Source organism: Platalea leucorodia, assembly GCF_965183815.1.
Source record: "Platalea leucorodia genome assembly, chromosome: 4".
Classification (NCBI taxonomy): domain Eukaryota; kingdom Metazoa; phylum Chordata; class Aves; order Pelecaniformes; family Threskiornithidae; genus Platalea; species Platalea leucorodia.
In genome coordinates, this window is record NC_138826.1 from 50,439,620 (window position 1) to 50,583,798 (window position 144,179).

A 144,179-nucleotide genomic window follows, 5' to 3' on the forward strand; every position below is an offset into this window, starting at 1 on the left:
CTAGGCTAACATGGACAATATCTATAATCCATCAGTGAAGAAAAAAAGGACCAAGAAAAAGCTGTGTTGGATGCTGTGGTTTTGTAGGATGAGGAGGTGCAGTGGAGGAAGTCTCCCAGTATATTTGCACGTTGATTTAAAGTGCCAGAGTGGTTAAAGAACTCTCGTCTTAGCTGAACGCGTGATGAATGGAGTTAGGACTTCGCATCCCGATAAGGTAAGCAGGCAATTAACAAGTGCATATAGACGGTGGTGGTACTACTGCTGCTCTTTGTATTAACAATAGCAAGTACATGCCCCAGCTAAGTTCAAAGGCTTATGGCCTTTGACACTTTTTATATGCCTAATTGGCAAAAATGCATCCCAGAAAAATGACCCGTAACATCTTACCAACACTAAAAAATTGTACTGCTTTAGCTGTATTGATATATTTATTGAAGGACACCTACCTATAGAAATGGATGCTGATACAAATAGGAATAAGGTGCTCTGCTCATGCACTACCATTTTCATCAAAGACCAGGATTTCCACAAAAGTATTTAGGGCTGTCAAAAAAAAAAAAACCACAGGGTAAAACAAAAGCTTAGACCAGATTCATGTATTGTCCCTGTACATATTCAAGAACCCTATTGGTAGTCACATGTACCCAAAGAAGAAAGTTCGGATTTAAGCATTAAAAAAAAAAACCAACAAAAAACAACAAAACAAACAACAAAACACAAACCAACGACGAGAAATGTTGCGCAGATTTGCACTGGGATTTGAATTCTCCCAAATTACAGGACTGCAAAAGTTTATAACATGTAAATTTTAAAATCATAATTCATTGAAAAGCAAATGAGCATTACGCATTATTCTTGAAAACATTAATTCCAAGTTGCACAGTATTACAGAAATATCCCACTTTCCAATACCAGACTTTTTAATAAAAAATTAGTATAAAAAGCATTTCATTTCATCCATTTAATCATGATCTAAAAATACCACTGTGGAAAAAAGAATAAGGAAAACCCAAATGCAAGAGAAAAAAATATGAGTACATTTTGCTTACTGAAATAATATTTTTGACCAGGAAAAATAGGAAACGCTAGCTGTGGGGATGGAAGCCTGCCTTCCCTTCAGTTCCTGAGGAAATATGTTTGTTATATACCCCCTCAAACAGGTAGAGGCTGTACGCAAAGACGATGATGGGGCGTAGAGCAGAGATGGATATTAGAGCCGATGTACTGGAAATAAGCCTGGTGACGGCTAATGCTCATCAATGTCTGCAAGTGGGGTGAGGAGGCGGCAGGAATACAGCGACAGAGATTGTGGGCACCTGCTGAAGTTTTCTATGGCTGAAAATAGTTTTCTATAACCATAGAGCTCATGGAGAGGAAGGGGCTTCTGGGCCAGAAAAATGATTGCAGCTACAAAGCCTGGCAGAGCAGTGTGGGGGTTACGCTTTATTCATAGGAAGGTTTGAGAAATCAGTGGAAAATGACAGGGAGTCAGAGAAGACAAAATAATGCCATAAAAGAACTGAACGTTGGAAACAAGGAGTTTATGTTTTTTCATGGACTTTTGCATTTTTCATGCATATTTTCACTCTAAGCCCTTGCATGCAGTCCCAGAAATCTGCCAAGACAGAAGAAAATTAAACAAACCCCATTTTCCCACCTCACCCCCGTGTGAGAGATGGGTTTTTTTGTCCCTTCTGTTTTTACCCCAGGCTTTCCTAATGACTTATTTTTCTCATTCATCATGTATGCTGTTCTGCCTGCCTCTCGTTCGTTTATACGTCTCATTGCGCTGCACACCTTCCAGGATACCGAGGTTGCCAGAGTGACGATGCATATTTCAAGGGTGACAAAAGAAGTCATTCATTTAAATAACACACTAAAACTTGTGCTGAATATTCCCAAACACATCAGTATTTGGCAGATAATCATTGTCCTTGACAGTCTCTTTGTAAGGATGTACCAGGTGAAGATTATTCAGAATAGGCTGTAAATGCAAACCGAGTTGTGTTTGAAAACCAGCGAAGTCGAGGCAGCTTGATAACATATAGTTTGGAACTCCTGTAGTTATAAGACCCCGTGGATCAATTTTTTGAATCCCTGGTCCCATTATAAATTCCACAAACAATATTCTGCTCCTGGATGTTAACATGCTGAGTGTAGCAAGGAATCAGTTTACAGAATTCCCTGTAGAGAGGGCAATGATATTACAAGCATCTGTTGTATTTTCAGAAGCATTACGCTGCCTTTTCTCTTAGGGGTTATTACTATGAACAACCACTGCACATGAAAAAGCCAAAAGCCATTGGAAATAAAGCAGGAAAAATTCAAAGGAAGGTGTATAGTGCTCAGAAATTCTTTGAAAATCTCTGTACTTATGCAGAAACTTTCTTCAGAAAGTCCCAAAACTACAAGGGAAATTCTGCATAGTCTATGGATGGTATTACTCAACCTCTGGGCTATAGCCTTTTATTTCTTTATGTACGTTGGAGGAATTCAAGCTTTGGGCTTCACTGCTAGGATGTTCACAAATGCAGAACAGAAGGGAACCAGGCCCACAAGAACTTACAATCTAAGAAACATGCAAAAAATTGAGCAGTAAAGCAGGGGCAGCAACGAGTTAGGCTATCTTACTAGAAGGTCTTCCAAACAGTGCAGGCCAAGTGCTATCTTCGAGCTCGTCCTACCAAAAATCCCCAAACCAATACAATTCCGATCAAGTAACTTAAAAATGCCTTTTGGCCTAAAGGAAGGCTCATCTGTGTGTCATACTAATATTCCTTATCCTGTACGTGTGCCTGCATTTTAGTGTATGATAGCAGCTTATTATTTTTTTAAGCTTGATTCTAGCAATAAAGATAGCTGGAGTTTCCAGTGATAGCAGATAACAACAAATCGCCTTCCCGGTAGTTGAATAGTACATCTGATGAAGATCTTTGCACAGAAGAGAAAGGATTTTGCAAATCTGCTTATGCGATTAGCGGTAGTTTTAGAACCCCTTATACAGTGTCTTCAGAAGCTGTAAGCTAGATAAATTCCTCATTACCCAAGAAAAAAGGCCAAAACCAAAAGCAAGACTCCAAACTTGTGCAAATAAACCTTTCACTTTGCACTAAAATCTCTAAGCCTATACCATATGCTATACCCTTATGCTATATAGTCAAGCATTGTATGGCGAATTTCTATTCAATTTTCATTCAAGATTTGCCTAGTATGCTTTGATATATTTTTCTTGTGGTATTTTACATTTGATCCATCTTTGCCAAAAAGAGAGGGGAATTTTTGGGCACAGTGTATACTTAGTACACTTTTCTGTAAGCCCATCAATCAGTATCTATTGTGTCTGTTGCCAGTTGGGTATTACTGCTAAATAATATATGCACATTAAATCCTTCACTTGGGGAAGTCATTAAATCTGAGATGATAAAAAATCCCCAGATCTAGAAGTAGTGCTATACCAGCTACTGCCCAGGAGCTTTATCAATAGAAAAGAATTGATACATTGGTTACCTTGCCATCTCAAATTGCCAAAGAGCCAGCACCATGTGTGCTTCCATACAGAGCAGCTGAAACCTTTATAGAAGTAATTGGTAGCTCGCCAGTTGAAAGCTGAGGTCAAAATCAATGGTGCTGCTGGCTTTCTAGGAATTGCTGCTATCCATTGCTGTAAATTATGATCGGTCACCTTGAGAAAAGCACTGAAAGTTGAAGAACAGACCAAAAGCCTATTTAAGTAACTCATCATCAGTTATATTTAGACAACCCCCCCTGTACTGAGTTCACCCATCTTTCAAGTAATTTAAGTAACTATGAACAGAAAAGGGTCTGTAATTATTTAAAGCTGAAGTGCATCCATCCTTCATATGTTACACAGATTCTAGTGAAATATTGGGTTTGTCCCATTCATTTATGTTAACACTTGGTCTCTCATTAATGCTTTAAAAGGACAAGACTCCATGTCTCTGAATCTCTTTTTCCATGTTTAAGGTGAAACGCGATTTGCTGAGGACTCCATAGCTTGTAGGAGAGGGCACACAGGGCTAGAAATGAGCATCTGGCAAGAGAAGAGTGCTATCATTTTCATACTATCAATTTCATTTAGCTTTGTTATTTTTTGGCAAGACACAGGCATAGTTGAAACGACTCGTCCCAGGATGTAAAACATTAATCTCTGTTCACATATTGCTGTTCCAGGGATATTTGTTTTGCAAAGTAATCTTTAAAAATAGGAAAGTGAATACCATGAAAGGCAGCATTATTCTGAAACGTATTTAAGAAAAGCAAATTTCTTTGCTGGGACTCATACTGCATCATTACCGTGATCAAAAGTTCGAGGAGGCTTTTTGATGACGTTGCAAATGCCTCTGGCAGATGTGAGAGGTTGTACAAAGATGTTGCATGAAGCGTTGTTACAAAATTGCCCTCATGTCAAGTGAAGTAAGCTGAGTTACACCAATTAGTGCTAATAATAACATCCTCAGCAGGCATAAAGTTTTTAATGAACGTTAGGATAGCAGTGCCTAACAAGCACTCAGGGACAGATCCTTGCCTTGCAAAGTACTCTGCAGAACGCATTTATAACCCCGTGGGCTAAACAGACAAGGCGATGGCAAGCATCAATTATTACTTTTTCCTCTCATGGCTTTACTCTGGAGGTGAAGTGGTATATGGAAATCAAAGCAAAAAAGAAAGGGAACTCTGGATAAATAAGTAGGAAGAGAATAGGAGATAGGGTTTGAGCAACAGGCAGGTAGCACAAAAAGAGAGAAAACTGAGCGAGAGCTGTTAGTTGTTTGTGGGCTCCTGCTTTCCCTATTTCTGTTGACTGCTGGCGCTGCCTGGCTCTTCCCTCTAGTGTGTCACCACCACCACATGGTTGAAGGAGAGGCTGTTGGATCCAAATTGCTGCCGAGTGCTGCAAGGGAACCCCCTTTCCCCGCTGCTGGATGGAGAGAGGTGGCACACCTCGGGCCATGCTTACCCCGCTTCTTTTAGAGCGACTGCAGAAGACAGGAATAGAGGGACTGCTGTAATGCTGCTGAAGTTTAACCCTAACAGAGGTTGGAGTAATAACCTCTGAAAATGAGTACCCTCGTATCATCCAGACTGTGTTTCATTTTAGCACGTGGCGGGCGGCCTCAGTACTGCAAGGAGGAAAGCATTGCTCAAAATTAAATAGCCTTCACCGGCAGGGGATGGCTCAGCATCTCGCTGGACTGAGCTCAATTTTGCTTTATACCAAACAAAGCCAGATGAAAGTAGAAGTCAAGCAGAACTTGGCCTCCGGGGTAATCAAATAAAATAGACTACATGCAGCTCATGCTACAATGGGGCCAGTAAAAACAGAAGTGTCAATCAGCTGTTAAAGTAATATATGAGGAAGCAATCTTCAAAACTGAATTAGGAAGCTAATGCATGCATTTCCAGGAATGGAAATACAGCATTTACTGAGTAGTCCTGAACTTCCAGGTAGGCCCTGGAATTCAACCAGATCTTGATTTTCTAACTATATTCCCTATAAAACCATATAGCATTAATAGAAAATAATGAAATAATAACAACATTTATACTGCACCTTACATCTCAAGATCTAAAATTCACCATCTAGAATTCTAAAGTTCTAATAGCTCTTTTATGCCGCAAAAATGCAGTTTGTTTCATGTCGTTATTATCTATTTCATAATCAAAACCTGCACATTAATTGAAGATTCTTTCTGTCAATTCATATGACTTTATCAAATTATGTCTGGTCTGAGATTATGTCAACACACAAAATTTTGCTGTAGCATTTTGAGACAAATTTTTACCTTCAGTAAATCTGCCTCTGATTGTGCAAGATCCACTAAGTGAATGCAAAGTTATTATATTGACCTGCTAACCAACAGCGTCCAGAGAGCATCACTGTGGCTGTGAATGTTGCTTAAAGTCCAACGTAGGAATTTAAAAATACCACACAGTTCTGTCCATGTCAGGTGTCAAAGCAGCAAACTGGAAATCCAGAGCCTGACACGCATTAAAGAGCCTGTACTTTTTTTTTTGGGGGGGTGTGTATGAACTGTAATCACAGCTATTTGCTTTGAGAAGGGCAAAAAATAATCTGCTGCTCTCAGCACTGCAGCTCATTGAATTTCTTCTCACACGCATGCATTCACATATCCCAACCTGACAAAGCAGAGTTAACACTGTGTATTTATTAAACAAAAAGATAAGGACAACTGAACTGATCTCAGTGTTTAAATAGGCCGTAACGTTTCGATGTCTATAAATCTTGTAAAACAAAGCTGAAAAAATTTAGCAGCACTGAATTCAGCTATTTACACTGAGGCTAAAAAAGGCTCAGCTGCTATTTCCTGAATGCAAGGTCACAGGCACTGGGGCTTCGGAGGAGGAAAAAAAACTTGCAGGAGTGGGAAGGAAGCATCGTTTAGTTGCAAGACAAGAATATATAGAAAACACTCTCTAGTAGGAAAAAAAAATCATTTTAATTAAACTATTAATAACTACCTAGTTTATAAATATGTAACCCAGATCCTTCTGTCTTAATTTTCTTCCCTTTTTTTGCTGTTGCATTTTTTTAGCTTTCTTGTCTGTAGTCAGGCCCCAATACTGCAACGAAATCCAGACCCCACCTTAGCCTCAGGCCTTTTACTCTTAAAGTATCTCATTTAAACGAGGTCTGCCAAGATGCATGATTTTAAACAGATTCAGTCAAACCTGTATAAAAGGCTGCCTGGGTGCTTATTTTGGTTGAAACCAAGTTTATTTTGGTCCAGCTGATACAAGTTAGTGACAGTTTTTCACAGCTTGTCCTGGTCTGGCATAAACTAAAACAGTAAAGTACAGCCAAAATCAGAATTAGAAAAAAGTGTGTTCTTCAAACCAGTAAAATTTTTCTTCTTGTCTACAAGACTTTCATTAAAAGATACTAAGAAAAGAGCTGGGTCTGTGTTATTTGCCTAGCTAATGTCCTTTACATATGGGGACATTGGATAAACAACAGCAAACAGAAAAAAAAAAACCAAACCAACCTATAGAAAAGCTGTTTAGAAGTAGATAAACAGTCACAAATATGGTGTCTCTTGAAGGTAAAGAAACCTGCACGAGTAACAACAATAGGTTATTCCTTTTGCTGTTCTTTTCAGTGCTGTAGCATCTCTGAGATGCCCTTAGTGCTTCATAGCGATTAGGGAAATGTGGACTTTCTTCACTTACCACCAGCCAAGTGTTATGTGCCCTGGAGGAGAAGCTCCACAGTAATGCAAATACAGAAGAAGAGCATTTATGATCTTACTGAAATACATCATTTAGGCCAAAGAAGTTGAACATCTGCACATGACTTGTCAGTTTTTAAATTATTCTTTCAACATGAAAAAATTAAATCGGCAACATCCCCTTTGTACCATACGAACTAGTGCGGCTGCCCTCGGTGCTGCAAAGGCACTTTCAGACTCCCTGGCAATTTCGTGTGGTTGGTTTCTTTCTTTCTCTCTCAGGGGTAAAACAAAATAATTATCAAAGTTGTTATGAGAATCTTTGCTACTTTCCTATCTTGAGAGATTCCCTGCTTTGCGGTTTACATCCTCTATTCCGCAGTTGTTAGGTGACGTAGGCCAATATTGCAGAGTATATATTTGTCTTTGTGCTTCCCACAAGCTGAGCACAGATATTTTATCAAATCCATTTCAAATTAGAGGGTTTACCCATTTCTTTTCAGGAGAGAGAGAGATTACCAAGGGCAAAGAATTGCCCAACAAAGTTCTGAACAGCATTGCTACTAAAAGGGGATTTTTTTGCTTTTTTAAAGATGAAGTGAGAGAAGTATAACTAGAGATGGAAGATGAAAGCATCTTTCCTGCTTTGGTGATGAAAGGGAGATACAGCTTAAGAAGTTTTCTGGAAAGGAAGAAGCGTATTAGAAGAGATAAATATTTCTTTAAAAAAAAAAACACAACCCAAAAACATCACTGTGCTTCGATGCAGGGATCAAAACCAGGCCTGCCATTTAGAAAATAACAGGAATGGGTCCATGCAGGCAGGGCGCACTGGAGCCTCTTCCTTTGAGCAGATTCTTGTGTGCTAACGTTAGTGCTGGCATGTTATTAGTGCTACTTAGGTGGAATTACTTAATGGAGTAAAGGATATAGTTTTCCAAATTTCATCCATGGCCTGGGCTTCTTGCACACTTCTTTGCACAAACATCAAAGAATGGTATTTTCTTCCTCTGCGTAGTAACCATTTACATCTTGCTGGTTTCAAGAGAACCAGCACAGGATGAAAACCAAATTTTTTTGAAACTTCCATCATTATATGCCCTCGTTCACGACTGAGGAAATGCATAAAATATTCTTTTTTCTCATAGATAATGTACTGTCCATTTAAAGTCAGGGCAAGGACTTCATTCCATAGTTTGCCAGAAATTTTTATGAAAACTTCTCTCAGCTTAACATGTCAGTTTACTTTTTATTCTTAACAGAGCAACATAGCCCAATACCAGTGAAAATTATTGTTTGACCTCATTTCTGTTTCTGCTTATGCTTTATCAAAGGCTAACCTTAGCCTATGAATGCTACATTTTCTGTATTGCTAATGATTCATCTGGCCATCTGGAGGAGCCTAGCAGCTCTGGACAGGAAAGCTCTATTGGCTTGTAAATCAATTTATTGTTTCCACAGACAATAGTCACTTGCCTCACCTCCAAAAGCCAAGTTAGCTATAGCATCTGAGAACTTTGGCTCAGGGACTCTGTAAGGAATCAGTACCATGATATCAACTGGATAATTAAAACAGATTTAATATAATCTGTTTTGGTATCAATCCAGTTCTAGAAGGCTGTAATCTATACCAAGAGAACCATGACCACCAGCTACTGCAACTGCCTCACAGCAGGGAGACCAAAGGAAAAACAGGTCTCTTGCTCCATGTTAGACTGATACAGCTGGGGCAATGGAAATGAGATTGCCACTCTGTTCCTCTTCTCTGTATAGAAATTTTAGTTCACTTCTTTCTCTCAAAGGACAGAATTCACACTGAGAAGAAAAAAAAAACCAAACAAGTCCTCCAAGTGATGAATTGTCAGCAAGTTCTTTGTGGTTGTTACTTGACATATAATGTAATACTGACGGAAAATAATTGCCCCTTCCCAGTCATTGTCAAAAGTCACTACGCCATTTTTACGGTGTCTTTTACCAATTCAAAGAAGTCTGTACACAAGAGATGGCCTTACAGAAGGATAATCCCAACACATAGTACTTGGCTGCCAAATATTTAAGGGGCAGGAGGAAGGGCTGTGTAGCACATACCAGGAGAGAATCCAAAAGGGAATCAAGCTTTGATAATATCTCTCCCTCCCTGCAGTCTGTCTCCAACACCGTCCCTTCTTGACAGTGTTATTTTATCTTTATAGAGTGCTTTTTATTTTGTGGAGATGAATGCCCAGAGACAAGCACCAGTGAGCTCAGGGCACAAGGCACCAGGCATCATCATTTAACAGAAATACCATGGCATTGCTCTGTAGCTGGAGGTCAATGAGTCAGCACAGAGCCGTGTAGCAGCGAGCATCTCAAAGCTGCTTCTGTGCAGCTAGAGCCCAAGAGCAAGGGGGAAGCTCTCCAGAGAGCACGGTATGCATGGACGCTTGATGTTACTCGCCCAAGTATAGTATGAGGCAGAACACTCAAGCGGGTAACACTTCTTTGCTTAACATGGTAGCTATTGAACGCCATATCCTCTCCATTCTGAAGCTCACGTGATGCTTCTAGCACCTAGGCTTCTAGTGAAACCCTAGTAATTTTAGTACTGAGCGGGGGGAAAACCCAAACCCCCAAAAGTTAAAAAGGGAGTGAAAGTGAAGGCAGTTGCAATTTGTTAGAAAGTTTGGAAGAGGGAAAAAGAGTCTTTGCCAGAGAAGGGAAGAAGAGAATGGGCACGGGAGAGGCTTTGAGCAGAAACATGCTGCATGCAGTAGCCCTCATACACAGGCATACTCTGCCCTAAAACATCTCGAATTAGATTGCAAACAAGAGGCTAAAAGGAAGAAATGACAAAAAGAATAACAGAAGGAAATAAAATCAAATGGTCTTGGAAGTTAGCTGCTGTGTAATTCTTGTCCCAAAGGTGATTTCAGTTTTGATCTTCACATGGCTTTTTAGGAAACATCTGCTCTCAGTAATTATGGCTCATTTTGGCTTGCTGATTTCTTAGAGATATTTTTGCAATAAAGTGGGTCACGTAGAAAGATTTGGAGGAGAGATGTGTGGCTTTATGGAGGACGGCCAAGAAGAAATCATGGTTCTCAAGGGCATCCTGCTATTGCTCAAGGACACCACGCACAGGTGACTGCAAAGAGGCCTGAAGTGGAAGCAGCATTTGGGAAGAGGCTGTGGCATTTACAGCTATGTATCAACCACTTGAAGCAGAGTGCAGCATTTTGACACCATGGCAATATTTGCTTCAGTTGTCCCTAAACTTCTTAAGCTACTGAATCATTTCCAGCATAATGATCTCAAGGACTGAGAAGTTAAAATAAAACATAACTCCATCTTATTGCCAGCAACCCAACACTCCCTTGTCCATGCTAGCAGATGACACTGCTGCCTAGGAGGTGTCTGGACCAAGGCAGGTGAGTACATAGAGGTAGCATGTACTTTCTGATTGCTCTTTTTCACATGGAGCATAAGATATAGTACAGGAGCATAGGATATCGTAAAAGTGGGTAAGCAGAAAAAAACGTGAGGGGAGAGCAAATGGAAGAAGTTCTTCCCAGCTGTCCCCTGCCCTGGTCAATCCATGCATAGGTATACAAATGTGCTGACAATTTAGTCTGTAATCAGAAGGCTTTGGTAAAAAACAGTAGCAACAACCCTTTCTCCCACTTCTCAACAGCCACTAGCATTAAACAAATTGCTGCATGCATTCTTCTGCATGTTGAAGAAGGGACCAACTAAAGCATTGCATAGCTTAGCTCCCCTTCCTTTCAGCACTGTCTACATTGGCACTGGTATAACCTGGCATGACTATAACTTGGGGATACTAAACATGGAATACTGGCTGATTCATCTACAAGGGCACACAGAAAGCAGTCTGAAGTCTTCGTGTCTTTTGTCCTTTAGATGCAAAGGACTGCATTCAAATTACTGAAGACACCTCCTTCACTTCAGAAGGAACTGACTACATCAGGCCTTTGTGGACAGCTAGTCAGAAAATGGCCCTAAATTTGCCCCTCTCTTTCCAATTAAATTATTTTGCTTGGTTTACTTTATTTCCCATATACAGCAAAAATGAGACTGTGTACAAGTAGTACTCTTTTGGGTTTTTTAGGTCTTCCCTGGCTTCCTTCACATTATCTTAGCAGTTTCACTTTTTATGGCATCTGAGAAGGACTTAATGCAAAGTTTCCAGTTAAGGGTGGATTAACTTTAGACAGCAGAATCCGTGCCAAGCTAGAGTAACGCAGACAGCTTGACCAATTCATTTAAAAAACAAGTGATCAGAAAACGATAGCTTTGTGAGAGAAAGCACGCATACAGCAGGGGTGAGAAATAGCTTGTAGACTTGAGGGCAACCCTACTAGACAAATGGATCAGTAGATTCTCATTCTCAGCTATCTGAGGCACAATCAATTGCCTTATCTGACTTGTTGGTGTGGAACCACTGGGAAAGTCTGTCCTGGTTTCAGCTGGGATAGAGTTAATTTTCTTCTTAGTAGCTGGTAGAGTGCTGTGTTTTGGATTTAGGATGAGAATAATGTTGATAAGACACTGATGTTTTGGTTCTTGCTGAGTAGAGTTTACACTAGTCAAGGACTTTTTAGCTTCTTGTGCTCTGCCAGGTGCATAAGAAGCTGGGAGGGAGCATAGCTAGGACAGCTGACCCAGACTGGCCAAAGGGCTATTCCATACCATATGACATCATGCTCAGTATATAAGCTGGGGGAAGAAGAAGGAAGGGGGGGACGTTCGGAGTGATGGCATTTGTCTTCCCAAGTAACCGTTACGTGTGATGGAGCCCTGCTTTCCTGGGGATGGCTGAACACCTGCCTGCCGCTGGGAAGTAGTGAATGAATTCCTTGCTTTGCTTTGCTTGCATGTGTGGCTTTTGCTTTACCTAGTAAACTGTCTTTATCTCAACCCATGAGTTTTCTCACTTTTACTCTTCCGATTCTCTCCCCCATCCCACCGGGGGGGAGTGAGTGAGTGGCTGTGTGGTGCTTGGTTGCTGGCCGGGGTTAAACCATGACAAAGTCTCAGGCTGGGTCTTGTACTTGAAGGGACATACATTTTTATTTCTATTCAAGACAGTTTTAAAGCACTGTCTGAGACTTTCAAGGAAGAAGGGAGCACTAGGACCCATGAATCAAGCTGGGTTTCCTTTTCATAGTTGTTACTGATGAGGAAGAACATACAGGTAATGCGATTGTGGGATTCAGTCAGTTCATCTCTTGTGTATCCCCATCAGCACTGTTGCTTGTTTTCGACAAGGGCCTACACAAGATATGATTTGGGCCCCAAGCGTAGAGTATTGGCATTCTTCTCCCCTTCTTCTCAGTCAGCATCCTACTCTATTAATAGCTGCACTTTCACAACAAAGGGGTGTCACCAGAAACAGTCTAAAGTTTTTCAAGGTCGTTCTTGAAGGATAAGCTTTCTGCAGTGGAACAACAAGGGGAAGGAGGGCAATAGGCAACCCACGAGACTGTGGTGGGCTCTGTGGGATCCCCATGCAGATAGAAATGAGATGCAGGATCTGCCACCTAAGTTAGGCTGTGGGTCTGAATTGCTCCTTCTCTTCCACTGAGCATCCAAACCATCTGTGGAGAATAAGCATCTAACTTCCATGCTTTTGAGGTACTGTATGAGCTCCTGTCCCACCATGGTTTTGCTGTTAAAAAAACCAACCAACCAAAACAAAACAAAACCTAAAGGGGCTTTACTATGTGTAAATAGGGTGTAACCAGTTGAGTAGAAGACTAAATTCATACCTCAAATAAATAGTTCCTAAGTATCATGGTCTCTATGGCCTTGATCTTCATTTATTAACTGGTGTTAGCTAGTGACCTTTCACCATGGTTTTACCTCTTGTTTAGATACAACTAACCACACAACTAAAATGTATCGCTTCCTTTCTCTCTCCCAAAGTTGTTACACCTTAAAATATGACTTAACTTAAAATGGGAGGGGAAAAAAAAAAAAAAGAAAGTAGAATTAATCCACTGACTTTCCTGAGTTAGATTAGGAACATGCCCAGGCCATACGATTTTATTTGGTGTTACTAATTAGCAAGGTACTGACATCTTTACTCATTGGCTCTCAGATTCGTGGGATGAAGGGGAACTTTTTTCTTTAAAGAAACTTAATTTAAAACCTTTTATTTAACTGGGAGAATGTTTGCAGCCTGCAGCATTCATTTCTGTATCACTTCTTGCAGCTAGTCCCAGTGGAAGGGTGGAGAACTCAATGATTTGCTCTGTTACTTCACCGTCTCTAGATCCCTTTGCACATCCCTACACCTCAGTGCCACGTAGCGATTATTACAAGTGCATTTTAGTGAAAGGATTTCCTATTTTGAATCCAACAGAACCCCAGCATCTGGGGAAAGAAAAGCAGTGGCAAATACCAAAGGTTCTTTGCAGAGAACCCTTGGTCACACTTTTGGCAGTAGCATTATAGGGGTCCACACTGCACCTATAAAATAGTAAGCTGGATGCTACTGAAGACGAATACTTTCTAGTCCAGAGAAAGCTTTTCCTCAGAGAGTGTTTCTAAGCATGATGTGAAGAGGATGCTTTGAGGAAACACGGTTGGAGAAACTCTTCCCAGAATCCACATCTGTCTGCAGCTGGTGTTCCTGCCTTGAACAAATGTGGACAGACGTACATGCTTCTCCTAATTAACAGCCAGTTTTGTTTTTACAAAGCCTTTTGTGGTACTACGCAGCCCCTGCCAGATATGACACACACTGAGACTACAATAAAAAAAAAAAAAGTGTTTCCTTCTGTGACTTAAGAACCAGATAATGAGTTTGAAGAGCTTTGACTCAGTACTGCTGAAAAGCTGAATGATTTCTTAGTCAGATTCCTAGAGGGAAACAGGAAGGGCCAAGCCCTTCCTTAAAGCACATGACATTTCAGAAGGCTCTGAGGACAAAAGAGATGAGAAATCAAGTTTCACATCTTGTTTCCCCCGTATTCAACCATCAGACACTAACGAGTTCCTACCTCAAAACAGTCTTCACGTCTGTAAAGAGAAAATAAAACATTCTACTGGCTATACCCACACACATCTCCTCTCTATTAATGCTCAATGGAAGTAGAGAGCTGAGACCAAACCCCTGCAGATTAGAAGCCTTAGAAAAATCCCACCTGAGAGTTACTTGCTCTGCTCCAGATGAAAAACAAGCAATGCTGCCACTCTGCTCTTTTTCAGTCTCTGAAAAACCTCAACTTGAAGTCTGATCTTATGTACATAGCTTTGAGTTCACAGCATGCTCCTACTCCAAGGCTTTTGGGGTGCTTTACTACCACTTGATATTCTGTCCCTTTTTGCATTTCTGACGTCTGGCTGCACAAAGTCTATCAAAAGAAGTGCAATTTGATGCTCCTGCTATGCTTTCCTTGTAAGGTCATGGGTTAAACACCGCTGTCCTTGGTTTTTTACAAGCCCTTTTCTCTAGGTTCACAAGGTTAAAGAAATTCCATCACATCACTCACTCTGTTAATTAGTCTGGCGTACAGCAAGTGCTTGTAATTAGAAGTATTTTTCCAAGTGCTTTCTAGAAAAACCCTGTTGCAAATTGCCTTGGAAGTACAAAGCAAAGTGGCTTTTGTGGGCCCACATGATTCCACTCAGGGTAATGCCAGACCTTCATATGACCAGATCACTTAACCACAAAAATACAGTCTGTGTCAAGCATTGATCACTTTTCTATCAAGTTTACCAGCACACATGATGCTGAGCTTATGCTAGGTGTAAAAGGACCAACAACCGCGACTCCACCTTGATATTGTCCAGTTGGTTTATAATTACTTTTAAAACAAATGTGACCAGCAGAGTGAGTTTAGGTTAGTTCATCACTTTGCATCCCATGGCTGTGGCTGTTTTCATCTGGCCCTACAAACCTCACAGCTGGATATGCTGCACTGTTGAATCACAGAGGGCTGAAAACTGATAAAGTAAGTCTGATAAATCCTGCTGTGATTATTTTAGGAAGTTTTTAGAACAGCTGTCTGTTTTTTCCCCCATTCCACCTCATTTTCCTCATGCCCATGCTCTTTTAACAGGAAATACATTCACATCTCAGTTGCTTGAGCCTATTTAATTTAAACCAACAAGCTCTGAACTGACTGCAACAAAAGCATATGTTCCTTTATAGTATTGACTGCAGCCCCCAAAAGAACAGGAGAGACCAGTATTGCCTTTGCTGGATACCTTGGAGGGTTCTGAGATCAGCAGAGAGGTAAGGAGGAGAACAGGACGTGGCAATGCCTTAAACTGCCATACAGTGGCAACTCTAGGGGGTAGCGATCCCAACAGAAAATTTTCTAGTATATGCGTGTGTGCAAACATGGGAAAAATGCAATAAAAATTTAAAGAACAAATTAATGCAAAACAAGAAGAGATTAAGTTATCGGGCAACAAGAAACAGCCATTACCTTGGAAAGGACCTTATAACCTTCTCATGCACAATTTTTTTTGCTCACATGGGAAGGCTGCCCCCTGCCTGTCTCTACCGCTTCGTTAATAACTGAGAAAATCCTGACTCTGTGTGACTGTGCAGGCACAGTGAACTTCCTCGTCTGGTGGATTCCTCCTGTCCGACTTGGTTGCAGTGCTGGGCCCGAGGCAAGACAGATACAAGAATGAGAAAACAGCTGTGGAGGGTTATGATGTTTTCATGGGGAGGGACCAAACTATCCCCAAGATAAAAGCCAGTTTTGTTCTATTAATTCTGTCTTCAGAGCACCTCTATCCAAGAACTGGGTACATTTCCCAGACCACAGTCTGAAGGCACACAAAACAAACCAGGGATTTCATTCTTGGGGAAGCAAGAAACAGAAGTTCAATTAAAACAAAGCCATCTCTTTTGGAAGCGTAGGAATGTACCGTTGCTTTGCTTTCTTTTTAAATGTAGATGGTGGGAAACTCCAGCCAAATGGACTGTCCGCCAGCCTCTTTGGCAATCCTTCTCCCACGAATGGTCCTCCTCAAGGGCTTATAGGTAACAGAGGGTAGGCATATTGTTGCAGAGCTAGAGAACCTGCTTCTGAGAGCAACCTTTGAGGTATGTTTCCCAAAGAGAAACCTATCAGCCAGAGAATCCCATTTATGCCTAAGAAGTTTCTTACAACCACAAGCTCCAAACTGATTACATGCTGGAGAATCAATCAGTTCTTATGTCCTGACTTGTTCCTGCACCCATGCAGGAACCCTCTGCTGCTTTTTTGGCTTGGTGTAGGCAAAGACCTCTCTTCCTGCCAGGACATTGTCCCTGTTGCCACCCTTCTGTGGCCAGTACTGCCTTTGCACCCATCCAGTCTGTGAGCACACTGAGCAAGGCTCTCTGGGTAGCCTAGCACAGGAGATGGATGACCACTGAAGCTTTGAAAGGAGCTGGGCAAAAGATAATCTGGAGCCTCAGTTGGACTGTCTTCTCTGTAGCTTGGTTAGGCCTGTGAAAGAAGCAGCAGGCAGGGATCAAGGGGAAGCTGTGATTTGACTATGTGCTTGGCAAGAGCCGATTCCCTTTTTTGCAGCTTGGGTGCACCCACACAAGAGAGATTTGGATCAACGAGAGACATCTGGGTCTAGCTGAACTAGGCCTGACTGAGTGGTCCTTCAGAGAATCAAGGGCAGAGGCCCTTGCATGACCTCCAAGGCTGTGTTGCAGAGGGCTCCTGAGCTGCACTGAGCCAAGAGGCCCAGCTGGGTGGCAGACATGGGGTGAAATGGACTGCTTTTGCTCTTTCAAGGAAAAGCAACCCCTGAAAAGCTCTTCTGTCAGCAGTGGTCCTTGCCATGGGCCTTGGCCACTAGCCAGAGTTGGGGAGGCATTTTGTTGCAGGGCTCAAGATCCTGCAGGACTCCGCATTGGCCTTGCTCATCTCTTCACTGAGCATCTTTCCAAGTGGTGATATGACTGCATCTTTTTGGGGAGTCCCCAAGAATGACTGGACTCCATCCTTTTCAAAAAGGGCTGTGTTCAGTCTCCCAGATAAGCAAGTACCTGCAGTCCTGTGTCTCAACTCTGATGCTCCTTCTCCAGGAGGACTCAGAGCCACCTCTGTTTCCTCCAAAGAGAGAGGAAACCTTGACCTAAGATATCTTGGGCCATTCTCACTTACAGTTGCAGGAGGTCAGTCTGTCCTCCTGGAAGAGGAACGCCTTCATTGGGAAGAAGTATGTCACCTCCTGAATTGAGAACAATGTTGAACACTGCCACCCCAGCCTGGTGAAAGCCATTTGTGAAAGGCTTCGTCTTGTGCTCTTCCTAGTTGTCCTCACGTGGCACAGGACAGAAAAGAGTCTGAAAAGGCTGTCTGCAAAGCGAATGTGCCACTTCAGGTTGGACCATTTCACCTGGCACTGAGAGCAGAAACTGTGGATGCAATGCTCAACGTAGGCTCTGTCAGCCAAGGTGCCCAGGCACTGCAAACGTGGAGCTGGCAGAAGCATCTTCTGGCACTCTCTGATCCACCTGCCTTGTGCTACCTTGATGTCAGCCTCCAGCACAGCTAGAAAAAGGAAGAACTTCTGAAAGGGTAGAGGATCAGGACCTCGTTTTCTAGGAATTAGTCTCTCTCCACTGATGGGAGCTCCTTGCCATTCCCTTACAAGTGTCCTCAGGTTTTCACTTCTTAGGGTCTCATTTGTGTCTCCCAGCTCTCTGCTTCATGCCTGAGCCTGGAGCACTGTGTGTTCACCGGTCTGAGGCAAATCTGTTCAATCATGAATTTAGTTAGGTTCTTTTTATAGCCTTGGACAAGCCCTTGAACTTCTGGATCCATTTTTGCTGGTTACTTAAGAGGAATAATAGAAACTCCCAAAGGACACAATTAATATTAGAGTGAGCCTAGGCTGCAAGAATGCTGTCCCAGGTTGCCTCTAGATACTGTAAAATGGCAGCAGAGATCTACACCTGCCCTTGCCTTTACCTATACCTTCCTTCCCCTCATGCCTAAAGATTTAAAAAACTGAGCACAATATTCACCTTCATAGTATATAAAATACGTTGATCCAACAACATCAGCAAGTTGACTGTAGTTTTGCTTTTTAAGCTAGGTGTGCAAAACAAAACAGCTACTACGCACTTTAATATATTACCACCCTAATGGCATATAAATAAAAGCACAAAACCTATTATCTCATGCTCTAAGATATATATTAAATTCAGTCATTCATCAGACAAACATTGTAGACCTTTCTTTGTATCACAGTCAGGAATAACAGCATAGAGCTTTTATCAACAACAAACTGTTAAACCTTCTTGCAAGCCTAATTGAATCATCCAAAGCATACCTGAAAATGACTGAACAGTTATATCAAATAGTCTCAAACAATCACAGATATTTGGCAACTTGTAAATCTAGGTTACTTCCTACCTACATTGAGGATTTATTTTTACGATACAGATTCTTTTTGAACTCAGCATTTCCTAAGGGCATCTTAAATTACAACTCAACAACAACTGCAAAGCTTAACTTTCATGTTTGCACAATATATCTGGAAATATATATATTATCTCAGTGAAATAAATACACATTCTACCCTTATTTCTTAACATAACAGTGCTGAAGTATATTGTACAGATAACCATTCTTGGATTCTCTGTACATACCAAGTATCCCACTCACTTTCACTGGAGTAAAGTTTTTTTAATTTAGTCAAGGTCTTAAGGCACAGTGATAAAGCAATGAATATGCCTTGCTAGACATGAGTTAAGCACCTCAGTCTGAACTTGTTTTGAAGTCTGTCTTGTCTTAAGACCAGCTATACACGAGCTAAACAACCAGATGCAATGATGATCCCTCCCTTTCTTGTGTGCTCTGGGAATGGGTGTCCCTTAGCTGTGTTGGCCCGTTGCACCACCTGAAGCAAAGCAAAGCTCTTCTCATGTTTTCAGTGCCACCTCTTCTCCCAGTCCCACAGCTGTACTGATTCTGTGCAAGCAGCCTTATATCCTCCTCATCTCTCAGAAAAACCACCAAGGTGGCTCATCAATGCTAAGGTTTTCCTCATCATTAAGGTTTTGCTCAGCATAACAGAGTCTTTGATGGTGATCTCATTGTCAAAAAGGGTCACGGGGCTAACATCACAGATTTCAGACACAAGCAATCAAGTTAATACTCATGAGAGGAGCAGTGTCACCAGAGGAAAATAGGTAATATTCTGTGCTGAGCTGTGGGGGTATAAGCAGGGCACAGATGAGATGGGAAGATATAAAAAGCCCAGCCTAGACATCCAGAAGCACAGAGGGCACAGCTCTGGCACAGGCACACAGAAACAAAGAGGACTAAGCGCTTAGCTGAAATGCTGTGCCAGGCAGAAAGCCCAATAAAGACCACTGGTTTCACGCACACAATTAGCAGATACAGAACTATGTGTTTCGAGTAAAGATGCTGTGAAATGGAGAAGTCAATCACCTGATGGCTGAAAGCCAAACCTGCCTTTTTCCTTCACCACTTAGAAGAAAACTGTGCCGTTTGAATTCAGGGAGATCAGGGGAGGCTGCGTCTCGGAGGCAAGGAGCCTGTGAGCTTATCAACAGTATTTTGCATCCTGAAAACCTCACGCAGGGGAAGGAACAAGAGCCTGTCTTACTGGGTACACCCTGGTCCTCAGCTCTCGACCCCATGCCAGCCCCCCCATGCTGCTCTGTAACCTGCCCATTTGCCCTGCTTGGGACCTGTGGAGGAGTCTGCAGGGCCTTTCCTGGACACCTTGCATGTGCCAGAGAAATGCATAAACTGTGGCTTTAAGGTGATGGGCAGGATAAGAAATGAACTATAGCTGCAAGGCAGCCGATCAAAAGTCACAACAGAGAGTCATGGTCCACTGGAGACTTATGACAACCAAATAGCACCAAGGCAAGACAAAGAAGGATCTGACTGACTGGATGACCGGAGACCTCCAATGTAAGCACAAGTTGTGGCAGGTCAGGTTTGGGGAAGCTCCCCCCAAAACCCCAGAGGAGACCCATTGGTGGCAGAGGAGCTACATGTGGGAACCCTGGTCCAGATCTGTAGGAGGGTTGTCTGGTCTCTCTGTAGGAATGGATCTTTTAGTTACCGAGCTTCAGCAGCCCTGCTGCAGTGCCCATGTCTCAGGCTGCTGGCTCCTGGGTTGGGGTAAAGGGAAGACATCAGCAACTCCAGGCATAGCTGGGGTTAGAGGGGTGATGTGCGGGGTGGAAGCAAGACAGCTATTGCAAAAGCTATTTACTTCAGTTCGTTAAAAAGGCCTTCCACATCCCAGCTCTCCGCATCTCAGGAGATGGCCCTGCTGTGATGGCTGTGTTGGGCAGCCTGGACTCTGCCTTTCTGTGCTGCCCCTCTGCTGTTTCTTCCTCTCACCAGGGTCTTTCAAAAGAGCAAGTAGTTCTCCAGGTTGCTCAATCTTCTCACCTTCACCATGAGACGACAAACAACGGAAGGGGCGTTCTTCTGAAACACCATGCAGCAGCCCTTGCCCAGCTCATCACCAGACCGTGCATGGCTGAGTATGTCACAGGAACCAGGGCCTGAGGAAATCAAAGGGTGCTAAGGTTGTCGTGTTTCTCAGTCCCCGTCAGCCCACAAATGAAGACACAAGTTTGATCAGAGACTGATTTTCCTGTAGCAAGCTCACCACGTTGCTGCTGTTCTCTCAGAGGGACTTTGGAAAGTGAGAACACAAAAGGCCATTTATATACAGAGCTGGCTTCTCCACTCTCAGATGCTGCGTTGCTTTCAGACGCATTTATTTGGAGCAATGGTGCAATCCAGTGGCCAGTTTGGATAGTAACACAGTAATACTGTACAAGCTCTAATCCACTGCAAAACCAGGAAGCACCAAAAGGGAGCTGCAATACCACTAAGCCCGCAGAGAAGCGGTGATGTCTATCGATGAGTGCTCTTAAGAGATGCACAGAAGATCCATGTTTCTTGACAAGAGAGGCTCAGGACTGAGCTGTTGGAATCAGTAAATGGGGCAGCTCTTCTTTAGGGGCAGTAGGGCCCATCCTCACAAAACTGTACAACCCTCACTAACATATTTCTGAGTATTATTTCCCTGTGGTGTTAAGCACAGGTGCTGTGCATGCTGGCACCAAGCCCAGCACCACACCGCTCTGAAGCGGAAAGCGCATCCCAGAAGAGGACCTGCACCCCAGACCAGGGAGCACACTACTTCCACAATAGCCCTCCAGCGAGGAAGGGCCTTACCGTCTAGAAGACATTAGCACTGCCACTGTCAGTAATAAATTAATGTTTTAAGTATGTTGATTTTCTGAGGGCCAGCACCTGGAGGCAGGAACGCAGGTTTATTTGTTCTGTTGCTATCGTCTAGGCATTTTGGCCTGGAGAGCACACAGAGAGAGGCAAAAGAAGTGGACCCGCAGGATCCTTTCATCCCAGTAGGAAATGGTGTAGGCTTGATATCACTGCTCACCCAAGGAATCACAGAGGTGAGGCCATAGAAATCCTGCAGAAATAGACTGTAGAAAATCTTAGTCTGAAGTCTGACTGCTACCCAGCCAGTTGTGAGGAAGGACCTCCCCTCTGAGAACTGCCTTTGGACTCCTGCACTGGGAAAATGTCAGCTTGTGGCAGTGACTTGAGCAAACCTTGCGCTGCGTAGCCCTCCCAAAAAACCTCTGCTGGAAGGGGAAGTGTTTATGCTGAGTAGACTCCTTACTCTGTGTAGTTTATACGTATGCTTTAGTCTGGAGAGGAGAGAGGAGGAGGTGTTGCTGAAGGAAGCTGTTCACCACTTTTGACCATATGAGATGAGAAATTGTCTTCTGCAAGCCAGGCTGCAATAGGAGTACCTCCAAGGAGACGCTCAGCGCTGGGTGCATCTCCTTGCTATCTTCACCTCCCTCATCAACGGGCTGCTTTGCCATGCAAAAAGGAGCCAAAGAAACAGATCCCGAACTCCAACAAGGTTATTGAGGTATCTTTTTGTGTAGCTTGTAGAGTCAACAAGATTGGTCAGAAAGGCAACAGCAGCTCTATTAATGAGGGAAAAAGAGAAATTCCAGTGGAACGAGCAAACAGCACTGCCATTTTGAGTCAGTCCTGTTTACAGTTATTTCTCCCTTCTTAAACATGCAGCCTGGCCACTGGCACACCACTGAGGGAGCATCTCCTTACATGAAACCAGTGGTCAGCTTTTGTCATCAAGTGTCCCAATGGGCTAGCTGGCAGGGTTACTGTACAAAAGAAGAAATAAGAACAACAGTCATCTGTATTAGAAAAGACAGAGAGATAATCCCAGCACGTGCCAAGAGCAGAAAAGAAGGACTTCAGGTTTGATTTAAAGCATCCTCTGGGAAAAAACAAACAAGTAAAAAACCCCACCCACCACACACATAAATCTCTGAACTCCACTTAACCAGTAAGAGGAAAATATATGACAGTTTCAAGAGTAAGCGAAAAAAATAATATATATATATCTTCATATATATGAGACTATTTAGCAGTGACTTGGTGCTATATTTGAATATTCCTACAACCTCAACCAAGATTGATACATCCGCTGTGAGCCTTTAAAAATGAAGCATTTGAACTGCAGCATTACCAGCCAAGAACCCCCGCCCACACACAACATTTAAGGAATAACTTTTGGAAGATGCAAAAAGGTAGAATATCAAATTAGTTCTTCAGCGTGAGCAAATCGTTAAGCGGTTCTTGCTGACAGGAAGCTGGATTCACTTGAATCTGCACCGTAGCCACGTGCGCGGTCCTTCCAGACTGCACATGCCAACTGGAGGCATCAACGTGCAGTTTCTTTCCCTGTTAAGTGTGGCATCACTTTTCCTCTGTTTCTTCACTATTTGCTAATTCCAGACTGACAGGGCCAGATCCTGAGCTGCGCTGGATGCTTGCAGTCTCCAATTGCAGAAGGATCCCTGATGCTCCGTGGATGAGCTTAGTGGAAGTATCTGGATGGATCCACACACTGTGGATGCATCTGTAGTACCTTCCAGGGCTTGACCCATACAAGGCCAATTCCAAAATATTAGAGCTGTTTGTCAGTAACCAGTAATTACTTGTTTATAGGAAGCAGAATAAAAAGAGGAGGCAGGGGGACTAGCACTGTCCCAGATGCGTTTGGATGCATCTGCATTGGACAGAATAAAACTTCAAATCCCACCTTGGATGTTGGCACCTGAATGCCGTTTTGTGCATGAACAGTGTCCTTGGTGTTTGACCCAAGGAAGGGAGAAGTGAATTTAGAAAATAACTAACATCCCAAGCCTGTTTTTCTCAGCAATGTTCATCCCATCCCAGAAAGTGCAACAGATCGCCTTCCCCCTCGCGGTGCACAGCAGCAGCTGGGGAGTTGCAGGAACGTTTGTGCAACAAAGCCCTTTCTTCCTCCTCTCAGTCAACGCGCCTGGAAAGATGGAGTTTTCTTCAGAAACCTTTTATCCGCTTGAGTACTGCCTGGTTTGCGAGTGGTACAGTGTACTCGACTGCCACCACTCCTCACCCCTATAGTGGATGACACAAAAAGCAATTAAAAATAATTTTAAAAGCCAATTTTGCCAAAGATTTGGAACATTTGTATGACAAATCAGGATTTAAATTGAACCAGTGAAACTGAAAATGTTTTTCACCCTTACCCTGAGAAATCCCTCCCCTCCCAAGCCTTACAAAATTCTCCGCTCAGAGCTCTGTACAATTTTTTCTTCAGAATAATTTCTGTTCACCCTCCTCCCCCGGGGAGGCTTGAACAAGGTTTAACAATAGGGACATCGCAAAGCTGTTGGTACAGATGTGGGGCGAGATCTTAGCTGCGTTTGAAGTCAGTTAGGCCTTGCCATTAAATGCTTTGCATCTTTTGTCTGCTCTAGCACCCACATGCCATTCTGCTTCCAATTTTTAGGTGCAGCATTTCCATTTCTGCTTTTACTACTCTATCGTACCATGTAGAGAGATTGCTTGTGGGTACCACAAGAGGTTACCAACTTCTCCAGCGTCCTGTAGTGTGTTGCCATCCCAGGTGATTGCATCCCCATGAGGTTTAAGGATGAAGTGGCTTAATAATTCACAGCAAATGGAGTATTTATGACAGACAGACATTACTGTAGAGAACAGGAGAGCACAAAAGTACCATACCTGTATTTTAACATAAACCTGAGGGTATTATCCAAACACATATAAACTAGCAACCTTTACATCTGTATCTGGGAAAAAACAGTTCAAGTGATGATGAAGAACAGAACATTATTATCTCAATTTTCCACAAAACTGCTGCAAGAAGGAAGATAGATAAATTTTCCTCTTTGGAAATCAAGCCTAACGCCTTCCAGTTTTTTGGTTGGAAGAGATGGATGAAGCATGAAGCAGAGATATTTGCTTCTGGGGGTTACTGAGTATATCCAGGACAGAACATGAGGAATTTCAGAGGGACCTAAGCTATTCAGAGTAATGGGCAATAACAAGCTTGATGCTGATAAGAACAAAGTAACAAGGACTGAAAGAAGAAGAAGAAGAAAAAAAAAAAAAAAAAGTGAAGTGCTCAAAGCTCACAGAGTATTAAAGGGGTAATATCAGCAAAAGAAACAGAGCCTAGTGTCATTGTAAATGTGTCGGTGAAGATTGCTGTTGAGGAGGAAAGCCAAACAAGGCATGAAGATAGATAGGGAATGGATCATAAATAAGAATTAATTAGCATGTCTAGACCTAAATCAGTAGTGCAGCTATGTTAAAAGAATATGAAGGCAACAAGTTAAACACACAGAAGTTAGGGTTGCATTGCTCATTTACATTCATTCATTCTCCAGTACAATGCCTCCTCTCCTCTTGTTGTGCATGCTTTATCATGAAAACTTTAAGCAACAGACAATCCACTTGACAATTTAAAATGTAAGAAAGACAGATAAGAACATTATCCCCATGTTCTGAAGAGGTATAGAGCTATTAAGTGACTTAAATCTATGCAAAAAGCCTGTGGAGGACATGGAATTAAACCATCCCAGTCTCTGAGCTCCAGCCCAGCAATCTGATCCCAAGACTAATCTTCATTGTAAAGACAACAACAGTGCCCTAAGAATTCCCTTTAAATCCTGATTTCCAAACCCAGAGTTCACAGGGCTAGGGTTTATAAAGGGAATGCATTTTGAAACCTAGTTAAAACTCTGCTTAAGACTATTTGCTTTTGCAAGGCGGGGGGGGAAATAATCCTAAAATAATTAGGAAATAACTATGTTCTAGAAGAGTTAGCAATCTTAAGGTGAAAATGCTGACACAGACCCTCAGTAATAGAAACATAAACTTAGCCCCCGCTACCTCATTTTACAAAGGCAACTAACTAACAACAAACTCCTGGCAGGTTTATTAGCCCAGCAGTTCCACAGCCGTTCACACCCCCAGGTTTCCCTTCCCTCTCCTCCGCCTTTGGCAGAGCAGCCTGGCAGTCCCTCTCGCAGGGAGGCAGTCCTGCTATAGGCAGGCGAGCAGCCAATTCGCTAATCCAATTATGCACTACAAGACCTGAGGGGTGCACCGTTTGTGAAAGAATAGACTATTTTCATTATTTAATTACTAGTCAAGTTACCTGCCTGAAGAATATTAAAATGCCAGCGTAATTATGACATTGAGATAGTAGGTCAAAGCTAAATCCTGTCTGCAGATCTCCCCAAAAATGTGGCTTCTGAGGGCGATACAGAGGAGTAAGCAGCAGCTTTAAGCCAGGTAGGTGATTTCAGAAAGACAACGCATCAGCCCAATTCTGAGTCTGATGAAACCAGTTGAGTTTACCCATCAGTTTTGATGGAGCAACGAGGCCAACACAGAGCACCTGGGAGAGTTTGTGTCCACTTGGTTGCAGTATCCTGGGACCACACAAAATATCTGAACCACTTTCTGCCACTTCTCTCAATAGCTCAGGGAGTTCAGTCATGTGGTATAACCTCAGTCCCTCAGAGATCCCTAACCCGTCGGTAACATCAGAGAACAGGCAGAGGCCCGAGGTCATTCAGGCCATACGGAGGGACCAGGAGCCACCTTGGGTGCCTCCAGCAGCTATTCCCTGGCAAGCTCTTCTCCACATCACCTTCCTGGGAAGGGCGGGCTGGCGGCCGACCCACGGCAGCCCAACAAAGTGGGTCTGAGGTTTTCTGAAGCCTGCTGCCAGTTAAGACAAATAAACTGCCTTGAGCAGCTCTAACCCAAGCTGGATTCCAGAGGACACCATGGCACAGGCTGCTTTCTTGGCACCTTTCACTCTGCACCCAGCTTGAGATGCTGGCCTGCTCTTTGAGCCCCAAGCACCATTTCCTCGCTTTGCACGGGAAGAGGAGTCTAGGAACTTGTAAACCAGTGAGCACAGCAATCTGCTGCTGTGGCTACCACGCCATGTGAAGAGAAGGGGATGTTAGAAGGCTCTTCGAGGCAAAAATATATTTATTCCCCTTTTAGAAGTGTATTTTTCTTTTGTGGAAATGTGCAAACAAGACTTCAGTTGTAAACCAGGATTTTATTCTCCTGGAGAGCATGGTGGCAAGGATTTTTGTATTATCAAAATGGCTGCGTATGTTATTTGCAGCACTACCAGCTCGATTGACATCTGGGTTTCTGCTCCCCCCCTGCCCCACCAAATTTTGGTACTTTGAGAAAAGTTCTGGAATGACAGTCACACCTCTGCAGACCAGAGCTTAAAAGTAACATTAAGGGCTTTCCGACATCTTTATTTCCAAGATGCTCTTACAGGATATTATGCTAATAAAGGGGCAATCCATACATCTCTAACCAGACCTTTAGAGACAGATCAGGTGTTTTCATACACTCGCATGTCTGTATGGTGGCCCTAGAAGAAGGTGGCCCATAGCTCTTCCGTCACCACAGCTCAGTGGTTCGGACAGTATCAGCAAGTGCATTTGTTTTAGTCCAAAGCACTATCAAAAACAGCCTGCCAGGAGCTAATTGAATAATGGAAAGTCATTTTCCCCATTTCTACCAAAAAAAAAAAAAAAAAAAAAAGGCCCCTATTTGGGCAGCATTATTTGCAGCCAATTATTCTGCTATTTCCAGTTGTGCTCCAGGGAGCTGTATTACTTCTCCACAGAGCTCAGCAGCTGTTCACTACGTTAGTCTCCCCGTTCCTTTTGCTTGCATAAGATTCACCCTGCAGCGCCAGATGACAGGAGCTGTAAGTGCTATCTGTTGCTCTGTACTATCCCTCGTAGGGTTTTGGAAGCCATCCCAACCAGGGAAAGAGCAGAGAGCTTTTGATTTTTTGATTAGGATATAAAATGCCACAGTTTATCATAACAAAGGAAGGGTGGAGAGGAGTACCTGGCACACTGAGAATGCTCCCTTAGGGACAAAGCTTGAGTACCACTGGTGCACTGGGACACTGCCATGAAGCAGCATTTGAAAGCTGAAAGCCATCACTTCATACATATATTTTGGCAAGAACCTACGCTATTCTCTTTGACACACATTTTTCCTTTGTAATGACTCCATGATTTGTCTCTGAGAAAACCACATCCCTGACTTGTCTGCATTGGGATTACTAGTAGAAGGATCACAAACTAGGGTAGTCTCACATCTCTGCAGCATTTAAAGTCACTGAGCACTGGCATGCTGGGCTTTGATTGCCTGCACATGCCTGGCTCAGCATCCCTTGCATGATCTGCCCTCCCAGGGACTCCGTGCCCCTCCGCACCTTGCACGTTCACACACATGATCTTGCAACTACAAACCAGACCTGCCCAAAGGCTCAAAGCACAGAGCAGGGCACAGCTCCACCTGCATCTTTCAACAGAGTACGTAGTGCCCTCGGCCATGCCACTTCTTGGGGAAGGAGGTGGTGAGAAACTTCATCTCTGAGGACAAGGGAGATGGTGGCTTTCACAGGAATTAGCTAGACCACCACACCCAGTTTTTCAATTTACAGTCATATCTGCCTACATATTTTAATATAAACTTAAAGGAGAGACAAAATGCCCCCCTACCACCATTGCAGTAGGGAACTTAACTCTGACTTCATATTTTCAGGCTCTTCATAGCAAGCCTGCTGAGTTTATATTATTTTCTTTAATTAAAAAATAGCCCCGAAACTGCAGTTTGAACAGTTAGAATACATTTGCTTCTTCTTTAGTCATTACCCCAGTAGCAGGACTTCAGCAGAGCAGACAAAAGACTTCCGTGAACACCACATCTGCTAGCAGAGGCAAGTTTAGTTCAGCAAGCTCTAAACCACACCACCAACAGAGCTCAGCCTGTTCCGTTACAGCGTCATCAGGTTAACTTACTTTAACCAAAGCCAGCTGAGAGCCTCTTCATCCTCAAGAGGATACATATAAGCCTTTTACTTCAGCTCAGCAGCACTCACAGAACATCCCAACAAGTAAGGAAGCCCAAAAGGTCTGAACCCAACTTCCTTAAATACTCATTCAACCCTAGCACAGCTGGTAATCACAGTTTTGGGGGTGGGGTGGGGTGGGCTGGGCTGGGCCTGGCTTTTCTCCCATTCTCCAGTGTGGTCCTGGTGAACAGGGCTCGGTCTGTACCTGCTGAAGAGTCTACGTGCTGCTAATGAAAGCCTACGTTACATCTTTCTGCTGCTAGAGCTTCGACCCTAAAGAGCCCACTTTAAGTGTAAGAGTTAGAAATGTAAAAGCTAGATTGGAAGTGCGGGGCTGCAATGCTACAGTGCTCCGGGACAGCCGGTTCCCCACGCAGCGCATGGGGCAAAGCAAAGTGTCCAAAACAGGCTTTCACAACAGGTGCCAGCTGCCTGCCTTGGCCAAGAGGAAACGCTGAAGACAAGACTATTTCCTAAATCCTGTTCCTCTTTGAGGTTTTCTGAGGGGGCTGTTAGGAATACTCCTCTTATGCGGTCACTGTCTTGAAGCCAATCTTTAAATAACCTTCTACAACAGCTAGAGGAGGATTTTCATTCACTGGCTCCACATGTGCGGGGTGGGAGAGGTTAGTTCACTGCCAGCATACCAGGGGGTCCAAGGTCTCCTATCATAGGGGAGGGCACTAACCATGCAAAAGCTCAGGTGGGAAGGGTCCTAGCAGTCCCTTTCTCTTCTCAGTTGAAACTGTGCTTAAATATTCCCCAATAACTCAGTAAGCTTATGACTCATTACATTTAACATTCCCTAAGGGAAGAAGGTGTGCAGAGGCCTTGATCCACTATATTTTTAAAATTTTCTTGTAAGGGTTTGAATCTATCTCCTCCCCTGCACTGTGTGCTTAGAACAAGGCTATGGATATTCTTTCTCCAACCTGAATAATAACTCAGGAAACAGAACTGTTTGTTAGAAGGAACGAGGGTGGAGACTGAGGGCGCTAGCATGGGGGCTTATACCACTTCAGGACACTTTGGGAAATCACCGATCCTGTCATATATTGGATCCAAGTTCAGTGAGACCTCCTCACTCTCCTGTGGATTGCACAGGGCCAAATGTGGCAACAAATGTGCCTTGAGACTGCAGGCTCATCATGCCCCCCAGCTAGGAGAGGGTGGGCAAACACCCATTGGTAGCACCAACCAGTTGGTAGGAACCTGATAAACCTCCGATGTGAGCGAGTTGCCAACATCCTCAGCCCCATCAGGAGTGGAGTACTCCCGAGTGTGCCCCAGTGCACAACCACGGGATTGTACAGCCATCACCAGGGCCGGGAAGCGGCCAAATGGGTGACCTGATAATCTGCAACTTTTAGTTGCACATCCAGAGGGCTAGTTAGGTGCCTGCATCCTAAGCCGTTTCATTTATTGGACCTCAAAGATCGCCCCAGGCACCGTAGTTGCTCTCGCTGAGTGTAGGTTCTGCTGCACCTCCATTTCTGCCAGTTGGGTGTTAAGTACCTCCGCACTGACTCTGCCCCACGTCAGATGGTCCCATCCAGGTGCGTTCCCTGGCTGTTAGGTTTCAGACTGTTGGGACATAGAAGCAATTATTTATCTCTGTGTAAAAGAAACCCTTAAGTATGACCTAACTTAAGTGCCTACCTGTAGGGGAGGCTGCACAGCTGAACATGCCAAACACAAAGAAACAAAACAGACACCAAACCTCTGCCTCATTTATGGGGTTCCTTCCTCAGCTGGCTCCTGAGGTTCTCAAATCTCTGTGTTATGGGGAGCCCACACATCTACCCAGAAGCTTAACTCTCCAGCAGTGAAGCAGAGTGGTAGCAAAAGATTGAGCTCACACTTTCCAAAAGATCAAGTACTGAGGCCAAAGGAAATTAAGTATCAGAAGTGGGGCCTTGAGCCTAGAAACGTAATCAAAACCTGGGGAAGAGTTTGGCGAATGTTGGGGTCAGCAGCACAAGTTGAGAGCGAAGCTGGAGAGTCCTTGAGCATCCCAGCTAAGCGCCAGGCGCTGCCAGACCAAGCTGACAACCAGTCTCTGCTGAGCAGCTCAGGAGTTACTGAGCGACTTGCTCCTCCAGAGGAGATGCCTGGCATGGACTGACCTGAAGTAGCTCTTTCTTCACTGTAAAACCACCTGATCAAAAATCTATCGGGCATCAGGATTTCTACTTCACCTTAGTATCACGTGCATCAATCCTCTGTAAAACCACTGACACAGCTCTTACAAAACCACGTTACTGCGGGGGAGAATCAAAGAGCTGGGGGGGCCGAGGATGAGAAGAGCTGCAAGGTTCACGCTCCCCAAATATCGATACATAATTGACAGTATATGCATTATTGTATTTCTTTAAGAATATAAATATATAATGAGGATTTCCACTGAGAGACCACATTTTTGTTTATTTAGGAAACAATTAAGTTGGATTCTGCTGGAATCTCTCCATACAATGGATACTCCAGGAGTCGACAGTGCACAGATTTCTTCGAAGTGCCATGTTCAGAGCAAATTCACACAGCCTTAAAAGCCAGTTTCAAGACAACTCTCTCAGACACAGACTGTGAAACAGGACATGAGACATGAGGCATCGTGTGACATCAAGTAGCACACTTCTGTTTATTTGCCTTTCTTCAAGAACTCTAACTCACCATTAGGCAAAGGAGTGCATACAAGATGTACAAGAAAAAGATTAAAAGAGACTTCTTTATCACTGTATTCTGTGGCATGAAGGACCACAGCCTCTGGGCTTTTTTTTTTTTTTTTTAAAAGGATATATTTTTACTCTGGCTGAGGTGTTACAGTTCAGAGAACAACCTGCTGTCTACAGGAAATCTCTTGAGAAAATTAAAAGTGAACACAGCTATTTGCTAGGCTGTTTTACTGAACGAACGCTGCCAGCTGCACTAATAGCATTTTACCAGACACTTGTCAGCTTGTGAACCCCTAAGTTTATAAAGACAATAGGAAATCCAACTGCAGAGTGACGGGAACAGGGAGAAGTGGTTGGAGTTTCTTCCCCCTCGCAGCAGATTCCCGCCTGCTGTAAACTTGTGTTTGTGTACTTCAGTACAGCTGTGATGACCTACAACAGAGGTTCTGCCTAGACATACATAGCTCGCCCATAGTCCGACTCAATGCGTTAGTAACTTTAATATATAATATTAAAACTGAAGGTTTGTCTCCCAGTGTCCTTCACATGATGCTCTGTCTGTTCACGTCCACATTGTATGCTGATGAATTGGAACAGCCTCGGCCAAAATCAATAAAAATGCCTTCAGAATCAGAGTCGATTGACTCCAAAATCTGATCCACTATGTTCTCAGGGCTGGAAGAGGGAACTGGAATCAAGGAAGGGTCCCTGTCCAGCTCAAAAGACCTATGTGGGTCGTCCATCGAGTGGAAGAGTCCTTTCTGTTGCTCAACCGTGCTGAGCTTGCTCGAGCATTGCACTGACCCGGTGCTGGGCCTCTCCTGGTCTCCTGACAGCGAGCTTTTTGTGGTTGTCATGGAGCTCTTGGAACCGTTGTCCATGATGGTGGTGAGGTTGGAGTACCCCTGTAGCTCCAGGCAGGAGGTCATTTCCGAAACAGAGTGCCTTCGGATGCCCGTTCCATTGGCAGCCATGCCCTCGGTTTCATACTCGGCCACTGGTGTCAGCAGTGGATTGTTGTAGCTTTTCGATCGCACCACAGGGTTCTTGGCAAGGATGTCACCCGATTTTGAACGCCTGAAGAACCGCTTCTCTGTAAATAGAGAAAGATCCAGAGTCATATCTACAAAGTCTCCCATTTTTGTGCTACTAATAATTACAAGTGTTCAAAAGAAAAGTCAAGGCCTGAATATTCATGAGCTTTTCTTGAATGACAAAAACTTCTTTAAAAGAATACATTTTGCTGGTTTTATAGATCCATAGGATTCAGATTTCCTAGATTTCTTTAGCATGTTGAAGACTCCAGACATATCTTTACAAATAGTAGCTGAGATGCCCTTCTGTTCATACAACTTCAGCAGCTGGAGTAAAACAGTAAATATTGTGGGAGACCCGATATACAATTGCAAATACTTTCTTTAGACAAGAACAGAAAGTGCAATTCTGTTCTTGTTCAGGTTATAAAAGTCATCACTAATTTCTAGTAGTTGAAATCTAACTTTTCCACCCACCCTGGAAAAATCAAGTCTCTTCAAATTTGGGGCACAAGGATTAAGGCGGGCAGTCTTACTAATAATTCTGGAAAAACTTAAATTCAAAGCACCGTTCAGAGAGCACACAAGGAGAGAGCACCAAGAGCGTTTGGAAACGTTAACTGGAGGGCAGTGCCCACAGCAGCCTTTGTGGGGAACAAACCTGCACTCGATCCAGCAGTGATTGTATGAATGCTGCTGTTAACCAAGTGGGCTCTTTCCAAAGAATGAGCAGCAGGTGGCAGCAAGTCAGCATGGAGATCCACCACCAGCAGTTTAGGGCTGGAGTGCTCTCCATCAGCTAGACCAAAATGATCATCATGAAAACTTTTTGCAGACTTCATTGTTCAGACTCACTTGTGCAAAAAAAAAAAAAAAAACCAACAACAAAGTGGTGTGAATAATAGGTCTCATTTTTGAAGCTTTCTCCCTGCTACTCTCACTTCACCATTGCCATGAAAGGGACACAGCTGTTGAAGGAAAATGAGTTACGCTCTGGAAGTCAACCACAGCCACTGCATATAAATTGTTGACTTTAAATTAGGATGCTGGTATATGTTCCCCTCCAAACCATGCAATTTCCTTTACAAATACCAGCCTCTTCTGAAACTATACTTATGTATAATTATGTGCTAACCTGGACACCAATTCCAATCATATCCTGTACTACTAAAAAAGCCAGTTTCTGTACTTAAGATTGTATTTTCCAGTTGTTTCTGCCTCAGCAGTGAAATCAACTGAGCCAAGTTCACTTTTGGACTTTTTCTTTGTTAGGAGTTTGACCTGGCAAACAAAAAAGGTTCCCAGGGGCTGCCCTGCCACAGGAACCCTGGCTTTTTGGTCACACCACGGCTTGGCTGGAGGGGAAGGTTGGCCAGACAGGGAAGAAAAGGGGTCAGAGGCCTCACCAGTCCCAAGGAAAATATGTCACACCTTTAAATCATACTACCAAAATAGCTGGACAGAACTAGATGCATTAGTTTAAAAGCAGCAGACTTATGCACTCAACTCCCTTGGATCCAGGTTCACTGACTGCAGGAAGACCTATTGAGGGGTACTGCCACAGACCGCAGCAAGGAAAGCTCTCAGTCCACCAAAACCTCCCTATCTTCTGCAGTCATATAATACAACATTTATCTTCCAATGACCTACTTTACTGTAGTTTTATTCTCTTTGGGTGCATTTTTCCTGTCCTGACATACAGAAGCTTGTATTCAGAAAACGTCAGTTTGGGGCTCCATTTAAATGCTTGTGGCCTTTTAATGGCAAGCAATGAATACAAAGTAGTAATTCCTGAACCATTTTCCATAAATAACTGACCTCCTTTATTCAGATAAAACTGATTTGTTTCTTAAACGCCTACTGCAATAAAACCATTTTTCCATTCAGCTTCCAGGGAAAATCAACTACCTTATTGACCATTTCTGACAAGCAAACAGATTAAATCGACTGCATAGAAAACACACAACTGAACTTATTTTCCCCTCTATTTTCGCTATTGAAGCAGGCCATCACAGTATTTACAAATACTCAGGTACTACCACATTTCCTTTTTGATTTATGCTGGTAGTATCCCCCTTGCATTTTCAACAGATTGAATTATTTCATGGGATATTCAAAAGACCTTCATCTTGGCTGTATCTTGCCTTCATGGAAGTCACTGAACGCTTCAGAACTTGAAGAATCATAGAAAATAAGCTGGAAGGGACTCAAGAAGGTCACTCACTCAGCCTCTGTCACCAGGCAGGACCACGTTTACCCACCTTGTTCCCTTTGGATGCCTATGTATGTGACATGTATATAGCGCCTCTAGCAGTGAAGATTCAACAGCCTTCAGAGGCAGTTTATGTATCATCGAGATTTTTCCTTTCATGTAATCTGAATTTCCCCTGCTATGTGTGCTCCACTCTATTTTCCTTATCTCCAGTGGGATGGAAAATGGCTTATTACCTTCCACTCTGCAGAAAGTTTTTACGTGTTTGAAGGCTTATCACTTAGTCTTCTATAAGACAAGTTCCTACTCTCTTCCCTGCTTTAAACAGCCTTGTATGATCTTCATGCACTAATGAACAGACACTCCTCAGCACTCCAGAAATGGCTTCTTGCTTCTTCCTCTCACTATCCATAAAGCATACTGTGTTAAAGCGCTCTCATTAAAAGGTAGAATGCAAATGCTAAACACACTATAGATTCAGATTTATTAATGAGCACTGTTACAATGGCTTGTTTTCATCTTCTGCCACTGACAAGTTTCACCGCAACTTTGCACATTGCAAAGAGCATGGCCTTAGAAAAGGAGCTTGACTGCGTTGCGTGAATACTGGCAGTCTCCTCTCATGTGGGCCCTGCCCCTGTGTGGACCAAGGTTTTGGTGAAGCCCTCTGTGCTGTGTCAAATCGAGTCTCTGTTATTCTTACCCAAGATACAGGAAGAGTGCGTGAAGGGTCCGTCACTGGAATACAGACCGTATGTGCCCAAGTAAGGAGAAACAACTTTCTGGATCAGGGATTCCAGTTTCAAATAATCTTCAGTCACACCTTTCGACTCATGAACCCCCTGAAAGAGAGAAAGTACCCAAGATGAGCACTGTCGCCTCCAACCACAAGCTTTCCTTGCTCACCAGGGCAAGTGAAGAGGCAGCAAGCATTGTCACTAAGGTATATGGTGAAGGTGCACCGCGATGCCATACTCCTTTGTTACTACAGCTGATTCCTCTTACTGGAAAGCCAAGAGACGGGAGTCAAACCAGAGAGACTCACCATGCAGGCACTGCACAAATGCCCAGGAAAAGGCAGTAGCTACCTCCAGGACATTTAAATCCAGAAAGGTACATCAAGCTTAGCGCAAAGGCAGTCAGGGAGGATGGAAGATGCAGTCCATGAAGATGATTTAAAAACATCGCTGGGCTTTTTGTTACTGCAACCTTGTACTGACTTCCTGAACGAACCACCGCCGAGCGCTGCACCGGCGGCTGGTACCACAGGGTGTCACTGCCATCTAAGCAATACCAACAGGGTTAAGAAAAAGGTGAAACTGAGACTTTCAGAAATACTTCTTCCAGGATATTTTCAACAAGAAATATTTATAGTGAAGAGGTTTGTACCTCTTTCCTCACCCCCTCCCTGGCACTTGCCACCATCCAGGCAAAAGTCACATTATAACTAGCATGGTAAGATTCACCCATAGGCAAAATCTTTTGCCCTTAGCTGTTAACTCTGCACTTTCACCCACAAATGGGCTCATAAGGCTGCAGAGGTGACAGGAAAACCCCGTGGAGCTGTAGTCTCCCTTCCACTTACAGCTGCAGCGCGCGTGCGCCTGCGTTGTCTGAGCAGAGCCCTGTATACTCATGTGTAGGATTCCTCTTGCAACTCGAAGTAAATTCACATTTTAGTGTGTTGCTATGCAGCCATATGTTGGACATATCTTGTTGCAGAATTAAGATCCTAAATGCCATATGCAGCAAGAAGGTTGCCTGAATTTAGCAGTATTCCAGATTTCATAATATGTCCCTGAACTACTGTAAAAAGAAACATGTTGTGATGAAAGCCTCCAGAGAGCAATATGCAGATCAAATGAGTAAAATTGCAACACTTCCTTCAGCATGTGAAAGCATCCTGATGTTCAGGATGTACTCGCTGCTCGGTATGATTCACCAACCGGCGTCTGCGGGTGACTATCAGCCTGCGACCTGTTTGTGAATGGCTGACTTCACCTCTTGGCTGCTGCGCTGCCTGGATGCCGCCTGGCGTTACTTGACAGAAGTTTATGAATGGAAAATAGATAACGGCCAACAGAGAATGGATACAATTTGGATTCCAATTCACTGGGTTTTAAATAATGAATAACAATCTTTGGCGATGTGCTGTGTAAAACTGTAAAATCTGTAAAACTTTGGGAGAGTCACAGATACAAATATGAACCCAAGGGCACATGCAGTGAATCTGAAAGTTTGCAAACACCAAAGTAACAGCAGAATGACCCCACAGATATTCAACCAATTAAAACCAGACAAAAATAACATAGGAATAATTCAGAAGACTTAGTGATGGTGCACGTATTATTTCAAAGCCATTGTTGGCCTATATCAGAGAAAACATTTCAAATAACAGGAGGAAGGGGCTCAATTTTTATCGTGTTGATATCTGCTCCAGGGTTTCCCCTCCTGTCTTGCTGGGATTTAGCCAAGGTCTTTTCAGCCCTCAGAAGGGCAACATGCCTGCTACCTTACCGCTTATCCACGATCACATCAACTTCATAACCCAGTGCCAGACGCCAGCACATTAGGCCACCCGCTCGAGGCTCCCACTCCAATTACCTCCAGAACTGGTCTCCTAAATGTGATATACAATACTAGAGGCAGAAGCCAGTGATATTTAGCATTGCTCATGCCCAGACTTTGCGGTAAGGCTTTATTGACTTTTCTGCCATTGAAGTATTTTTGATACTTGTGAAAGAGGGTAGCTAAATATCAACTGTGGAGAATGAAACCCAGTAATTCACTAGTACCATGCTGCCCACAAAATAACTCTTACCACTAGCAGAACTGCCACACTGTACGAGTGATAAAAGCGTCCTTGTCCAGTGGCATCTTAACACTGATTTCCTATCGGCCTTACTTAAAAGTTCTTTCAGTTTCCGTCTTGGTTGTGAATTATCTGTTCTGCTATACACTCCTTCCCTGATGAACACCTCAAAAGCCCAAGCTGTAGTCTGCGTTGACTGCTGCTCTGGCCAGGATACAAGGAAGCTTCCAGCAGCTCTCTTGGGTTGGGTAGGCTCCTGGGATGAGCAGAGAGGATGGAGACTGAACCCTGAGCTGCTGCGGCACTCCTCCGTCACGGGGCCGGGGAGCAGCTGTGCTGGGGCGTGGATTTGCCTTGTCCCCACCACTGCTGCCCTGCAGCTGCTGTGCCTGGAGAGCCCATCAGCTCACTGCTCCCAAGAAACACCCTCTTTCAAAATCCCAACTCCTTAACCACTTGCATCAGCTTCTTCAGTCTTGCCCTAAACCTTCATTCCTGCTCTCCCAAGAGTGGTGCTAATCTCCACTCCCCTTTTCACTTCAGCCTCTTTTAGTTCCCACCTTTGAAGTGAAGAGGCCACAAAATAACACCTTTACAGTGTAAAACCACCCAGTACTATCACAGCCTGCCATTAGTCTTATTCCTCAGTTCTGCGATCATCCACGGGATGCTTTTCAAAACATACTGAAAAGTCAGAAAACATCTGGCGTCCGCTAGAGCCATCGTGACTTCTCTTCTGCTCCGCACCTTGGCAGAAACGTGCCGTATCCACCTGCAACATCCTTCCTGCATCAGCCACTGTTCCAGGCCTTCCTGCAGGCGCCTGGTGGAGCGGCTCCCTTAAACCATTTTCTCAGCATGGAGTTTCTGTGAGAGCAGGATTGTAACAGCCTGCAGACCATGTCCTGAACTTGTAAAAGAGCGTTTTTCCTGCATTTCTTTCTGCTGTGTTATTCAATGACAAACATCCTCCGGGCCTCTATTTAACCAAATACAAGTACCTCCCAATATTCAGCAAGGACCATCTCAGCTTTCCAAACCCAAACTTTCCACGAGACCTGAATGACAGACACGATCACTTACTTATGAATTGCCCCAGCCCAAGTGGCCCAGAGGAGTGTCTGCAGGCTCAGAGCAAGCTGGGGCCACCTCCACCTGGCCGCAGCCCCTGCCCAGGGGCAGAGCGGCACCGCGCTGCAGTCACTGCGTGCTGCTCACGAAGCCAAATGTCCCCTGAGCCACAGCCAGCTGGTCCTTGCTGCAGCTGTGTCGACATGACACGGCTGGGAAGCGCCCCGACCTTGGGGTCTGCGCTGTAGGCTGTCAAAGGTTGGGTCATGGGGTGTAAGGCAGCCCCTGTTCCTCTTCATGAGCTTTTAAGATCACTCAGGTTCATACATCAGCTCACAACAGGTTAGCCGAGATATACCAAAGGTAGTAATAGGGGCAGGGGTGCCCCACAACAGCGGGGCTTTCCAATTCTGCAATTCTTCCAATTTCGCTCCTTTAGTGAACCCCAGGCGGGGCTGGTGCTGCACTTGGTGCAGCTGAAGGGCAGGCAGAGGGGGGCTTGCCGTGGCACCAGCGCCTCTGAGCCAGCCGGGAGCGGGGCACAGGGAACAGCAAGCCCACAGCAACAGGGGCTGCAGCAGCCAGCAGATCCCATGGCCCTGGGGGGGGCTTGCAGAGCCCCAGCTGTTACTGCCTCAGTGATATTAGTATCCAGCATAGCTGGGTTAGAAACAGGGTCTAAAATGGTGACTGACCTGCCAATTCTTGTTACCACAGCAGCATGCAAACCTCACTTCAGAGGGCACTGTAATTTGGCACTGTATGGGGCTGAGCGGGGCAAGGAGCTTCAGGGGGAGGGATGGACACCTCCTACAGCAGATCAGCTTTAGCAGGCCGGGGAAAGCTTCTGTTTTGCTTTAGGTGCCAGCCCCAAGGGTACATGTAAACACTTTTCTCGACCAGAGGTTTCCAGCCCATCCATTGTGCCACACGCGAAATCAGTTGTTTGTGTGACACCTTCTAGTTCAGCGGGAAGGCATTTCTGGTGGAAGTTTAGGATGGAGGAAAGTATGGTTATAAAGGCTTCCTATATCTCCACGTAAATATAGATAGACAGGCATACCTGTATAGACATCTATACATCTATCTACATGAATATCTATATATACTTAAAGATACATGAGGTCCTTTTTAGACCCTTTCCCAAATTTGTAAGTGATTGTGCTTATAAAGGCAAAATCAGCTTTAGAGTAAAGCCAGCTTGGGATTGTTATCCACATCACCAGAGTTTCTGAAAAAAACGATGGCAGGACTTAAAAGTCACCAATAAAATAATTTTAAAGAGTATTTTCCTGTTATTTTGGCAACTCATGGTTCTTCTTGTACTTACTGCTTGGTGCCTTACTAGTTTGGTATGTCGCTGTATAGCAATAAAGCAAAAGTCAGATCTAGCAGGCTGGCTGCTTAGCTTGCAGGAAGCTATATAATGGTTTGGAGGAAAAAATAAAACTTGGAGCTTTATCAGTAAAACAGAGACTCTACCCTTATCTTTAATGAAATATTTGCTCTGCAGACATGCAAAAACTTACTTTAAAAGATAACCATGACCTTTCATGAACCCAATTTCATTTTAGCAGGAGAGTTTCATGCTTCTCTGCAAGTGTTAGATGTATCTATTAAACTCCTCTCAAAGGTCTTGCCTGACCTATTTATTTCTCAGTTGAGGGCCAAAATAGCTCAATATCAAATAGCTGCAAGTACCTTAGTACTTCTGGAAGAGTGTAGCTGCTGATCAAATCCTCGTCTTTGTCACACTGTTTTGAAATGCAACAAGCGTCACCTCATTATCTTTGGAAGGATTATAATGTAATATTATGACAAGAGTCTGCCCTACTTTCGAGGAATGGATAATAGGGATTTGAGTCCTGAATATGTGAATACTATTGCATATGGAAAAGGTCTATACTCAGCATCAAGAAGGGAGATACGTATTTCTGCATGTAACACGGTATCCAGGTCCCTTCATTAACCTGTAATTAAATCATTTGGAAACCAAGAATTGTATATAGTAGTTTGAAAGCATTAAAAGGACCATATGCACTGCTATTTTTGATACGTAGATCTGTAAGCACGCCCAGGAGACCCATATACCCTAAAGACTACAGGTTATTGAGGTAGCTGCTTTATGAAGTTACTGCTCTGCCTGCTGAACTGCGGCACCAGCCGCGTGCATGCCCCCCGTCGCTGCACTCCAGGACGCTGCTGGAACAAAACATTCCTTGTGTTTGGGAACAAAACCCGGTGAGTCGAAACCATAAGTCATTCCAACGAGACGGGACGCACGGAACTGCTCAGGTTTCCATCCCTGTTAGTTTAGTAAGTTAACCACGAACTCCTACTGAGTTTATACAGGACACAAGGGCTTTATTTGAAAGCACAGGGGAAAGAATAAATTCATCTTTTGGCACTGCTAATAAACAGATTCAGAAGGATAGCGGGGGGTTTAGTAGCCTCACATGAGGCCACAGCCTCCTTTTTCAATACATAGGACTCCTCTAAGCCTCAGAGTAGTCCTAAAGTGAATGCCACTCCAGGCAGGCATTTAAGGACTTGAAGAGTCCTCCTCAAACACAACCTTAAAACCTGCCTAAGGTTAAGGTTTATAGATTTAATCTTTGGCATGCTGTACAACAAAGATGGATTGCTTTCAAGATTTTTTTAACGAACATATGTTTTAACAAAAAATACTATTAAGCCATTATAAACATTGTATTTAAGTGCAGGCTACCTGACTTGCAAAGTTGTCAGAAACCTAATCTCTATTTTGGTAACATTTGCCACAATTTTCCTTATCAAAAAAAGTATCAAGTGTCCTTGCTTTATTTTACCATGGCAATGGAATAACCACAATCACAACTCTTTTTTTCTATATCCTACTATATTTATTTTTAACACCCTGCTCTTTTCTTCATAGGCAGTGAACAGTGATAGTAGCACGCAGGTGGGTAGACCTGCCATCGATCTAACTCGGTGTAAAATGCAAGCCTGCCTGCAGACTTTGCCCCTGTGCCAATTAGGCAGTCGTTGCTCCAGCTCCGTCTTTTTATTCATCACCATAACTGAAATCCTTTAATTTTTGGTAAAAAAAGACACCTAAAATATAACTGGTTAGTATCAGCACTTTCAAACGAATGCTCTGAAATGACCATAAACCCCACTGCACCAAGCCCAGCCCATTGGGGAGGCATTCAGGCTGTGAGTTGCAAAGGAGCCCAGAAACTAATCATCTGCCTCCCACCACTTTTCACCTGGTGTTGGCTACTTCACTTCCTCAGGCTCTGGTAAAAAAACCAGACATGAAGCAATCCTCAAAGACAGTCACAGCCATGAAAAACTATTTGGGCTGCTGCTGATAGTCCGGTTATGTCTCATTAGACAGTCCGGCTCAATTAGGATGCAGAGCTTTAGGCTTCCCATGCTCCTGTGAGCAGATGTAGGACATCTTATGGAAAAGACCTGGCTTGTGAAACCCTAGCATGTGGCAGAAAGGGAGTTGGTTTTATGTATCGCTTGCTGCTTATGCCTCTCGCTTCTCACCCCAAACACTGGATGCAAAGCCGAACATCTCCTTTTTACCAGCGTTAGGGAGCAAAGAGGTGGCAAAACCTCACCGTTTCAGTGGCAAAAACTGGTGGCAAATCCCCACTGTTAATAGCCTGCCCAAGGAGACCAGTAATGAAATACAGCTCTAGGAGCAGAGACTGCTACTGGGTCACGGAGCAGGCTGCATTGGTTTCTGCCCCATCCCTCTGTGAATTAGAGCCTGCTCACAAGTGCTTGCTAGCACAATACTGAGTAAAATGAAGATGAAATTTTCTTCTCCTGGTGGGCAGAGCAGCCACCAGCAGAAGAATGGTATATTCACCACTTCATCCAACTGTCTTGAAATCTTGGGAATTGGTGGGTTACATTGACTGAAAAATTATTTACCCTAAAAATCCTGCAATGCATCCTCTTAATGGCAGGCGAGGCACCAGACCAGAGAACTGAGCACATAAATCACAATAGTTGCAGACAAAAGAGCTACAGCTAAAGCTGTCACGTCCTCTGGCTATCAGGCACACCCGAAGGGGATGTCTCATGCATGCCAAGAGGCTAGAAGTAAACCTAGCTGCTGGCTGTTCTTTTTGCTGCCTGCTTCTCCTGGCTGCTTTTCATTGATGCTTGGCTCATGTTATTGCACTTCATTGTCTTAGCTAGATCGCCACGTGGCCATCACTCTCTCATGCCTGACTCCTGTAGTTTTAACCCTTTGCTTTATCCCCTTGACATCTGCTGTTTCATAATACCCCACATCCATCCTGACCTCCTCTTTGAGGCCCTGAGCCAGCGCCCTGTCATCTCCTGAGCTCCTCTGCTGTATGAGCCTCCCTGTATTCAGCTTTACCGCAGGCTGCTTCAGTTCTGGACAACTGCAAGTTGCCGCAGGTAACTCCTCACTCATTGGTGTCTGAAAATAATCATAAACCACTATTAAACACCAAGCTGTTTTTAACTGACCACCAGTAACTTACTGTTTTGCTGACTACTTTTAAAAGGTTATAGGTCCTTTACAGTTTCGAGTTCTGACTACTAGCACCCACCATTAGTAACTTCCAGAAACGGTGGTCTCAGTTGCTTTTCACTTCTCTTTTTAGCACAGAGTATTACAGGACGATGTACCCAATAAATTATACATAAAAAAAGATATCTCCAGAGTCTAACTGTACCCTAACAACTGGACATAATGGTGGGAACTACTTCACCCCCACCTCCAACTGTAGATGTGCTGAAGTATACACTGGTCATTCATTAAATGATGTAGCACTCAACTTTAGCTTTAATGTTTCAGCTGATCAGCATGTTTACATGAGTAAATACTGATGTAGGAGACTGCCTCCTATTTAAATTGACAAACTGAGGGATAGCTTTTAAATGAAAAAAATAAAATAGAATAGAATAAAATAAAATAAATAAAAATTAAAAAATAAAATTAAAATAAATAAAAACCCAACTATCTTCCCCCAGGTTATGATGGGCAAGGCAATCAGGCCTTCTGGAGCCAAGGCCGGCACCCTGCCAGGAGTGGACATGGCACCAAGGGAGGCACAGCACGTCTTGGTGCTTGATGGGGGAACAGCTCTACCACAGGGGACACCAAGCAGGAACAGCCGTGAGCCAGATCCGGGGTTACCAACTTCTGGACTCAAGAAAGAAAGGAGTAGAAGCCAGACTTCTAGCTGATTTAATGAAGTCATTTCAGCAATCATTACTCTTGGTGACTTGATGACCCAGAAGAGCGAAGTCCTCTGCCCAGGGGACAGGAAGCAGCCATACACGGCTCAGCTCGTGGCCAAATAACCCACCCTAACCTCAGGCTGCTGGGGCGTCCTCAGCCCGGGTCTGCTGGGGCCTCCTTAACAGCTGGCCTCCACCCTGCTCTACCAACAAAAAGCCATGACCTACTACTGAAGCAGCCCTGACCTGGTGCTACATGAAATGAAACGTGCTGCAGGAAGCATTTACAAGGTCAAGCCCAAACGCAAGGTGAGGTCCTGGCCTGATGTACTGCCCTGTCTTAACCACACAGGAAAACAGCTAAGAAATGTAACTATTTTCTGCTTAAAAGCAGCAGATTCCTTGGAGGAAAGAAAAATGCATTAAGAAACGCATTTCTTTCTTTAACTGCCGACGGGTCAGATCAATACGACTGAAACACACACACATGCAGCGATAATCTGACAAATACGGGGTAATAATAGTTGCCCAACTACTCCCAGGGTAAACAAATTAAAAGTCACAAGACATACTGCAAGGCAGACACAGAATAATATCTGTAGTGAAAACACGCATTACTCAGCCAGCACTGCCGGTACAGAATTGATAAAGGTGTGCAGACTGCGGTGCACGCCCTGGTGACCACATGAACGGCAAGATCTGCTTCTTACCTTAGTCAAAGAGATAGCAGCAGGCTTGCTTGTAAGAGATTTGGAAACCAGTGCCCTTACAGGCTATGACTACTTGTTATCCCGCTTTGGCGCATGTAACACCTTTCATTGCGTCATATCTAACCTTCTAAAACTTGAGCAACACAGAGCAACCTGGTCTCAAGGCAGGCGTGAAATCACTGCGAGGAGGAACTGGGGAGAAACGGGCCACCGGTCCTTGCCATGCGCACCACTCGCAGCACAGCGTGTGCTCCCAGGTATGCTATGGGTCACATTCTGGATTAGACACATGCATGTACTTAATACCATCTAATACCTAATCATCTGATTTTTACTGATCTTGTAATGCTCACACACAAACCCATGGCAGCAAAGTTACGTTTTGGATTACTTGGTTGAGAAGAGGCTTCAGGAGTGGTCCCCAGATGTGTAGAATTTTTGTTTTCTCTAAAGCAGTGTGGCGTTTTATCGACCAAGCCCAACTAGCCTCATGCTTTGGAGGAAACCACAGTGGCTCTTGGAGCAGCAACTGTTGCCCAAACAGCCGAAGCTGTTCTCCTGTGCACAGCTGTTCAGAGCTGCTACTCTTACTGCACTGCGGAGCATCATCATGGGAGCCTCCTGCTCACATTTCTTCCATCTTCAGCTGACTTGCACAACACTCTACTGAAAAACTTGAAGATCTTGCTCTTATATCCCCTGCAGCAACCTCCTGGGCTCCAACACAAAATCAAGAAGCCCAAGTAGGTGGATACATTGGGATCCCTCACCCCCAACTACCCACTTTGTTCCCTGGGAGTCAGCCCTGCAGAGTGAATCCCCCAATATTATACAAATGGAATTACATTTGCGGAGCAGCATCTGGCCTCCATTTACACATGGAGTAAATGCAGACTCATGAGTAAACTCATGAAGGTATCAGATGTGATAACAGACTCCTGTCAGCCTCTGCAATCTTGACACCAAGGGTAACACAGTGAGTAGAATCAGCCATACAGTGTCAGACCAAAAGTTAACTAAATTCAACATTTTCTTGCTAACAGTGATAGTAGAAGTGCATGAAAAAAAAAAAAAAAAGGAGTAAATAGGGCATGCTCAGTGCAGGCTTTCTTGTAGAATATGTTGGTGCTTCTGGCAAATAGTGATGTAAAAAACTTGCTGCCTGGGACTCTGCAGTAGCCCTTAAGCGCAAACAATCTGTGCTAGAAATTACTTAACCAACAAGATGAAGATGGTCAATAATTGATAGAATAACTAGTTTCCAGAAATAAAGAACCAGCCTAGCTACTGAATCCTCTGAACAAGGGAGAGGATGCATTTCTTTGGTACTTTCACTAAGTACTTTCCTCATGTAGTTGCAGCTTTCCTATTTATGAGGCGAGTGCAATGCTGAACTCTTCTGCTGTCCAATAGAGAAGAACCAGACTGTTGGCAACAATTATTCAGCTTAACTCTGAACATTAATTGAAGCTGGTGGAACTACGCCGAGTGATGTCAGCCGGCAGTCCAACCCAAGCTAGAAAGGGTGAAAACAGGGTGAAAACATAAGACAGTGAGAGAGATATTAATTTTTCCACTTATATTGATGAAATCCTGATCTTCACAGAATCACAGTATGGCTGAGGCTGGAAGAGACCTCTGGAGTCATCTGGTCCAACCCCCCTGCTCAAGCAGGGCGACCTATAGCCTGTTGCCCAGCACCATGCCCAGACGGCTTTTGAACGTCTCCAAGGAGGGAGACTCTACCACCTCTCTGGCCAACTTATGCCAGTGGTCAGTCACCCTCACAGTAAAATGGTGTTTCCTTATGTTCAGACGGACCCTCCTGTGTTTCAGTTCATGCCCATTGCTTCTGGTTCTGTCACTGAGCACCACCAAAAAGAGCTTGGCTCTATCTTCTTTACAATCCCCCTTCAGGTATTTATAAACATTGACAAGATCCCGCTGAGCCTTCTCTTCTCCAGGCAGAACTGTCCCAGCTCTCTCAGCCTTGAGAGATGCTCCTGTCCCTTTAGGATACTCATGGCCCTTTGTTGGGCTCTCTCCAGTATGTCCATGTCTCTCTTACACTGAGGAGCCCAGAACTGGACACAACACTCCAGGTGTGGCCTCATGAGTGCTGAGTAGAGGGGAAAGATCACCTCCCTCGACATGCTGACAACACTTTGCCTCATGCAGCCCAGGATTGCTTCTTTGCAGCAAGGGCACAGTGATGGCTCCTGTTCTTCTACTAGCTTCAATGGGGCTCAGTGTTTCTAGAGGACTCTCCATCAGAGAGCTTCAAGTCCCATAAAAATGTTGAGTTAAACTCTGGGAGCTCACTTAGCAGGACTACAAGATCAATTGATCCATTTTGAAGAGACATCTGTGTAAAAAGAAATGCTCTGCATCAAATTAACTGGGAGCAGAAAGGGGTCAAGGACTGGGAGTTTAATCTTCCTGCTCCTGCTTCTAGCCCACTTGTCTGTGTTTGCCAGGATGGAAAATTTCAGGTACTTCCTCCTGGTTATCCCTGATGATTCATGCCACTTTCATCCCAAGCAGACAACTCAGACATTTTTTAGCCTTTAGGAAACAGACTCAAAACAGGATGAAAACTGCTTCAAGCGGGGACTAAATTTTGCTTTGTCCAAGCCTGCGTTGACCAAGCTGAACTTGATCCACTTAAACTGTGTGTGCCCTCTTCGCCACGGGGGTTTCTCTGCAGCAGTCCAAAGGCAAAATGAGAAAATGTGCCTGGGCTGGGGGGAAATGGAGGCCACAGCTTTGCAGACTGGAACAAGCTGGAAGAAAGCAGTTTCCCCACTCAGAGGGATACCTGAGCCCACTGGAGGTGGCTAAGAATTCATAACAGACTCATTTTCAGTAAACCTCTAAGACTATGCTACGTGTGTTCACAAAAAGGTATATCTCATGGCAGGAGGAAATGTGAAAAGCAGGACTTGTACATCAAATTCTCAATAGCTTTAAGTCAGAATGAACCCTGTTAGGTTAATAATTTTATACTGGTTTACAACCACAGGAGGCCATGCCCTATGCATTACATGTCCGTTCCTAGGTACCAGTATCCTTTTTGCATGTGTTGGACAGATGCAGCTGCACAATTCATGGTTGTAATGTTATGAGCCCTCGGCAGTGTTGCCTCACGTTATTTTTTTCCTCTCTTCATTTTATCCTAAGCCACTGGCATATTGGTAAAGCCTAGAATATTTGAAGGGTTAAGTCATGTCTTGTCTCATCTCTGCCTCTTGCTTTTCTCATAGCAACAGCATTCACAGGAGGGAGAGGCAGAGAGGCTTGCCATTGCCGTATTGACAGAAGTCAGTGCTTCAGATCCCTGTGACTGCCTCAGAAATAAAGATCTTGTCACATTCACTTTCATCTCCAGGAAGTGCCAAGTTATGTCAATGTCAGAGTGAGATGCTGCTCTGTCTCCCTCTTCCTTTCGTTGGTGGCACTGAGACACAGACAAAAGATAAGGAAGACAAAACACCCAGACATGGTTTGTGTTAGGCTGGTGAGAGCTTTTCAAATGTCTCGGCTGCAGAAAGATAGCAATAGGATTTTTCTTTCCAGAAAGGATCAAACACTAAGAACAGGCTAGTCTACTCCTGACCCCCAGAAATCCAATGTATTATTTTTCTTTACACTGTTATTAAACATTTTATATGAGACTGCAAAAGACAAAGCAGAAGATGAAGACTGAAGATAAGTAAAAGATATGAAATGATTAGAAGTAAGGAAGTGACTCTGAGGCTTTAAATGCAGTGGTTAGGATCCTGCAGAAGCCGAACAGCCAGTTTGCTAATAAAGATCCACCAAAAATAATGGCATGCATTTCTGCCTTTCATAGTTTTAGGGCTAGGGGTTGTCTTATTCCCAGCTAAGTGACTCCCCTGGGCACAGACAAGAGCTGCAATCATCTCAGTCAAATAAGCTAATGAGACTTTGAAACAACCCACCAAATGAATCTATGCATAGGTGAGTGTCTCTGAAGAGCTGTTTATGGAATAAATTTGAGCTGGAGTTAGTTTATCTGCGTTTACAAATGCTTTGGCACTGCCACATCACACTCACAGGCAAACACACGTGCACAGAAGGGGATGTGCAGCCCCATGCAGAGATCACCCTGCGAGTTACCAAATAATTAGATGTGATGCTTAACGTCCAAGAGAATAAAGCTTCTCATTTCTTTTTGGGCTCCCTCCTGAAGTTCTTGCTGATCTATACACATTAAGCTCATCTAACCTTGCTGGGGAATTGATGACTTTTAACTCTGAGCATTCAAGTCTTTTACCTAGTCTTGGCTCTGAGTGTTTTCTCATTTAACATTTATCACAAGAAAATCCATCTTGCATTTATTTTCAGGTGGGTACTCAAACAGAAAAAAGGATGGCAGAGGCCTCCCTCTGTGCATCCAGGCTCTTTTGAAGGGACATCCAAGAAACGCTTTTGAAGAGCTGCAAACATTAACTTGACTGCTGTTACCTGCTTGTGAGGGTTTCTGGTATTGCCTTTCACAGCCACACTCCCCTTTTAAATCATTAATGAACATTCATCCCTCAGCATCCTCCATGCTGCTTCATCCTTTGCAGGTGACTGAATCTACTCCAAGAATTTTATTCTTTTCTGAAATACACTTGAATAGACTGAGCAAACGTTGTCAGCTGTGCCTTCTGGATCTTTAAAATTTTTGCTGTTTCTGGTAGTGACACAGTTTTCACCACCACCAACTCATCCCTGTGAGCCAGAAAGCAGCAGATCATCTCCAGATCACCTATCTACCCTGGCTTAAGAGGGTGCATGGTTCAGTCACCACCCGTGAGCAGCTGCCTGCTCAGGCAACCAGCCACTCAGGACAGCTGCTTGCCCTCAGCCTGATGCTTGTGCAGGCAGGGAGCAACCCATCAGTACAACTGGGAATTGAGTAGCATGCTCCTGAGCAAGCGCTTCGTGGTTATTCTCTTGCACAAGGAGGTCAAGCTTCCAGCAATCCCAGAACACATTAGTTTTGGAGTCCAGATGCCCAGCAGCCTGGACCTACGGGAGCCCTCCTGGCTTGCAGCAAAAGCTTTGCTGAAAGCAACACATTCCTACAGAACAATTCAATTTCAATAAAAAAAGGCTTTGCCAATTCAAAATACTCGGGAAGTTACTGACGGGATCTAGAGCAGAAACCCTCTCTCAGCAACCCAATGTGCAGAGGATAAAAAGGACACAAAATCCGAGTTTAGAGCCAGGGAGCACTGAGCAGTGTACTCCTCAAATGCAAACAGTACATGGAGCCGGGATGTGATCATATGAGCGGCTCTAAAGGGCCGACCTTCCCTCCTTCATCCCCATCACGTGTCAGGGACACGCACGCTCTAACTCCATGCTCTGACAAAATTCAGCAGCATTCAGCAATTCTTGCAACAACCGTGGTAGATCTACATGTAATGGAAACCTGTGTGGTTGAAACCAACAGGCGCCCTGACCTACCTCTTGTAGATATGACTCTGCTACTGAAACGAAAGTATTTTTCTTTTTCTTTTTTCCAAAGCTGACTGATGCTTTAATTTAATTCGCATAATATCACACAGCCACCTCCATGAAGCAAGCCTTCTCCTTGCTTCTGTTTTTAAATGTTAACAACACTGCTAAATATATATCCTTACTTCAGAACTTTTAAGACGAAACTACTGTCCAGTTCCTCCTCTACTATACACGGCTTTTAGCAGAGCTATATTAGCTTCCTACTGCCTAAACATCTGTCCTCATATGATTCAGACATTTTGAGAAACAATGGAAATACCCCACTGCTTCTTCCAAGGTTTTGTTCTCTTCACCTAAACAAGGAAACCACAAGAAAGGCTCGTGAGTGATACAGGAGGAATGAGGGATGTATTTTTTTTCTTGGAGCCCAACAGGCAACCTACAAGAGGACAAGAAGGACCACATTGCCCTTAGTCTCTAGAGGACATTTAGACCAATAAGGCCAACGATGTATTATTTGTCATAAAATCACTTCTTATATGTTTGTTTCCTTGTTTCCTTCTGTTCCCCATTTGTCCATCCAGATATATCTACCGTCTCTTGCATCAGGCTGCACAATCTTTAGCGCAGAGACTGTATTTTCACTGTGTTTCTACAGTGCCCAGTGCATGAAGGCTTTGGTCTACCCATGCTAGCAAGAAAGGAGGCTTGGAGATACATGGCAGCCGGTAATAGAAGCAGCCGACAGCTCTTAGATGCTCAAGAAGAAGAAATTTAATTGGTTTCATGTGAGAGCCACTCTGAGTACAACAGCTGTATTTTGCAAGATACCTTTCTGACAGATTTCAGCCAGGCTCAACGATGGCCCTTCCTCTTGCCCGTGTCTGCTTGATTGCAGCAGGCTTGCTTTTTGCTTTGCATTTGGATGAGAGAGTACTAAGGTGCAATCCCCTGCCAAATTGGAGGCCTCTGGATCCATTTTGAAGAGCACACAAGTCAGGAGTGGTCCCCTCCCCATGCCCCTGGTTTGTCCCACCACAGCTCCTTCTGATGGATGGTCGCTTCTTGGCAAAACCACGCTGCCACAGCCAGCCGGTTCGCTCGCAGCAAAGCCGTAACGTACCGGGGACACTCGGCACAACTGCCCACACGCCTGACTCGCAGGCACGACCTGTCACATCGTAGTCACCTTGTGCTGCAGAAGTTTTGCTGCAGTCACCCGGTATCTCACCAGAAACAGAAGGCTCCCAACAGATAACAGTTTAAATCAAATAACATAATCTGAATCCTGCTGTCACATGATTAACTGTTTACCTTTTAATTGCTTGCAGTAATTGGGTAGTGGCAAGTTAATGAATTTCACAGTACGTGTCACATATCGCTGTGCCACATAGCTGTTTATTCTGCAGCCGCAGCAGAACTAAGAGTAAGACTGTGAAATCACTGATAGAAGACAATTAACCCTGTCCACTCACCATGGGAGAAAGGATGCCTCTGAAAGATTCATTCAATCACTCCCCCATCTTTTGCGGACTGCAATGCACAGCCTTTTTATTTTTGGAAGAAATACACCACAAAGCAGTTACCCTCTGCACAAGTCCCCACGCCACCAGCCTGGTACACGCTGTCCCCACGGGGTGCTGGCCCTGGCACTAGCAACCACAGACTGGGAGAGGAAAGGCTTGGTTGGGGACGGGGCTCGGGTGGCATTGCAGAGCAGGAGCTTCCATACCCTTCTCAACTCTTTCCCATTCTCAGTGCACCTTCCAGGGAGAAGGCAGAGGCCAGGACATTTTATATAATTTGTTTTAATCACCATGTCGGCTTTAATGGAAACACACCTTCCCATAATAATAAAGTTCTATAGCATAGATGGAGAAACAGGCAAATGCCAAAACCCCGGGAGAAATCACTCCTGATGGAGAGCAAACAGCAGCCAGAATTGCTTCCAAACAATTCGTACAGGAGACAATTCATTTCACTCCTCTCTAATTATAGGGGACTTTTGCACAAAGTTGCCATTCACATCGGTGTGGGCAAACAGCTCTGTGCCTGCTGCCGGAGGACACCCCCTTTCTCGGGCAAGGAGTGTTGGCCATGCTCCATCTGTCCTGAAACTGGAGGGGCAGCTGGCTGCCTGCTGGGGACCGCAGCCAGCTCCAGCTCCCGCTGCCTACATGGCGACCGGAGCTTCACAGCACCTGCATTTCCACTAGCTGCAGCCCGGGTCCCCGTAACTGCCTCAGGTCACCGCCACCTCTGAGAGGACTCAGCACTTTGGGCATCGCTGAGAGACGCTCATCAGTCACGACCACCTAATGGGCCCACGGCGGAGGCAGCTCTCCCTGTTGCGTGTCCTGGCGCTCTGCAACCAGCTGCTACCGGGTCTCGACCCGGTGTATGGGCATAATCGAAGACAGGAGGGGGTAACTGAGATCAGAGAAATAGCTGCCTGCAAGGACAAGCTTCCAGCTGTCATCCATGTCACTAACATGCTGCCAGCTACTTCCCTCTCTGCCTTCCTCCCGTCCACCCTGTGGGAAAATAAGATGGGGTAGGGGGAGGAAAAGAGCCAGAAGGCAACGTATGGGAAGGTAAAAGGTGATGAAGCAGCCACCAAGATGATGGGAGAAGCAGCTGTGCTACCAGCAAGCACCAGTGTTCAAAATCCAACGAGCACTGTGCAGCCCCGTGTCTGCTGCAGGAAAGGCTCCAGGAGCAGGAGAAGAACAGGCACACAGGCTGCCTCTGAAATCTCCTGTCAGAAAGCTACTCTGCTAGCCCCGTGCTCAGCCGGAAAGCTTTAGGCAGCGAGAAGGCATGGGGATGGTGGTATGTGCACAGGGGACTACCCAAGCCACTCTGCACCCAGCTGCGGCTCAGGACAGTTCTGACTGGAAACCAATGTTGACTCATCTCCGAAAGCCACAGAGAAACCCACGTATGCAACACTATGAAACAACCCTGGACAGTCTTTCTGTTGGAAATGTGTCTTTTGACGTTCTTCTCGTGAGCAGGGCCAGATGAATCCCAGCAGGGCAGAACAGGAGGAGCTGCACCAGCAACCCCAACCACAGCATCAGCTGACCTTCCGACCTGCATGGACACAACTCAGTCATGGAGAGCAAACAGTCCTCCCCTTTTGTGCCGGGTGCCACCACTGCCATAGCTGGCAGATACCACCCACGGTGCCGGTGGCACTGGGGACGGCTCTCAGGTCTGTGGTCAGCCATAACAGCCAAGAAGTGACTGCCACCTCTTGGGGACCTCCCCCGTAGTGCCCTGGGCAATTCAACAGCCGTGATTCCTTGGTGGCTTTGTCCACCTGGGGACACTCAGGAAAATGAAATTATATTCACTAAATTAAGAACAGAAAGCTGTTTAGATAAATTGTGCTTAGGCCTCTGATGTAGAATTGAAGTGTCATTAATTTAACTCGCCTCCCTTCCTACCCCTTTAATTCTCAGAATGAGTGTCCATACAGAGTTTTAATGAGGTTTAATTAATCTTCTTTAAAAGGTAGCTTAGATTAACTTTCTTATGCTCCCCCTGTAGACAATCCATGAATTACAGTATTAAAGCACCCTGCCTCAAAGGATTCTTGCACCGTGGGAACATTTCCTGCTCAGAGTTTTTCAATAGTCAAAATTTCTATGCTATCTTTTATGCCAGTTTTAGTCTACTGGCCCAAATGGATCCACAAGAGACATTTGTATAAACTAATGCAATTAGTTAAAACCTCCCTCAATAAAATTATAGGTCTGCAGGGACATTCTAATTCAAGTTAAGAAAGATTTTACTGATTTAACTCTGTTTTGTTACGGATTAAGGATTTGCCTACCAATGAACTTGTACTGGTTTTAATAGGCCAGTTTTGTTAACGGAGGCAAACTCCAGGAAACAGACATATATTTTAGTAAGGACAACCTGGTTGAGTTGAGGTTAAACATGTATCTAACTGACTGGAGCTGAAACAACTCACATTGAGGTTGCACAAGTAAATTATTGTGGGCTAAGGCAGTCTCAGGTGCTGCAGGCAGCAGCTATGCTGTACCTCCGTGCACGCCCACTCTAGCCCCAAGGCAAGTGTTGGGTAATTTGAAAGAGGACATGTAAGCACTTCTCACCTACCACAGCGCAAGACAGCAAAGGGGCAGTAACTGCTGAGCACCTGATGGACGGTAACAGCATAACTCAGGCAGTCTCGACAACTGCTGCGGCGTTTGAACAACTCCATCTGAAGCCATACCTTTGGTTAACTAACTGGTATCCTTCACAGAAATGACATTTTACTTAATGCAAGGTACTCTTAAAATGCACTATGAGCATACGCCCAAAGGGAGTTAGCACAATGCAAATTGCCTTCTAAAACAATTGTGTTTAATTGGTATGGACAAGGTTGTGGTCACGTTCCCTTGAACACTGTCTTTCTGCTAAGAGGAGGGACAAGATGCACCTTTGAATTACTACGCCACGGTGTTCATGAGACAGGTTCGTATATAACAAAGCAAAACATTTTATGTTGCTTTCCTGTTTTTCCACTGCTTAAGGTTACAGAAGTGGCAACAGGTAGTGTTGTCAAATATATTAAGAGCTAGTTTTGGAGAGTACTCGATTTCAAAACACTTCTGTTGTTTTCATATGGCAATGGACTTCCATTGGCCTTAGTTACAAAGAGGGTCCACATGAGTGCAGATCTTTCAAGGTCCGTGGTGCAGAAACGCTGGCTGCGTTGGAGTAACTGTTGTAAAAGCCCCCTGTCAGTCAGGCTTACAGAATGGTTAAGAGCAACCACGCTCACTCCCCCTATCTCTGCCCCTAGAGAAAACATACTTGTGGTGAGCCCTGTAAGTGCCAGGTGGAAACAGAGCTAAAAACCTTATAGAGGAAAAATGCCTCTGATGTGGTTTCCCCCTTAACTATGAGCCTACAGCTTGTAAATGGAAAATGGATAGCCACCGAGGGTCACTGACTCACATCCTTACCACTTACACCAAGGTCCCCAGCTATGGTAGGGGACTTGCTCTTGATTGATTGACATGCAAAGCAAGCGAAGGCGGTACTTTGGTTACTACAAATAGCCTATTTAGCACTCCCACCTGGCACCTTTGGCTGACCAAAACGTCAGCACCGCTGTAGTGTACATTTAGACCGTTCTGGTTCCTCTGTGTTCCACTCAGGCTACTGCTGCTGCCACTTTTTTGAACTCTCCAGTCAGTTCCCAGCTTCTTGTCTCATATTCCTTGACAGAGCACATCCCAACCTGCTTGAGGCAATACCCCAAGATGTGGATGAAATAATTCTAGCATTTTTGCTGCTTCCATGCAGAAATGATTCCCAGCACCAGAAAACTAGCACAATAATGAAACTATATGAAGAGATTCAAAATCAATTATGACAAGTGCTCCTCGCTAGCAAAAAGGTCATGTTTTTCTTTCAAAAGGGTCTTTTTCTACAACAAATGAATGCTATGCCTTTTTAAAAATCATGGCAATACAAATTCATTCCAGGACAACAAACTTGTGTCAATTTAATTACTGCAAACTGCACTTGCTGATAGAGACAATAAGTAAGACAGAATAAGACAGAGGATATTGCTTAGAAGCAAGCATTGTTTCTACAAAATACTCTGAGGTGTAAATCTTGAGGGCCAGATTCTCAGTTTCACCTATGTCAACACAAAGCAATGGAGGACTCTTCTCTGTGTCAGGCAGTGTCCCGGCTGTAAAATGTCTCACCTGACTCCTTACGTGCCTATGAGGCTGATGCAAATGACACAGACAAGCCGCCCTTTCAGCAGGAAGGAAGAGAACACATTTATGCATAACCCAGGGGAAGCACAGGTTTTTGATATGGCAATTTATGTTTAAATAGGGTCTACAATACTTTTACTTACAGGGTTCTCGTTTTTTGTGTCTTATAAACCAGGAATTCAGAAAAAGGTAGAGAAATTAAAAGCATGTTGAAACCTCACACCCACACCACTTTCTTCAACCTATGCTTCAGGTCTAAGAGACTCAGTAAGACAACCTCTCAAAAGCAACCACCAAATTCGAAACCGTATGGCCATAAAGAATTGACCCCAGCTGACACACGTTGCAGCATTACAGCAAATCTGTTGTTCCACAGGCAGGACGCTACAGTTTTCTGATAGCGAAGAATATTTTGTTTTTAACCACTATGCTATCTTTGGTTTGCTCTGTGGCTGCTGAGATGGAAAAATAGCACTCTTTGCATTTGCTTTCAGCTCTTGCAATGTGCTTTTCCATCCCTTTAAAGTGCAAGGAGCTGAACCTACATTTACAGACTTTCCAGAGATAACAAATAGGTCCCACTGGACAGTTTTATGTATTTATTTTGTCTTCCTTTACAGAGAAAGGCAACAGGCAAGGGAGTTCAAATGAAGCTCAGAGAAGCCAAAAAGGAAACCACAGGTTTTATTTTTCTCTTCAGAGCTTATGTTTAGTGAGGCCTCATCCCTCAGCACAAGAGATATTGTGCTGTGCTTTTCTGGGGTTTTTAAGTACCTTGGGTCACCCAGAGAGATTCTGTGAACTCCAATAAACCTGATGTTAACCGAAAGATGCAGATAAACACTCTTTAATTCTTCTCTTCCAACTTTCTCGGACCTCAGGTGAGATACCTGGAAATAAGATGTTCCAGTTTCAGTGGCAAAGGTCGTCTTTGATAACACGTTTTGGGAAATAAGTCAGATTGCTTATCCTCCAGTGGTAGTTTTGCTCTCTTTGGTTCACAGAGCATAAGGGAGAAAATTCTCCCTCCAGCTTCCTAATTCCACCCAAAGAGAAAGGTCATTGAGGCGAGACTGACAACTCAGCGTAGTTACGTGAGCTCCTGTGCGTCAATCTGTGCTCAAAAGCAGGTTTAGTTCTTCTTTTACTTCCCTCAATCATGACTCTGCTCTTAAAGGCCCTAGAAGTTAAACAGGAGCATCCTGGAGGCATTTTAGCTTATGTGCCTGTAAGCAGCCACAGAGGATTAACATTTCAGTTTGTGTTTTGTAAGTGGATCAGGCTATGCTGGCAACAGAAAGTTTGAGTGGTATAAAGCCCTTCTTCCACGCCATGGTGAAATTCCCACTGACTTCAACAGCATGGGAATATCACTCCTTCCCCCAGTTCTGGGGGACTGCTTCTTTCCTGATAGATTGCTGGGTTGTAATTAGTCCAGGTTATAGCACTGGTGAAATACAGAAGTGGCTCTACTGGATTGGAGAACCCAAGTCTAGTAATTAACCTGAAGAATAATTTCTGATGCTTTAAATGAGGGGTATCTTACAACAAAGCCTCAGATATACAATCTGCTATCACAATACCTGTAACAGCTTTATCCCGGAAATGGAGGTTCTTCTTGCCTTCAAAGAGGGACTGCATAAACAAGGTATGATATTTTCCTGCCCGACGCCCCTCCCTTTTTAAAAAAAAAAAAAACAAACAAACAAAAAAACCTTTGCTGTCTTAAATGCAAAGAAATGGAGGGATCTGGCTCTCTGGGCAAATTGTGAGGCATGTGTCAGGTTGGGGATCGTGTCTGTCCCAGTGTGTATCCTCTGTCATGTCACTGTATACCAGAGGACTGCTGTGGGTGCTGTATCACATGGTAGGGTATTAAATGCATGGCTGGTAGGCATACTTCCAGCAAATAGCTTACTGTGGACAGGATGAAAGCTTGGATGCAAAGAAGAAAAATCAACCACCCAAACAGTGAAGTAAGGGGCTCAACTTCATTTCACGCCCTTTTATTCAGGAGGTCTTTGGCACGTGCTGTTTCATTCTCCTTGCCAGAGTGCAGCCAGCTGAGCAAGCAAGGAACGTGTGCAACTTGCAGTAGGTCAGTAACTTCACAGAGGTCAATGAAATCGCTCACATGCTGAAGCCAATAAAGTCAACCCACACTCAGGTAAAACGTGGGCTTACTGAGCTTTGCCGAATCAGCACCTACCTCCTGAATAAAGTCCAAGGATTGCTGCAGCTTCCATTTCCTCTTTAAAAAACTTCCCCTCCATAAGAAAAGTGTCTTCTCCTGACAAACTGATAGAGCTCTTCCTCTACACCATGAGCAATACCAGATGCACCCTGCGTTAGTTACCAAGTCTCTGCCGCTTTAATCCACTCTAACAGGACAGACTGGTGCATGTCAGCATGGGCCTTTGTCAACCTGCGACCTTCAGCTGACGTTACAGCTGCTGTCTTCAAGAACACAACCTACTCCTTAATTGCATCACACAGCTGCACAAGGCTGTCACGGACAGAAACGGGGCAACTTAGCGCCAGGTTCAATGCTTGGTCCAGGGTCAACATCACTAGGTTCAGCTTCTAGCCATGGGAGTCCGCTCTGGCGTCACCAAGTTTGTTATGGAAGAGAGATCCATGGTAGACAGAAATAGGGATTAGACAATGTCCACACCAAGACATCGTCTCTCAGTCTGGGAAGTCCACGCACACAAGCCCACCATGTGTTCTTTGGGCAGCTGAATTGTTATCTCTCTTCCGGCCCTATTCACATGTTGAGTTAATCTAAGTCAAGGAAATTCCATTATATGCCATAAATGTATAAAACTTGCTTTTGTTTAACATGACATTTGAGTTTGCGAAAAAGCCTTTGCTCTGAAATCCCATTATTGACTAACACTGCCAAGCATGTAAATAGCTCACTCCCAGATCCTCTTCTGACCTTTTCCAGTAATTTCCATTAGATTATAAACCACAAGTTTGGCAGAGCTATTGCTAAGAAAGGACTTTCACCATCCCCACCACACAACCATAGGCAACATATGCAGAAACAAATGCTCAGAGGCAAACTCCCTCTGTTATCGATTTCCATCAACAGCTTTGCAATGAGAATGGATTTGGCCTTTTACCCTAAACAGGCATCCACCTTGTTAACACCTCTGGTTGTTGAAGAAAGCAGATTTGCAAAGAAACTGTTTGTTGTAGCACTAATCCGGGCAAATGACTCCACATCACCTCCTATGAACTTTCTAAATCAGGATGTTATTCAGTTCCCAGCTCACCACTGAATTCATTTGAAGCCTGATCTTGCCCATAGCCAACACAGACTCTCTAAAGAAAAAAAACACAAAAAAGCTAGCAGATCTGTTAGCAACAATGCTGCTGAAGCCTGGTTTAGAATGGAGTTTACCTCGCATCTAAGAAGGGGTGAGGCCTGATAGCCAACCTTCCTGTGATTAAGGTTTTCATGATGGTACTCTCTCATGTGGAATTTCTGGTGTTTATTAACACAGCTGGGTTCACAGTTCAATTATATGAATTCTTTGATGTCTCATTATGCAGTTAAGCCCATGCTCCAGTTTTCCCTAAGGCTCCTCTCCTCTCTCCAGACACTAATTTCCATGAAACTCCTAGGAATCTTAATATCTCCAATATTGCTGCCATTGTGCCACAATCAGCCAGCAGTTTCAAGCAGCATTTGGCAAGTTGGAGGTTAGGGAAAAGGGAGACAAGGGGCAAGCAGACTGTCCTATTACGTATCTTTTTCTGAGAAAACTAGGTTAAACACACCAGTATACACTCCACCAAAGTACACTGCGACAGCAAGGGTGACATACCATTTCTTGAACCAGCAGATGGAATCTTACTCCTTGCTCCATTTTCATCACCAGCCTTTATATTATCCTGTTCTTTAAAACAATTTCAGACACAGAACTAATTCATATGCTTATGAAGAGCAAAGAATCATTTTAAGCGTGAGATGCTATATCCTTTAGTTTGCCGTAAATCTATTTGTTTATTAAAAAAAAGCCACCAGCCAGGAAAATCTCAACTTCCTCACCTCCCGAGAATCCACTCCTGGCTCTCTCCCTCCCTTCTGCCTCATCCCCCTTCTCCTCAACACAAGCTCATGCTTTTCTTTAATTCAGCAAAATAAAATCTTAAACTTGCCTTTTGCCTGTAATTTCCTTTTCGTTTCTCCTCACAACTATTAAAAAAAAAAAAAGTAAATCTAACACTGAAGGCAAATACCAGTATCGATCTGGTCTTAATGTTTTTGTATCAACAGCTTTGATAGAATTTGTTTCCAGCGACTAAACATGACCATGATTCAACCATAAATTGCATATTCACTTTGTTGCCTACTCCAGATGTGAAGCTTCATATCCGGAACTGCTAATGCAGCAACACGCAGCATTTCATGGAAGTCATGTTATTACCACATACACCGGTCTGCTTGCAAAACTTCGTATTTCAAGGCCCACAGTTTCAAAATGAATCTTTACTCTCAGACCCTCTGGATCTTAAGGCATGAAATCTCTACTGTCTCTACTTTGAGATATTAGGATCACATTTAATTGCACAGAAGCTCTGGCATTCTGGGTAAGAAGTTTTCAATGAATGAGCAAAATCAGAGACTGCTTAAGAAGGCTTCAGCAATACAGTACAAAAAGACAGATAAAGAAAACAGCTTAAGAAAAGTAACCAATTTACCTGGAGTATTAAAAGCATCTGAATAATAGAAGGTGGAACTCTGGCTCTGGAACGTGATAATGCATCTTCCAATTTAATGTTGAGGGTAATTATATTCCTAAAGTGCAGAAGAGCCAGCTGCCGAACCGAGGGCTCCTTCCCCTTAGAAAAAGAAACAAAACAAGATGGATTATGAGCAGTGTGAAAATGAGTTTCAAAATCCTCCATCAAAATTCCTTCCTCCACTTCTGAGGGATTACAAGAATGGTAAACCTGAATGAAAAGCAGAGGAAACATAACAAAGGACACAGAGCAGCCTACAAATCTGCACAGCGAATTTGATTTGGCAGTAATGAATGCTGCAGACAATGACTGAGTCTGATTGTGCACAAAGATGATGAGGGGTTGGGGTGGGGTGTGGGGGAATCATACTTGAGCACAGAATATACATGAATATTTTGTACTTTAACCGTAACAAAATGTATCATGTTTAAAAAAAAAGAAGAAAAAAAAGCAAGGCTAAAAAAGGGTTGAATTTCCATTATTTCTCAAGATTTTGAGTACTAGCTGGATACCATCTTCAAATTATATTAGGAATCCTGACTCAGCCCACCTGTGGATCCTCTTTTTCTCTACAGTTTAGGAGACTTCACTATAAGGTAGAAGCAGAGCTGAAGTTTTATACTGCATTTTCAAAGACATCTTTTTGCAGTTCAAGCATCACTTCTCATAAAAAAAAAAAATCTCATCTGAAGAACACGATGCTAGCTCTGCCTGCAGAGATTAACACCACTTGCCTTATACCTCACGAGGAGTTGTAAAACTGTTCCCTTTGCCGGCATCAGGGCTTTTTCCTTGGGTGTATATATAGCTGTACATGCATATTCTTGCCTGCAGTTCTGAGTGCTGCCCACCAAATATTAACCCTCCTGGAAGAGCTGATATTCAGCTGGTATTGACTTACCTTAGCTTAGAATAAAAAAGCCTAACCCCACCCCACCCATTCCTTTTCACTTTGTTAATTATTTGTACTGAAGTAAAGAAGGCCAAATCTGCTTCAGTTGCTAATGAATAGAATTTATAAGAGCCCATAAGCACCAGCTGGGCTTTTGGAAGTATCCTTAGAACATCAGGCACCTAGATCTATTCGAAATTACATGGGAATTGGGGCTCTTAGCCTTTCCAGGTTCCTTTGAAAATTCACGCAATTATTTCCACCTGAAAGGTGAGGAGGCTTGTGTTGCTAAACTATTTTCAAAGGCCTCAGGAACACAACAGTGAAAAGGGGTATTTGGTGCAATTTTCAAAAACATCTGACTTAATTCTGATTTAGTCAAGTCACCATGGAAAACCAGGTTGAGAGCCTACATATATCTCCAGGTTCCCAAATGCCTTGGATTTAAATGATGTGGCACTTAGAAAAATCTCCCATCAGGTTCTAATAGGTTTTCAATACCATATTATGTCTATCGTTTTAAAGTTTCTAGTGGTAAGACAGAAGTCAATGGGTGAAGTAGTCCCGTATGTTTTTAGAGCTCTTCTCTTTCAGAATGAAATTTTGTGTAAAGTTGCAGCTTTTCCACTTAGTTCAGATTTCATGTCTGTAATTAACTGCAGATGCAAATGGTAATATCAATAACATTTGGACAATCATTTTAGGCATGAAGTCCACTTGGAAAAATGGGAGAAAGTTTCCAAAGTTTCCCCAAATATGTTTAGGCACCAAACTCCCACTAAAATCTGTAGGCATCTAAGAGCAACTCCAGAAGGCCACATATACCTATCTGGTACAGATGTCCTTCGGACTTAAGCGATAAACAACATTCTGTGGCCATCATTAAGTTAGAAGAGTGATCCTCATCCAAAACAGATCAAGTCCCTATTGTGGATTTAAAATTACTGGAGTCAAATTCTGTGCTCATGTAAACTGGTCTAACCTCACTGCCTATTGCTGTTCATTTATAGTAGCATAGAATTTGACCTTGGAAATACAATTCCTTTTCAAAAGTGGAGATATTTCAGAGATTAATTCACATCGCAGAGAAGGAAATGTATATATTTAAGTCAACACAGCTCCACTCATTTCAGTGTGTGCATATTTTAGTTTATCATTCGTAACCTTTTTCGACTTTTTGTGTAAGTTGACAGAAGCACTAACCATCCTCCCTGCACTCCACTCCTGTTTTCAAAGTTCCCCTTCATCTTTTTCACCCAAGCACTTCAAACCGCTGTTTGCATAAGCAACTTATTTGCATGACGTGACTATACGGAACAGCTGCACTGGGAGGCTGGCCCAAGGAGAGAGAGTTAAGGATTGCATCAATCTGTTGACAAACGAGTAAAGTTGCTTTTTCCAGTTTTTCAAGATTCTATAGTAACAGAGTAATTTTTCACCTGCACAGGATAGAAAATAGCCTGAAGCATGGGCAGGACATCACTGAAGAAAAAATCCCAGGTTTCAGCTAAGGTATCCAGTAGTTTCTGCCCTGCAAAAACACAAAACGAACTAGTGAACTGTTTAGGTTGTAATCAGCTAACTGCAAAGACTAAAACATGCAGGAAACAATGTGGATCTGCTATTATACACAAAAATGAATCATGTAACAGCTACTATTAGCAGTATGGAATTAGTATTCCTTTCACTGTATCAGATCATTCAGTATTTGTGTCTTTTCAGATGACACATCTGATGCTCTTAATAAACTCAGAGACCTTGAGGTTAAAGCTTACTCAGAAAAACCCTGTGAAGAATAATGAATAATAGCTCAGGTTACCTCCTCCTCTTCTTGCAAAAATACCTACTGGACAAGACTGCGGAGGAGAGCAGTAGGAGGAGGACACAGCAGGTTAAACGTGAAAATATTCCTGCAGAGAAATCTTCCCCACCATGCTCCCCTCTGCCCTCTAAGACGTAAGCCAGCAGATCAAACTGTGCTCTGTGGAGATCCTCCACAAAGCATCCCCTCAGCTTGATCCCTTAGCTTCCCTGTATCTACATAGAAAATCTCACCCAAGATCTGTAGAAAAAGAGAATGGTCTTGCGGCTCTACTTTTTACTGTAACTTTCAAAGGATGCAGTCAAAACGTGAGTTTCCCATGGTCCTTGCAGTGGGGCCACCTCCCTCCCTATGTCCTCCCCAGCTGCAGCCGCCGGGAAGCCTCCCCAGTGGAGATCAAGAAGCTTTGGCCGGGTCCTACAACCAAGTTGGACACAGAGTTCCTCACAGAACACTTCGCAAAACACAGAGGCAAATGCAGGAGCCGAGATCTACGGGAAAGGAAGTCTGGCTCGATAGCTGGATGCTGGCTTCAAATCCCTGTTCCCCAAAACCGCTTGTGTGACCTTGGGCAAGCTCTTTAGCATCCTCGTGCCCCTAATCCAACTGTGAAAGGTGAGCAATGCCACTGCACCTCCACCAGCAAGTATTATGGAGATAAATACATCAATGATTATGAGGCATTCAGACAAGATAATATGACTTATCAGGAAGCAAATTCAATAGCAATTAATCAATATTACTATCGGTGTCAGAATCACGTACTATTCTTAATTTTTGCATTACAGCATTACTTAGGGCCTCAGCTAGGGAACATTTTGCCCAGAATTACACACATCATATCACAAAGAAACTCCGCATGAAAGCATCTACACTCCCAGTTAGCAAGTGCCAATCTTTATTATGGGGTACTTGATCTCCCTGCATTTTTAAGCACATGACAAATAGCACCAGCTCTGGCCCATCTGCAACTCCTGAATTATTCGTGGGTTGATGACTTTAAGTGCTTTCAGTGACAAATGTGGATCACCGTGCCATACTGCAGCTGCTGGCTTGCAAACCACACCAAGGTCTTCATTTCTGCACCATCAGGCAGGAGCTCTCTCTGTCCTACACACTCGTGCACAAGACTGAACAAGGTGTTCTCAGTTTCAGTTTTTTAAAAATTTGTCTTGCATTAGTTCTAGTGAAACACAGCAGGGAGCCAGGTCCAAAATTCCTAGTAGCTGTAGCAGTAATAATAATAATAAATACCGTTGCATTATAACCACCATATACTAGTGTCTGAACACTGAAGTGTTTCAAAGATCATGAAGGAGAAGCCCAATCACTCTTACGCCTCAAGGGCAGAGCTTTAAAAAGAGTTAAATACATTAGCTGCCCACAAGTTGACGCTAAGCGGAAACTAAGCCCTTACGAATCTGGCTCCAGATGTGGGTGCTGAACATTCATCCTTTTCAAATCTTGCTGCCAGAACTGCATGAAGTCAAATTACCCTGTTGAGATGGACATGCCTTTTCTGCCGCACGCTCCCTTCATCTTGTGGGCTTGTTTTGTGAAGTGATGGATTTCTGTACAGCAGCTCAGAAAGGCTGCAAAGTTAACTGCCTTTTGCCAGGCAGGCCTTTTACTGGGGGCTGTGGAAGAATTCCTACAGTTTGTTGATGATGAGTATCTTTCACCTGGGGGAACATGACTTCCGTGTTCTTTCAAGAATATGTTTGGTTTACTGTCAGGCCAAGATCCCTACATTTACCATAAGCATTTACCAGATTCCAGGAAGCTGGGTGACTCTAAATGCTCATTTTAATGAAGCACAATATAGTCAATTTTGTATGACATAAAAATGCATGTAGTACTTTTCACAGTGCTTCTAAAAGTTAATTGAAACTCCTGAAAGAAACATAAGAATAAAAAAAATCATCATTTCAAAACAGAAGCTACAATTTTCAAAACCTCCTGCAGGACAAAAACCCTCCAAAGTGGGCTCTGAAGTGATCTTTTTTCTCTTTTGAAAACTTCGACACCAACCGGATAGGGAAACTCAAACCATGGGGTGCAGAACAACCTGAGATTTGAGGGCAGGACCGCTGCTGCTGCAGATCCAGGAAGGGAGCCCTGCTCAGAATGGGAGCTCCCAAGATTTCTGTGCTCCCAGCTTTGTCTTGGGTGTTTCGGGAGCCACTGAATACAGGATGGACTCTGGGGTGCTGCTGCCTCTGCTGCCAGGAACCCCAAATTCCAGCCTTGGAAACTCACATGAATGAGCAGCTCCCCAGGCAGGCTAACAGAAAGCTGTCTGTCAGAAAGTCCTCTGCCTCTGAATGAGATTCCTAAATTACAGCTACCATCCTGTAACTTGCTAGTTTTAGTGAGCTGACATTTCTGAGGACGGACTTGGAAAAAACATGGCCAATTTAATCCTCACCTTACCAGCATTTCTGACCATATTTTAAGGGGCAACCACAAAATGATACACCAAATTCAAAACCAATATCAACAGCTTGCTGAAATTTTATATTTGCTAAACATACTCCTACATTTGAAAGCCATTTAGTGGCCTCACATTTCAATTTTTCATCTCAGCGTTGATCTCAAACATCAGAGACAGTATTTTTGATTTTCAAGCTAGTAAAACCAGAAGAAAAAGGGGTTGGACTTTGGTAGGTCTCTGCATCTAATTTGCTGATTTGATACTTAAAAACCAACTTCCTTTGTGATTTACAAAGCAGCTATGAAGACCTCGAGATCCTTACAGCTTCCCTTGTGCCCTCCAAGCTGTTATTTTATATAACTAAGGAATTCTGTGTTCAGCTTAGAAGAGTTCAGGTACTTTTTTATGTGGTGGTTTGTTTTTTTTTTTTTTTTTTTTTTAATGTGAAATTGTTCTCTTTTTGCAGTGTTCAGGGCTATTGTATTTTCATCAGAAAAGCTGGGTCCCATAGCACCATCTTAATCTGATCAACTGTACTGTCAGTAATGAAAGGTCACATTTAGGATTTATAGAGAGCTGAAACTACTGGAAATGGTTGTCTCCAGGCTACTGCTTAAATAGTATATTTAGACTAAGTGGTATTATGACTGCAGCTTTGGAAAAGGAAAGACACATTTCTTTAAAATTGCCTCAAGACTCCCCAGAGATCTTCAGACTGTTTACATGGGCAATAATTCCTGAAGATACTCTGAAATCATTTTACCCCCTGATGATGTATAGAATCATAGAATCATTTAGGTTGGAAAAGACCCTTAAGATCATCAAGTCCAACCATTAACCTAGCACTGCCAAGTCCACCACTAAACCATGTCCCTAAGCACCACGTCTACCCGTCTTTTGAATACCTCCAGGGATGGGGACTCAACCACTTCCCTGGGCAGACAGTTCCAGTGCCCGACTACCCTTTCAGTGAAGAAGTTTTTCCTAATATCCAACCTAAACCTCCTCTGGTGCAACCTGTATGCCTACATGTAGGACAAAATGGCATATTTAACAGCACATCTAAATGCCGCACAACAGCATAGGACACAAAATGAGGGTGACTGTAAAACGACACATCTGGCGGAGGTTATCCTTGAAGTTTACTTCCATAAGGTGACACCTCCAGAAGGTACAGACAGACAAACGGAGCCTTGACTGTAAAAAAAAGACAGTGTCTGACCTTGTTTATGTAAGCATGAACCCAGAATAACTCTTAAAACAACCCACAGCATTATTTTGGACTTAGCCAGACACTTCAACTAACTGGGATCTTAGTGCTTGGTTTTTTGTTTATTGAGATATCTCACTCTATTTTTTCACTTTTTCTTAACAGTTAGCTGGCTATAATTGAAGGAGAAGGAGGTGTCCATGCTGGAGGTAATCTTTCCTTTACTCCCATGCTGCTGCTCTAGGCAATCACCTCTACTTGATGAAAGCCAATGGGAACACCAAGGCAGGACACAACAACAGGCTGCAGGAACGAATTGATACAAACTAATCCATAGTCCCGGAAAGAGAGTGGAAAGCATCACACTGCCTCCAGAATGCATTTGCTAGCTCCTGTGACAGACATAGGTAGCCATGCTAAAATCCAAGTTACCTTCATAAAACCGGATCTTGTCCCTTAGGATCACCATGCCTTTTGTGAGCAGCTGATTCTGTAAATAAAATATAGACTACCTTTACTCAATTCTGTACTTCCCTACAGCCATCGTATTTCACATTTTGTTCATTCTTAACTTTTGACAATAAAGGGGGTCTTTTATTTTAATGATCAATCACTAAAGGACTCCTCCTGTGCCCATCTTGCTTAAATCACTTGGGACACTTGTCAAATGATGATATAATCACCTACTGCTTTCAGGATACAGCACGTATTCTGCGTGCTTCTCGAACTTCAAATGGCTGACCCACAAAGCAAGTACTCTGTCTTAGAGAAGCAGAAATACTGCTCCAATAGACAGTGTGTACTTACTACTAAATGTCCTTCCTATTAACTATACTACAATGAACTTAACTGGTTTACTCAGGAACTTAAATTTTAAGTTAAAAGAGAATGTCTCAAGTCTACTGAAAGACAGCAATGTCATACAGAAACACAGTGACTGCACAAATCTATTCCACGGCTTGGGATTTCACTATCTAACTATATATACATAAAATCCAAATCTCATTATTCTATAAATGACAGAACACAGACAAGTCAGTCGACATCTCTGAATGGTTTCAAGGGGCTCCAGATCAGCATTTAGAGTGGGTGGAATGATTTTGCTCAGTACCATGTAACAAAATCTGATTTAAATGAAAGAAAACACATGCCTACCTGTAGATATTCAGTGAAAAAGGATCCCAGTTCTGTTTTCAATAATTGCCTGTATTAAAAAGAATAAGAAAAGGATCTGTGTAATCAGCAAATTGTATTAGCTGTGCACTGCATGGAAAAAGGGAAGTCACTAATAGCAAAATATTTTCATATGAGTACAGAGCCTGTCAATAATGCCTAACTAGAAACAGAGCAAACGGTCAACAATACCAGCATTCAACCAGCATTTCTGTGTGTTGAAAGATAATCTGCTGTGCTTTTAGATGGCTCGTTTGCACAAATGCACATGAAAGGAAATTGAGATTTGACGAAAAGAGGATGCTTTCCATCCTACATCTAACCGTTTTAAAAATGCTTGAGTTGTTCTGCTGTGCCAGGGCTTCACTGGCGCCTGGCGTTGCAGACGTGGGAGAACTCCTGGGGCTCCCTGCCCATCCATGGGCCTGAGCCAAAAAACGAGCACGTGACTTGGCTGACATGTTCAGAGCCAAATCATCCCTGTCCTGTGTAAGGTTGAAAAAGAGAGCCATGACAAAATGTTTAGAGAGAAACCTGAAGCAGGATGATACTCTGCGGGTTTTGTTGCAGGCATGAAACTTGGCCAGTTTTCCTTGAAAGGGTCACGATCCTCCAGTCCAGAGACCCATGACAGCTGAAGTTTCATATCGTTTCAGTGAAAAAGCAGGCAGGAATTTAACAGTTTAGCTCTGCCTTTCATCATTCCTCTACACTAAAACCTACAAAGCAATCTCAGAGAGCAAACCAAACTCACGTGCAAAAAAATTCCCACAAACAACCCTCACATTCAAAAACTGAATTCAACCCAATCCACAAGCCCAACATTCGTATCCAGATAAAACTCACTACATTGCTAAAGAGCTGTATGTCACTGAAGTCTCATGTGTTGGATGCTAGATGTACTTCTGGGCACTCAGGTCACTATTAAGATGCATAAATGAGAGCTTGGACCTTATAAAAATGTAGTCCCAGCTGGGTTTTCTGAACATTTGCAAATCTTGCCTGGAGCTCTTTTGAAAACCTGTCCCTGTGTGGCCACGTCAGGTCCCACGAAGAAATGAGGCCAAATTCAACTTAAAATCTAAACACCCACTTCAATTAAGATAGTTATGCAAATGATATATTCAGTAGCATGTTATCATCTATCCCTTTGGGTTATGTCTTTAACAAATAACTTATTAATCAAATTATTTAACTAGTAAACAAATACACATCTGGTTTAAAAAGTCCAGCATATCCCTACACTCCATGAAAAAGTCTGCAGGAGTTGGATCTGATGTTTTTAACACCACATGCTTCAGCACAGCCTCTTGAGATCTTCTGAAAATTCAGGGAAAGGAGGAGCAGGTCAATCTTTAGGAGGCCGAAATACAATATCTTATTTATTTATCCTTAAGCACATGTCCCCGCTGACCTCATAGCACCCTGTGGAAACACTCTAGGCATAAACGAAATAGAAAATAAACAAAAGGAAGGGGGTTTTCAGATGTTCCTAAGCATCAAAATCCTGTTCTGTTAGAAACCTGATTAATTCAGACAAACTATCTATGGACAAAAGTTTTCAAAGCCAGCTCAGGCTTTAGCCATTGATCTCTCATTGCCATGAACGGCCACAGTACGGCTAGCCCCCATGGCACGCTGTTGCAACATATGGGAGAGGACAATCTTTGCAGTGCCCTGGGACTCCATCCTCAATGGCACACGCTGACAAGCCCTTGGCAGGGGTTAAAACCCACCTCCCCTAAACATTGTTAACGTCTTAAAGACTTAAGAGTACATGAGTGAGTACAAGGACGCTATAGCCAAATCATGCCATGCTCACTCAAAGCGGGAATTTACTGTCCAAGTAGTGTGATTTTTTTCTGGATCACAAGTGATGGCACTAAAGGTTTTTCTTACTTTGAGCATGGATAGATAAACCATTTTTTAGGTTAAAATAACAAGAAAGTTGCAGTTTTGAATTCTCCTATGATAGAGACAATTTATTCCCAGATATCTCTTTGTGCCACTGTTTTTTAAAAAATACTGATACTTTATGCTGACACGTTTTGCTTAATTTTCTACCCTCTTCTCAAGCTAGCAGCTCTTTGAAGTCTAGTCCTGGATTCCTCACAGTCTTGAACAAGCAATTTGCAAATACCTTCTCTTTTCAGATTTTAGGTTCTACTGATAATTCCTGGCATTTAGGGCAGGAAATACAAAATGATGTTCTACTTATGCAATAACTAGCCCTCTGATAAAACAAAATCCGACCACATTTCCATTTTTTTCAGCTGTGAATGAACTAAACAACCAGCCTGTAGTTAATTATATGCACTGGACTGCATCACACCAAGCAGCACTATGGCTACATTAGCATCTCTGTTTACAGGGTGGAAGAAGAACTGACAGCACAATTAATGCATCTTGCTCTTTGAATCCCTCATAATACAGATACTTCATGCTGCTTAATTAATTTTTCATGAAATAGTGAGGCCCTCAGGCCACATCAGAACACTGCTGTTTGATGTTCTCTATATCCATATTCATTTAAAAGAGATCCACAACAAAACTGGATCCAAGACATTGCTTGCAATTTTTTTTCATCCTTGCTTAATTTCCTTTAACAAAAATCACTCAGGTTGTCACCTGTCAGATCCTGGATAATTCAGATTACTGAATAACCTTATCTAGATATGTGGACATCATGGTGGAATCCAGGTAAAAATCTGGCTAAACCTAAAACAGATCCCTGATCAGACAGCAGACCTCATTTCAAGCACATCCGATTTTGAAGCCAGTCATTTTGCACTCTTATGAAGCTTGTTTAGCACTGGTATGAAGTCTCCATTGCCTGTTTAATGACTTCATAAATTAAGGTGATAATATAAATTCACATAAAATATGCTAAAATAGCTCCTGACTTTTTTGTATCTTCCTGCTGCCACTTCTTTGGTTCATTTTGAAATCAACTCTCGCAACATTACTCAGAATGGAACTTCTAACGCTGTATAATACCTGTTAAATAAAGTCAAATGAAGCAAATGGAAACAAGTGACTTTACTGGATTTGAACTCTTGCTACAAAAAAGGAAACGCCACTGAAATGTGCTTTGTTTGCATCAAATCAGTATCCTGAAACTCAGAAAAGAGGCGGCTATAAATATGTATGAGCTTTAATACAGGACATCCTGCTTCCACTGTGTTTCCCTTTCCTTCTTTTTCTCCCTTGATTTACAAGTGGTGTAAATAAACACTTTGAAATGACATATGGTGCATGAAATGAAAAAGGAAAAAACACTGTATGATTACTATTATCACACACATACATCAAGAGAAATACTAAACAGTAAGTATATGCACATAGATTTTTATTACCTGACTTTTGACTCAATCCCCTATTAAATCATCTAGTAAGGGCTCAGAAGAAGTAATGTGCAAACATACACTGGTGATACTCCCAGTTACTAGAGTATCTTCTTACCACCTTACTGTACTTCATTAGCTTTAGCAGAGTTATTCAGGAGTTAAAGCATTATGAAAAGGACTGAAGTCACACACTGTTTTTTTTAATAGCAGGGCTTCTGAGCACTACATAACTCCATATTTAAGGCCACTGTCTAATGCCAGAGGAATGCAAGAACGGTGTCAAAAGGCATTGGTGTAAATGAGTGGCAGCTTTTATGAGCCAAACTTAGAAGAAAAGTAAATGGTACTGCACACTGATGTTTTCTTAAATAATCAGTGCATACATAACCAGGGTTCAAAGCCTTGAGAAGTGCGTTCAGAAAAGGAAGTTATACGTATTTGTTTGCACGTATGTGACATACAGTGGTTGAATATACGTGACATTCCTGAGTCAAAACAATGGTGCGCAAATATTGTGGGCATAACCTAACTGTTCAAATATTTACGCTTGGTCTGTGAGTCAACGTGGATATTCAAGGTTTAATTATGAAAAGTATCCCAGAATCTGCTCTAATTAAAGTAGTAAAATAAAATAACTTATTTTACTGTCCTGTAACTGTTGGAAAAAAGTTACTGATACTAGCTGTTTACCTGAATGCTTCCACACTCAAATTCTGCCCAGTGGAAACAATGGCTATTTGTTTCTTTTTATTTATGTACTTGTAGGGAAAATGCATCCAAAACAATCGTAAGGCAAATATACACTTGTTTCACTTCTGAGGTCATGTTTATGAATCAGATATTTTTGCATTCAATAATAACATTAACCCAAATAAAGTTATTTTGAATTAAATAACAATAGTAGTAAGCCAGATATTTTTGGTATGTGTCAAATCAGTAATTTCTTAGTTAGGTTTTCAGCTGAATTTAGGTGAGGTAAAAGGGCTTCCGTTGCAAATAGTCAGGAGGCCCCAAATCGTTATTGACTGTGGTTGGCAGTAAAATGAAGCAGACAGCAGGAGTGCAGTAGCTTCTGGAAAGAGCCCGTGGCTGGACGTGTGAACAGGCATGTTTAAAAAATAGCACTATCGTGCTCTCCTCTAGAGACAGATCTTTCGGCTGTTGTGTCCTCTTCACCCACTTGCAGTTTTCTCATCTTAGCTTTTTTCTATGAGTGAAGCAAGCAGGACACACACGAGAAGCTTCACAAAAACAAACTTAGAGTTGTCACCGAGAGGATGGACAGGTTTTGGCAATAAATCAGAAGGCTGTTCAGGCCAAGTTAGGAACAGGCAAGAGGGAACAACCTCAAAGCAGCAATAGACAAGAACCAGTCTCGAAAGCCACGCTGCATCTGACCAAACGCTGGCTCATCCCATGAGAGTTACGCTGCTGACGCCTCGTTTACGACAGCAGTTTTCTAGCTTGGTCTAGATTTCACAATATTTTGTCCATCAGCTCAGGTATGAGTCACCAACGTTGTCTGCCAGGAAGCAGAGCAAAACTGAGCAATCAGTCAAGATAACAGCAGCATTATCCTTACCCTAACAAAAAGAAATGGGCCTATCATGCAGCAGCAAAGCCCATCATAAAATGGAAAAAACCCTCAGTCTATTTGTAGTCAGCTTGCCTGTTCGGCTGCATGGGATGCTGCAATAAATTCAACGCAACTATATTAGGAAGCATCATCGTGGTGCAGGGTTTATACCCAGGTAAATGAAAGTAAAACCTGGGCACAGTTCACCAAATAACATCCATCCATCCATCCATCCATCCATCCATCCATCCATCCATCCATCCGTCTGTCTATCTATCTATCTATCTTTTATTTGTTGGTTCATATAAGATTGTATTTGTCTCTGTCACACCAGCAGATAATTTTTCCTCTTCTGTCCCTCACCAGCACATCAGCATCCTGAGGCAAATGCATTGGGCCAGGAAATCTCAGCCCAGAACTACCATTTTTTATCATTCAGATACAGCTGAAGAATCCTAACTGCACTTACAGTAATAATGATCAACCATTATTCCAATAACTAACTCAAAATGATTGATGGATCATGCTAACTGACAACCATCCTAGAAAAGCTATTCTTTGTATGTCATTTTCTCCCCAGAGAAGTAAGAAATAACTGGAGAATAAGTTTCTTTTAATTTCAAAAAGACAGAGAGAAAGGGAAAAAGAGAGATCGCAGGCCAATTGTCATTTGCCTGGACTTCTCTGAAGATATTCCCACAATGAAAGAAACCAGACTGGGACAGCTATCCCAGACTGGGAAGCAGACAGGGGCAGATAATCCCAGAATATCTGGATATGCTGTGGATTTTGTCAGACTCCAGTGTCTGGATAGAGTGGGAATAAGCAGCAAGGGAAAGGGAATTACTGAGGCTCTTATCTGAAGACAACCAGGGAATGTAATAAGCTGTCTTGTCTTTTGTAACTGCAGCTTCTTTTCCACTATTTATTCTTCAAAGCATTGGGACAAATTTCTAAAAGGAAATTTGCTACCTTGCCCTTGTCAGTGAGAGAGGGTCTGGTAAGTAATAATAAGTGCTAGAAAAAGTAGTAAAAAGTAAAGTGCTGTAAATCCAGGTATCAGCTTATCTCTTGGTAAACATTTCTTTGCAGCTGTAACTTAAATAACTCGAATGGTAGGATTTTCACCTTCTTTTTTTTTTTTTTAAGGAAAAAAAGTTCCCATTATACATTTCACTGGTCCATATTTAGTCTGTTGCTAACAAGACAGCTTTCTAACATCTACAGCATATTCGGCCTGTGTGGAAGGAAGAGCTAGATGTGAGGGACCACCAGGCAGGACATCTTTCCTTGCCATGTCACACTCAGCACTTGGAGGCTTTACATCCTCCACGGATGCAAGGGAAGCACCTCGGAGCTAGGCCTGGCACCTATGGAAAGGGCAGCATCATTGCAGTGGTACAGGGCTGCATTACCAGAGGGGTCCAGGTTTTTCCCTTCCTTAGTTTCAGTCCAGTATGTCAAGACAGACTGAAATAATCCACCCTCCTCCCAGCTAAATAACTCCTCTGCAGAAGGAGGAACCCAGCTCTCGCTATGCAGTGAGGTATTGACCCACATCAGCAACACCTATTCACTGAGGCCAAATTGACCGTACTGGTTGAAACTACCACTGGGGAAAAAAAAAATCGTAGTACTGCTGTAGAAGCTTTCAAGTGCGAGTGCTAGCAAACAGTACTGTGCACGCTGGCTAATCACACCTTGCATAGAGTCGAGTCTCTTACCTGACTCCTTCATTGAGGTTGTAAAGCTCATGGTCCGGGAGACCCTTACGCTGGAACACCGCTATTACTCCATTGTGGATACTGAAAGAGGACATTAGGAGTCATTAGCACCCGATCACATTTTAGAAGGGTATCACTTCGACAATAAGCCTAACATCTCTGCCTAGACACTGCAGGACCTTTTTAAAAGTCACAGATGACTTCTGGTACCCCACCCCAGATGCCTTAAAGGAAATTATTGCCTAGAAAATAGATGACATCTTTGAAAATCAGTTCTTTTTGATTTGTTCCAACTCGGTAACTTCAACAGCTGCAGATCTGAAATCAGTAATTTCAGAAAACTTAGGCTTATATATTTTAGGTACTTTAAGTATTTTAAGTATAACTTCTAATATATTCATATATTAAGTATATTTGACTTATTTTTAAGTATATTTTTGTCTCTATGGCTCACGACAGAGAAAATTAACAGCTTCACTATGAGATCAGTGATGATATTCCCGGCATTGTTGGAATGTTTGTCTGAGCTATGGTTACTTGATTTCTTTATCAACAAGTCAGCATTTATCCAGGCTGGACACTATACCTGAAGTTTAACCCACAAATATAGCACCCCTTTACTAGAATAGAATCTCAAGAATGGTTAGTTCTTTAAAACAAAAAACAACACACACAATTATGCATTTCAAGTCAATTTAACCAATCTCTCAATCATTTTCAAAAATGAAACAATACAAAAGGGGCAATTGGTTACAAAGACTGTTTCCGATTACCATTTACTCATTTCTCAAAGATTTACGCTCTTGCTCCAGCTAAAGGAAAACCAAGGCTGTGCTGAAAGAGCAACAGGTCTAGAGTTTCTAAGGCGGACAGCGAGAGAGGCAGCGATGTGCTAGGCATAGGCAAACCATCTGTCCTACAAAAATGCTCTCTTTTCATTTTCAGTGCCATTTGTAACTGTTCTGCAAGTAGACGTTGCTTAGAGGTGGTGACTTTCTGCTGCCATCAGACGCAAACCAAGACAGGATTGAGAGCACAAAATTCTAGCTCAACAGAAAGTCACGTACCCCACGCTTTTTGTCCCTGGGGCGTGTGGCCACCAGCCCTACAAATTCTAGGATGCTGAATAGCAAGAACCTGCCAGGTACTACAGGTACCCAGCAATCCATGTGCTTAGCAGTGATGCCTACTGGTCCCGTGAACTTAACAAGACTGCACCTCAAAGGGTTACTGAAATGAGTAAGTGCTTCAAGATGAAGCCCTGAAATGCTCCTGAAATACACCTGACACAATTAGCATGATGACACATCGGCCTAAATCACTGAGCTTAGGTCTGAGGACAAAGGTAAAGAAATGCCAGTGAAAGGTGAGACCAAACCTGTTCCAGTATTAGTAGGACGGAGTAGAAGTCTCCTTTCCCTTCCCCAACCCAGTGCCACCTTTTATAGCCTCACAGCTTTGACTCCAAAAGGAAAGAAGACTCACGTGGTCCCTCCATCTGTCAGCTCATCCCCACTCCTCCACTCTTGGAACTGGTTCGCAATTTCTACCACATTTAACTATGGAATTGAGGTCCCCGAAACATTACGGTCTTTTAGGTTTCATTGGGGTAGAAGGAGCATCTTTTAGTGACCAAGAGCCTACTGCAGGGTGAGCTCAGCCTTTATTCAACACGCACACAGACGCTTTAGCTTCCCGACACTAACACACAAGAAAGCAACCTTTATCAGCTCCACTGCTCATACTACTGCTACTCGGTTTCTAATATGACTGCTTTTACTGAAACGACCATCTCCACCGCTGGCAGCGACTGCAAGTTATTTCACTTCTGTCTGCCTCAGCTACCCCATGTGTAAAATAAAGATAATGCCACTGACCACTAAAGTATGTTTTAAGATATATTTATGAAAATCAACAAAAGCAATGAGTGTCATTATCAATAGCAGTATTACATGCCAACATTGTCATTGCTTTTTTCTTCTTCCCTCACAATCCTCCTGATTGCAAAGGGAAAATACATATTTTGGTGTATGCCTCTTCCTATTTAATGTTGCACCTGAGAAGGGGAGATGACATCTTAAGGCTTATTAGAAAAAAACACTGGGCAGAAGTCTTCCTGCTCTGCGCTGCCTTCCTGGGTGGCTGTCATTCTGCATACCACCTTCCAGCCCGTACTCAGCAGGAGCAAGGAATAGTAACAACCAGCCACAGAGGTGCTCAGGAGGTGTATTTTGGGGTCACCGACTTAAATCATACCCCTAAAACATCTACTGAAAAGATCTTCTGAGGATCAGAAGCTACAGCATGCAGATCCCTCCTGGGGATCTGGTTTTACCAGTGACTCTGCAACATCATTTTTCAGAGCATTGCAGCTGACCTCCCCCTGCTCACACTGCGCTGGAGTCTGGTGCAACGGAGCAGCAACCAGCTTCAGAGCTCTGGAAAGCAAAACCAGGACCAGATTTGCCCATCCTGGAGGTACCAGGATTTGGGGTTGCCCTGTATTGTGAAGAAGAACTAAAGGCGACATCTGTTCATAAGGTCTCCAGCGGGAGAAAGCCTGATTCCTATGGGTGGACAAGCTTGGTTGGCTCAGGGCCAGATCCAGCCACATACGGCTGCTCCCACTGCAAGGGGATGTCATTGCAGGCGCTACGCCAGGCGGCAGCGGAGGGTGTGGGGGGACCTCAGGTGTCCATGTTGAACCTCCCCAGGTCACTGGTAAGACACCTCCTTTCAATGCTTGCTGGGAGCAGAGGACTGGGCTGGAAGGTAAAACTGCCGCTATTCAGCGAGAGATTTGAAATGCAGGCACACAACAACGCTGAAGAGCAAAGACATGCACTGCTAGAAAAGCTCAGCTGCATTCATCTGTGGAAAAAGGAAATTAAAAGTGGCAGGTGAAGGATATGACCCGCTGTGGCGAAACACACAAGCAGATCAAAATAGGAACCATTATCCTCTTCTCTCTTTTGCTCCTTTGAGGACGTTTCCAAGGCGTTAAGCACTCCCCCCCACCGTGTTGGTCCCTCTTTCCCCCCTACACCCACATGCACAGACATACACTTATGATCTAACCCAGCTTATTTTGGCTGGCTCGAACAGACACACTCAATTTACGATTATTTGAAAATTGGCAGCTAAATGTCTCTGGTATACAGTCAAGTGACTTGGGTATTTTAATATTATGAGTAATATGCGAAGTACGATTAATGTAGTGAATAAAACAAGCAGTCTTTACACGCTCTTCTGATTCGGAAATGAACTTTGCAATGTTCCCTGCCAGCCTTCTGCAGAGAAGAATGACTAAATATCTCTCCTAGAAGCCAGTGTGCTCTCTCTCCTTCTCTCTGGCACTCCTTTCTAAACGAGGGGGAGGTTTTCTCTTTCCAGCTTAACAGGTCCCTTATTATTCCTCAAAGAAATAAGAGAAAGCAAGCGTTTTTAAGAAGAACTTAAGGGCACAGGTTGTGAGCATTTAAGTTATTGCTCAGGTAGTAGAACTGCACCTACATAAAACATCCTAGTGCTGATCGTTTAATCTGCCTGGGATCTTCCTTGTAGTGAGGGACAACTGCCTTGGCCGGAAAACAAGTCTTGGCCCTGCTGCGTTGACCAGCTGCCTTTCCTTCCTATCACAGGCAGCAGCGCTTGCCTGCAGGGTGCAGGCATGCAGTCCTAGGCTGCAGGCAGCGTGGGAATGCCACTGTGATCTGGCCCTCCACACCTGCTCAAGACGCAACAAAGAGGAGTCGGAATAACCAGGATGCTATCGGTGGCATAAGTTGGTGTCAGGATAATAAAAAGCTGGCTTAAATCTTCTTAGTTACCTTAAGCTAATGAAAAAAACAAACCCCACCCTTGCTTAAATCAAAGTAATGCTATGGTTTCTATAATGAGTGATTGTTTAAAAGGGTTTAGTCAGAATGGTACAACCTTTTGGTGTAAAGAAAATCTGAGCTGCTGCTTACACACAGAAGTCCTGCAAGATGCTTGAGGTGGGTGGATCACCTTTACTTGTGCCTGCAACCAGCCTTCACTGAGGCTTAAGTCAATAATGTATGTAATTAAACTTATGTTTTAGTAGTTAACCTGAATTGGAAATCCCTTGTAAACTGCCTTCTGTAACTCTTTTACAATATGAAAGTTAATAATAGGTGCACTCATGCACTGATACTACTCTGAACACCTTCACTGTCGTTGCTGTGTGTGGAAATGTGTGCACAAGAACACAGCGCCACAGAGGAGACAAAAAAGAGCCCAAAAGAGGCCAAAAAACCCACTCCCCCACCAGTATCTTCTGCTGGAACAAGGGGGACCTGGAAGCTCTGTGCACCTGAGCAGTTCACCTTTGAAACAAGCTACAGCCACCCTGACACTGCGAGAAAAGGCAAATCTCTGACTTACAGGATTATGGCATTTCTTGAAAGCACAACACCAATTCAATAGCCAGCTCCTCAACTGGTCTGAATCGGGGTAAATTGCTGTGGCAGTATTATTTAACCTGAGTCCAAGCACTAAGATACATTGTGCCAGCACCTTGCCATAAAAAACATATGCCATGGGTCAACTCTGGGTCTGAGAACTATGGCTAGAAGACGACACTTTGAGAGAACAGCAGTGGGGCAGAAAGAAGCCTGGGAGGAGGCTTCCCACATGTCAGTGGGTGGGCAGGGAAGAGAAAAGCATGGCTAGAGCAGGCTGGCTGTAGGAGGGGAAATCAGGATCAGAAAACTGCAGAGACCAGTTTTTCGCAGGGGGCGGGGGGGCGGTGCCTTTAGAATTAAGACAAAATGTCAGATAGCTCCAGCAATGAATGTATTGTACTTATCTATCCTACAGTGGCCACGGATTGCCAAAAGAAAACTACCTACAACCAAGGTGGCACTCGCAGCAACAAAAATCAACCCAGCAGCCTCAGAAACTTCACCTCTTTGGACAGACTACTTGTTCTAGATTTGCCTCATCCTCCAGAGGAGGCGGTGGCTCCAGGACTTGCTGTCTGGCTGCCTGAAACATGGGGAATGACAGCTCCAGCACACACAGTGCAGATCTTCCCCACCACTGGCTTTAGCACGAAGGGATCTGGAAGGTGTAAATCCCCAGAGTACAAAGTCAGATGCTCGCTGATGGCACTCCCAACCAGCCTAACAGAGTGAGTGCCAAGACGAGAAGGGTAGGGTTTATTATTCTGATTTTTGCATAATAGAAAGCCACTGCCTAAGTAGCTCGATACCACCAAAACATACATTTCCCTTGAGTCGCTAGTTGTCCACCCAGATGCCACTGCCTTTGGTGGGTGGGAGGCTGGCTCCCCCCAGCACCGAAGCACCACCCCTGTTCTTTCATTGATGTTTTTAAGAAGCCAAGAAGGTAAAACTAGTGTGATTAAAACACTGGTTTCTGCCAGGTCAGAATCAGTTTGTCCACAGAGTTGAGGAACAACTGCAAAGTTGGGCTTGCAAGTCTCTGTCTGAATCATGACGTCCTGTTTGCTTTGACCACCGCCATTGCCCTCCCAGCTCAGCGCTTCCTGGCAAAGCAGGTAGAGCGGCCCACGTTTCCATTCATGCACAGCACGCGGGTAATTTTGGTTCTCTAAAGTAGTCAGTACCTTCATGTGCAAACAGCACGGGTGAAAATATCACAGTGTTTTTTATTTAGTGTTTGCAAATGCTCCAGGTGAAGTCCATCAGCGAAAACAATGCTGTGCAAATAATCACACCCTGCAAGTACTAAGTAGTTAAAGGCAACATTTTCATTTTCAAAAGTGACTAAGTGACTTAGGGCTCATTTCCTCTGGACAGTTACGGGAATAGCTAATTAACAATAATTAACCTGATATACTTGCATCAAAATCTCCTTGAAGACAGCCTCACATCAGAATAAAACCTCATTTTTCTGAATTAGTTTAATCCAATTGGGAAGAGCCCATTTTCAGCACAGCTTCAGTCCAGCTGCAACTCCACAGGCTTTCCATGAGGCCTTGACCCTTTCAAAATAAGCTTGCAGCTGCTAGTCCATTTACGTTTCTGAAACTTCTACCCAAGGTAAAGCAATCTGCAAAGAGGGATAGGCTGCAATTAAGTACTGGATCATAAAAGTGAAAATAAGCTGGTCTGCAAAACTCCATCTTCAAAGAGTTTTAGAGGCATTATTTCACTAACTTCACCAACTATAAACACTACTCTTACATATGAAGAAGTTGAGACAGACAGGTGAAGGGACTTCCCTGAAGTGTTACCAAAAGTTAATATCTCTATAGGGTGTAGGACTAAGGAGATTTTGGTTTCCAATTATACCTGCATTCAAGCAAATATAAGTATGTCTGGAGGGCTATGGGGAGCAGCAATTGTCCACCTCCACTACTTTCTATTACTGTAGTCAAGGCTGGCACATGCTCCGTGGTGCGGTGGTGGCTTGACCTGCTGGGAAGTCCCCTTCACCCCCCACCCCGTCCCTCGGCTCTGTCTGTCCTCCATGCATGCACACAGCCAAATGCTCCAAAGAGGGCTGCAAATAAAGGGTCAGGAAAAAGAAGGTGACCCTCAGACAGGCAGAAATACTTCAAAATATTTCTAAATAAACACTAAATATTGGAAGAAAGAAAATTTCCGAGTAGAAGTAGTAAACAAATATGCTGGTGTGGAATGTTTTCTCCACTAGAAAAGCCTCCCTGTGATCTGAAAAAAACATTTGTTTTTAATTAGAAGATGAAATACGGTTCCCATGACTGTAAAAATTACAGCAAGTTATTGTGCTTATTACAACCCTGTAAAAATTAGCCCAAACCATAAAACTCTGATTCTGTATGTCTCCTTGGATTTACTGCTGATCTCGCTAATGTCACAGGCATCTGCTCTGTGTTTTCTTTGCCTTTTCTTTGCCATGTCCTACTCCTTCCCGTTTCCGTTAATTTTCCCCATTTTCTTACACCAAAGAGGATCTAAGTGCCTTTGACTAGAGGCTTTCCCACAGCACAACTCAGACAGTATCAGCTCCTGATTAAGCAGTCTGTGCTAGCTCAGTCAGAATGAAAACCTCACGATGGATTTTATTTGCCCTGAGAGGGGCCCCCCTGGCTTGCAAGCTCAAGATTAAAAACCCCGGGTTTCTCAGTCCAATTGGTTTAGTCAGCATTCAGCCCTCATTTTTTGCCTGAAGCAGAAAAGGGGAGGGGGGGAAGGAATTGAAGACAATGCTCGTGAAAAAATCTAAGCTATTTTAATCCAATGCAAATTCTGTGAGCTGTAACGAAACTATATTGTTCCACTATGTTGCTGTTTGTTGGTTGCTAGTTAACGTGCACTGCCGGTGTGTTGCTGTACAGATCTTTTGGGGTTCACGGGAAAGCAAGCTCAAAAAAGCTGTGATATAAAGTCTAATTTGCATACTAGCAGACAGCAGCTCGGCACCAATTTCCCTTTGATCTAACAGCGTTAAGAAGTTTTAAAGCATTTTAGTTTGGAGGCGAAGGGAAGTTATCAGGGAGGAAGAGACTTTCCTTGCTAGCACTGAGTGCTACGCGTCCCTGCACACTGAACCCTGCAATAACGCTCCTGCAGTTTGCCCTCCCTCGGTGTCAGAAAGCAGCAGGCATCCTCTGGTATAAACAGTCTGAGGGCTGAGACCGGTCTGAACAGAGCGGAGGTGGCAGAGGGGATGTCGCTGGGCGGCCAGACTGTAGCCACACACAAGCCGATTGCAGAAGAGGAGCCGCACGTCCCCCTCAGAAAAAGCCCGTGGTGACGGAGCTGCTACCTTGCAGAAGACCCCAACAGCAAAACTCCGGCTCGGCAGCGTTTCAGCGCAGTCCCCGGGAGGGCCGAGGCAGCGTCCTCGCTCCACCTCAAAGGGCTGACTTTCAGCATGGGATTACCAGTCTCGTGTAGGACAGGGCCTGCCGCGGGGTTGTGCTTTACCTCTCCCCACATCAGTTTTGATGAGCTTGGTTGAAAGCCTCTTTCAAAAGCAGATACACACATGCCACACCCAGGCACAGCTGCTAACATTAGGCAAGAAACCAGCAGACATTTAAATATAGAACAGCCAGGCTTGGTGAGAGGGAAGAGCTCTGCTGGTGCACCTCGACTTCCTTGATCAGCAAGCTCTTACACTGGATACTGCACAGGATGAAACAGCACAGGCAATTCTTTCATTTGGAAGAACAAATATCACCATAAGCCAAAGTACGGTATGCTAGTCCTCTGTTGGGGTGTTTTAATTTTGCAGGGGAAAAATAAAAAACATTCCACAGCCCAAGATTTTGAAAACCCACCCCAGATTTCTAGTGAGTCAAAGTTCAGACACCCAGTTTGCCACATCGACGTTGCGGTCTCTCCAGGAGAGCTCAACACCGACTCCTTCAAGACCAAACCCTATTAGACATGCCAAGATGGGCACACAGTGGTGATAGGCAGAAGCTACAGTGGATAACTTCTTAATACAACTAATCCAACATCATTTAAGCCCTGGCTTTCCTGAGGATAAGCTCCAGAGAGGATACAAGTCTTTTTGCGCCTGAAAGAAGAATTATCCTCACTCTCTCTTCCACTCAGGAGAAAGCCTTGCGCTATTAAATAAGAAATAAAGCGCTTTCCCTTTGCCCATGCAGTGCAACCGGCTCGTAATCTGCATTACTTGCCATAGCGTTAGGCAGCTGTTAGCACAGGCATGCAATGCCCACTTGACTTGCCACCGCAGGTAGCACCAGCGGGCCACTGCACGACAGCAGCTCTGCCAGTGCTCCCAAGGCATTTCGGAGGCACGTGCCACCAAACGGCAGGGATGACCCAGTGATCCCTGCACAGGGAAAAGGCAACCCGAGGCAGGAAAGCACAGTTGGGCCCGAGTTCACGCAAAGCAGCAGCAGGATGACTTGTGGACACCTATTCCAGGAACAGGCAATGGGACAGCTGTCTAATCGTTTGGATGAAACGTGCAGAAGTCTAGCTCACTGATAGGCAACTACTTCTGGCCAGAGCTATACCTGTCCTGTCTGAGTTAAAAATAAGAAACTCTTGCTCCGGCTTGCTTAGGAAAACCCTCTGGTTTGAATATCAGCAGCCCCTAAGCCTGGAGCTCTCCCCCTCCCAGCAAGCCTTGTGCCTGACCTGTTCTCCATTCGCATCCCCCTCCACAGTTCCCTCCCCTCAAGCAAGACCTGGAAACGTTAATCCCTGCCAACAAAAGCCGTCAGCACACCATCACAAAAAGGCTTTGGGGACCGTATTCTGTCACCTGGGTTCACACCAAGGACTATCTCACTCCCTGCTGCTTCCCATGGGGCTACTGGCCAAGTGAAACCCCAACTGGCAGGGGCCAAGGAGGCCCAATCTAGCCTTTCATTACCACCACCATCCAGACCTCAGGGGCAACTCCAGGTCATATAAATAGCACGGTATTTGAGCAGAAACTCCGTCTCTTTTGTGACCGGTACGGTTTCAGTGCTTGGTATGCTGTTGGCATTAAACAACTAATTCATAATGCAGGCATGAAACCACAAATCGAGTGGTGAGAGGGACAGAAGATGTGATATCTCATAATTTTTTTTTTTTTTACTCAGAACTTAAATACCTTTAACAAATGCGTCTATAGTTCACTGGCATTTTTCTTCCTACAGCTGTACCGCCATACAATTATAAAATATTACAAATGATGCTTTCCAAGCTGTGACCCAGGAGATGACATTTCATTTTCAAAAAGGACATAATATAATTCCTGACAACTTAGACTCATCTTTAAGAGTGTCACCAAAACGGTCATTAAGATGCTTTCCAACTATCTGTGCTAAATGACATATTCTCAACAAAATGTTTGCATGGGTTTTTTTTTGTCAAACAGTAATGAAATTCAGATGTATAAACACAATAAAGAAAACCATCAGGGCTTATTTTTCCCTGTCTAAAGTGCGTGTGCTTGCGCGCACACAGAGACATTTGTATTAATGCGAGTAAATTGAGCAGGCTTTGTCATATCTGTATCAACACCCAGCAATATATATAGTTATGCAGATAAAAATAATGTATTTTAATAGTTGTGTATATGTAAATTTTTTTTAACTAAAATAAACCAAATCAACCTTGAATGAGAATATCTAGATAGACACAAAGACATATTTGTAGCTGGACCCTTTGTCCAGTCCGTCATAAGGAAGAGCGGGCTGAGCCATCGGCAGGAAAGGCTCTTTGCTATCAGCCTTCAGAGAAAGGTTAACAGCAATGGGAAAAAAGCTGCTCCCGTCTTTTACTTGAACGCGAACTCCGGTACGTGTAGCGCACCGATGTAGAAGCCCGACGTACTGTAATCTTGCCGAGCTGGGAGCAAGGCGGCCCTTCCTGCAAGCCGACGCAGCGGCTGCCCACACGTTAATCACGGCCGTGGGAGCGCGGAGAGGCTGCAGGGGAGTCGGCACATCGTGCGAGACCTTACCTGTTCCAGGTAGCGTTGGAGCAGGCCCGTCGCTGCTGGGTCCCCCGCTCATCCAAGGCTGCCTGCTCTCTCTTGCCCAGATCACTGAGGCTGGGCGAACTCATGAACTTCAACCTGCGAAGAGTCCTCATGGTCAAATGTGTGTTTGCGCGTGGCAGCTACAGATACACCATCCTGTTTACACACACACACACGCAGCTGGAGCAGCGGCAGTGGCAGCAGCAGCAATGCGAGCAGTTCCCTCCGTTTGCTGTTCAAAAAAGAAACTTAAAAAAAAAAGAAGAGAGAACCAGTCTCTACGGAGCACACCTCTGCCAGCAAGAAAACAAACCTTTAATCAGATCAACTCTGACGTCATCAACTGTGGTTAATAATTTCTCCAGTCCTTTCAAAAAATAAAAGTCGAACTTCTGGCTGCTGCTGCAGCACTTTGAAGGGGCCCCTTGCAACCGCAGCTGCCCCGAGTGTGAGGGCTTCCCCTCCCCCTGGCCCCGGGCACCGCGACCCGGGAATCGGGAATCTCGCTCAGCGCCGCGGCAGCGTGCTCCACCTGTCGTGGGAACTGCTCGGCTCCTCCAGTGGCTTGGTGGGCTCTGCGAGCATTTCTCAACCTCTCCCTCTCTCTCTGTGTCTCATAAATGGAAATGAAACTGGAGGGCAACGGACAGAGAGAAAAAAAAAAACCCAAGCAACCAATACTGACGCACTGAGACTTTATTGGAAAGTTTCATAACTGCCTGTGCCCTGCCACGTTACGACACGGCACACACGCGCTCTCGCTCCCTCGCTCATACATATACATACACACACTCCCGCACTCCCTCTCTCCCGTACGCACTCAGCACAGCCTCGCGGCTCGCCTGGGAGGCTGCTTCGGCTGAAAGTGTCACGTAAGCCACAAGACATTCACAAGCAACACAACTGCAGAATGAAAAGTGCTGGTTTGGGTTTTAGCATTTTGAGGAATTTTTGGTGGCACGTAGCAGAGCCAGACGCTTTGTCTTTCTCTGCCTTTTTTTTTTTTTTTTTTTTAATCGAGATAACAGCTACACAACTTGGGGCATAACTAGTTTCTACACAAGCCCCAGGTGTCTTATCTTCAAAGGAAAAATCTTCTTTCTCTCTCTGACTGCAGCACTGGAGCTGAAGGATATGCTGCTACAAGACTCTAGCCTGTGCTTAGCTCGCTGTCACTCACTCGCAGTTCTGTTTTAAATTCAGGAGTGCCTGGCTCATCTGCTGGGAAGTAATGTAACAAAACAGCGATTAGCTTTCTCAGAAAAGAAATTGTTTGCAAGAGACTGAGCCAGAGCCCAAGAACTGCTCTTCTGTTGTTACGGCATTGGTCTGCAAATAGTCTGGTAAAAGCCACGAGGGCACCTTGCAGAGCAACCTTCCACTCGCTGGAAGGGGGCTGCACTACAGATGAACTTATCCTTTCTCCCCCCCCAGACTTTTTACTTACTCTTTTCATCTGTGATAAGCTATTGTCTAGATTTGGGCTATAATTCGATTTGTTTGTGTGCAAATAATATGGCAAAGCTTACATTACAGGAGAACTGAATTTCTCACAGTGAGATCTGCCCTATGTGCATCATTTACTGACATATTTTAGTAAAAACTGATTCCTCTCGCTACTCGCCCAAACTCAGCTAAGCTTATTGCATTTAAATATTTACCTCCAAAATTTATATTTGGTATTACCTCCGTGGGAAGCAGTTGCAGAACTACCTAGGGAAATAAATCCATTTTTACCTTGTGCTACTTTTAGCAGCAGCAGTTTTATCCAGCTGCTTGGATTAGCGTTATATTGATTGTCCTTCCCACACCGAAGCCCTCAAATATACAAGCGTGCATCACAGTAGATGGCATATAACATTTCACTTTGGAAGGGACCTCAGCTCCACAGCTAACCTATGTACAAAGACATCGCTATCTCCGGTCTCTTCCAGATGTTTAAATCGTTCAAACAAACGAACAACAATCCACTATGTACACAGCACCAATAGGAAAACAAACACAACAGTCTACGGCTGTATTCTAAGGAATGAGATGGCTTCTACAGCATACAAATCAGTGACCAAAAATAGATGCAGCAGAACACTGCTTTGTTCGAATCGGATGAAGGGCACTCCATTTCTGTGGATAATACAGCCCGGGAGAGCAAGGGAGCACAACTCGGTCTGAGCTTCTGCTGAGGGCTCAGATAAACGTGCATCTACCCTGCTTAGTGAAACAACTAGTTAGATAAACCTGTGGCAATATAATTCCATCTAATTCCATTTTCCACCTAGCTCAGTTGCTTTTCTGCTTCTCACTTGCTGTGAATTTGATAGGCCTTGCAAAATGTTATTGTACTGGATTAAACCCTTGGCATTTTTAACTCTTTGATCCCTCAGCAGCACCAGAGGCTTTATAAACTATATCCTGACGATGCCAGTATGTCAGCAGCTACATAATCGCGTTACATCTGCTTTTTTTCCTAAAATCCTCATCTCGCTAATTGACTGAACCCAAGGAGCTGCTGTGTCAACCTTGGATACGCCAGACAACGCTGCAAAAAGCAGTACTTCGCTCCCTCATAAACTGCCGAATCCCAAGAGAAGAAAAAAAAAAAAAAGGATTTCTCTACATCTGTATGTTGAAATATTACACCTATAGAAGTCAGACTATTTTTATGCCACCACATCAATCTCAGTAACCAGTACTAGATTCAGAGTCGACGCATGCACAAAACACATGGGAGAGGCAGCAGTTTCCTGAAAAATTTCAGATTGAGGTAACAGAGGACAGGCTTTTTCTACACTTCTTCCTCCTTCCTACAATTCCACCTGATCAAATGCTGATTTATGACAAAGTAAATGATTTTCAACAAGGGTTACCTCCACCCGTAATTACAGAGTAATACTTCACATTTACATTGTGCTGTGCGTCCACGGACATCCTTGACTTCACGGCATTCATTAATTCAGCCCTGAGCAGCTCTTGGGTAGGAAGGTAAAAGGCACGATCCGCACTTCAGCGTTAAGAGTGAAGAAAAGAAAGGTGATGTGACTTGCCCAGGCCACCCCTGAGCAGGTGGCAGAGATGTCAGGAGATCCCAGGACCTCCACCTCCTGTTCCAGCACGCTACTGAGGGGATGCTGCAGGGCCTGGGTAGCCGGGGACTCCCTGGGCCCGGGTGGCCGGAGGGCGATGCAGAAGACAGAGCTCCTTGCCAGGGCTGGCGGTGCGGCTGTAGCCACTTGCAAAGAGAGTTGTCGCAATACAGCACTGCTTCAAGATCGAGCGGCTAAGCGGCAGAGATTGCTCGCTATTGGTCATGAAGAGGGATAAGAGCACTGACCGGGCTAATTGGGAGGGCGGGGAGGATGGGGGTTGGCGGGGGCCCTCCCGTAGGCTCAATAACAAGCACTACAAGCTTCTTAAATAGAACAACTGCACTCAGCACATTTATAGAGCTGAGACTGTAAAGTACTGTTACGTTAATTCACTTAATCCCAGCATGCCATACACGATGCCAATACCACTATTTCACTCATAAGAAACCTGCAGCTCAAAGGTTAAGTGATTTAATCAGCGCCACACAACCACCTCAGTGCGGAAGGCACATCCAGCCCTAGCTCCTGCTCCCTCCCTTCCCCTCCAACATCTCCTCATAAAAACAGGCCTGTCTCTACTAGAAACCGTTCTTTCATCTGTGGGGCCCACATCCTGCGGGTGACTGCACAGCAAGTCCCGGAGCCGCCACGGTGCCGGAGACATAGGGGAATTCTGCTCACCTGGACTTGCTTGCTATCTTGAGGCCTAAAACAACGTACAGGTACATGAATATAGGCTGACAGCCCACGAGGTTTTATGCTGTTATTACAAGACAACGTTAGCATGCAGATCCAGGACCCCGTAGCAAACACAGCTTTTAAAATAATCACCAATGGTAACTCTGTAGTTACCTACTGGTATGCCTGTAACATCTGCAACGTTCTCGCTGGGTGCTGTGGTTTAAAGATCGCATTGCTGCCCCTAGAAAATGTTAAAAAAATCCAGGCAGACCTCCCCAGGCATACGCTTGGTTTCAAAACAGTAAGATTTGCTAAAAAAAAAAGAGGAAAAAAACGCTACATTTTATTTACGTAATGCTATATTAATTTTTACAGTACAATTGTATTGTCTTCTTACAAGTTTCTTTTTGATCGTGATGAGAGCGGAAAGGAAGCAAAAATTAATGTTGATGAACATTAAGAAATTCACAATATATGAAATTCATAATAAAGCTGCACATGCTGTGACTGCTATGGATCAACGTGTCAATGTGTCTTCGGCTACACCATTCCACTACTGCAATGACAGGTTAACACCGCAGCGATATTGGTGCCAGTGGGAGGATATAATCAGCAAGAGAATTTGCTATCTCAGCTTCATTCACTTGAGCTTTACCATGTAAAAAACAACTCAATAAATATAAATTTTAATTGGGGGGGGTGGGGGGGGAGGGGCGGGGAAGCCCGCTACTTCACTTTATCTCCCCTCCTTTTTTTGAGAAGAGAGCAGAAATCCCTATGGAAATTCTGAATGGTGTACGCTCTGCAAGCGAAGAACAAAGAGGTTAAGTGTATCTATGGCAGAAAGGAGTTAAAAACCTCCCTAGACAAATACACTTTAGCTTTTCATAAACCACACCACAAAACTTAGGGCATGCCTCAACACATGCCAAAGCTCAGGCATTAGTCTTCTGAAAAACCACACTTCTTAAAGGCACAGCACGTCCTGCTGTGCCAGCAGAGGAGGGGCAAGGCAGGAGGGAAGGAGATGTGAGTATCAGGAAAAAACAAAAGGAGCAGACGGGGAAATGAAGTTGCAAACCTTATGACTCATCAATTCCTTTGCTACAATATCCACATAAAGCTCCTTTATCATCAGAAAACAAAGAATAAAGAGAATAAAGAGAGTATGAAACCAAACAGGCACTATTTGCACCCTTCCCCCTCCATCCCACTGACTCTCTGCAACCTCTGGAGATAAAGGCACTCTCAAGGACAGTTTCTGCCTCTCGTTTATTGAGGCTGGTCACAGGACAGCCTTGGTTTTGCTAGTCCTTTGCTTTATTTAAGCCAAGCTCTGATTTGTACGAGAAGACCTGGGCTTACTGGGCTATCTCCCCAACCTCTGAAACACCTCCTGTGTCCTCCTGTACTTCTGCATTCTGAGACCAACATGACCACAGCTGCCTCCCTTTAGACAGAGCTGGGGTTTCTGCTGCTTCAGCTGCATGTAGGACTCACACATGGCATTTCTTTGTCTTTTACGCTGTGAAAAAGAAGTGCTCAAGACAGTATCTCCTTCCTAAGTAAGCATAAGGTGACACCTAAGAAGAGTCCTTTGACCACTGCCAGAAAGGGATGCTCTGCCCCCCTTGCCCTTTCTGCAGACACACCTGCAAGCACAGTCTGTCCTACAAAGCTTCAGACCCGACCGGCAGGCAGCCACGGCTGCTGCAGTTGCACTGCCTGCCCTGGAGATACGCTGGCTTGCACCAAACACGGACACCTGCAATCACTGCAACCTGCTGAGGATCAGGGCCGATATCCTGGACCTTCCCTTCCCAGTTTTGTTCACTGTGAGGCAGAGCAGCGTCAATGTGCCTAGGAGACTTTCTCAGCAGAAAGAGACCTGCATCTGAACAAAGGACTGCAGCGACCATCCGTGTCTAGTTTCTTTTCACAGTTTTCTGCTGGACGACATTTCTGATCTGTTCACTGCCTGAGCTTCTCAGTCTCCCCACCTTGCTCCCCTCCTGCTTCTCCATCACCCTTTGCTCTTGTGCTCCCTCTTCCTTTCTTGTCTTGGTTACCTAATTCTTCCTCAGGCAAAGTTTTTAAATATAAAGGAAAGGGAAAGGAAAAAGCAGACAAAAATGCTGGTACTAACAGTGTTTGCAAACTGCTCTACGGCTCGCTCTAAGGGCATCAAGTCTTTGTCTTGCCTGTTTGGACTGTGAGCTCTTCTTTAGCTCTTCTTTACTCTTTTCACTCCGTGTTTGTACTCAAGCTAGCAAAACAGGGCCCTGAGCACAGAATAAGTCCCCAGTGACCAGTTAATCTAACGCAGGTCATGAATCTAGCAATACCTGTAAGGAAACCTTTGCTCAAAGCATCCATGAAATCCTATCCCCTTTGCCAGCAGCAGTTTTTGGTTTACAGAGCGTAACAACATAAGCAGTTCTTAAAATACAGCAGACAGGTAAATCTTTTATCCTTGTCCTTCAGGAGATAGGAATTAGGAGAGAATTAGGATAGGAATAGGCCTGTTACACCCCATCCAAAATATCAAGCTTTCCATCAAATGGCAATTCCCCTAGCTCGCAGTATTGTTCTTCATCACCTCTTTATAGGTTCTGGGAATTAAAGACAGCGCAGTGATCTGAACAAGCATAATGGTTATGTTGGAGGAGGTGAGGATCAATGCTCTGGATTACAGGACCTGCGACATTACCACCTTTTTGATTCACATCACCTCGATGGAAGGAGGTGGGTTTCTGAGCATCAGACGTGCCTGTTCCAGGTTTCACTGTTGCCCACTCATCAAATTCACAACCCACTGCAACCAGCGTATACACCAAGGAAAGCCCACAACTTTCCTGTTAAATGGAAGTCAAACCTATAACTGTGATTTAGAAAGTAAGGTCTCAGAGTTCTGATCAATAAGCAAATCAAACGTTTAAAATACTTTGTGCTCTTATTACAAGATCATGAAATAGATGATAGTGGAAAATTAATCTTACAAAGTAACTGAGCTCATAACGGATATGACTTTTTTTCCTCCCTGCGCTCTATGTGAATTCTTTCCTAAATTGCCTATCTTGCATAATTTTAATTGGAACCCAGAACACCACGACCTTGATGCAGCAGCTACAGCATCTCAGTGCTGTCTTCTACAGTTATATATGGTACAGCGCCTTCCAAATCTGTGAACCCTGGGAGATCAGAATCGTGTGCTGCGCAGTGCTATTTTTCTTATATCCAAACATTTCTGATTCAAGGTCTTCCAAGAAGGCTCTGATTGCCTTGGAAGGTCACCAAGATAAAGAACCCACTTCAGCAACTAGCTGAGTTTCTAATAAACTGCACTGGTGGCCAGCTGTCAGTTACGAGTGATATCCTGGCTTTACTCTCAAAGCCAGGATATCACTTGTGTGATATTCTCTCTCTATGAGAATGTGAGCATGGCTAGAAACGTGAACCATACCTTGAGATTACGGCCACTTCCTCTGCATAAGTCAGGGAGGTCACTTCCGTACTGAGCAATGCAAGAGACAGCTCTACAAATCTGGGGGATCTTTGACTCTGGTGGTACTACGCTGCTGTTACTCAAATGGTACTACAGCCCTCTGGAACAAATCTTGGTAGTCCTGTAAAAGTCACAAAAGCCTGGCCTTCAATACAAATGGATTCTTTCAGAAAATTTATCATTCTCCCTTTGCATCACAAGGAAATTTTTCTGAATGGAAAAATCGCCAGAGAGATTTTAAAGGTAATCCAAAATTGCAACATCCAGCTGTGTAGTTGGACTCTGTAGCGTTCAGTACGGTGAAGCTTTCATTGGGAACTTAAAAATGGGGACCTTTTGCCATCTTTTCATACATGCATGCTGAGACAGTCCCTGCAGACTGAGATACCGGGCAGTGGACACAGCAAGGGTAAAAAAGGCTGCCATCACAAAAATTATTTTACACTTGCACCTTTAAATTTTCATTTCACCAGGTCAGCAGGTCCAGCACTATGACCTCCCAGTACATATCACGTCAGTGTTTTCTCAGGATGCTCTGGGAAATAACTTATCTCAAAGGGCAGAGTGCTGGAATTTTTTAGACTCCACGACAAGGTTTGGAAAAACTCCTTTCACTCTCGCTCCAGCTCATTAGCCAGTCTCAATCTTCAATCAGACATCAACATGACATCACTATTTCAGTTATCACCTGGAAGGAATGCCTTGTTATCAAGGAGGTAAGGCAAATTCCATTACATTTCCTTCCAGAAAACATTTTTTTTTCCCCACAAGGTAGCAACAACTAGATAACTAGTCAAGGTACTCCCCCCTCCCTAAAGTCAGCATAAACACCAGCCTCCTCATGCTACCGAGGGATGCGGTGGCAGAACAGAGGTGTCATTCAGAAGGTTTGTGCGTCTTCAGCAGCTTTGTGGTATCCTTCCTGTCTCTCTTTCCTCATGAGTCCTGTTGCTCCAGCTTTCTTGTTCACCAGGCTTCCTTTAGTCATTTCGAATTATCTGTTCTCCAAACTCAGGCTATATTAACTTTTCATTGCAAAATAGTTCAAGTTCTCTAAACGTACAGAAAACTAAATTAACCTTTTTTTTTTTCCTCTCAGAAAACTGCTGGGATCACAAAGGCTTTAGACTTCATGGCACTGGGAGCTGTGAGCCATCTGGGGTCTTTCAGGCTTGCTGCTCCATGGCCAGCAGTTTGAAAGCCCACGCAGACTGAGCTCTCCCACTCCAAAGCAGAAAGGTTGAAGGACTTATCTCGAGCAAGGCTCCCAGATGCTCTGCTGGACCACTGGGATCCTGCTACCAAAAGCCCTGGGCCATGTTTCGAGGATGCACAGCTCCTTCATACAAAAAGCCGTAGGCCAGGTAGTCCCGGGCCTGCAGCCAGCACTTGCTTGAATCACTTCCTACGGAGCATACTCCGTTTTGGGAATATCATTGGAAAAAATAAATAAATTGAAAACCTCTTATGAGCGGGGAAGCCTGGACTGTGGTGAGCTCCACACTCAAATCTCTGCCTCAAGTCCTTTTAAGATACTTTGGTCTTTATATTGGTACCAAACTTCACCAACTTGACATTTTCACGGTGAGACAGGGTGATCACTGAGGGGAGGATCGCAGGAGGACGGACAAAGCTCGGCCTCATGGAGAAACTGCAGCCTTTGCGCACCCTGACTCTTAAAATCCGACAAACCCGTTTGTGTCAGCCTGCCTTTTTCTTCTTTTATTTCAGCCCATCTGAGCGACGTGCCAGGTTTCAGCCCGATGATACCTGAAGGGCCAAAGACCTGAGGTGATGGGGATGCTTGGGAGGGCGGCCGGGCCAGGCTGGGCCCCTGCGTCCCCCTCCGCGGCACGGGCGCTGCGGCGGCGGCGCTGAGCACCCCCACCCACCGGGCGTGTGGGGAGGAAGCCCTGAAAACAGCCATATAAACCACAAAAAAAACCCAATAAAAAAGGCACCGTAACATCTGTGGAGGCGTGCTCCCAGGCACATTGCTTTCAACCAGATTTTAACTTTTTGACAGAGCCCCTCACGACTTGTTACGGCCTCCTTTGGACAAGATGCACGTTACCGCCGCCCGCGCGGCTGAGGAAGCGGTTTTATGACTGCTCGCCAGAGGCGATCGATCGCCCCCGCGGGCCGGGCCCTGCCCCGCTCCCCACCCCGACAGCGGGGGCAGGGCGGGGAGCGCCGGCCGCCGCCGCGCCCCCTGCCGGCCTCGGGGGAAGGCGACACAAAATGGCAGCCGGGGCCGCCCGCTGAGAGCCCGCCGCCAGACAGCTCGGCCGTTGGCCCCGTGACTGAAACGGCGTAGCCCCCGCACCTATTTATAAATCGACTGCTGTTCTGCCCTGCGTGTTTTTTTTATAAAAGATGTCCGTCTTTCGGTTTTCCAGACGGCAGGAAAGGGGCAGTGGCAGCAGGGCAAGCACAACAGGCAGGGCCTGTCCCTGGTCCCCTGCTCCCTCAGGCAGCTCCCAGGAGCAGCGGCGTGTCACCCCCTGTTTGGAGGGGGACAAAAATCCGAGGCCAGCTCCTGACGGTCCCCTGTACCCCTCCTTGGTGGGAGATGCTTCCCGCGGGACACTCTCATGTCCCAGGCAAGGAAATCTCCTTGCCTCCCACTTTTCATAGAATCATAGAATCGTCAAGGTTGGAAAAGACCCTTAAGATCATCGAGTCCAACCATTAACCTATCACTACCAAGTCCATCTATACCATGTCCTCGAGCACCACATCTATCCGTTCTTTAAATACCTCCAGGGATGGAGACTCAACCACTTCCCTGGGCAGCCTGGTCCAATGCTTGACCACCCTTTCGGTGAAGAAGTTTTTCCTAATGTCTAATCTAAACCTCCCCTGGCGCAGCTTGAGGCCGTTCCCTCTCGTCCTGTCGCTTGTTACTTGGGAGAAGAGACCGACCCCCACCTGGCTACAGCCTCCTTTCAGGTAGCTGTAGAGAGCGATAAGGTCTCCCCTCAGCCTCTGAGCTGCTCTCTTCTCCACAGCCCAGCATCCAATGGGGGACAGATCAGCATTACGGTTTTAAGTGCTGCTTTTCTCATTCCCACTCTTGACAAGTGGTGGTGGTGAGGTGGGTCGGAGCGGCAAGGCGTACTCGTGGCTTCAAACCAGCCGGGGCATCCAGGCATTTCCAGGCGGCCGCAGGGGCTCCCCCACCACACTCCAGGCACGTACCTGAGAAGCGGCCTCAGTTTTGCCGTTCATCTGCTTTTCGCCAGGACACGCACCCATAAAACTTTAGTCCCTGCGGTGATATTTTGGTGCTTGCAAATTGTAGGGCACCGGTCAAAAGACAGAGGGAAGCAGCCCTTATTTCCCCCCCCCCCCATAAGACTCAGAAAGGTCAGACTTTGAATTCATTTTATCCTGTGTAATGTTTTGGCTTGGTTCGTATTTATTCCAAGTGAGTTCACCCATTTCTACTGCAGAAATAAAAGGTCATGAAACCAGTAAATTCTCTCTCTCTCTCCTAAAAGGGGTGAATCCCTTCTAGGGAGTCAATCACCAGTGAAGTGTACCGAAAGAAAATAAAATGCAAAAATATATTCTGTGGGACTGTAATCACAGCTGGGTGCAATTATAAAATGCACAAGGGCACTTTGGATGCCATTTCTTTGCATCAATTTTTAAGCTGTCTGTTTAATTTGATTGATGAACACAGGGAGAAAAAGTAAAAACTTTTTACCTTTTTGGTAAAAAATAAAAAAAATAAAATAAAAAAAAAAAATCTTCCTTTCTGCAATATTTGGCTATGCAGCTCTAGGAGCCAGCACAAAGATTTGGCCAGACTGGGAGGAGGGAGAACAGGGGACAGTTGAATCACTTTATACATAAAATAAATCTAAAACAATCGTGGCCTTCAGCTAATATTCCACATGTTAAAAAGGAGATATGTGCATGTATATACGCGCATGTCATGTTGTTAGTGTTATGGGTCATCTGATTTAGGGATTGGCTTCAACAAGAAACTTTTGGATCCAGATTTGAACACTCTGAGGAAGGAGAGTATCCAGAATTGAACTTTTGACTCAGACTGGCATAAAGATAAACAGCTTTTTTAATCCAGGTTTTTGGTTCATTAACTCCATTTGGGTTTCCTTGGTTTTAGTACAAGAATTTAGCGTGCCATATGAAACCTAAATGCATCTAAACTTATTGTGCTGGAATAGAATAGAAATCTTCACTGTTCATTTACTGTAGTGCATTTCTTCCTACCTATGCTTTCAGCAGAAAATCTTCTTGGTTCAAATGTTTTGAAGCATTTTGTTTTTTTAAAAAGGCAAAAGGCTTTCCAACTCCACTGTCGGTACCCAGTAGTGTTAAAAAAAGTATAGGAACCTTAACTTTTAAAGACTGAATCTTTAATACTATGTAACAATTTTTCCCTATGAGAGAGCCAAAACCAAAGGGATCCAAAATTATTAGATACTTTGTTAAGTCCTGGTTAAGAGGTTTAATGAAAATGTGACCAGGACTCACTTGCATTTATCTACATAATTTTCTTACTACTCTATCAAGAAATGCTATCTAGCCTTCAACATTAGGTGCTGAAACAGTCCCATTTTAGTTCAAAAACAAAACAGAAGCTCTAAAGAAAAAAAAAATCAATTTTCAAGCCCACATCATGTTTTTTTTTTGCCTGGTATATGATTTTTAAGGCCTTATTTTGGTAATCCTCATTATTTAACTTTTGGAAGATTATTCAAACCTCAGTGAGGTGACTTGTCCTCCTTTGCTCAGCTCTATGAAAGTTGGTTGGGTTGCATTTGTGTGGAGCTGGGGAAAAAGAGGAATAAACGATACTATTTTCACCTTCCTTTACTTATAGCAAAATTAAATGTAATAAATATAAGACTGCAGCTGTTATATAGTTAATAGTTATTTTATGTACAGTTAGATAGGCAGATCAATAGATAGAATATTTACGCTATTTTCCAACACTTTGCTACTGTTTGTATTTTACTGAGATGGTAAATAAGTAACAGGAAGAATAACAGGAAGAACTGGGAATATCATTTGAAATAATTCCTTCCTTTTGACTAAATTCTTCGCGAGAGCTGTGAAGAGAGAAGAGCCACTTGTGACCGCAGTGACTGCAGCGTAGCAACCTGGGAGGTCAGAACTGGAAGGTGCAATTAAGACACTCTTGTGACAAAGTTCAGTCACCCTCGCTTGGCCTTTCCATTTTTTAAGCTCGTTCAGCACTAGCTACTAGGAAGTGGGGTAATGGACATGGGGAGTGGGATGTGTGAGACGCGTACAAGTACAAGGAGAGATGTACAGGAAAACCCAGGTCTTATTCTGTAGTTGCTGGAGAAAAGCGGGCACATCCAGGGTCCACTTCATTACATCCTATAAAGGATATTTAAAACTGGTCGGGTAAGTCATGCTCGGGACGTGCCTATTCTCTCCACCAACTATAAAGAGAACATAATGCGAGTAAGTGCAGATATGGATATCGTATTCCAAGCTGTAAATACCTAAAATTAGACGAGATGAATGTCATCCCCAGTCTCTTACTGCCTGGTTGATCATGACACAAATGTAAATAATCTGGCATCCAACTAATGAATGTTTTACTTCCTCAAGTACATGCTCTGACCCTAGATGAAGAGACCTTTGGGAGAAGTCTTTGGTTTACAAGCTCAGTTGGTATTTCAAGTAGGGAGATATTAAATTAGAAGTATTTCTAGAAGAGTCTGCTGCTGACCAAAGGCATTGTGGGATTGAGGAAAAGGGCGAAGTTTGCAGCCTTCGTGGGACAGCCTCAGCAGAAAGTCAAATGGGATTTGCTGGTCAAGAGCATCTTCTGGCTAGGGAATCAGCTGAGATTTTAGGGAAGAGTTGAGCTGGGAGTAACACCCACTCCAGCAGTGGACAAGGAGAATTAAACAATAAATAAAGATACTGTCAGGTTCTCCTCTTTGTATTGGCGGAGGAGGAAAAAAGGAGCAAAGAAAGAGTTACAACTTTGCCAGAAACTTCTCATAATACTAATTACGAAAAGATTGAGTGCTTATCAGCTGTGACATAGTAAACACTGCCAACCTCCTTTATTATCTCAACACTCTCCTACTGACTTCTGTCTCCTTAGGAGCACAGCAAACGCATTACTTTGCTGTTTCTGATTAGGCCCCTGCCACGCCAAGGCTTCTCTATGTGCTGGATTTGAAACCTTTGACATTTCCATGGAATAATACGGGACTCTACACATCCAGAAAGTAAAACCTATGTACAACCATTTACAAAGGCCACGGCCTGCAGATGTAAACTAATGGGGACCTGAAACATTCAATACATGTTTTCTATCATCCCTGTTATAGTAGGACCAGACTCCTAAGACCTTTAAATTATATCATACCACGATGAAGAGCAAATAATAAATGTAACTGTGAAAATACGCACACTGTTGGAATGTAAAATTTGAATACCGTGCTGCACTTAAAACCATAAGCATCGCTTAAAGTCTATTGTATTGCCAGCAAGTGGGAAGTTACGGCTTTTGCAATGAAAAAAACCCAAGAGGTTATAAAATGCTGGGTTTGCAGCAGGCAGGCAGTGTTTTTTCATAAGGCATTGGTATTTCCAGTCAGCAAACACCCTGTCAGGGTGATGGTAAGTTCCTCATGGCATCACGTCTCATAAAGTCCCCTCGCATGGTGGGAACTCTGATCTGACTGTCCATCACAGTAAGGTTACAGATTACACAGTAATCTACAAACAGTTTACAGCGGGATAGTTTGCAAATGCTCCGCTAAAACCAGAAGGCATGCACGTCTCTCTGTTTACTCTGAGGGGCAGTTATTTACAATACCAGAAACAAAAAGTTTAACAACGAACAAAACAAAGATGGAGTGCTCAGAGTGAACTTTTCAAAATATTTCAGTAAAGCATTAGAGCAGCTTTTAGTTCTGCTGGCAATGGCTGAAGCCTCTGAACAGCAGTATTTGGAGTTGCTGCTGACAGAACTCATGTTTAGTAACAGATTAGTTAGAAGACTGCTACCTTAGTTAACAGCAGATGTGGGTATTTGTTTTAGAGAAGGTTGTAAAGTTCACGAGCAGAGATTTTCTGGGTATGCTTGAAATAACATGGGCAGAGGTAGCAGGGATTTCCTGACGGAGTTATACTCAGATTCTTCCCTCCACTTTTCCAGGGGAATCATAAGGAGAAAAGCGATGCCCATACCCATACTCTTCATGACCTGGGACCATCAAGTGCCTGTTGTACAATGCATAGCTATCAAATACCCCCTCTCTCTACTACTGGTGCTGCGAACTCACTTCTCAGGGAATCCAGACTGGCAGTAGGCAACAACACCCTGGAAATCCTTGGGGAAAAAAGTGCAGCACAAGTGGAAATGATTTCTCTCACTTTTAAACATCTGTGCCCAGTCTGAAGACTAAGCTAAGTTCTGCTGTAGGTCACAGCCTTGCACCGGATTATGGCGCAAGGCCCCGGTGGGAGCTGCAGATTATAAGGGACCATTTACCCCTGCAGCTTGAGATGAGACCAAGTAACCACTGTAGCAAAATCCAGCTACCACTGCAATGAAGTAGCATGGAATAGGCATTCCTATCATTTACCGCTTGAAACAAATGGGGAAGAAAGCATGCATTACCGCCGAGTAAATCAAACCAGAAGTTTTCAAGAGTGAACCCTTTCCAAAAGACCTCTTTGCTTAAAAAACACATAAAAAAAAAAAGTTGAAGCCACGGCAGAGGTTATATTCTGCAGCTTAGTGATAAAGTAAATCTTTTAAGAGAAAATAAGTCTCAATATGTTCAGAAAGAAAATTCTTTTCGAGGAGGACACTGGCAACTGTTTTCTGAGAAAATTTCTAAGTTGTTTTGAAAAAATAACATCTACCACATGCGATGATAATGTTAAAAGACAAACAGAACAACATCAAAGACAGATTAAGCACATTTACTTTCCTTTCACATAAATGCACACACACGCCCCCATACACACTCTCCATTAATGACTAGCGTTTACTGAAAGTGATTTCAAGAAATCTGTAAAGATTCCTCCTTCCTAAAAACCTTGAATCTCAAACACGGATCCAATTCTAGCAATGAATATTAAGGAACTCGAGAGGGTTGTGCCAAGCACCTCTGCAGAAATAGCTGCAGCTGTGTAAGATATTACTACCACTCAGCTGTTCGGTGCCGCTTCTTGCCACACCCACGTATACATCAATCATATATAGGTCATTTGAGAATTCCTCATATGCTTCAGTGCACAGCCAGCCGGGGCGGCTTAATCTGTTTCTGCAATGGTTGTCTGACTATGATCTTGGTGAACAGTACCTGAACCCTCTCACTCAGCTCGAGGTCGCCGTGGTGGATAAGACCTGAGCTTCTGCATCACCCATTCTGGCTCTTTACTTCAGGGCTTTTTTTTCCCCAAGGACATAAAGTTATTTAGAGGCTCCTCTCAGAGAGCAGAAATTCAAGCAATTTTCTGTATTGCTTGCTCACAACCCTGATTCAGCTGTAAATAGATTCACAGCTGAAACTCCGTGCATACCATTTTTTAAGCTGCACTAAAGCTAGAGGGATGTAGACTGACATGAGCTGATGTTAAAAATCCCGAAGTACTGCATTGTTATTCAGATATTTTTCTACGGCAGAAAATACAGTCAGTTCTGTAGGAAATTGTGGAAGAGAGATCTTAACCCTAGTGAGTCCAACAAAATGAACTCCCCAGGTGTCTGAAATTGGAAACATTTTCCAGTTGCAAATAGTGTTGCAGAAACATGTGCTTACCTGCTAAAGGGAGAAGAAAACAGGACTGAATAGCAAATAGGGATGACTCTGCAGCGGGTTTCCAAGAGTCACATGAAAATTCTTGACAGGTGATACAATTTGGTTGAAAAAAGTCAGCCCCTCGCAAAAAAGGCAGCTCTGCAACAAAAGATGAACAAAAAGTAGTATTGCACATATTGCTCTTCTAGGAACTGTTTCTCAAGAGTGCACTAATAAGCTCATACACGACACACACAGAAGTGAATCAAGTGCTGTTCCATCTCATCACTGATAGGAATAAACATTTCTTCTTGCATTTCTCCCTTTTCTGTTTTGTTTTCTTCAGGGGGAGGGGCGCATCGACACCAACGCTAAGAGCTACACCGATCACCGAAGAGGAGAAGAGAGTTTCCATGAGCACACACAGTGTGAGTAGTTCTGCGTTCCAGCACTAAAGAGGTGACAGAGAAAGGTCTGAAATACGCTGCATCATCTGCGGTGCTCACCTCTGGAGAGCAGCTGTCCTGCAAGGCCCAGGAAAGCCTTAAATGCATCATTTAGAAATACTGGAAATTCTTTCTTTAGGGCTTCAAGTGACGGTTGTAATATTACTGCCTGTCCTAAGCTGGTCTTGAAGTGCCTCTCTGAGATGCCTGTTAACACAACAAACAACCCCAGAGCGCGCATCTTGGTGCAGCGCAGAATTTATCATTATGTGACTTCTAACCCCAATACAAACACCTTCATAATTTAAAGGGTTTTTTTAATCATTGATAAATAAATATAAAACACTATTAATAAAAACCAAATATATATATATACACACATACATACACACACAGAGGCACTCAGCGGTATTCACACACTTCTGCATCCACATTCTGAGTGTGGTTCTTCATGCCTTGCACTTGCATGGTCATTAGTACCAGCTCTAACACACTGCTAAAGCTAACTAGGAATACATAGATCTCCTTTTTGACTCAGTTTATCCTGGGTACAAACTGCTTTTGCTTTTGGTTTGTGGCATTTCATACCCACTTTGCAAGGATGTAAATAATTGCATGTGTTTAAAAATATGTATTTTCAGGTTAATCTTTCCTGTGTTTGAGAGAACTAAGTAATCCCTTCACACTCCCACCTTTTGTCTGCTCTATGGGTGTCAGCTTCATTCTGTTACCACTTATTTTAGTCAAAATCAGAGGTGTTAGTTTAAATAACAGCGTTGTGCAAAGTCAGTGCATTTTGACTGCAATGCGTTAAGGAGCGCACACATAAGCAGCTCAGCAGACAGCCTGCAGAATGGGAGAAATTATCCGCAGCTTGTAGGCTACAGAGCCATGAACTGATATTTTTAGCACCTGGGGGCAAGGTAGGAAAAGCAACCTTTCCAGCGACACACATGCATCCGGGAGATGACACACGGACAAATTTGAAGTGAGGGATGTATAGCAAAAACACAAGATAGGAGCACAGTACACTGGCTACGAACATGCTATACCAACAGAAATTCCTGTGGACACAGCTAGACGTTGTACTAGTATATGAAAAACTGGTCTGAGCGAAGCAAGCTGTATCAGAGTAGAGCTTTCTTGATATAGCTGGATTTATATTAGGAGCACCTGCCAAAACTGCTGGAGTGGTCAGGACATTGAGGTCTTCCAAAAGCTATGACCAACTGATCTCAGCTGGAAGTGAATACTATCAAAGTATATATCTAAAATAATAGGCCTTGTCATGAATTTTGGCTTTTTTCCCCTCCCTGCTTAAAAGGCAAATTGAAGAAGATTCTTAATCTTTGCATTTAAAGTATATGAGAAATCCCGCTGATTTTAGACAGATATTATGGACAGAAAGTATAATAATAGCTATTTGGTTCTCAAAAGATTAGATGCTTATGGGTATGAAAATAGCATTTTGCTCGGAGATCCTGCTTTGACATTTCTATACTAGCAGGTAAAAAAAAAAATCCTCCATTTTGCCTATAACCTGTGATAATTTGATTAGCTGGGATAATAAACCAACATCACAGTGCTATTCTTCAGGATTTGAGGGGGGTTACTTCAGAATAAAACTCCACTGACTTTTTTATTTAAATCAACCTTTGATGATCAAAGCTGAGCAATTCCATCAATGCATGCATGAAGTATAAATTGTTATTTTTTTAAACTTGCGAATTACATTTATCTTGCTTTCATCTAATATCCTGTGTATCTTAAACTATTTATAGGTTCAGGGGAAAGGGAAAAAGAGAATGCCTGAAAAAAAACCAACCCATGATGCTGTTGTACAGAAGTTCCAGGAGACTGTAATTAGGCATATTTCTCACATGAGCTGAGCAATCAGTATGTTATTTTGGCAGGTAAAGCAAATCAAGGATCCGTATAGCCTTTTGTTATCAAGTATTGATGCCATGCCTTAAACCAGGCATTTCCCAGAGGCAGAACTTCAGAACTGCTTTGCAGTTTTCTCAGGCACCTATTAGTTACCCATCCCTCCACCTCACTACAGCAGCACCACAAGTCTCGGAGGGGAACCACGCTGAACGACCCAAAATACTTTTGCAGACATAACTGTCATGTTGTAGCTCTAGAGACCTCCTGACCGGCATGGAAAGAAACACTTAGGAGGCTGAGGGGAGACCTTATCGCTCTCTACAACTACCTGAAAGGAGGCTGTAGTGAGGTGGGGGTCGGTCTCTTCTCCCAAGTAACAAGCGACAGGATGAGAGGAAACGGCCTCAAGTTTCGCCAGGGGAGGTTTAGGTTGGATATTAGGAAAAAATTCTTCACTGAAAGGGTAGTCAGGCACTGGAACAGACTGCCCAGGGCAGTGGTGCAATCGCAGTCCCTGGAAGTATTCAAAAAACGCGTGGATGTGGTGCTTAGGGACATGGTTTAGAGGTGGACCAGCCAGTTAGGCTAACAGCTTGGACTCGATGATCTCAGAGGTCCTTTCCAACCTTAACGATTCTATGGTTCTATGACGACTCCAGAGGTTTTTGGACCCCAAAGCTGCCACAAATCCAGATTCAGCTCACACTGCTCTGAGCCACAGGGCAGTGCAATTTCCAGGTATATTCTGGGCATGAGGCAGAGGAGGAAGAGCCATGGCATGGCTGGTGATGCCGCTTGGAAGAACAGCTATTTCGGAACTCGCTCAAATCCAAAATGCTACTTCTGGCAGAGAGGCTAGTTGTGCAAATACCAGTGAGTATTCAAAAATATAGGGTGAAACACAGGATCATGCATCACGGGTGCATTATAAATAACACATTAATATAACGACCCTCCTTTTCTAAGTGACTGTACTTTAACTTATTTGTGAGTGTGGGTGAAATTCATTTCTCATACAGCATGAACTTGCTCTGTGAATGGAATGTCAGTTCCTCCTCAGGACTGACAGGGAGAGCTGCTGCAAATCAGTATTTCAGTGGAGCTGACACAGTTGCCCCACTTACACCTACTGCTCAGCCAGAGACGGAAAGAGAAATCAGTCACATGGACTCTAATTTCGGGTATTACTGCGTACGTCTTTCAATTCAGCCGTGAGTAGCCAGCAAATAAGCTCTATCATTTCTGTGACTACAGTCTACAAAGGCGCAAGCCAAGAATCAACACACTGGCTGGAAATGGTGATTGCAATTAAACTACAATCAGCCTGGCAGGCTGACATTATCAAGGTCTGTTGTGTGAAAACCCACAGCAGCACCATTACGGACCTTTTTCCACTGGAAGATTTTAATTTGGGGCTGCAACGCCCGGGAAGTGTATGGGTGGCTGGAAATTGCAAAGGCTTGGTCACTGCTTTCAGAGTTTTGCAAGCTCGGCTCAATCAACCAGAAATGTGGAAAAAAGTGCATTGGAAGAATGCAGTGAAAAGACATTGACATAAAATGTACCATCTGTACTCATGGCTTTATTCCTCGACTTACATACATATCGATTTTCCTTTGGGCTGGTTAAGCCTTATTTCAGTCTATGAAGCAACTGACTTTTTGTGCTCTTGGCCTTTCCCTCCCTGGCCATTTAACAAGCTAGTCTACAACTGGTCCCAACAAGCAAAACCATGGGGTTCAACCTATCTATAGCTGGCTTCCCAAGCACCTTGGTTCACTCTTTTCTCAGACTTGTGAAAGATTTGCAGGTATAAAGTGATTCCCCCCACCCCCAAGACAAAAAGATGTCACTATTATTTCCTCTGAACTTTATTTCCTTGATCTTTTTCCTTTTAAAAAAAAAAAAGTTCACTTTCATTCAATTAAAATTTATACTATAAATTCAAATTATAACTAAAGGATTAATTTTGGCTACAGAAATGGATAGGAAAACCCCTGTTGACTTTCCCTGGGGCAACATCGTACCTCAGACAAATAATAATGATTGGTTTTAACGCTGACTTCTCGTAGATGAATTTTTTTCTGCTGACAGTCTGTTCCTGTTGCATGTATCGCTGAGTTTCTTTTCTGCTGCGATAGTGACACTTAATCTGCTTTTATATCTCCGAGGACATCAACTTAGGAAGACAGAAGCCTAAAGGCGATAATTTCTCCTGAAAATCCTTGGTGTTACTCTTGTAAGTAGGATGAAAAAGTCATAGAAAGCTCTGCATTAAAATGTGTCAAATTTTACTCCATGGAGACAAAGAAAAAGCTAGAATATACCAAAACCAAAAATGAAATTTTAAGGGGCTAATTACAGGATCAACTGAGTCTAAAAGCACCAAAAGATCTCCCCTCTTATCTCAGATTATGACTTTCTCCACACTCAAAACTCCTACTAAAACATCTCTTCACACTCAAAACTCCAATAGTTCATATTTAAAACCTCTCTCACTCTTTGTTTCCCATAGACCGAATCTTAAACGTAAGGACTAACTGACGGCACAGACAAGTGGCGCACAGATAACTGCAAGCGTGCTTGCACAGAGGTAGGTGGGGTGATGCTCCAGTTCATAGAGAGCACCTTGTGAACTGGATTTCGCAGAACGCCAAGTTTAATTCGCATTCAGCTAAGTGAAAACACCTCACAAGCAAAGCTTGCCAATGCATCACTGCCAGCGTCTTCATGCTGCAAGCAGGCTGTGAATTTAATTGTGGAGGTGGAACAGTAACACATTTTTCAAGGGGTGACTACCACTTAACAAAACAGACAAAAAAATCCCAACGGCAGTGCCCCTTGAATTTATAAATGTCTTTATAAACTGAGATTTTAAAATCTTTCTGCACTGCCCTGGCTCTGTTTTAATCAAAATTAAAGAAAAATATTCAACAATTTCCTCAGGAAATGCCTGGAAAATCCTATTAATAACGTGCATCATCCCAAGCTAAATTCATGTTTGATATAACAGTGCCTTGGTTTTACAGGCTGCCCATTTACAGGTCTCATATGAAAGTCAACATCCTCCAGCAACTTCAATAAAACATTAAAGCTTCAGGTAACTCAGGGAGAAGAGTTCTTCGGTGGGTGAATGCAGCCTAACTAAAGTTCCCTTTGAACTTTCCACGGGCTCTTTCAGGACGAAATGGAAAGGTCTCTCCTTTGCTTCCATTAAAGCACTCAAACGCATGAATTTTTGAAGCAGCATTTGAAGAATTTTACTGAGAAAGGATGCAGTGAGTGTAAATGAGGGAGGGCATTTTGGAAGAATTTCACTTGAGCACCCACTGGGTCTCCTTTGCTGGCTCAGGTACTTTAGGCAATCTCACAGACAGGAACTGTCAACTGCTTTACCCCTGTATTTGAAAACTGAGTAAATCCAGGCAGGATTTTTTGCACAGCAGCCTGGCACTATCTCTGAAGCAACATTTCTCCAAAAAAAAAAAAAAAAAAAAAAAAAAAAAAAAAAAAAAAAAGGCATTCCCCTTCAGCTGCCTTTGCTTTTGACTAAAATACCAACATTTCTTATTGGCCTTCTTCCTCTTCCCAAGAACTGCAGGAGGTGGAAAACCAAAAAGGGAACATTTCAATTTGTCTTCCTATTTATAAGCGATTCCTGCACCGCAGGGAGGTCCTGCCCACAGCCATCCTCACCCCGGCCCCTCTCCGAGCCCAGCGCTCAGCCTCTGTCTGCAGAGCTGCCAGACCACATTTACGGCAGCTGCTTCTGAAGCCTGTGTGAAAAACATCCGCCGTGAACAGTAGCTTCCTATTAAGAACAACAGCAACCCTCTATGGAGAGATTAGGAGACTGATGGATCCTGGGCAACTGAGACTCATAACCAGCTTAGAGAAACAAATCACACCCTTCTCATCCGATCCATTGCTCCTGGCACGGCCAGCGATAAGCAAGCTTTGGAAGAAGCAACTGAAGAGGGAGAGAGGCATCTGACAGCAGAGCAGAGCCAAAAGTGACTTCCAATGCAGCAAGAAATTAAAGTCTGCGCGGCAAAAAGGAACGCCAAGGTCAGGACCCACAAACCCCCTTGACAACTTTATCTGTCTCTCTTCACAAATCTGTAGACTTTGCTGAACGTGCTCTAAGGCCCACCAACATGAACGTGGACTTCTCCACTCAAATCACCAAGCTTCTGGCTCAGCACCTTTCAGGCATACACCAGAGCAAAAGCCACCCACATTTCTCTATTTTTAGAGCAGAGGTGGGGTTACTGATGCCCACAGTCGGGATTACCAAGCCTAACAATGCCAGCACTGGCACCAGATTAGACATATATGCAGGACCTGTAGCAGAGAGAAGCACAAGAAAAGAGATGCTCACAAGGCCCTGGCTGCAAAAGAAAATTGGTTGGGTGGCTTGGACTGGGCAAAAGGCATGTGAAACATTGTAATTCTCCATTTTCAGGATCACTATGACTGCAGGGGGGAAAAAAGGAGGGGGGGGGGGGGGGGGGGAAGAGTGTCATGTCCTTGCATGGATAGTACTCTACAGTCATCCATCCTGAAAGCAGAATTGCCACTTGCATTTAATAATGTGAAGGAAAAGGGAAAAGAAAAATTAAAAAAAGAACAATAATTAGGCAGTTAATCCTAAACTCATTACAGTGGTTTTCCAAGTCTGGAAAGAGAAATTTAAGAAATGATGACACGACCACCCCTTCGGCCTCTCCCCCTGCTCTGCCAAAGTGAAGTCGGCAGAGGGGACGTGCTATGCTCTGTTTCCGTGCAAAATCCAGCGGTGTGAGCTACGCTGCCAAAGAAGGTGAGGTTCCGGTGAAGCTGCCAGATGCAATACTGAGATACTTTCTGCTCTACCAGCCTTGCAGATTTTGAAGAAAGGCAGCAAGTAGCTGGAGGCAATGACTTCTTAAATTTCCTCCGACGTTTCTACTACACTCTCAGACTCAGCTTCTGACTACGCATAAGACGGCAGCTGCTTAGTCAAAAGCTTCCCGAGAAAGCCTAGTAACATGAGACTACAGCTCCACAGCCTGCATCTGCTGCCATTCTCAAAGCAGAACCTCTTGAGAATAAAAGGAGAAAAGGATATAAAAGAAATTTTTGACTCCTCTCTAGTGAGGATGATATGCCTGAATAGCAGAGCGTAAGTACCATTGGGAGGAGACAGACCGGGTCTCTAATCTCTCAGTTCCCAAAGTCTGGGGGGATGGGAATGTTGGGCTTGGATTTACCACAGAGAAATCAGCAGATTCGTGGCTCCACCAGTCCTCCATCACTGAAACCAGCCAGAGGCTAGCTGTGCATCAATGTCAGGACTTGGTGTGCTGGGGGCAGTAGGTAGGGAAGGGTTTTGTGGGAAACAAACTGACTTCGAAAAAGAAGAGGTAAGTAGAAGTAGCAGCAATCACAGAACTATCACAAAATGCACCTGGATTCAACTGAGCTATCATTTTGTGCTCCTGCCACTATAAATTTTAAGTCCTACAGTGCAAATATTAGGGAGCTGTAATGTCACCCCACCATCATCCCTCTGAACAGTTATGAGAGACACATTGAGCCTCCAAATAACATTCCATTTTTCAGTAATGGATAAAGCGCAGAGTTATTCTTGGGGATTAACAACTGCCTGAATGGTTCTTCAGGCGCAGGAAGGGACACTTGCCAGTGACTACCCTCTGGAAAATCTCTATGATCATCAGTAATACCAAGAGAGGAAAACCAAAAATAGTGTTGTGCTGGATTTTTTTATATTGGGTACACAAGGTATTTTTCTGTTGATGTCAACAGATACTGGATCAGGACCCAGGTTGTTATGAGACCCTCCCTGGAGAGCCTCCAGGAGAGGACAGGCGAAGTCCATATGCACCTTCCTCTATCAAGAAAAATATCTAAAGCTATTCACAAAAGCACAATACACCCTTGGTATTTTTAAGTCCATGTTTGCCCGTTTGCCACGTTTCCACAGCAATAGATGCAAAATACATATTCTCCACAAATAAAAGGAAGGCATCTTTCATATGCCCCTAGAGCTGGGACTGTCAGAAACCATGCAGCCCCAGGTAGCAGATGGAGGCCCTCAGCTAATGAAGCATTTAAGTATATCCTTAACTAATTTGAAGGACAGAAGTAGTCCCATTGTAGCTCTAACTGGCCATTCCCCTTTGCTTCTAGATAACCTTTTAATGTTCTAAAACTGATCATGCTGCATTCAGAGGTACAGGATTTGATCCAGAAAAAGCACGCGTCCTGAAATTATATTTGGCTCCCAAATTCTGGGAGAGAAGAAGGAAGACAATATTGTAGGTTTTCGAGCAGCTAGAGGCTCTGCCTCCGGGTACGGTTTCTTCTGACCAGGCTATTTACCAGTATTAATATTCAGTGGTTTGTGTTCCCGATGCAAGCCATTTGGCTGTCTGCGCTGGGGGGAGAGACAGCAACCTGTCAATGGCAGAGCAGCTGCGCGAGTCGCAGTAGACAGATGGCGAGGATGCAGCTCGATTCTTTCCTCCCTATATTTCCCTCCTATAATTCCCCCCCTCTCCCCCGATTCTTTCGGCGGGAGGAAGGAGAGTTACTTGGACCTCAATGTGCTCAAAGACCAAATTAAATTCGCCTTATAATTATTTCCTCAGTCTCTGCACTAGCAATCTGTCCTCACCCCAGACAGATGGCAACTGCTGCTGCACAGCTGGTCTGGCACCGGCAAAGCCGGCGGATGAACGGCAGGCAGGTGTGATGCTGGTTTGGCTCACCAGCTGCAAAGAAATCAAGGGAGAAAACCCAGCCTATCGGCTGAGGACAGCATGATTTGGAAGCGTTCCGGCAGGATGGCTGGTGGTTTAATCAGAGAAAAATCTAATATATACTTGTCCATTAAGACGTAGCCATGCCAGTTGACACTGGGCATTTATCGGCTGACTGAAGGAGGCTGTAGCATCCTCACTGGCACTGGCTCTAGGAATCTTCTCACTCCAAGGAGTTCTTACCAGACCTCTTATTTTTTATTAACTTAGAATGTGTGTACATATATATGTGTGCCTGTATATATGCATTTTAAGTGTCTATTTCCATGTGCTTATGTAAAGTCTAATACAATGGTTCTGCTAATAAGTTGCTTAAGTACTATCATGATCAAATAACTGCAGCAGCAGCAACATCACTAAGAGTCTCCCTTCAGTCATTCTGTAGCCAGAATAAGATGTCACTTCGTCATTCATCGCGGCACTGCTTTGTCCCAACCTGCCACTGTTGTGAGCATACAAACATGAAAGCCTCAAGACCACCTTGAGTGCTAAACTGGTGTCACCTGAACTGAAAAGAAACATCCTTATTACAAAAACAAGAAAGAAAAAAAAGGAACCCTGATTCATCAATAAAAAGAAAAACCTAAAACTTCTTCCCCATTCTACTCCTCTTGGTAAAACTAAGGAGTTATCCTGGACTACGCAACTGGTTCCCAACTTGGCTAAAGTTCTACACAACTTTAAACTTTTTAAAATAAGACCCTTTTCAGACTGGGTGGTGGTGTCTTTCTCGTCCCCATTTTAGTTTGCCGGGTTGTCCTGAGAGACTTTCATTGTCACATCTTCATTCCTACCGAAATTTCCATGACTTGAGATTTTCACATGTGAACGGATGGATGAGTTTGTTTCCAGCAAAGGAAGAGTTACCGCCTGCTGAGAGACCACAGGCAGCCTGCTACCTGCACCACACTCTGTGAGCTTTGGGAGCATGTACCAAGACACATGGACAAAAAACCCCACTCATAAATGAAAGGCCCAAGCATTAGCCTCTCACCAGGCAGAGGAGAGGAAAAGAGCTGCTAGAAAAACACTACTGGACATTTTAAAAATAAACATTTCGCAAACTAACATGTTATCCAGGCTCACAGGAACACTCTAGTTCTGTCAAAATATGATTGCTGCACTAGTGTTAAATGGATTTATTTAAACCAGTATAAGCTTCTGCTTAGATACCATCACACTGTGCAAACTGATCCCTTTGCGGATGCAAGTGGGAGGGTGAAGGCAGTCCCCAGGTCCAGCCATCCCTCCTGCCTGGGGCAGAGGAGGAGCAGCCATGCCAATATTGAGACAGCCATCCTCATTTAAGCAGCTCCCATTCACAGTTTAAGCTGAGCTTTCTGATTTTGCCTCAAGTGGGTTAGGGAGCAGTCACACAGCCTATTCTGCTAAGCAGACCGTGCAAGACTAACTGCTGGCAGAGGGGCAGGGGCAGTATCAAACAGCTGGGGCAAAGGGGGCCTCTCCATATTTTAAATGGAAACAGCAGTTTGCAAAGTGGATGGCGCTGCAGCATCTTTGCTGTGCCTTATCTGAGTCATCCAGCAAAACCCTCAATGCAGTTTTCTGCTGGTGCAAGGAGAACGCAAACCTGCAAACTTTTTTAACACTATTTCCACAACCCTTCTGTAAGCAGGTAACAACCCTATGCAAGTAGGAGGAGTCATTTAAAACCTGAACAAAGCTGCTTCTTCAACAAAAGATGATATAGCTGGAGAATTTTCAAGCTTCCATGAAAACAAAGGAAATGCAGCATCACAAGTAGTCAAAGGGCAACACGATTTAGATTTCAGATCCAGCAGCACAACCCAACCAGAAGATCTTGCTACAGGTGACACCAAACTTTGGGAAATCTTATGAAAACTCTGCATTCCAATAGCGAAAGTTAGGCGGTAACCAAAGAATGTGGGTATCAAGGCATACTGCGGAGCTTGTCAAATCTGTGCTGGTGGACAATACTGGCTAGTAATTGCTTTGATGATGAATTTACCTGGAGTTGTCTTTGCCACTGTTCTGCATTATACAGAGACACAATCATGTGCACAGCACTTATAATGAAAAGAGAGAGGAGAGGCTTTTGCCAGGGCCACAGTATTTACACTGGAGCATCAGTTACTCATGTAACAAAAAAAGAAAAATTGCACCAAAAAAAAAGAAAAAGAATCGGAAGAGAGATCCTGAAGAGCGATGACCAGCCTTGGTAGTGCTTACCTTCACTGAGTAAGAAACAGGCACATACAACGGGGAGGAACCGCAAGCTGAGGCACGTGGCCCGGTGGGTGACCCTGAACCTATCCTCAGCCGGCACCTCTAACCTTTACCAAACGCTATCGCTCAATCTCTGCTGAATTGAACTTATCCTCAGCCAGCACCTCTAACCTTTACCGAACGCTATCGCTCAATCTCTGCTGAATTAGCGGCGAGAGCGCCGCTCCTCCACTTGTTCAGAGTAGGCTGGAGAACAATGCTGGAAAGCAGCCAAGGGTTCAGACGCAAAGAGAACGAAGAGGGGGAAACCCCCAGGAACCAAACACCAAACCTGAAAGCTGCTCGAGAGACTGCACAAGCCTAAGCATCGCGTCTCAGACGTTTTATTTGGGGAAAACTCTCTCTGAGCTTCAAGGGCAATCGCACCTCAATAAAAATTAACTACAAGTCAGATGATTTTTCCTCCAAGCTTCATCGAGCAGGCTCCTAAGCATCTATAAAATAGCATAGAAGTAGCTGTATTTAAGTATTTTGAATTATTACTTGTTGGGGTTTTTTTGCATTACTCTCAAAACGCAGAGCCTCAGTCATAGACTCACAGACCAAAATGTGACGGAGGTAGGTGCTGTGGGAAGGCAGCACAAAAAATATAATTAAGCATAAGCAAAAACAGAAGCATATGTTCTCTTGGGATATGTTCTAGTCACAACCATTCATGGGTAACTAAAGAGTAGCGAAAGCACTTCCACATAATATCATAGCAGCAAGCCAGACGACTCAAAAACAAACCCGAAAATTCCTCCCTATTTCCCTTCATTTTCAAAGGATGAGGGGAAAAAAAGGCTTTACAAGATGCCACAAAAGGCTGGCAGACTCCATTTGTTTCACACTGAGTCGGTATGCGACTCTGAATACTGAAGACCTCCCCGAGATGACTATAACACAGTGGTCCTCAAGGAAAGATGGTCCGGGTCACTGCTGCTCCATCCCCCATGCAGAGCTAATGCAGCTTTTTTTACTCCTCAGCACTCTATTTAAAGGTAATTTAAAAATTACTTCCCTGCCTCCAAATTAATTCTGAAGCCTCGGAAGAAGTTGAAAGCCTACTATTGATATTATATGATTGCTATAAAATCCTGCTTCTTCCTTCCGTTTGTTTACCTTATATATACACCAGGAATGTCTTGGTTTTGCGGAAATATTCGTGGGATGATGTTTAGTAGCTCTCATCTGTTAATTAAAGGGCAGGAGAAGAAAGATACTCTAACAAGTTAGTTTCTGATATGATAGCGATGCTCAAGGAAGTGAAAAAAATACACAAACAAAAATAACCCTCAAAAGTGAAAACCAAACCCATGGAATGCGCCCTCCCCCACAGCCCCCCAAGTGCATTTTCTTCAACGATGGAGCAGTCTACAAGCAGGCCTTCAAGAGCTGAAATACTTCGCTGCCTTTCTAAGATTGTGGGATTTGGCCAGAAGGCTACAGGTGTTGCTAAAGAAAGAAATGCAAGAGCCCTGCTTCCCTTGCCTGACTTACTATGGTCATGGAGACCTCCAGGCTGGGCTGAATCTGACTTTCTGTTATTAAAAAAAATCTAACAGAAATAAAGAAGGGCATAAGCCCATTTGGTTTCCTTTTGCAGTAATTTTAATGTCTTGAAAACTTGGGTCAATCCCCCCTTATACATATTTTTACCAAATTTGCCTTCCACCTTGGGAAAAAGCTGAGAAAAAGGAGGTGGCCAGAAGCTGGAAGAGAACGGCGAATTGCCTGGAAAATGAGAGATTAACACAGATGTCTTTGTGTTAACAGAAAACATACAATGAAACGCAACAGCGGAGAGCACTGCCAGGGAGCCATGAGAGCACAGCAAATAAGATGCTGCAGCAGTCAACTGGTGAACGCACCAGAGACAGGGATTTTTGATTCAGGAAAAAGCTCTGCCTGCTTCTATTTGAACACAAATGTCCTCTGTGGAGCCAGAGGACTCTCCAGGCTTGGTAACCCCCATAAGAGGAAGGCTCTTCCCCCAGGAAGGCGTTAGCCAGACTGGCTTTTTAAAATGGACAGCTGGAGTATTGCCCTAAGGGCCAACTACAAAGGGGTTTTGGTGGCTGAACGAGAATTAACTGAAATGAAGACCAGACTTCTGCTCTCCAGCAAGGGTGGTGGCTTGACTCAGTGAGTTTTTAAACTGCTTTAGCTTCAGGGTGACTTCACATGGCCCAGGGTTTCCTGGGAGGGAGGAGAGAAAACTGGAAGGTCATTTCCCTTCTGTCCTCGTTCCCCGCTGCCACTGTCCCCCACTGCACAGCCCTGCTGGGACAAGGCACGAGGTCATAGCTGCATCAAGCAGGGCTGTGCCAAACACCCATCTTCCACTTCGGTACCAGGGAGCCGCGCTGCCTTTCGCTTCGGTGTACCGAGGTACAGCAGAGCTGGCAAATCTGCATCCTCCCCTGAAGTTATGCCATGCATAGAGGCTGCAGTAAATATTTCCCTTGTATTTCTTCAAGTTTGCAATATTTGCTCTTCCACTCAGTAGAAACTAAAAGCCTGGAACGTGACCTAGTATCCTAATTCACATGGTCTTCTCTTTTAGGCTGTTGCACAGCTCCGTTCAGTAAAATCAGCAACAGATAAACATAACCCCAGAGAGCAATACGTTTGCTGTAGTAATTTACAGTTCTTAAACAGAAGGAACTGAAAAGTAATCAGAGTGGGGGGCGAAGAGGGAGGGATGGGAAACAGGACAGCACACAAGACTTGGCTGTCAGCACTGCAGGCATCAGCTACAGCACGAGATAGTACCGTTTGCATGGAAAAGCCCCAAGGAGAATGGCACACGGTGCTGCTTATAGACTGGATTCATACCTAAAAACTCAAGGCAAAATGAATCAATACCTTCAGCTACTCTAAATGCATGGGCATTACTCGACTCCTCCGCACTTGTTCACCTAAACCCTGCACTTAGATTTCTTACTCGAGTGCACTCCCAGAATTCACCCAACTCCATAACAGGACAGCATTAAGCCCTGGCTCCTCACACCCCGCTCGGCAGCTACAAAGCAAGCCACGAGCACCGAGATTTGTTTGCAACAGCACCGGACTCACCAGTCCCAGACACCTCCTGCCACCACCCAAAGCGCTACAATCCATTTGACTTCATCCCAGTAAACAAAAAACATAATAAATTAAGAACTAAACTGAACGCTGGTCTGAGAGGGACCTGCATCACTAGCACGCTAAAGGTTTTGTACTTTTTTTCCAAGGTAGGAAGATAGGGGCTTTGCTGCAGAGTCAGCAAAACAACGAGGTGTTTTTAAAACCTAAGCAAAGTGAGTCTCAAATTCCCCATGACTTTGGGCACCCTGACCAAGGGCACCACCATCTTTCAGCTTTATTCCAGCACGCTCTGTTGTGTTCCTCAGAGGTCAGAACCGTCTTCAAATTCCACTAAATCCACTGTTATTTCCTGTTCTTTAATCTATCGGTTTAATAAATCTGCTCCGTTACTGTCTCATTTGTAGAGGCAGGCAGGAGACTCTGCAACACAGCAGATGTAGGAGTTGGGGAAAAAAAAAAAAGGGGGGCAGCGGGGGGGGAACCTAAGCAAATGGCCTTTATGTGCTTATATCTGGGATCTCTGAATGCGTGCACAGAGCTGCTGGGGCCAGCCAAAGCAGTAGCAATGGTTGCCTAAAATCCCCATGCTCCTCCAGAAGGAGTTCTCCTCATCACTGTGGCCATCTCAAACCACAACACGCCTCTAGACTTTATATGGGATCACACAGTGGTAGAGAGTTGGGTCGTACCCAAAGATCAAACCACAGGGGATCCTGCCCCATGTTACGTAAACATTGCTCAGTAGGACCTGTGGATGAAAAGCCATTCTGAACTCCTCAGGACTCTGCCAGATAGATCTCACCAGGCTTTGGAAAGCTCAGGTTGAAAGAGTAGGAATCCCAATAGATGTCTCAGCTGTTTCAGTGTTACTCATGACTACGTAGCATTCCTCGCATTCCCTATGAGAGCATGAAGCAAGGAGCCTTAAAGGGTATGTCCTAGCAGCATAAAGCCATGTCCATCCTTCCTAGCACCTGCTGGTGATGCGATCACCGCAGAGAAGCCATCCGGAGTCTCTCTGGATATGCCTTCTCCTGGATCAGAAGAATGGCAAGCCCCATACGCTTTTCCCAAGAGCTGCGCCAATACAAGAAAGGCATCGCCTAGCTACCCAGCGTGTCTTTCCAGGAGTCACATTCCACTTAACGCCTCATACAAGGTTACACTGGGCACTGGGACGACGCGCTGCAAAATGTGCAGAGCAGTGGCTCCTGTATTAAGAGCAGCAGGTCAGCCTTCATGCTCCGTCTGTTAAACATCGTGCGTCTGCATGCGTATCTGTGTATGTCTGTGTACGTATAAGCGCCTGTATGGGAAACCAAAGGAAAAACAAGGAATGCTTAGAAAAGAGCCTAGTTCAGTTAACTGCCTTCTGACATCCCCAAGCTCTGCCTCTGAACCTCTGCTGCCTACAAAATCACACTCCAAGCTATAGTCTTCAAAGGGTACATATAGTAGTTTGTGCTCAGCAATGCAATGATTTGTAATTTGTAATTTTAATGTGCTTTTATCACTCTTCTTGCCATCACAGATTTTAGGAACCGCAAGGAACCTCTCTAGTTTGACCATTTGTGGGGGAAGCAGAACGTCCTTCTTCACAGGATAATGTGATCATAGAATATCTTCATTTTTAGTAGTGTTTTTCTTCTCCTGTTGTTTAACACTGAATAGAGAAGCTGTTGAAAGGAAAGCAAACAAGGCAGACAATAGGAGGGACACAGTTCGCCTAAGCATTCATCAGCCCGTTTGCTTGAATGAGCGGAAAAGCAAAGCAAAGCAGAGAGGAAAGCACCATATTTTTGCCTAAGCACACGGATGAAAGGTAGGCTTTATAAACTTACATTTTCTACAGCTTCCAACAAGCACAAGGCTTGTTTTTGCAACAGCAGTGCTCAGTTTTAAGTTGTTTTCCCTAAGCTGGAGATTTACTTTCTAGGATATCTAAATGCTGCTGAAGTAGCAACAGAGACATCTGAATACGGAGCAGTTAAGAGGAATCTCCCTCATTTAGTCATAAAACCAAAGTTTGAATGCACAGGGCAGGGACCGCACTTTGTTTTGTGTTTGCATTCTGCCGAGCACAGGGTGGTCTTAGTTCCCCAACCCCAGGGTTTAAAGGCAGAAAAAGAAAAAATCAAATCACCAATAAATAACAGATACTAAGGCAGATAAATGGGGGACTGGAACTATTTGTTAAATAAGCATGACTAAGGCCACCAGGATTAGCATCTACAGGACTTTCCATATGCTACAGAATAATTATGAGGGCCAGGATTAAAATATGAATGATCGAGAAACCTTCACGGGAATTCAAGAAAGACCTCAACGTATTCAGGGGGAGATAATAGCTCTGCAATTCAGTTGCATCTCTCATTAAACATTGTTAAAAACTCCACGAACGGGAAATGAAGTTAACTGAATTTAAATCAGCTAATAAATATTCTTTTGGATACTCTTTTCCCAGCAAAAGAGTAAAAAGGGATGATGACTGTCGTGTATTATCCATGTTAAAAACTTGACCCTAAAAACAGCAAAAGAAAGAGGAATTTACTGTACATGAGTACGCTAAGTGGAAACCTTGCATCTTGTTCCTGGCTCGGACCATTCTTCAACTTAAATCTTCTGGTAAACTTTAAGAAATCCTTGACGACTGTAGCAAGGTACATAGAGTGCTGTAGATGGGAAAAATTTATCTTCCAACCTCCATTAATGTCTTCTGTCCTGTCTGTATAACCACAGACAATTCTGGTAGTCATACAAACACATACTTAAGCCTGAGTATCCCCAGGAAATCGTTCAATAATGACAAATGAACAAAAGTCATGCAGAATAAAATGGAAAATCGACTCATGCTGGAATTAAACATTACAGAATTAATCTGGGAAGCATGCTGTAATGCCAAATTTGATCCATGCAAGCAAATCTCACAAGTTTGGGCCAACATCTGTATTATCTGAACTTTCCAAGCTGCTTCTCAGTTATACAAAACTGGCGTGGATATTTTACGAGAACCAACTCTCTCTCAAATTTTCCAATACTTTCTATCTCCAGGAATGCCAGAATTACCACAAGAATGTCTTTTTCCTGGCACTTTGAACTGGACTGATTCAGATCTCACTGATAGGCTACACTACAGGACAATTTATACCATGAATGATACTTCATTTAGGAGTAGAGGTTTTGTTATGCCAAGCCAACCCAATCATCTGTTCAGTCTGACAACCTGCTGACAGTGGCCTTTGCCTAGTCCTCCAGAGCAAAAATTAAATTAAATTAACAAAAACAACAAAAAAACAAAACAAAACAAAAAACCCAAAAGAACCAAAATGAACCACCACAAAAAACAGGAAAACAAACAAGCAAAACCATGACCACAAAGTCATGGTAACCACCAGTGGAGTAATCAGGAGTGAATCAAGACTCTATATATGTAATCATTAGTGCTCATACTTTAAAAAGTAATTGACTATAAACCCAAGAGATACCTATGAACTAATGCAGACAGCAGTGGGCGTTCCTCTTACAGGGACAACTGAATGTGAAATTAATTTACTCATTGGAATCAATTGGATTGAAAATCGCCAAATTCAACCAGCTTGCTGCTATTTCTCTAGATCAGGATATAAGTAGTTAATCAAAGGAAGAGAAGTGGCCCTCCATTCTTCCCGGAGAGAGCCCTGAAAGAATATTTTACAGAAAGAAAAATTAATAAATCGGTGAAAAGAAAACCAGCAGTACTGGCTTACAGTGGGGCTGGATGAGCACGTCCAAGCTGGGTTAATGCACTTTCTGGAAGAACGCTTAACTTCTCTCAGCTTTCTGATTTCCTTTGCAATCAAGACAACAAAATTTCATAGTTTCTTTTTTTTTCTGACTTTCCACTTCAAATGGACAATGCAGGAAGTAAAAACCTGGTACCAAGTCACCAGATGAGGAAATTGTGGGACTCAAGTTACACTTAACTAAAGGAGAGTCATCCTTAAGCTAGTGTTGTAAAAGTTTGCCAATGTTTTCCCTGCCTGCCCTCCGATAAACCATTCATGCTGATGACAGTCAAACTGTTTCCAATTTTTAAAGCAGCCGCTATGAATCAGAATAAAAAAAATATTCCTCCTTATCTAGCAACAACATACCATCTTGGAGCACTTATAACGCCACCTGTACTGCAGTAAGAGCATGTCTAATTTATATAAACTCTGGTTTATTTTGGGATACAACAAGAAATCCAGTGAAGGAAAGATTACATGTTAAGACATCAAACCGCTGTGAGAGTTACGTCATTGTACCATCATGCATCATGCTATTCAGCGGTGTCTTTAATCAGACTTTTCATGAACTGACCCACCTCATATCTGAAGAGGGGAACAGGATAACAATCACTACTATACAGTAATGCCATAAAACTCATTAAGTTCAAAATTGCAACCTCTTTATATCCTTTGAACCACGTTCTAAAAAATACCTTAATCCCCCCAAAATTGGTTAAATCCAAACATAAGCAAACATGAGATCTTGGACTGAAGCCAAAGCGCCAGTCTCTCCCCTGACTGCGGTGCATTTTGGATCACGTCCCTCGGCTTTCTAACCTGTGCCTTGCCTACGACTTCAGCAGAGCTGCATACCCCTTTGAAGTTGCTCTTCACATTTTGGCAAGAATGTAATGTTGTATCTTACAGGACTCAGCAAAGGAAGAGGTAACTACTGTCCAAGAATATGACTTTTTTTTTTCTTTTGCCGATAACGGCTGGAACTTAAAGCAGGAAAACAGCCTGAGCCTGCTGCTTTCTAGCTTTTCCTCAAGAGGAGAATTCAACATGGATCCAACGACACATAATAACAGTCAATGTAAACCGAGCAATATTTCTAGCCTGGCCTGCTGTGCTCACCACAGGAAAGTGTCTTCCATCACATCCCTCCTCCCATCCTCCCTCGCCACGTGACCAGAAAAGCATATGAGATGCTATAGCATTTGTTTTACAGAACAACAGCATGCATTTCAGCTGCCAGCAAGATAAGTGTTCATTTTTTTCCTGGATCACAGGCTCCTGTGAGCTAAAGATGGAATAAGATCTATTAATTCATCCAGTCCATCTCCCTCCCTACGGGGATATAATCCAAGCTAGCAGAGAATGCCTCTGTGCCTTCCAGCAGACCACACAGGGGAGCTGAGAAGTTAACTCCAAGCAGAGGAGTTGGCCTGCTAACTGAACAGCCTCATTTCTGAAACCTCCGTCCTAATCCCCAGGCACAGTTCAGCCAGGGGAGATGTGACCCTGAGCTGCCAGCCCTGCAGAACATTCTCCAGGGCTCTCTATGAGCTTTAAAAAATGCCAACCAACAACGCTACTAGCATTTTTCATGGAAGATTATTTAGCTTCATTCCTTCAATAAGCTTTTCTTGATGTTCAAATTACCTTCTCTTTTGCAGCCCGTTAAGTCTAGTTGCACCCTCTTGCAAAGGCTGATCATCTCTTGAGTACCCACACCTGAAATTGTTGGTATCTTTGCTTCTTAGATAATCTGCCTATATTAAGCACTTTTGATCATTCCTCAGAAATCCGTCCCTTTGCTTTCCTCATCAGCTCTTTCCCTTCCCTCCCAAACTTTAAAAGGGCAGGTGTCCTATATTTAAGCCAGGGAGCCAGATGCAGCCACACTGCACACGTAAAGCCTGTTATTCTTCCGTTCATAACCGGGATATCGTGGACAACTGAGCTGCCTTGTATTACTGCTTCACTGCAGCAGCCACCCCTGACCGCAGGCCCTTGATTTTTTCCAGCCTTGTGACTTTGCGTGCGCTCTTTCACACCCAATACACACGTTAACCTATCATTCATTTTATTTTCCTGTTTCCATCCCTCAGTCTCCTCAGATTGTTCTGCATCGTCGGTCTGTCTGCAGAGGGACAGTTCACTGCCAATAGCTGCAGACACCCAAGTTTTACACATGAAAAGGTAAAACCCACGGAGCTCTCCTGACGCCTTTCATGTTCCTTCCTCGACTGTCATCATCCTGGCTTCTACATCACACCACCACTGAGCATAAATACTTTTTATTCTTATACAGGAGGTGCATCACCAAGTTCCACAAAGGAGCTGCTGCTTTGTCTGCTCGCACAAGCGGCAGAAAGGGTACCTCCCTGGTGACACCCAGCATCTTTCAGATCACAACTGCGCCCTGAACCACTCGTCAGCCTCCCAGGCAGAATGAATTTCAGCCTGAGCGACACAAAGGCATATACTGTGGCTAGCTGATGGGCAGAAAGGGATCTGGGGTTTACAGTTCCTCTGAGTCTTCCAGCAGTCACAGGGTAATGTGACAGAAAGTAAACATCTTTCAAGTAAAAATAGCTCAGAATAAAATTGATGTCCCATTTTTTTTTTCCTGCACCTGTCTCTGTTTTGGATCCATAATCATTACAAGAAACAATCTTCAACTCAATTGTCCGAGCGAGGGAATGCCCGGCATCGTTATGTGGTGTTTTCCGAGCTAGCTGTCAGGTTTCATTTAGCATTCTGCACCGGTCCTACAGTTTGGCTTGCCTGGAAATTTTAAATGCAAATGTATTTGCAGGGTGGCATAAGAGAACAATATCAGAATTTTACCTCATACCACAGCTCCTTGCTCAGCTCCATTCAACTCCCTTCTCCTCCCTGCCATATACGCAGATTTTACAGCTACTAAGAAAAAGGCTTGAACAAGAAAATCTTTACCTATTATTGTTCCTATTGAAAGACTTTCCCTGGCCTTTCTCCTTCAACTGACCTAAACCACAGCTTAAACAATACATTAAAATCACCTACGACTCCAACTTGAGACACAGAGCAGGCAAGCAATTTCTTTAATAGCAGGGAACAACAGTACTTAATTCAAATCATCCCCATACAGTATTTTCCATCTTAGAAGGGCTAGATACGCATTAGCTAATTAACCACTGTTTTCTCCACACCCCAAACTCACCAGTCTTATCCTAAGAAACCAGGGGGAAAGCAAACGCCACCGAGAGGACGTGAGGACGTGCTTCTGGACAAGCATTTGTCATTTTCTTCTCTTCTCCGTGCTCAGTGTCAGTGAGTCCTGGGCCACAGATGAGGCAGATAATTACCTGCTCTCATAACTCAACAGTTCCTCGAGAGGCTGCGGCCTGGGCTATCGGAGAGGCAAATTTTTCATTGACCTTAACACGAAGGCATTTTTCTAGCAGTGATGTTGAAACACTTCAAACGCTGTTAAACGATCAGAACCAGACCTAAGCGCTTTCTTTCTGGTGCAAGGATGCTCTTGCCCATGCATGGGACCAACCACTTGTGTAAACCTAGGCACAATCTGAATGCAGCTCAGCAGTTTGGGCTGAGCTACACGAGATCAGAATACATTCCAGAAATCATAGTACCACTATTGTGCAGCAAAAAAGCTCCAATTTTCCCTTTAAAGAGCAGCTTTTTGGTTTGCATTTGTGGTTTATCATCAAACACACAAGAGTGATACTTTAAAGGAAACCAAAGAAGTAGGCCAGAAGGTCAGCCGGTACGAATGGCCAGAGCCTCCAGCTCTGGACCATCTACCTTGTTGCAGTTAATATCCATGACAATATTTAACTCTATTGTTGAGACGGGAAATACTATTTTTAGCCATTACCTATTATTTTCGTTCACCGATTAAGTGCCACTTACAGTTCTATTGCCGATCTTGCATTTTATCATGTGTGTTTATGGAGCTGTTCATTAATCCCGATGGCTTCTACATTAAAAAAAAAAAAAAAAAAAAAAGGAAGTAATTTTACTGGCCTGCTTTATCGTGGCTATATTTTACATCTGTAATTCTATCTGCCATAAAAATTAAAAGGGAACACCTCTAGAATGGAAATGGGGGGAGGTATGACTGTTACCCAAGGATCAGATTTTTTTAAGTGCTCAGGGCTTGATTTTCTCAAGTGCTGAAAGACTCAGAACTTGGCTTACATAGATACATTTCCCCAAGGTCCCCCAAAGAACTTTGGATACAAAAGTTTGAGAACTAACAAGAACGAGCTGAAAATCTAGCAATTTACTCTGGAGCCTAAACACAAGCCGAGGAGCATTCAAAGTCTGCCTCTGTCTTGGGTGATGAGTACTTTTGGAAATTCCTCTTACACTGTCTGCTTTGCAGTGTCTTTTTTACTGCATATCCACTGGGAACGTGTCTTAATTCCATATTCCTTCCAGAGTCTTCCCCTAATTAGATTATTAATGAGAAAAAGAAAGATGAAGCATTCAGTCATTCACTAAATGGTGTGTATTATAAATACAAAATCCCTGTCAATACATGTTTCATGGTAAGTCACATATTAATAGACTACCATAGAGAAACTAGACTTACATGCAGCATTCATCTGACTCCCAGAACTAAGTTTTAGATAGGCTATTCTTTGGCTACGGGAGAAATTAGGAACAAAGAAGAGTTTTGCTAGGCACAGCTTTGCATCCAACTACGCACTAGATGCCAAGTGCGTCCGTTATTCTACAGCCAGCCTATACCGAACTATTTCTTTTATTCAAATTGTGAGGAAGCTGCCTAATCATCACCTACTATTCCTCTCTTTCCTAAAAGCAAATAGGTGTGTAAGAGAGAAGAAAGGAAAAGCATTTATTTTAAATGAAGCATCAAAATTTAGTTTTAAACCTACCTATCCATTATTAATCAACATGCTGGTAAACGCAAAAACTGATTGTTTCCTGCAATTTAAAATGAAATGCTTAAAAGCACACTGGCGGGAAATGATGAACGTTAGAAAAGCTAAATCATTTCCTCGATCCTTTTTCCAAGGCTGTCTCTCTTGTTGCTTCTACAATATTAAAACCCTGGCATACATCCAACTTAATGTATTCTTGAAGAAAACGAAGACACCAGACCTTTACCAAGGATCACTTACGAGCTGCCAAAATTAACAGCGACTGCACACACACAGAAATTGAAAGGGGCAAGCCCATCTTCTGCAAAAGCTATCAGAGATTATACACTGCTGGGTGGAAACATGCAAAATCATTCTGCTAAGGGGAAAAAAAAAAAAATAAAATCTTACTCATGCATATAGATCTTACTTGCGTGAAAAAGGCTTACAGCAGTCAACCCACAGGAATCACATTTAGAGTCAACTCCAGTTACCTGAGAGCGCTATTTCAGACTGCAAAAAAAAAGGAGATGAGCGGCTGCACGAACACCGGTTTAGCATTCGCGCAGCGTGCGAAAACCGCGAGCCCGAGCTCCGGCGCGAGCAGAACTCACCCGCGCGGCTGCGGGGGCCGCCTCCGGTCGCTCCTCGCGGCGGCCAGCGAAGCCGGGAGCCCCCTCGGCCGGCGGCGGCCGCTGCCCCGCAGGCGGGGCCCTCCCCCGGCAGCCCCCGACCCCCGCACGGCCCCGCGGCGGCAGGGGGGGGGCCCCGCGGCCGCCCCCAAGCCCCCGCCGCCAGGGGACACGCCGCACCCCGCCGCACCCCGCCCTGTCCGCCGGCGGGGAGGGGGACAGACCCCCACCGCCTTCCCCTTCCCAAAGGCGCCGGGGCGAGCGCCGGGCTGGGCACAGACCCCCACAGACCGCGCCGCCCGCAGGTGCCGGCCACGCCGCGCCCCCCACTCACCGTGCCCGACCCCGGCCGGCGCCGCCGGGGGAAGGAGCCGGAGGCCCGGCCCGGCCCGTGGGGTGAGGGGGGGGGGTGTCCGGCGGCCCCGCAGCGGAGAGGGACCGGTGCCGGCGCTGCCGCCCGGGGCAGCGGCGCGATGCACAATGCGCGGCCGCGGGAGCCGCGCCGGCGGGGCGGGGGCGGGGCGGGGCGGAGAGAGCCGGGGGGCGGGGCAGCGGGGGGGGCAGCGGCGGGAGGCAGCCAAGGGGACAACAAAACCTCAAAATCCCCAAATCCGGCAGGCCGCACCCCGGCGGGGAGCCCCGCGCCCTCCTCCCCCCGCTGCGGCTCCGCGTGTGTCTCTCTGTCCCCGGCCCGGCTCCGCCACCCCCTGCCCGCCCGGGACGGACGGACGGACGGACGGACGCCCGGGACGGACGGGGACCCCTTCCGCGGCGGGGTCCCTCGGCGCCGGGTCGGGCTCGTCCGCCGCGGCCTCTCGGCAAGCCGGACCCCAGTGCGCTCATCGGCAGCCCCCGCCGCTGGGCGGGCAGCGTCCCCCCGGTCCCGGGAGCGGGGCTTGGCGGCGGGTAACGGCGGGTGCCGGTGCCGGGCGAGAGCTGCGCGGCGGCCGGGGCCGGGGCGGCCCGGCCCCGAGCTCGTTCCCGCAGCCTCCCCGTTGCTCTGCGGAACGAGCGGCGAGGCGAAGCCTGCGGCCGAGGGGCCCCCTCTGCTCCAGCGAGCCGCTGGGCTGCGGCTGCGGCGGGGGCAGGAGAGGGCACGGCCCGCGGGCAGCGAACCGCGCGTCTGGCTCCTCCGAGAAAGGCGCGGGCTGAGGCAGGAGTTTGGTGGAGGCAGGAGCACAAGCGAGCCCGTCCACGCGTGTCAAGCAAAGGTGTCCTTTCTCCAGCAGAGCCGGTGCTGCTCCAGGCGCTGGGGCGGCGGAGGAGCGGGAAGCCCGCTGGGAAGCATCGCGCCGGGCACGGCGGAGGGACTCGGGCGCGCAGAGATGCCGGGCGAGGGCTTCGCTGGAGCACGAAACCCTGTGCAGGGACAGCGTCACGCCAGCTGGCTGAAGTTTGCGTTATGGCTGCGTATCAATCAAAACTTGCGGTTTCGCCTGGTCTGTAGTTGGTAGTTTTGATCTGAGTTATGGGATTTAAAGTACACCCTGCAGGGATTTAAACCAAAGGAAGTTTTATACAAATCAATTCCACCACAAGTTTCAGCCACATCAAATCAGAGCTCGTTTGGGGGATCTGGCAGGCACGCTGCTTTGGTTTCCTACCTGCTTCAGCTGTCCCGCCCGAGGGAATGGCAGCGCCAAGAAGCAGACTCAAGTGATGGCTGTGTTTGGGCGTTAATGCCACAACATCAGGTCACAGTGCCGTAGGCTTCAAAACGCGTGGTCTTCTGATCTCAGAAGCGGCTGCTCATGCTTCGCTTTCTCCCCATTTCAGCGCAAGCTGGACATCAGTGACTTACTATATTGATTTGATTCAGTATGTGTTCAGACTGTAATTACTTTGAATGGTAACACTGGGTGAAGGAATCTAATAGAGGAGATCATACAAAGGGCTCCTCCTTTGCAGTGTTCAGGGCAAATTGTTACCCTTTAAAAGCAATTACTGAAGTACACCGTTGCCTATTTTCTGACTGCAAAGACAACAGCAGCAGCGCATGACTTGTCACCGGGTATTTATACCTGCAGAATTCATGGTGTCCTTTGCGATTAAATGGTGAAATGATCGAGTTCATGACTAAGTAGTCCAAGAGTCATATAAGGTATAAAACTATCCTCCTGCATAGAAGAAAGCCATGATTTCTCATCAGCTTAACTGACCCAGAAATCTAGGGAAGAAAACTTTGCCCTTCTAAACCTGTGGCGGAGGAATGAAAAGAATGTCCCTGATGGCCCTTGTCCCTGAACGAAGAGTTAATCTGAGGATCAGAGAGCAGTTTCTTCTCCAGATCTGGCATTTTTTCAAAAAGTAGGTCTCTAGGAGAAATTAAAGCCCTTGGAAGAGACATTTTCATCACTGTCTGTTTTCTTTTAAGTTGTCTCCATTTTAGAAAATCTAAACTGAATGATTAAAACACAATTAATTAACATGCAAAGGAACCTGAGTTGGGTCTTTGATCCGTAAGTGTTACAGAATAACTATTAAATGATGCTTTTTGGTAGGAACCGCTATCTGAATTTGCCATCCGAAGTGTCAAATACATTCATTTGTTTATTTCACAAAGCAAAAATGTACAGGTTACATTCTCTCTGGAAGTTTTCTGAAAGCTTTGCTTTAAAAACTACATACTCCCTAGTGCAAGCATAAAAATGAGAGAATCTGTACTTACAATTGATTTTAATGATGACTACCAGGATCATAGCTACAGCGGAACGAGCAACCTCTCTGCATCCCTCCACAGCCCAGCTGACTTCCATCAAAACTGGCGTGGGCACAAAACCCCTTCTGTTAGGAACCTCTGATGGGATCAGAGCCTCATTTTGCAGCATTAATTTGTGATTACTCTGGGTAGGTGAAATACCACCCCGATATGGTATCTTGGTGTGAGAAATATTTAGTTATTCTTGGTTTTCACAACAGGAAAAGATACCAAAAGGTTTGAATTAATCTCAGTGCCAGATGGAGTAACATCAGTTAGAATACACTTAAATCCTTTGCTAACAGCCAAATGCACCCAGTTGCTTCAGAAAAAAAAACACATCGCTAGCAACATTTTCCTACTAAGGTCTAATCTGTATACTCACACTTTTTACTAGTGTAAGTTCAAGAGATGATGGGCAGAGTTTAGTACAGCGTAGCTACACTGGTAACAGTTCTACCACAGAGACAGCAACAGCTTGGAGAAAGCGTCAGCTGATTTTATTGCTCCCCATCAGTTCAGTACCGATATAAGTGCATCAAGAAGCAGGCTAGGAGTGTTACAGCTGTAGTCAGCCCAGGTGCCCTGGGCAGCAAAACAGTCTGGTGTAGAGTTAGTTGTACACAGGAGCCAATTATTAATTTTTGATCCTGTCTTAAAGGACACAGCCAGAGAGAAAGCAAGCCCTCTTCAGTACCTGTATAAAACTAGAAATGATCAACCAAAGCATGCCCAGGAGGGCAGCAGAAGCCAAATCAACAGGCAGCTCAGCCCCATTCTCTGTGTTTCAGTTCCTCCCTTCCCAGAGCCAGTTTTAGATTCCTGTCCGAAAACGTGCTTCCAGCAAAACAGGAGGTGCGTGGAGCCAGCTGGCTGGGGTGGTGATGCAGGAGGATCCCCTCGCTGCTCTTCACCTCCTCGCAAAGATGGCTTTGCTAGCAGGCCTTGTGCGAGAGCTGGCAGGGCACCCTCACACTGCAGAAGTCTAAACTGCTGCCATGCCCATGCAAGTACGCTCCCGGTCAGCTGTCGAGGGAGGCAGAAGCCTGTACAGCCGGAGTAGGAGGTTTGTGTACCGGAGGGAGCTTGTCTAGCAGAGGGTCTGTGCTAAGCAGCAAGGTAATGATGCCTCGCAGGAGAGGCCAGGTCTCAGGGGCTATCCTACTGACAGGACCTCGTCTAACTTCCATCTCGCTTCGTTTTCCTGCACTAGGTGACCAAAGGGATCAGCAGCATCACACAGAAATAGATGGAGATGTGGTCAGAGACAGCAGCAGCTTTGAAGTTAGATCACCAGGTTTATGAGCCCCGTTTCCCTCCTGTGGGCGATGTCACCGAGGAGCCCTGATCAGTTGGCAAAAATCAACTGGAATATTTGCAAGGAGTAGGGCCACCCCCACCAGCAGCGTTAATCACCAGGGCAGTCTGAGCGGCAGCAGCGAAGGCTGAGACGAGCAGCGAGAGCAGCCTGCATGAGCCGCGCTGAGCCGGGCTGCCAAGCTCCGAGACAGCTCTGCAAGAAATGCGGTCATCCACACGTTGTTGGAGACTCTGGTGCTCACGTTCTCAGGCTGCCAAAGAGACAGGAGATCGGCAAAGTTAATTTTAAGCCAGCATTTCCTGGTGCCTAGATACGCTGAGGTGGCACGTTTTTTAGATGTCTCAGCTATGGCAGCAGAAAGAATATGTAGGGCTTTTGGAAATGTAGGGCATTAGCTGTCAGGTCTTTTTTTTTGGTGCCCTCAGCAGTTCACAATTATCCAAACAAGGGCAAACCTCCTGCCTCCTGAAGTAAAAGCTGCATAACAAAGTTGTGGATGGAAGGAAATTCGCACTAGAACAAGCACAGGAAACCACAGCGCTGCAGAAAGGATGAGTTAATGGAAAAAGGTTGATGTCCTGATACTGGGTAAAGGCTGTGGAAAACTACCAGCTCACACTGGTGAAGAGTACGACTGCCAGAGTGTGTCCTCAGTTAAGCCACAGCATGCCCACTCCAGGCAACTTCTTTCCACAGGTATTACTGGAGGCAGAAATTTCCCTCCATCTGCAAGAACAATACCCCACCAACCAGTCATTCTTCTAAACAATGAAGTAAGAGCACAGACAAAGCTCAGTTTTTACCAGCTGGTTAAAATTAATACAAGGCCGGATTTACTTTATTGCACGCAGTTATGGGTTTTGTGTGTGCACTTGTTTTACATGTCCCTGCTGTTGCATCTCCTCATGTTACACAGAGGATTGTTGTCAGAGGAGCTGAGGATGGGAAGCTCGGGGAACTGAAGATGGACCATAATTGCAAAATTTTAAATAAGGCTTGTGGTACAAAGATACAGTTGCAGACAGTGGAAAAGGAAACCCACCCTAGGCAACCAAGGCACAAGTAGATGATTAAATAAAACTTTCTCAGCTATAGGACAGCTGGGATAAAGACCTCAATTTCTGGTTCTTAATGGAGCCAATAGGACTTTAGCTTCCCTCTTGGCTTAAGCGGCTCAGAAGTGGGATGCTTGTCTCAGCCTTCTTCCCACACCCCTTCTCTAGCCGCAAAGTAATTACGCATGGGAAGCCCTCTTCTTTATTGTGTCTTGGCTAGTGAAATCGTTCACTGCAGATGTCTTTTTATTCTAAAAAGGAAAGATCTTCTCTGATTAAGGATGCCCTCAGGCAACCGTATCTTACGTTTTCTTTTTTATGAGCTTGTTGGGTTTCGCTATCAGCCTTAGATAAAGCAAGTATTTAGGAATGGAGTGGAATCTGATTTACAACATAAGGGATGATTTGTTTTTCTGCAGTATCTTTTATCCAAGAGGACCAAATGCTTCACTAACATTAATTAGCTCTCTCAAAGCATCCATTTGAGACACTGATAGCTATTTTGCAAAATAGCTGCAACAGGTAAAATACCAAAATACATGTAAATATACTTACACCAAAATAGATGTAAAAGCAGGTATGAGTTGCTGAAGGGCATGTAGCAAATCCCCAATGTACCACTGATATGCATCTTAGACATCCTATATCCCATCTCATATTGCTTCTTGGTGGTCCAGGAACTTGCCAGCCTCAAGGTATCTCCAAGTGTTCTGGTAAATTAAATGTAAGTACAGCAGTAGGTGGCTGCCACCAAGGATTCAGCATAAACAAACAGGTTTAAACATTAGAACCATTTTTTATTTTGAAGTTGTTTTGGCCAACATGAAATAAACCAGAGGCTTCCACTTGACAGTCAGCAGAGAAGGAACAGGAACTGCAGTTCAGCTGACATTTCAAAACCCAGCATCTTTGATGATGCAATTCAGTGCAATATCAGCCCTGAGCACAATTACTGGTAGCAGTACCACAGTACTCTGCAGAGATGCTGGCTGGGATCTCTGCTCTTTCTGCACTTTGCGTTGCTTAAACACACACTCGGGTGAACTCTGGCAGGAGCCCACAGTCCCAAACCCACCATCCCAGATATGAGATGGCTACAAACCATAGCAGGGAGGGAGAGAGAGAGAGACTATCCTTCCTCCTGTTTTTATCTTGTACACTAACCAGGACTGGGTAATTATCAATAGAAGCTTTCATTAGGAAAGGAATCTCAAATCCAGACTTGAAACTTTTGATCCCAATCAGTGAGGCTGCCCTGAGAATACCTGATGCACCGGAGGACTGAAAACGCTTGCCCAGGATGCCAGGGACTTGAGTTCCTGCTTTGATTCAAGTGTTGAATTTGCAGGCAGGTCTCCCACAGCTCCTGTAGGAACAAAACTACAACCGTGACTTTGGTTGCTTGAGGGAGGACCTGTCCCTGTCTTGTCTTTGGAACTAGTCAACTTGGTGTGAATCGTTCGCTGTGAACTGGGCAAAGGAACAGGCTCTTGCCCAGTGACCTTCCTGTTGGACACTAGGGAACTGCACAGTAATGATATGAATCATGGGAGTGCCTCCATCCCTAGCACATGAGATCCACCAGCAAAAGGAATCTATCAAAGCAGCTATTGCTGCCCTCTCACCCTATTCCCACCCTTATTGGCAAGGGCTGAAGAGAGGCTCACTCTCCCTTACCTTATCGTAGGGCTGCAGACACCGCTGTCCCCTCCGTCCCTCCACTTCTCAAACCTCCCTCATGCTCCGTGTACATCTAGACTGCCCCTGCCTCTCGCTGGTCAGCAGGTACTGGGACTCTCCCAGCCACGTGGAGTATCTGATGACTTCCTCAAAGCAGAACAGCTCTAACAAAAAAAAAAAAAGATTATATTTTGAATCTTGAAAAGTGTTGCAGGAAGTAAAAACTGTTACTGCTCTGCTGCAGGTACCGCAGGGAACGATGCAGGCGGCTTCTTGCTGTCACGCTCTTGCCCTTCTGAATCAGTAACTTGCTCTGGCCAGGGAACTAGGTTATAGGGACTTCTCTGGCCATCCTTTCTAAGATTTTCAGGTGATGAATAAATTGGGACCACTGTTTATTTCACCACTGGATCCAATTCAACTATTCCTTCCATGACTGTGATGCCACGTAACACATTTGCCTGGCTACTAAGCGCTTGCCACACTCCATGCCAGTGCTGGCTGCATTTCCCTGATTGCAAAAGTGATTCTTACACCTCATAATATCATTAAAAGTTTAAGTGCTAAGGGTCTTTGTCAAAGAAGAGATGGTATATAATTGTCATTATTAAATTTCCCAGAACAATGAGACACCCAGAAGCAAGGGTGAAATGACACGTGTCATTTTCAAGTTCTTACAAAAATATTTTCATTTTAATATTTTTCACTTTATATTTTCTGGTGTGGTTTTTTTAAACAATTTGTTTATTACACTGCTGAGGCTCTTCCTTAAGAGAGTCTGTTTTCTTTTTTAAGTACTGTTTTTAATACCTTGAAGATCAAACTCACAGTAGTCCTATGTAACAGATTTTAAATATTAATAGCAGCACACTAGTAATGCTGTAGGGAATACTAATATCTTCTTTAAAATCCATATACCAAAATGACTTTAATAAATAACATTACAACTCTGATGCTAGACTAGAAGTAATAAAATTATAATTCATACATATTTGCTCCCTTATACCCACTGTTGTAACAGTTCTTTCAAAAACATTACCGTAAAAGAATCTGAAATTTCTGTAAGAGTCCAACAGCATATCCTATTTGTCTTTGCACAGCCACTGCTGCTTCCAAATAAAAAAAAGCATTTCATCTCTCTTAATGTGTCCAGATACATTGCTTGCATAATGACTGGCTGCCCAGGACTGTTTAGATCCGCTCCATCTCATTTATACTTTGGCTAACACTTGTTTGCAGCAGCACCCTTAGCTGACCTTTCTCCAACAGCAAATACAAATTAACTCAAATCTTATATATTTGTGGGTTAGGAGTTTCTTGAGTTTAAGCTGCTGGCCTCTACTGGCTATATAAGGCAGCAGGGCATCATTACAGACACCTTGATCCAGCTCACTTTGAGGGAGAGGAGCAATAAAAGTAGACAGAAAATTCCAGCTGTTCACGAGCATTATCTCCCTTGGGGAATGGCTGAAGGCTTTGGGAGTTGTATAAAACAGAACGTCAGTAGGCAGTTTCCTACTCAGTCAAGATCCAAACTCTGCAAGTTTTATATTTTCAAAAGGTCAAGTGGCATATCCATGTGGATAGGTACATACATAGGTATGTAGCATTCCTGCTTTAAAGGACAGCTTTTCTATCATAAGCAACTCGGCTCCCTGGTCAAAACATCAGGACATTTCCAAAGAACAGCTCTGTGGAAGAGAAATATCCTTGATGATGGAGCAATGTACAGTCATTAAGGAGTTTTTCTTGTTCATGCCTTGAAGAGAGACAGTTCAAGGAAATTTAAAAGAGAAAAACATTTATCAATACAAAAAGATGAACAACCTGCGCAAATAACTAGAAGAAAGGCTTGTGTGCCACCAGAATGGTAAACACCACCTATGTAATTCAGTTCCTTTGGAGAAGGCCTTTGCTTTGATATGGCCTTTATCAGACAGCCAAAACATACAGGGATACAAGTATAATAATCCTTTCTGCTTTCATATAAACTGGGGTTTTCAATCTCCTTTTAGCTGTGCAATTGTAAAGCCTTCCAAGTGACTCTACAGCCTCCTACGTGCCAAATGTAAGCCCACTTGCCAACAGGATGGCTTTTTTGTTTGTACCTTTGGGTGGACCCCTTAAAATCAGAGACACTCAGGAGCCTACGAAAAAAAAAAGTGAAAGACACCGATTTAAAAGGCTGCCCCTCAGGAGCAGCTGGAAGCCTGCTGCATGGAACATGCAGAAAAACAAGGTAGGAAAGCATACTAAGAGCAACAGCCATAGATGAACGAGGTGGGTGGAAGCAATAGTAAGGCATTTGCTGGCTCCTAACTGCTCCGACAGTGGAAATCCTCTGTGTACTCCTTAGGAGTATGTTGTCCCTGCCACTGAAGGAACATTACCTCCCATTCACACAAAAGCAAGGTGTGTTCTAAAGAATGGTTAGGCCCTTTTTCCCCTACACTAGAGATGTTATCTATGCCACATGCTGCAGTTTCTGCTCTAATAAATACCTTTGTTTAATGAATAATATGTAGGGGAAGATTCCATGATGTAAAAGACTGGTTAGACCAGTTGCAAACCCACTGAAGAGCTTCAGAGTGATATTGTATAACATTTTTCAAGTTCAGCTGCGCACTGATGACGCTTTTTTTTTCTGTGGGAGGTACCTATTTTCCTTTTGCTGTGCCTCTTTCTCGCATGGACAGTATGGACTTAATATACACCAGCATGTTTGTGAATACTGGGCAGAAAAGAGCTTCCTCCTTCTCCCCAAGAAATTTTCCTCTGTCTTTGCCAAAGCTTAAGGCCGGCAGTAAGTCTAAACCCAGAGAGGGGGATGGAGGGTCTGGAGCACCAGAGGCAAATCTTGTAACTCTGCTGACTCAGAGAAGCAGGGGAAGATGTGCATCTGCCTGGGCTCAGGGCAGGTTCAGTCCATGCAGAGCTGTGGAGAAGGAAAGGGAGAACAGAGCTACTGAACCAACCTTTGGAGAGGTTCAACAAGCGCTCCTGCCTCACAGGGTTTGATTTGCTGGCAAGCGTCTGAGAGAGGAAATATGGCTAATGCACCCACCTGGCCTACCTGGGGCAGCACCACAGCAGTACACCTGATCTGCCAAGGTCAGAGAAAAGAAATGCTCCTTTTTCCTCTTCAGAGCATCTTCTAGCAGCCTCAACCCAGAGCGAGACCATCATCGTGCATCGTACGGTCACACAGTGCAAGGCAGTTCCTACCCCAAGGGGTGCCAGCTGAACAGAGACGGGCAGAAAAAAAAGCCACACAAGGAGGTGTTATTCTTTCCATCACACGCTTCATCTGACCACAGCTGCCAGCACTCTCTACTCCCCAGGGCACAGGAAAGCATAACCTACCCCAAAACACTGCAAAACTTGAAGATACATTTCAGGGAGGCAGTTTCTCAGTGTTAGAGATGCCCTTCATCCTGAAGTGTCCGCTGCTCTGCAAAGATGAGGTCCCTCCACCCAGGCAGAGGCAGCCCAACCGTGCAGCTCAGAGCAGACCTGCAGAGAGCAGGCACAGAGGATGGAAAAGCACCTTATCTTCATGGTGATCTGATGATTCAGCCTCAGGATTTTCTGTTAAGTCTGGTAACATGAGAACAAAGTGTCATTTACTACTATGATGATTCAATTCAAATCGGGTCAGATTGCTAACTAATTTTATGAAAACCACCAGATTATGTGATGGGATCCCAGACTAGCCCAAGCTTTGATACGAATCTGTCAAGACCTTTTCTTTCACAGGCAGCTCCTCAAAGACAACCTAGAAGGCATTCAAATTTAGAAAAAGTCAGTCTTTATTAGACCAAAAACCTGACTTGTTGACTTTTTAGATCATAAGATGCCAAGTGACTAGGTAAGGCAGAGGAATAGTTTAAAAGGCTTATAAACAAATCTCCCCCTGCCCATTGTATCCTAGAAAGGCAGGCTGTTGCTCTCCAGTTATATTTTGGAGTTTTTTGGTGGGTTTCAGCTATCTGCAGAGTCCCCTCAACTCTCTAAGAAGTCTTCTCTTACATCAGCACAGAGCTCAAAGCGTGCTCGCTGCTTCTCTCAGTGGTCTCTCACTTCCTCGCTCTGCTGCAAATTGCTGCCTCGCTAAAGCCTTGCTTCCTCTGACCCACCCCGTAACCCGGACATCTCTCTCCCTTGGGCAGGCTCAATTGCTCCCCAAGGGAAGGAGCATCCCTTCTCCTTCCAGAGGCCTCTTCATTCATTCATACTCTCTTCTTACAGGGAGACAACCTACGAAGCGAGAACAAGCAAAATAGATACTGCCTGTCACAGATAGCCCTCACTGTTCGTCAGCAGATGGTAATTAATATTTGTTACCCTCTGAACTGTGCTACGTGATCCGGTGGCACAACTTGACTTCCCGGCCTTTGCTCGTGGTAGTGACGCAGGCACCCCAGCGCAAGGTCCTGCTCACAGGACCAGCACCAAGCAATTCGCTTTCCAGCCTCATTGGGACACACAGGCTGGCTAGAGGAGTGCGTGTGGTGAGGCATCTGCCATCAAGTCTGCAGGGCAGGAACAACCGATATGCTGCAGATGAAAAGAAAAAGAGAAGACGTCACCAGACCCTCCCACAAGCTAGACATTAGTAAATCTGAAGAGGAACTTTCAGCATGCCAAACTTGGAAAGAGGACATTTCTAAAGAAAGCCACATGCTCTGACAGTATTTTGGAGGTGGTGGGTGGGAGATTCACAGTGTTGAGACACTGAATTTGTCAAAAGATTGGGAAGATGCTTTAGCCAAGAAGCCCCAACAAATATCTGTTGGGAACAGACTCCTTGTCAGATCTGATTGAAGCTATCAAAGGAGTCAACTTTAAAATGGTATCGCCATATCTGCTGCCAGTAAGTGTTCTGGGAGAGTGATATAAAACTAAAATACATGTATATAAAAGTAAAGGAACATAAGACTTGCTCTATTAGATCTTATTTTCTGTCATGTTGGGCATCAGAGAAGGCTGCAGAATCAAACACCAGCACAATCCTCATTTTTTTCAGGAGGTTGCATAAATGAATGGTCAATCATAGTGTGTGTGTCTGTTATGCATGCCAAAATAACTGCCAACAAAAGCCTGATGACTGAAGGAGTAAAGAACAGGCTCTTCCTTGTTCTGCCAACAGGTCAAGATTTCAGTACTTGAGAGCCCATTTTTTCCCAAAAAGCACTTTTTTTTTTTAACCTATGCTGTACTTGTGCATGAGGAAATAATTCCCACCCAGGCAGCCACATCTTTCCTAGCTCTTAACTACACTATGAAGATCTCTGGAGCACCACCATGATAACTGCAAAGTGAGTAGAAGCTGTTCCACATACACGTGCGCTGTGCTGTCTCATGTTGAAACCAAGACTGACCAGAGTGGTCAGAAATTTTTCCGTATTCTTTCCACCTTCCTCCTGCCTCTGTGCCCATTTCATCCATTTTGCCTCCTGTGGTTGCACAGCTTTCCAATGGGAGGGCTTGTGGTAGTACTTTTAAGGATGCATGAGACTGTCTGCAGGCCCAGAGCAAAAAACCCTGTGTCTAAATGAAAACCAACCATTCCAGGAATCAGGCACACCTGAAACTCAGGGAGGCTGAAACCAGGGGCTTTTGTGAGTTCCACCCATCTTGCTCCTCTAGCATTTTCACCCAACAACACTAAATGAATTGAGAAAGCTTCAGAAAAAAACTCAGCAGTGCACAACCTCACTGCAGAAAATTATTCCTCGCTCAGCAAAAGAAAAGGAAAGTGAGTAAAACAATGCAAACGATTTATATCATTCCACTTAAACAGCTTTTCAAAAGGCAGTGTGTGGGCACACCACAATTATTCATTTTTAAGCTGTATCTCACTACTGTTATGAAGTGGATTCTGCAAACCGTCTGGCTGAGGCACCGCAGGGCTGAACCCGTTGGCCCGCGACATCCTCCCCAGCCCTGCCTTGCAGAGAGCCTCTCTGAGGTTAAACTTGGAACATCTCCTCCTTATGTCGTGGGTGTCATTTTTACAACAAAAGTAATCGCTGTCTTATCAACAATGGCATTACAGCTGAAATAATGAGCTGTTGGCATTTTGTGTGCAGAAACGCCGGCCTCAGCTCTCACAACATCCAAATTCAGCTTTTTATATCAGGTGGCCATAAGACATGGGGATTGTGGTGGGTTGACTTTGGCTGGATGCCAGGTACCACCAAGCTGCTCTATCACTCCCCTCCCCAGCAGGATGGGGCGGGGAGAAAGTGAGATGGAAAAAAAACCCCAAACCTTCTGGGTCAGGATAAAGGCAGTTTAATAAAAGCAAAAGCAAAGGCTGCATGCAGAAGCAAAAGGAAAACAAAGATTTATTCTCTACTTCCCATGAGCAGGCGATGTCCAGCCACTTCCCAGGAAGCAGGGCTTCAGTATGCATAGCAGTTGCTCTGGAAGACAAATGTCTTAAATAACAAATGCCCTCCTTCCTCCTCCTTTCTCTTGGCTTTTATTGCTGAGCAGACATCATATGGTATGGAACATCCCTTTGGTTATTTTGGGTCAGCTGTCCTGGCTATGTCCCCTCCCAAGACCTTGCCCACCCCCAGCCTACTGGTGAGGGTGGGAAATGTTGGAGAGACAGCCTCGATACTGTGCAAGCACTGCTCAGCAGTAGCCAAAACACTGGTGTGTTATCAACACCCTGCTAGCACTGAAATAGAAAGCACAATAGAAAGCACAGCACTGTGAGGGCTGCTGCGGGGAAAACTAACTCCACCTCAGGCAAACCCAATACAGGGATACAAGGTGAAGCTTGTACTTTCAGAATTTCCTCAACCTACCGAACAGCTAAGATGGGGACAGCACCATGGGAGAACAGAAGACCATGGTCTTAAAAAGTTCTTCTTAAAAAAAATCTTGCCATATATTTGATATATCAGAGGTACGATTAAGCACACCCCGAAGGCTCAGTTCTCAGTGAAACCAACAGAGGAGAATATACACACCCTTTTGAGCCCCTTCTCATTTCTGGAACAGTGTTTAATAGCCCCAGTGTAAACACAAGTTTTCTTTTCCTGAACTGCTTGGGCAGTAGGTCACAACATGTACTAAGTGAAGGGTGGTGAATATTTAATTTTCCTACATACAGTCTTGGGTATCACTCATGGGTGTCTCTGCTTGATAATCTGGACTTTCTGTAAGCACCCCCTAATGAGCCTCTCTGCTAGGGCAGTGCACTTTTCAAGCATACATGAAAGAACTGATCAGAATCTTATATTTTTGCTTGAGCTTTAACTGATGTTTTGCTTAATTAGAGCATTCTTTCATTTTGGATTTTTTTTTTCCAAATGTCAAAGCTGGTTGCTTCAAAGGATCATTTCAATCACCCCTGCAGGAAGAGAGAAAATTGCTCAGAAAGATTAAAGAGAGCACAAGAGAAGGAGGTGCAGACAGAGAGACAGAGCGCAGAACAAAATATCTAATGAAAGCTTGATCTTACTCCCACTACAGTGAATCTGCAGAGAAAGTGGAGAGATCAAATATATTTTTTGCATCTAAGACACATTCATGACAATATACCAGAATAGTAAATGCGACTTTTTGTGACATTCATGAGGTATCTTGGATGAAGCTCCTCTCCTTCAACAAGGAAGATCATAGCAATTTGGTGCTCCAGGTATCATATTGCTGATACGCATTCCAGCTCAGAAGAGCTCCAGAAAAGCCAATTTTATTTCTGCATTCGCAGTTCCTTTCTTCTTTCCCCCAGCAATTTAACTTAAATGGGATAAGCCTTAAGTCACAATACCTTTTTTTCCAAATACACACACCACATTGTGTTAAAGCTTTATGATAGAAATGTACTATTTGGCATATTTCTGTAATATTTTCATGCTCTGCAGTCACTTCAGTGTGTCTGTTACAGGTCATCCTGACAAACAGAGAAACATGTACATGTAAAAGAATTCAGCAGAATGAAGTCTAGCTGCATCATTATGCACATATTAAAAATATCAATCTTGCTTCAGCCTAGGCTACAGGGAAGTATCTATATATTTTGACAACTGAAGCTGAGGACCTGATGCTTCAAACAGCCTATAAATACAGAACCATTGACTTCAGTGGGACTCCGCATGGAAATAAGAATATCTTTACATAGCACTACACCATGCCATGCAGATGTATCCAGAACGGAAAATTCACACTAGCTTCTCCAGGCATTTAGCTTAAGCTCCTTTCATATTCAGAGTAATGCTTATGCTGCCTATGCAGCTAGTGAGTAACAGAGGCTACGTTTCCAGGGGGGATGATTCAAAGCACTGAGGTTTAATGCCAAAAGCAGCTGATTTGATTAGCCCTTCCCAAAAACATTCAACTAAAGTTCTGTAAGGACCAGGATCTTTTAAGACACTAAGTAGACACAGACGTCTCCTAGCTCTTGGAGGAAGAACCTATCCGCTTTAAAAAATGTTATTAGAAAAACATATCTGCATTTTATTACACAGACACACAAATAAGTTCTAAGAACCATGGATATTTCTAGCCTAAGTCTAGTATTATCCAAATACCCAGACTCCTGTGTGAAAGGAAAAGACAAATTCAATGGTGAAAAATGAAAATGTTAAAAGATCGTTCTCTTTTCACTTTTCCCTTTCCCAATTGCAAGGCAGCAGATTATCTGCTGGTGTCCATATTTCAAAAAAGTAAAAAAGAAGGTAAAAGGATAAGATAGACAACTTGAGGACAGGAAAGGTTGCCTTCATTCCATCACACAAGATAAACATGTGAGGAGACGTGATAATGATCTCTTAACAAGCTCCATACAGAAAAGACTTGTGATATTAGATGAATAATTAAGCTAGTAGCAAATACTACCATAAGATGCCTTGATTGGAAGTTAAAAACATTCAGAGCCAGATGAAAGACACCTATCTTTTTGTGAGGTATCACACCATTAAAATTGTGACCAGTTAGGGAACCATTGCACTGACACCAGCTGCCGAGTCCCTGCTCTGCAGTGACCTAAACACGCTCCAACCCCGAACACGATTGAGATGCAATTTGTTTGCCTTACAATTAACTTCTTGGATGTGTTATAGGTCTAAACAAACATACAGTCACAAAGGCACATACACAGAAGCATCACATGAATCTCACAAGACTGCTTTTCTTGACTCTTTAGCCAAGGAATATAAGAAATACATGGTCTAGGCAAAGTACTAAGCCTAGTAAACATCCTTGCCTCAACTTCCTTGCTCTCTCATGCGTTCCTTAGTTTGGACCCATGTTCTCTGGATAGCCAGGGCCTCCTACTCAAAGCTTTTCTTGTGACCCTTTGTTCTTCCATTTCACCGGAGTATTCCTGGTCCTTCAGCAAGGTCACAGGCAAAAGTCTCAACTCAGGGAATCTGTATTTCATTCAATTTATTGCCAATTAACACCAACTTCTGATCATGAAATCAGGTTATTGAGGGGAAAATGAAGTACAAACACTTGAGACCTTTTCTTTCCCCTGCCCTGGGCTCAACTTAAACCAAACACTTCTCTCTCCTTCTTCCTTCTCCCAGCTTCCCCAATTTTTGCAGCAGGTCACTCTGTCCATCCCAGTTCCTTTGGTGAGGAGTTGGGCAGCTCTGGGGCTTGGCATTGCATACCTAACACTTTCTTCCTGCTACACTTCTTTCTTTCTCTTCCTCTGCTCCAGCACAGGCCATCCACAGTCCCCTTGGGGCCATCCCCACCCTGGTGCGGACCACCATCCTCCTCAGGGGCACCTCTGTTCTTATGAATACATTATAAACTCTACTATTAACATCATCACAATCTTAATATAGTGCCTTTATAAACTCCACCCTTTGTCCTTGGGGATCAGATTGTAAGGGCTGGTCACAATATGGCAGCAAAATACACATGCTCTTACCCTCCCCTCTGGCAAACAAGTTACATCACCACAGCCTGAATTTACTACCTGTCTCAAACTCGTCCTCCCCTTGCCCCTGAAGACCAGATTATTGGGGTTCACATTATACCAATCTCAACTTGTACTCATCAAAATTCCACCCCTTGCTCCGTGAACCAGTCCCTAGGGGTGGGCACTGTAGGTATCTGAATATAAATCGATCACACGCTCCACCCCCTGCTCCTGTCAGCTGGATCATGAGGGTTAACATTATCACAACCAGAATATCTAGTGCAAACTTTGTATCTGGTCCTCGCAAAACATACAAGCAAGAACATCATACTAGTTTAAGCTATTCACTACACCTTAGTTCGTAAGTCCAACAGGGCTTCATCCAGGCCCCAAATGGATGGTGAATGCTGTTCACTTGATAAGCATGAGCCTTTCCCCTTTTGGGGAGTAAAATGATGCACTGAGGGGTGCAGCTCTTCTGGAGCTTGCTGCTTGTCCTGTAACATTAACTGAGCTTTCACCTTGCTCCAGCACTTGCCATCCCTTAACCCTCACCTCCCTCTCTTCCTTCAGGAACCTACACAAGTCCCTGAATGTTAAAAAAAAAAAAAAGAAACATACCAAAATTGCAAAATATTTGCTTGCATTTACAATTCCAAGCAAAGGAGAGGTTAACAGAGAGCAGCTATGGTGTTCCATTTTATTTCTCGTTATCTACCATTAAGCTGAATGTGCTAGAACCACGCTTGCTTTATATAGCCTAGGCTCTGTCTCATTTGACATGCTTTCAGAAAGACGTGCACATTTAGTTAACATTTGAGCTCAACCAAATGGGATGTTGCAGGCAAAGCTCTGTAGAAGGCTACCCAGGCAATGCAATTAGATTTAATTAGGCTTACAGTGGAAGAAAGCTACATAGGCACCACACAAACACAAAAAAGAGGAAAAAAGGGGAAAAAAGAGAAAACATGGAAAGCGTGTCAGAAAAATGAATGGGAAGAACCGGGAGGGAAGGGGGTGACCAGGGCAGGCCTGGAGCCTTGCCTAGTTGAACAGTACAGGGAGGATCAGGCTCATTCAGAAATACTCTTAGGGCAAATGAGAGCCTAACGTTACCAAGAAGCAACATCTTTAGCTCTTCAGAGAATTTTGGGCACAGGATGAAGACAGATTCCTGGCTGGGATTCATAACATGTTTAATCTTTACATCTTTTTGGCCTCAGAAAGAATTGCATTGAATGTACAGGATAGGTTTGCTAGGTTTTTTCCTCCTACTAGTCTGAGGACAGCATGCTTTTCACAAGCTGAAAAAAATTACATAGGAGAAGAAGCTGTAGATTGTCTAAGTAGTAGCTGTGAACTTGAAAAAAGTGAGGCCTTTTGATCCATTCTCTTGCTGCAAAAACTCAGGCTATTTTGCTTGGCCACAAGACCAGAAGTCATCTGCAGCCAGAGTGGAAATTCTAATGATATTCCAGTGAAATAATCATCATTTGCTCCATAGTTACCTGCATTTGTTTCTGCTAAGGAGGAAGACAAGTAATCAGTGGGGGCAATGGGCTTTATAAATCATTTTCTAAAAAAAAAAAAAAAAAATCTACATGGTTGAAAACACAAATGCACCAGAAGAGAAGCCGATAAAGGTATTTGTCCTAAAAAAACCCTATAGCTAACAAGGCAGAAACACTTTGCTGCATTCCTTTATTTGGCATGCACATATGGCAAGTGACATTCCTAAATCTTTGCTACACTTACTAGTTCTTTACATGTGCCAGCTTTTTGCTTTTTCCTGTATTCACAGGAATTCTCTGAGGCAACCCTCTGTCCAACACGCCTCTTTTAGAAAGATTTGCACATGAAAGGAACACGATATATTTTTAGAAGACCTACATCACTTCATGCAGGGCTCCTCCAAACTCTCCTAAGTCAATGCATTCATCATCTGAGCTGTTTGTCATTAGATTATGCAAAAAATAAACAGAGAAAAACAAAGAAGAAATATGATTGTGAATGGGAATGCTGAGTTTGATCCACTTGCAAGTTTGCACTGTTCATCCCTCAGGAATACTTAGATGACCTGAGGGTATACCTACTTGTCTAAAGAGAGACAAGTTTGAGATAAATGAAATCTAGATTATAATTGCAAAAGAAGGGATTGCTTTCTACAAAATTAAGAAAGTCTTCTGTCCCCTGCTTGGGATGAAATTCTAGATAAAATACATATTTCATATAATGAGCTCTCCAAAAAGAAACAACATACACTTTACACAGCCTTTCCTTTTTCGTTTACTTGTAGCTTGGACTTTAGATTGCATGCTGGAAAACACCATTACAAGTAAGTAAATCATGAGTTACACTAGTCACTTGATATTAATTCTTTGTCCATTTCTTAGTCTCCTATTCAAGGATTTAGGAGCAACTCATCAGACTGATTGCCTTTAAACCTACACATAACATTAATAATATCAGTGGGACTTAGTGGTATAGTTTAATATTATTCCTAACCTTGTCTAATTGCAGGTGCTGCTCTCTCCTCTCTTGGCTGTACCCTGCCACTATTTTCATTGCATCAAATATAGATTTTGCAGATTTTTTGGGTCGAATCAGATCAGTTTACAGAAACAAGAAAAACTTGTCTTTGAGATGAGTGAGGTGGTCTCCCGCCAGTGAGGCTGCAGACCACCATATTCAGTGCAGAGAGGCTGATGAGGACAAGGCTGCCCTTCTCATCAGCACATCATAAATCAGAGGGGGTATGATGTGACATCACACCCTTGGATACCCAAGGAGGGAATGGGAATTATGTGGCCCGGGTACCACATCTCTTTCATCCCTGGGAAAGTAGCAACCTAAATCCCAGGTACA

The 144,179-nt window shown here is 44.1% G+C and overlaps 1 protein-coding gene across 1 annotated transcript; it reads right to left on the bottom strand.

The window, feature by feature from the left end:
* Positions 1-31,618: 31,618 nt before the first annotated feature.
* On the bottom strand, positions 31,619-84,959 carry PRR5 (proline rich 5; the record flags this gene model as incomplete). Its single annotated transcript, XM_082311069.1, has 8 exons — positions 31,619-32,273; positions 35,130-35,268; positions 60,178-60,318; positions 62,551-62,642; positions 67,010-67,067; positions 67,733-67,781; positions 74,398-74,478; positions 84,829-84,959. 8 exons carry the CDS (start codon positions 84,957-84,959, stop codon positions 31,723-31,725), a joined length of 1,242 nt encoding a protein of 413 aa, XP_082167195.1. The 3' UTR covers positions 31,619-31,722.
* Between the last annotated feature and the right edge of the window lie 59,220 nt (positions 84,960-144,179).